General features: G+C 37.5%; 11 protein-coding genes across 12 annotated transcripts; 7 read left to right on the forward strand and 4 right to left on the reverse strand.

The window, feature by feature from the left end:
* Window positions 1-1,055: 1,055 nt before the first annotated feature.
* Window positions 1,056-6,345, reverse strand: LOC147862232 (cryptochrome-1-like). The gene is made up of 5 exons (XM_087322888.1): window positions 5,721-6,345; window positions 5,021-5,245; window positions 3,459-4,168; window positions 1,622-2,506; window positions 1,056-1,486 (listed from the first exon to the last, which is right to left on the reverse strand). Exons 1-5 carry the CDS (start codon window positions 6,037-6,039, stop codon window positions 1,436-1,438), a joined length of 2,190 nt encoding a protein of 729 aa, XP_087179014.1. The 5' UTR covers window positions 6,040-6,345; the 3' UTR covers window positions 1,056-1,435.
* Window positions 6,346-13,473: 7,128 nt separating this feature from the next.
* On the reverse strand, window positions 13,474-16,746 carry LOC147862233 (uncharacterized). The gene is made up of 3 exons (XM_087322870.1): window positions 16,333-16,746; window positions 14,640-14,792; window positions 13,474-13,952 (listed from the first exon to the last, which is right to left on the reverse strand). The coding sequence occupies exons 1-3, from the start codon at window positions 16,429-16,431 to the stop codon at window positions 13,638-13,640; spliced, it is 567 nt and encodes a 188-aa protein (XP_087178996.1). The 5' UTR covers window positions 16,432-16,746; the 3' UTR covers window positions 13,474-13,637.
* A 2,212-nt stretch (window positions 16,747-18,958) lies between these two features.
* LOC147862234 (pentatricopeptide repeat-containing protein At3g53360, mitochondrial-like) lies at window positions 18,959-20,872 on the reverse strand. Its single transcript, XM_087323083.1, has one exon. The coding sequence runs from the start codon at window positions 20,870-20,872 to the stop codon at window positions 18,959-18,961; it is 1,914 nt and encodes a 637-aa protein (XP_087179209.1).
* A 2,512-nt stretch (window positions 20,873-23,384) lies between these two features.
* LOC147862235 (uncharacterized) lies at window positions 23,385-30,994 on the forward strand. Its single transcript, XM_087322273.1, has 9 exons — window positions 23,385-24,473; window positions 24,577-24,647; window positions 24,717-24,810; window positions 24,916-25,014; window positions 25,106-25,198; window positions 25,292-25,411; window positions 27,189-27,292; window positions 29,296-29,368; window positions 30,218-30,994. The coding sequence occupies exons 1-9, from the start codon at window positions 23,385-23,387 to the stop codon at window positions 30,278-30,280; spliced, it is 1,806 nt and encodes a 601-aa protein (XP_087178399.1). The 3' UTR covers window positions 30,281-30,994.
* Window positions 30,995-31,714: 720 nt separating this feature from the next.
* Window positions 31,715-57,326, reverse strand: LOC147862236 (uncharacterized). The gene is made up of 22 exons (XM_087322566.1): window positions 57,281-57,326; window positions 53,218-53,269; window positions 52,992-53,075; window positions 52,645-52,742; window positions 51,850-51,921; window positions 51,661-51,741; window positions 51,477-51,572; window positions 49,567-49,695; window positions 49,374-49,463; window positions 47,504-47,656; window positions 46,979-47,062; window positions 40,169-40,372; window positions 39,408-39,488; window positions 36,483-36,683; window positions 35,946-36,146; window positions 35,568-35,840; window positions 35,088-35,381; window positions 34,657-34,775; window positions 34,351-34,561; window positions 33,335-33,641; window positions 32,818-33,083; window positions 31,715-32,588 (listed from the first exon to the last, which is right to left on the reverse strand). The coding sequence occupies exons 1-22, from the start codon at window positions 57,311-57,313 to the stop codon at window positions 32,151-32,153; spliced, it is 3,567 nt and encodes a 1,188-aa protein (XP_087178692.1). The 5' UTR covers window positions 57,314-57,326; the 3' UTR covers window positions 31,715-32,150.
* LOC147862237 (arabinosyltransferase RRA3-like) lies at window positions 44,463-46,439 on the forward strand. The gene is made up of 3 exons (XM_087322929.1): window positions 44,463-44,699; window positions 45,189-46,288; window positions 46,349-46,439. The coding sequence occupies exons 1-2, from the start codon at window positions 44,556-44,558 to the stop codon at window positions 46,272-46,274; spliced, it is 1,230 nt and encodes a 409-aa protein (XP_087179055.1). The 5' UTR covers window positions 44,463-44,555; the 3' UTR covers window positions 46,275-46,288; window positions 46,349-46,439.
* Window positions 57,327-66,046: 8,720 nt separating the features above from the next.
* Window positions 66,047-84,036, forward strand: LOC147862238 (uncharacterized). Its single transcript, XM_087322627.1, has 20 exons — window positions 66,047-66,128; window positions 67,019-67,131; window positions 68,538-68,613; window positions 68,717-68,859; window positions 69,593-69,679; window positions 69,991-70,074; window positions 70,150-70,357; window positions 70,529-70,614; window positions 78,014-78,245; window positions 78,371-78,494; window positions 78,578-78,720; window positions 79,371-79,479; window positions 79,574-79,616; window positions 79,788-79,977; window positions 80,059-80,129; window positions 80,543-80,636; window positions 81,906-82,133; window positions 82,224-82,430; window positions 83,126-83,530; window positions 83,617-84,036. Exons 1-20 carry the CDS (start codon window positions 66,105-66,107, stop codon window positions 83,737-83,739), a joined length of 2,790 nt encoding a protein of 929 aa, XP_087178753.1. The 5' UTR covers window positions 66,047-66,104; the 3' UTR covers window positions 83,740-84,036.
* A 1,704-nt stretch (window positions 84,037-85,740) lies between these two features.
* On the forward strand, window positions 85,741-88,109 carry RPL27 (ribosomal protein large subunit 27). Its single transcript, XM_087322952.1, has 3 exons — window positions 85,741-86,103; window positions 87,198-87,299; window positions 87,674-88,109. The coding sequence occupies exons 1-3, from the start codon at window positions 85,783-85,785 to the stop codon at window positions 87,863-87,865; spliced, it is 615 nt and encodes a 204-aa protein (XP_087179078.1). The 5' UTR covers window positions 85,741-85,782; the 3' UTR covers window positions 87,866-88,109.
* Window positions 88,110-107,550: 19,441 nt separating this feature from the next.
* LOC147862240 (pyruvate decarboxylase 1-like) lies at window positions 107,551-112,355 on the forward strand. The gene is made up of 7 exons (XM_087322391.1): window positions 107,551-108,133; window positions 109,274-109,437; window positions 109,792-110,353; window positions 110,534-110,622; window positions 110,835-110,952; window positions 111,263-111,451; window positions 111,966-112,355. The coding sequence occupies exons 1-7, from the start codon at window positions 107,630-107,632 to the stop codon at window positions 112,134-112,136; spliced, it is 1,797 nt and encodes a 598-aa protein (XP_087178517.1). The 5' UTR covers window positions 107,551-107,629; the 3' UTR covers window positions 112,137-112,355.
* A 10,965-nt stretch (window positions 112,356-123,320) lies between these two features.
* Window positions 123,321-127,866, forward strand: LOC147862241 (serine/threonine-protein kinase STY13-like). The gene is made up of 2 exons (XM_087322214.1): window positions 123,321-124,880; window positions 127,330-127,866. Exons 1-2 carry the CDS (start codon window positions 124,027-124,029, stop codon window positions 127,673-127,675), a joined length of 1,200 nt encoding a protein of 399 aa, XP_087178340.1. The 5' UTR covers window positions 123,321-124,026; the 3' UTR covers window positions 127,676-127,866.
* Window positions 127,867-132,201: 4,335 nt separating this feature from the next.
* On the forward strand, window positions 132,202-135,581 carry LOC147862242 (NAP1-related protein 2-like). Of its 2 annotated transcripts, none has more exons than XM_087322920.1 (10): window positions 132,202-132,360; window positions 133,461-133,583; window positions 133,829-133,879; window positions 133,981-134,052; window positions 134,135-134,248; window positions 134,351-134,412; window positions 134,704-134,764; window positions 134,897-134,953; window positions 135,048-135,119; window positions 135,247-135,581. In XM_087322920.1, exons 1-10 carry the CDS (start codon window positions 132,244-132,246, stop codon window positions 135,325-135,327), a joined length of 810 nt encoding a protein of 269 aa, XP_087179046.1. In that variant the 5' UTR covers window positions 132,202-132,243; the 3' UTR covers window positions 135,328-135,581. The 2 variants fall into 2 exon arrangements, with proteins under 2 accessions (XP_087179046.1, XP_087179047.1); XM_087322921.1 differs by having other exon boundaries at window positions 135,250-135,581.
* Window positions 135,582-144,179: the final 8,598 nt, after the last annotated feature.

A 144,179-nucleotide genomic window follows, 5' to 3' on the forward strand; every position in this document is an offset into this window, starting at 1 on the left:
TTTGATGCATTGCACATGTGTGTGTGTGTGTGTGTTTATCTATATGTATGTATATAAAATATACATATATATAGGAAGGCACAACAAGTTTTGGGCCTCACTTGTTATGTATTACAATGACATTATATGCAATGTGCATTGTGATATGTTGCCTTTTGCATGCTTTTCTCATTCGATTCAAATGATGTTGCTCCGCTTGTTATATATTGAGAATGCACAACATCTATTGATTATTTGCTTGTTATTGTATCATAAACACAACTAATATATAGGTATTTACCAACCTATTAACTACAACATTTGGTGATGTGCGTAGTATGGTCCTAAAGTCTTGAAGAGGCATTTGATGATGTGTTGGATATGGTAATCTATATAACTTGTCAACGTTGGAGAAATACTCAATAATATGTTGGATATGGTAATCTATATAGTTTGTCAACATTGGAGAAGGATAGTGCTATTACATTATCAGCTAATAAAATTCTATACAAGTGCTAGATGAAGTCTCTAGGGTTCCTAGTCATAAAATTATCTACCATAATATTCAAGAAAACGGTGCCATATTTCAGATAACAAATGAGTTTGAGCTTTCATGTTAAAAATGTTATGAAGGGAATAATTTAAAGATTTTCTCGTCTAGCTTCCTATAAAGTTACTTCTCACATTTTTCTTGTAATTTTTGTAATGTTATGAAGGGAATAATTTAAAGATTTTCTCCTCTATCTTCCTATAAAGTTACTTCTCACATTTTTCTTGTAATTTTTGTGTCTGGAACATCCACAACGTGATTTCATGTTCAAATTTGGGAAGCAGACAATTCTCTTAAGCACCATCATTTCATGTGTTTACAAACGCTATCCTCATTCATTGTGTAGGACTTATCATTCATTAAGAAGTGAACCCAACCCAACATAGATAGAGAAAACAATATGAGCAATGTGCATGGAAGCTCTTGAAAACAAAATTTCACCTTGTACAATTTATCTTCATGTTAAGAAGTGAACCCAACCCAACGATAGCGAGAACAAGATAACGAGTAGCATGGGAGCTCTTCAAAACAAAATTTCACCTCATTCCCCATTTATGGAAACCTTAGGATTTTACTTTCTTCCAAAGCTTTTCGGATGTTGGAACTCAACGAAAAGTCTTGGAGCTTAAGTCATTGCTTTGTATAGATCATATACAAATCAGAGCATGAGAATATATAAAGAGCATATACAAATCAGACCCCTTTCCATAACAGGATTGAGTTCAGTGTATGAGAAGGGTATTCTAGATTTTCCTAGAAAGATGGTGTTATGTGCAGTTCTTGTGGTAAAGAACCCAACATTATCGATCTCTCCTTCACGTTGAGTGCAAATGTACTTACTATCTACAATGGGTCGAAAGGAACCAATAAGTTGGTTAGCCCGATCATCTTCATTTTTCTTAAGTTCTAAACATACTTCCGTTTCAATCCTTGTGTCGATTGGATTCCACTTTCAACCTAATCAAAGATAACCCTTTATTAGATATACTCTGAAGACTTTCTACATACATACACCTAGTTGTTATGAAACGAAAAAGAACTAAAATAAATAAAGCATTTAGATTTTCACAAATAGTAAAACTTAGGGCCTACCTTGTCATCAGGTATTCGATTCTCGGCGAGGAAATCAGTGTTTTTGAGCTTGGTTGCATCATCACTAGGAACACGCCCAAAGGACGAAGATGGCATTCGGTGGAGCATTCTTGGTACCCACATGGAATGTGTCTCCTGTCGACTCTCCCGAACTTTCTTCGGAGAAGAAGATGATTCTGCAGTCGACATTTCATCCGACATCACAGATGGAGGCGGGGTATAACCCAACCATGTCGTTCGATTTTTGGCCAACAACTTACCACGAGAATCCGGTAACTCTTGATTTTTACGATGTGCATCTTTAGTTTTAGTTGTTGATGCCATCGACGGAGTTCTGTTTTCCTCGTGAGAGGCAGCCTCTATCTTGAGTGGAGGTGTGGAATTTGGAGGACCCCTAGGAGATGGCGATGTATTACAATGCATTTTGAATTGTTTGCCGAATGTCGGAACCATTTGATCCCAATGAGGGCTTGCTGAGAGGGAGGAGGATGCCCCCCCCTCCACACTAGGGGTAGGGCCGCTTGACGGCCTTAGAAAGACAGTTTCGACAACTTTTTGTGGTCTCTGGGTTGTGACAAAAGGTTGCGCCGTGGTGGTCATCACATTGTTCAATTTTAGGACATCATCATCACCTTGAAGTCCGGCAACCTTCAAAGCTTCCTCTTGCTCCCACATTTGTGCCATGGCTTCTCTTAACTTTTCTCGGGCTGATACAACTTCTACTATAGGTCTAGGATAATTGCTTCCTAGTTCCACGCCAGCAGCTCGAAGAACAGATGGTGGAGCATCCCACGGATGATGAATCCATTCTGTAGGCAACCGTGCAAGCTCAGGTAACCATTGTCGCACATATTCACCATATGGGTCATATGTATATCCTTCCGTCTGATTTATTAAATAAAAATATTGAATCATTCAAAAATTTCCCAAGCTCCATTTTGAAATATACACTAATACAAAATGCACTAAAAATAGTTTACAATGTTCCATATGCCACATAGAAGGGTCGTGAGTGGCAAATTCTAAATATATCATATCATACAAACATTGAGAGTTTGTGATCAGGATGTATTATAAACAATGTCAGAAATCTTATTCCCACATCTGCAAGATCATCGGCATTATCGAAAGTGTGTGTGTGTGTGTGTGTGTGCATGCACGCGCATTTGTGTGTACATATATCGCGTGCTTAGTGTTAGGTTTAATGTGGTTAGGATTAGAAGTCTATACTTTGACCCATGCATATGAAGATAAGGATGCATACTTTTTAAATTATAATGATGGAAGAATGAATTTAGTAATTATTGCTATATATTCGTACAAATAATGGTTTTAAATAATGACTGAATCTTTTTAGGGTAAAAAAACAAAACAAATGCGATGAATTGCCCATGTTATTATAACATTTAGATTTCAACTTTTATAATCAGCATATGTGCTACCATAATGTTTTTCAACTTTTAGACTCCTGGCATGAGAAACTCATTGCTGCACTTTTCTCTTTACTTTTTCTGTCCTGCTATTTTAATAAAATTATTCCAAAAAAAATTTGGCTTCATACATAGCTTTTCAAACTAGGCCTCGAGATTGAATGTCTCTTAGTATGGCTGTGCTAAGACGAAACCTAAAGTTTACTAAGTATAAAAAATTGCACAAATTTATCTCCCATGAAACCCTAAAACTTTTAGAGATATTGGGCTAATCTTCCAAGACTTCATAACATTTGGTTTCGGAAAATGCTACTGATTGTAAAACTCCGAAATTTTCAAATTTGGTAAACACTACCCACGGTCTATACCAAAAAGATTGTGAATTTCAATGAAATACCAAAATTTACCTGGGGATTGTCCATTCGATCCAGCTCGTGTCCATCAGGTAAGCCTCCAGAAATATATTGCCACCCAAGCACATCACATTCCAAATCAGCATCTAAAAGGGTGTCCCAGAAGTATTTCAGGCCCCATCTCCATGGCAACTGCAGAAACTTAACACAAAAGCTTGACACTATGACCCGAACTCGATTATGTAGCCAACCCGTCGCCCACAATTCTCTCATGCCGGCATCCACCAAAGGATACCCAGTCCGCCCTTGTCGCCATGCTTTAAAAAAACCCTCATCTGCCCTCCAAGGAAATGACTTCAAGTTCGAAAGAAGTGATTTCTCATGCGTAAATGGGAAGTTGAAACTAAGATATCTTGAATACTCTCTAAAACCAATCGATCTCAAGAATAAGTTGATGCTTTCTTCACCAAATTGAAACCCTTCCTTGGACCATAAAATTTGTCTTCTTCGAACAGAATGATACACTTTCCGCACACTAATTTCGCCAAAGTGTAGATGAGGTGACAATAAGGAAGTTGTAGGAGCATCAATCTTATGTTTGTTCTGAGAATAATTTATTAATGGGCCTGAAAGAAATGATTCCAATGCTCTATCAGCATTGCTCCAACCTGGTGTCCATACCCTTGCTAGCAGGGCATTGCTGCTTTTTTCCATTTCATCCTCCAGTCCGAGCTCATTTGGCGTGCAAGTCAACAATTTTTTACCTGTTCCCACATGTCTTTCTTTATAAGAGATGAGAGAATAAAAACCCGGAATATCTAATGAATTTTCAAGAGGATTTATGGAAGCGAAATGGATTTCTAGACTTGACATTGGTCACAGCATAAAAACTGAAAAATGAGTGTTGCAAAACATTCACAAATGAAAAAATAAAAAAGGAACATATATTCTATGTTCTGCAGAAACAACTGTCATGAAAAGTCCAAGTAAAATGGAACTCTGAAAGATTAATTCTTGAAGCAATAACTAGAAGGATTGTTAGCTGAGTTTAGAAATATTGTGAACAGGTGATATCACCACAGAGATTCTTACATTGTATTCTTTAAGTAATCATCCATATAATTAAAACATCCCTCTCATTTCAACAGAGAAAAGTGCATCTATTGTCGTTGCAAGCATCATCTCTATTGCCATGCCTCATGTTCATAACATATTCAACTTCTCATCTAGTTCCCACATGCTACTCATATACCATTCAAATTAATAAACAATATCTGGTACATTTTAAGTGCACTTAGCTTCTCGGAAGTTAAAGAATATAGAATTTTCACACCTGTCCTAAATGCATTCAATATAGATCCAATAACTCACATAGTTCCCACATTGGATTTTTCATCAATAAAATACTGGCCTATATCATTCAAACTGATAAACGAATATATAAATGCCGGCTCGTCTTATATTCAACATACTTCATAAATGAATTGAAAACTAAGAAATTAGTTATTTTACTTCTCATATTTCCTCAATAACGATTCACAGTCCAAACAGACTAACGTGCGCCTTTCAAAAAGACAATCGAAACACATATCTCCCTCGATTGCATGAACTAGTACCTGATACGGGTATCAACTGTCTGGGGGGCAATAGAGGGCAGTCAGGTTCGAATGGCATGTGCAAGCATTTTTCCCAGTAGCTCTCAAACATAGTGAACGGTTCCCCACCTTCATCTTGGACTTCCCATGGCTCATATAATAAGTCACCATTGAAGCTGTGAACTTGGATTCCTCTCTGGTTAAGACCCTGCTTCACTCGGTGATCCCGTACAAGAGACATGGGATCTATACATATTGAAGAATAGAAACACACATGAATCAGCAAATTGTGTGGTACTTATATAAGCATATCACATAATAATTGAATGCTCATCTGAAATAAACTTATTTATTATAAAACAATCTCAATTCATCGTCCACATCAAACAAAACCCAGATCGAACTACTGAAAAGTTCTGATTGCACCACAGTCACAAGAACAGAGAAACTCAAAAGAAGACTGCACGACAATCCGTTACATATTATCCTCCACATTGTAAGATATCTAATGAAACAAAACACCTGTTTTCTCAAGACTCGTCATACAAAAAGAAATGTACAACAATTCTCATTCATTCTCAACATTACAGGAAACTACAAACCCTTTTCCTACATCTTTTAAAGCCTCACTTAAGCAAACACAGAAATGACCAAGAAATAGACAGCAGAAGAGAAGGCATATACATAGATCAAACTTTCACATTCAATGTGAACAACTAACCATATAGATGATTATAGAAGACTTGATCTGCACCAGTGGCTTCAATAAGCTGAAGGAGAGCAGAAAGAGAGTCATTGGACCTTCTTATAACCAAAGGCGCTCCTAAGGTTGACAAAGACGAATCCAGCTCGATAAGACTTTGCTTGAACCACCATCTCGAGACACGTCCAGGTTGAAATTGACCTTCTTCTTCAGGAGACCATATGAACACTGGTAATATCGGACCTAATCTGGCAGCTGCAGAGAGTGCAGGGTTATCCTCGAGCCGAAGATCCCTTCTGAACCAAACTATTGTGCAAACCTTCTTTCTAGACATCATCAAATGTAATCTGATTCGATCCAATTTTATTTATCTGGCTTTGGCATGCAGCGAGGGATGATGATATGAGAGAAGTCAGAGGGAAGAAAGTGAAGGCACAGTGGTGAAATCGAATGATGGATTATAAAGAAGAAAGAGAGAGAGAGAGAGAGAGAGAGAGAGAGAAGGCTACTTTTTGCGTACAAGAACACCCTAAATTTACAGTCAGAAGAAACCTTAAATTTGATTCAATTATCTTCTTTCATTAGGAGAAATGGGAGGAAAACGGAATGACAGAGAAGAAGAAGATGGTGTGTCGTCTATTTTCAGGAAGGAAACCCTAAAATTAAAAAGGACGGCAGCAAAAAAGAAAACCCTAATGTTGGGCAGGAAAGGAGCCATTATCAGGTTTTGCAGCTCATAAATCTTGCACTCAGCTTAAAACCCCTAAACCCAAAGAGGCTCCTAACAAAAAAAAAAACCCTAACGAGGCAGGAGCCGCCCTGATCTTTGGCAGAAACGGCCATTTCCCGGGGAAGAGCAGAAGAGGAGGAGAACCAGCAGAAGTAAGGTGATCAGAGCATAATCAGGAAGCACAGAAGCTGTGCAGAGGGGAAAACCAAACCAGATAATGATTGAAATAAACAACAACCTAACCCACAATCGTTGCAGGTTTAGGAACTTCAGCCAGAATCTGTGCAAGAAGGAAGGAGCAGAAGGAAGGAAGGAAGGAAGGGAAACCCTAAATACCTGTTTTTTGATCCCCAGAAAAGCAGGGGAAGCGAAGTCAAGGTCTGGATTATGATCAAATGACCATGATCATGATGATGATGATGATGATGATGAGGACCATGCCTCCATCCGACGTGGCGGCCTCCGATTGGGTTGGACGACACGTGGAGCAGGGCAGGGGTAGGCCTGATCTGCCACGTGGCTGCCACGTGGACCGGAGGATTCCTGCGTGCTTCCCGGTCCCAGGAGGAGGTGGAGGCCCCCTGTTTCCTGCCACGTCAGCCACCCTGGTTTTTTCTTCTTCTTTTTTCTCCTCCTCGGCTCCTCTGCGTCGCCCGATCGGATCGATCGCAGCCGTTGGAAACAAAACAAAACAAAAGAGAAAAAGAAAAAGAACGGAAAAGAAAAGCAGACATGGGAAGGGGGGATTTCTAGGGTTTCTCTTTTTCTTCCTTCTGTTGTTTTCAACTTTTCGCCCTCTCTCTCTCTCTCTCTCTCTCTCTCTCTTTCTTTACTCTGTTTCATAAATTTAGGGTTTGGAAATTGCAGACATGGATTTCTAGGGTTTCTCTTTTTCTTCCTTCTGTTGTTTTCAACTTTTCACCCACGATCCCTCTCTCTCTCTCTCTCTCTCTCTCTCTCTCTCTGTTTCTTTACTCTGTTTCATAAATTTAGGGTTTGCAAATAGCAGACATGGATTTCTAGGGTTTCTCTTTTTCTTCTTCTGTTGTTTCGGCCCACACGATACCTCTCTCTATCTCTCTGTTTCTTTACACTGTTTCTGTTTGTTCCATAAATTTAGGGTTTTTATTTATATGAATTAAATAAGACAATTCGTATCTTATTCTAATTACTTTGGTCTAGTGGTAGCCTAGAATAGCTTAAAGCTTTTTTTAGGCCTCTATTTTGAGGTCTCGAGTTCGAGTCCCAATTCTCACCCCTATCTTATATGCTTATACAAATATTGACTTTTTTGCTTCATACATACCATCTTTTCTTAATTTACAACCCTCTCAAGACCTCTCTCTCTCTTTTTTATTGTAATTAGCTCACCCTAGTGGTAAGTCGATAACACTACAAGCATTGTGTCTTGGGTTCGAAACCCAATTTCCTCACCTCTCTGTTATATACTTCATATATATCTCTATTTCACTAGCAAATAGATGCCATTGTGGAATGTAGGGGTTGAACCCATGACCACCTGGTCTCCATTGGGCAACCTTACCAACTTAGCTACATCCATCTAGGCCAACGACACCTCTCTCTCTCTCTCTCTCTCTCTCTCTCTCTCTCTCTCTCTCTACATCCATCTAGGCCAACGACACCTCTCTCTCTCTCTCTCTCTCTCTCTCTCTCTTATCGAGTTTTTTGGTGCTTCATGCATCTTTTCTTCATTTGAATAGATGGCCACTTCTTGTAGGCCTCTTACGCTTCGACACTCGAGAGGCCCGACTTCTTCCACCACCTCTCCATTAATTACCTCATACCTAATCTTCTTCGTTTTGTTTTTTACTAGATATGACATTCTAGATAATACACTCCACGGATCAAATGCATGACCCCTCTCTCGCTTTCTCTTTTTTTTTCTTTTTCTTTATCGTAAATAGCTTGTCTTGGTGGTAAGTGGTTAGACTACTCGCCCTAGGTCTTGGGTTTCAAAACCCAGCTTTCTCACCTCTCTATTGCCTCAAGGGTCAACATTCGGTCCTAGACGTCGTTAACATATCTTTCTTTCTAGATATTACTCCATACATATCCTCTTAATTTATTAGATGCCGCTATGGAATGTAGGGGTTTGAACACGTGACCTTCTTGTCTCTGTTACTCAATACATATCCTCTCTGTTGGGAGTACACATCCCGTTATTATATATTCATTTGTCTCAGGGGCCAATTATGGTCTTAGAAGACAATATATCTTTCTTTCTTCTCTCTCTCTCATGTGCATTGTTGGCACCCCTAGCTCTCACCCTTTGTCCCCAAACTGCGCACTTGACACAACATGGCCTCGTTGCCTTCGATTTCTTTCTACCTTGTCTCGGGCTTCCTGCCCAAAATGATGCATGCGCCGCTTCTGTTTACAATAGTAATCCTCAATCTAAACATCTAAGTTTCTATCGTTTTTCAACCTCGTTGTGTATTGTCTTATTGCAATCAACTAGGAAATAAGAGCTCGATAAAAATCGTTCTCATTGGGTCACATCTCGGTTTCTATTGGTTATACCTCACTAAATGTCATCTTATTGCAATAAACTAGGGATATATGACCTCATACGAACACTATGATTGAGGTGCACATAATCAACTTCATCTTTAGCATGTTTAATCTAAATGACATTGAGTCCAAGAAATTTACACCATTTTTCCCGTGGTGGGGACAAGTTGCTACTAGTATCAACAATGGAATGTGATTGATTGTCCATAACACCCACCGCACCGACTTTAGCATGTCGACCTCCATTACTGAGGATTCGGAGATTAATAAGGAAACAAAATGTAAGACTTGAGTTCTCTTTCCATGTTATGCGCTACGAAGTTTCTACAATCCGTGGATCATTCCCAAATGAAATTTTGTTCATGTTTATTACCTGCTTTTAAATTGTTTCATTGGAACCAATGGTGATTTCAAACTCAAGATAATTATTGTTAACATTAATCCCCACCTATGATTATTAAGCAACTCTTAGACACTAACTAGAAAACTTCATGGTAAGGCTAAAAGTCTAATAAAAAAAAGCATAGGAAGCCACAAAAGTTATGATAAAAAAGACTTGTAGGTTGTCAGTCCTGAAAAACTGACAGGCCTACTTACATCTAATGATCAAGTGGATAAAGTGCACGTGATGATGTACAACATTGTAAATTACAAAAACACTTTAAAAAGTCGTGGCTTTTCAATTTACTGAAAGTCGGCATTTTCGAGGACACGCCTTCCAACTTGCAATAGCCAAACAAAACACGTATCAATTTGTCAAAGGTAGTTGTTTGTGTTGAACACCAAGCATGTACGTTGCTTAGTAAATGATAAGGGAAATTACCAAAAATCATCTATATATCCTCGATCGAAGTTGGGTTCATCATCAGATAAAAATTAAGATCGAGCACATAGTTATCCAAATGCCAAATCATTATCAATATGAAGTATCAGCTTTTATCAATCATTTAGGAAAAGAGGCAAACCTCAAGTGGCTGTCCAAGTGGCCATCCCTACATAAACATTTCCCTACAAACTCTTTGTGTCAATCATGCAAGAGTCATGTGAGTAATGCACCACAACTCAAAAGTAGAGATGATGAAAAAAGGGCAACACTCATAAAGTAGGGTGGGGTTGAAGCATTGAGTATTACAAAGTATGTCGTGTCCACCATAGATTCTCTATCCATTGCTTTGAAGATAGATGTACACCTGCAAGGGGATGCAAGGACCATCTGCAAAGGATGAGGGCCCACACGCAATAGAGAGAGAGAGAGAGAGAGGTAGAGAGAGACAAATCTATATAGAGAAAACTATTGCATCAAATTTTGATGTTCCTCCTCATAAGACATGCCTCTATTTTCACTACAACAAAATGTGCATTTTCGAGTGATTGTACAAATGTTGTTGTTTTAAAAGTAAAATTATGAAAAAAACATCACTCACTGAAAAATGTGTTGGAAAACGTTGGAAACTTAACGCACATCTTTAATGCTATAACTTGTGGCACTTTACCACTTCTCATATTTCTTCTAACGATAGCTTCGTATCAAAACTTTGAAGTTTCCACATTACCAACGTCGTTATTTTCTTCATCTATAATTGCCGAAAATCATCACATTTTTTATAGCAAAATAACAATGCCCACACTTTTGACGCCAATGCATTACTACATTTGCGTTGGGAATTCTTGTAGATACATTGATAAGCAATGTATGCAATTATGACACTCTTGACCATTATGTTGATCCCGGAAATCCTAACACGATAAGTTCAACCAAAAAAACATATATTGTAACCCATCACGAGCTGTTTCTAACTAAGTGTTGCATTCATATTGTTTGTTGACAGCACTATACCACCAAATAATTTCAATGTTGAAGTTCAAAATTTTACTATACAATCGATTAAAGGTGAATGTGAAATACGAGCTTGAACGAAATGTAAGGTTATATAAACAAGAAATTGGATTTTTAGTATAAAAATTGGATTCATGCTAGTGTTATCAAAAATATTTTTAACAAAAGCATCTTACAAAAAATTGAGCATGCAAAAGCTAATCTAACACCCTCTAAACTGTTGGATCAAAATCGGGTTCCTCATTTACCAAGACGTCAATTTCGTGGAAGTGATTGATATAATTGTTTGCAATAGCCTTTGTAGTGTTCATGACCAATTTTATTATCCTTCCGATTTGAATTTTCGAGCTCCTATATATTTTGGTCCCTACAGGGAAACAATTAAGAAATCAAGTCACACTATCAACCAAAGTTTCTAACTATTAATAATGGACATGCATATACATGGATGTAGAATACGTAGTTGATTGGAATAATATGAAGCTCCTGTTGATGAACACTCCCAATTTTATATCCCTATTTGATAGGAGGTATATCTACCATACAAAACTAGTATGGAAAAAGAAATAACAATCACACACATTAATAATAAAATTATGAATCATGTAAAGAAAAGCGAAAATTTATAAAATAGTCGAGTAAAATATCTGACTGACACTCCACTTCTAACATCTTTTCTTCTATATCAACATTTGTACTAGGCACAAGGGAGAGAACTTCAAAATACTAGGATACGGGCCTTCTGTCCCCACAGTGAAAGGGGACAAAGTTCATATAGCAATAAAAATGTAGATAAGTATAAAAGCTAGATTTGTTTACTTTTTAATTCTTTTTCACTTGCACTCTCTCGGCTCTCTTATTCAAAAGCACTAACCCTTGTATTAGTCAACAACCTAAGACTTAAGCTTAAACTTAACTTATATATTGAGCATGATTGGTCAAGTAACAAGTGTGTGTGTGTGGCATATTTTTTATTTCTCGAATTCATTATTAGGTAAGTGATTAATTAAGTGATAAGCTTGAGTTAAGACTTACAAAATTTCGTTTACTTTGTATTTATCAAATTAATTCAATTTGTATTAATTACATAAAAGAGTTAGAGAGGATAGCCAATAGAGAGTTCACTGAGGTGGACTAATTACTTCATTGGAAGCAGTTGAAGACATTGGACAACCATCTTTCCCCATCTTGCCAAACATGAGGGTAGATACATATTTAAACCCTTAGGAATGAACTGAAGAGAAGGCAACCCACAATCTCAAACCTCGAGGAGCACTAGGTTTGCGATTGCATTTGGACTTTGTTTTGATCTAGGGCTTGAAAGTTCGTTGCATTTGCCATCTAGCCAACGCTACATCACAAAAGTAGGCCACACAAAGACTCCATTCAACAAATAAGCCCCTTACATGAATTTCTCTTACCTAGACATCATAATATTATTCTTGCCTAAGATTCGACATACCAAAAGATAAAGCATAGTTTAAAAAAGAACTTGCAAACGGTGACTATGAAAAAAATTTAAATAACAAAACGTAGATTAACCTAAAAGTTACACAATAGCCAAATTAGGGGTTCGAATCAAAGTTGAGGTCCACCGCTTTGTTAGAATCTTCTCAATTACATTCCCATCGGTGTAGTCTCTTCCCCCTCAAAGCAGTCGAATTGTGTCCACACATGATCATCCTCATAAGGACACTAGTGCTTGATGAAGATAAAAGTCATAATTTTCACTTTCAAAGAAATTACCAATCAATAACAAAGTCATACCTACCACCCTCCATAATCCATCTAGATCAATCCTCAAATTACTAGCACTCTCCACCATTGACGAATACCACTCTCACCCTTCTCAAACTATCAGAAGTGAGAGCTCAAGGCACTTAGCTTCGTGCTTGATTTTGTGACACTTCTAGGAGTTGCTCAATCAAGAGTTATTGTAAGGTGGTCGAGATGTTGGAGTTCGTATGGAGTGTCAATATCATGGATTTATTTACTTTTAGGAAGAGTTTGAACTAGGTAGCAAGGTAGTTCATATGCATTTTCAATAAAGATATCAAATATAACATAGTTTGCATCATCACCATCTAGTATGACATTGATTGGCGATTCCTCATATGAAGATATCACCTCTAAAGTCTCAACTAAAAAATGGCAACTTGCTCTTTCCAAAATCTATCAAATTTGGAAGTTGCAACCACTCGGCATGTTTTTTCACATGGATCTAAATTTGGGCTTCATATTCAAAAAGTATATTGTATATCGGTTATGATCAAAATTAATTGATTTATCAAAATTTGTCAACAACAATATTAACATTTTGGTTATCCATTGAACATACTTAAGATTATGTATATTGATGTGGATTATAATCAAGAATGTATATGGCAACACCTTCTAACACGAGAAATTCTAGTTGAGTGGGTAGGTTAGTGAAAGTCTTCTAACATATACCATACAATTGATAACTATTCTTTTCTAGGTTAAAGCCCTAAATTCCACACGACCCAAGGCTTTAAATTCGTAAGCTCTAACCTTGTGCTTGAACCAAGTGTAAAAAACTGTACTATCAGTTTTCTAATTTGTTCCGCAACATGTTCATGGATCACTCTTAAACAACTCAGCATGTCATTAAAACAATATTTGCACATAATCTATATTTAGACAACATTCAATGTGCAGAGAAGGAAAATTTTGGTAGATTTTGGGGTTACAACCAACTGAGATCTCAATGCATTCCAGTATGTGCATATATATTTGGCATATTACAACATTGCGAATAGGACTGCTAATTGTCCTATCCAAAGATAGTGTCCTATTTGTTGTATTGATTTTCTTCCTAAGACAGCTTCACTTCCACATCGACTCCGGCTGGTATATCAAGTTGCATAAGAGAATCAATTGTATCAGCATTTGGATTCTCAAGTTCTATGAGACGCTGATGTGTTCGAATCTCGAAGTGCTCCCTTGAGTCTTTATTCACATGTGGAGACCTTAGCACACAATAAACTCTTCGTTTTGTAGGTATCGGTATCGGACCCATAATCTTTGTTTCAGTGCTGCGGGCAGCATCTACTATCAATTTTGTGGCTTCTTCGATCTGGGGCACCCAGAATGATCGAAGTTTGATGCGTATCTTTTGTTTCGGGATAGCCTATAAAAAGAAATAATTGAGTATTAATTCCCAAAGTAGACAAGGTGTTGTGTGCAAAACCAAAATGTGAAAAGCATTGCATATAGATTTATTAGACACTATAATTCCTGCAGATGTGATGATAGTGTAGAGGTAAAACTTACATTTTGTAACCTCATGGAGTTTAAGTTGAAAGTAATGAGTTTAATGTCAGGTTAAAAGACTTCCCTAATAGTTGAATATGTTCTCATAAAACAAAGGCTTTACAAATTCCTTTGCCACCACCCAAGGTAATGCTAGTAATAAGATATAAAAGGTAATGCTAACAATACAGATATAAAAGGCAATGCTAACAAAATGAGAAAACAAATTCATCAAAGAGATATCTCAGGCTATGAAAAGCATTTACAAAGGCTATTATAAGATGTCGATAACAACAATAAGTTTTGAGTGTTGGTCCTAGAATTTATAGCCCTATATTGAACACATAGATAGTCCTCTTTTTTACGTCCACGGGAGACCAATTGCAATGTATGGGACAGGGCCTAGGCCATGGCAAAGATCAAACTTTGGTTCTCTCAACGATGCTAAACCACCAAGGTAATAACTGGAGAGAGTGCTGGGGTGGATTCAATATTACCAAATAACATTATAGAGTTTCAATATGACGGAGCAACACATCCACTTTTCATGCTTCAATCTACTAACCAAGGGAGGAGCCTCTGCTCCAGATGCCCTCAATTGGGCCGCCTGGAGTGAGCGTGGAATGCGCATACAATCTCGAACCAATGTAGGAAAGCCTGAACTTCTTGACAAACCACATATCCGCCAACCATCAAAAGAAGCAAAGTTAACAGAATTCTGGAAAATTTAACCGAAAAAAGAACTTGTTAGTGTGCACTTACAAATTGAACAATGGGAAGAGCGAAATGAAATGTTATATTAACTTCTTAAAAATGCCAGAACAACCTAGGCAACCAAAAGTTACACGATCATCTAATGAGATTAAGGCCATTACCAAGTCATGTCAACCAAGGACATCGGTTCGATAGTCAACTAATGACAATTTTTTGAATCCATGAGCCGAAACAGTAATTTTCTACCAGTTCTTTTCAGAGTGTGACACACACACACACATGCATATGTATGTATGTGTGTATGTGTATGTATTTATATATATAACTCACTGTTAAAGCTGTAAACGAAAATGCGAGGTCCCATGCATCAGAAATACCAATGAATCCGAGGGTTAAGATATAAACTTATATGTCAGAATGACTGGAACAAATCATGTCCTTATATGGATGATCAGGATTATGATTGAATGCATCTAAGTAAGGATCCATGCTAGAAATGGCTTCCATCATAATAATTGAATCAATTCAAGTGACTTCCATTCAGATGGTTGAGCTATTAAGCACCTCTATTCTTCTCAATTTGAAGGAACGATCAACATGCATTATATTCAAATAGTACAACAACGAAAAGAATAAACGCTATTGGATTGACTTGCACTTCTACAGAGTTCCCTGAGCAAGGGAGACCTTTCAAGAGGTTTTCTACAATGCCACAAGCTAGGTTAAAGCCATTCTCTAGAACTCTATTGATAATAATGCAAATTTCTTTCTTTTGCCAATTCCATTTCAAACGAACTGCATGGTTCTCAAAGATAGTAGTGATGGCTTCTCTCAACCTCCCAAGACAGATCGTAGTTCAAGATGAGGATATCAGCATATACCTAATCTAGTTGAATAAATGCAGCAGAGGCTGTCGAGAAAAACAATGCATAACTACACATAGAAAACTCACCAGCTATCAAGAAATAACTGTTCACATTAGTCTACTTCAGCACTCTTTCCTGTTTTAAGCTTGAGCTCCAGATTGTAACAAAGGAAAAGCTTCAAAAATACTCCGGATGGTTTTCTTTATTTGCTCGAATGCCCCCGAGTTTCACTTTCTCTTCCTCTTGAAAAGGAATCCTCCTCAATCTAGCATTCCTCTTCTACCATTATCATAATAAACTTCTCTCTTCTTATTCTTTGAGTTTCTCTCTCTCTCTCTCTCTCTCTTCTTCTTCTTCTTCTTCTTGGAAAGAAATCCTGCTCAATCTGGTATTCCTCTTCTACCATTATCATAATAAACTTCTTTCTTTCTTTCTTCTTCTCCTTCATGGGCAAGGAACCTTTGCATGCCATTCCAATAAACTTCTTTCTTTCTTTCTTCTTCTCCTTCATGGGCAAGGAACCTTTGCATGCCATTCCAATAAACTTCTTTCTTTCTTCTTCTTCTCCTTCATGGGCAAGGAACCTTTCCATGCCATTCCAAACGCAACACAAGAAAAAAAAAAGGGGGGAGAAGGGGATAGAAAAAAAGAAAACAAGAGAGGGGAAGGAAAACAAACCTGGGGAGAAACAGAACCGCGAAAAAATGAAGGAGAAGGCCCTGTTCCTGCAACAGCAAACCGAGTGAAAGGCGATGGTGGAGAGAGATAAAGAGCCATGGAAATGGAAATTTCCCCGACCGCTCTGTGTCTCTGTCGATCTTATCAGCAAAAAACTTATCAGTAATTCCCCAAGGAAGAATGCCCACTTATCAGCAAAAGCTTATCAGAATTTCCTAATGAAGAAGACCCACTTATCAACAAAAGCTTATCAGAATTTCCCAAGGAAGAATGCCTACTTATCAGCAAAAGCTTATCAGAATTTCCCAAGGAAGAATGCCCACTTATCAACAAAAGCTTATCAGAATTTCCCAAAGGAAGAATATCCACTTATCAGCAAAAACTTATCAGAATTTCCCAAGGAAGAATGCCCACTATCAGCAGCAGCTTCTCAGTATGTAGTATTTCTCAAGAAAGAATGCAGCCCCACTAGAAAGACAAAGGCAGCAGCTTTTTCAGTATTTCCCAGAGGAATGCCCACCACCAGCAGGAGTCAGGTTTTCAGTATTTCCAACAGAATGCCCCTCACCTGTTTTCCTTCATATTTCATTGCGAGCACCTCTTCGGCTTCCATATCTCCGAGTTAGCGGACACCATATGAATGAATGAATGAATGAATGAATGGCTATTGAGACGGGTGCATATGATGATGGTGTGAACTGACCAAAGATGCGTATATATCATATGTGCTCGTCTCGGTAGCCATTCATTCATTCGTATAGTTTGCTAACTTAGCTCGAGCGCATTCAACAGGCCCATTAATGAAAACTTGTTTTTTTTTTTTTTTTTGGGGGGGGGGGGGGGGGGGGGGTATCTATGGAGATTAGGATAAAACATACAATCAAATTCATCCCCTTTTCTTTGAATTGTAATCATTGTATCAAGTAATTGTATGGCCGATCCATCCTCTTCTTTCTCTACATATTGAGGTGGGTGGAGAGCATTGAGCATGGGGTATTCTATTTGCAGACATAACGAAAACTTTAGGGGTATCTACCAAAACATAGGCATTTTAGAGCTTTTTTCCAATCCTTAATGAAAAGGGTATTTACATGTGGGTACACGTTATCCTAATGGTTTATACCCTATACTTGATGTACAAGGTTATAAGTTTGAGCATCACAAATGTCCCTTGATATAGTATTTGAATTTGTTTTTATATCATGAATCAATCGCTTCATGACAACGTACTTCAATTTGGTCCCTTTTCTTCAATTTATGCTTGTTATTTGAGCAATTTACATGTGTTCTCTCTACTTGGCGAGAATGTTTTGGTGAAATTACAAAAACTTAGGGGTATCTAGGAAAACGTGGCCATTTTGAACTTCTTCCTAAATTTAATTGTCTCGATTCTCATTTAATTGAACACTTCTAAGAATGACCCGAAACTTCCTTAAAATTGTGAAATGCGATTGCAATCATCATCATTTTCTCCTATAATTGGAGTTGGGGTGAATGTGAAGCATGTCCAAGAAAGCTTAATGTAGGAAAGAATAAGGCTTTGATTGTTTTCATAAGGAAACAATCCCTTACTTTTACCTCGATAGCTTGATGGTAGAGCAATCAATTAACTAATCGGCCACAAGTTCGAATGCTATCTAGGGAGATTCATCATCATACACCTTCAGTGAAATTAAAGAGTTTTTTAGATAATGATGGTCTTCTCTTGCAAGATTACTTGATTGTCTTAATTTCGTCAATGTTACAAAAAAGGCATGAACTGGTCCATGTATAAGGAATCATTCTACTTCTTGTCTTAATCTTGCATAAATCGATTTGTTGACAACCCAAATTCCACTTTCCAAGTGTAATATTTATTACTCTTGTCTTCGGTTGGGGATTTTGGTCCAATATATTAATGTTTTGGAGCACAAACGAAGGAGCTATATCAATCTTGAATCATGTATTAATGTCTTTGTCATCAACTTTCCTAGCCTCTTAATAATATAGTCGGCTTGTGTATCAAAACAAATACGAGACTTGAAAGCCTGGCCATAAACGAAATCTGAAAATAGCCATCCCAATGGCTATGTTCAAGGCGGTCAAAAATAGATATCATGACCACAAGGAGAGAAATCCCATATAACATACAGTTCTTATCAAGATTCCTTGATGGTGCCATCCTGAAGCTCATATCTATGCTTTGTTGATAAGGTGGTTGAGAGATTATAAGGTACATGCATGTTATTGTTACCACCATAAAAAATATCCCGATTCAATATTTGAAGGATGCTTATCCTTAGTTTCCAAGTTAGGGGTCATGCTTGCATCCACTTCTCAAAGGAGCTTAAGATGTTTCAAGGATAGTTATCCTAAGCATTTAAGACTTCACTGTGACTGGGGACCAAGCTTCACATACTTCAGAAGGCCATAATGACCCTACCATGATCAAATATACTTGTGATATTTGATGCATGCTTATCCTTTCAATTTTGCATTTCAAGACTGATAGAGCGATCGGCCTGACATCAGAAGTTGGTAATAGACAACCCACCCCCCCCTCCATTTTAAGAGAGACAGTTTAGATTTACAACCAACATATCAACTCCCCATAACTTCATCTTGGTCCTTGCAAATAAAAATTGTATCATCTAATCCAATCTAGCTGTACCACTTGTTCAAAAGCGAATTTTGCAAGGTTGGCATTGCCCAATTTTTTACATGCATCTATTAAAGCACCCCAAACCACTGGATAATCACATGATGGGATCTTCTTAATCACAGCCATCGCCTCATCAAAGAGACCAGCACGGCAAAAAAGATCAACCATGCAAGTTTGATGCTTCGAGTTGGGAACAATGCCATATTTTTCACTCATAATGGTGAAATACATTTGAGCTTCATTCACCAGGCCCGCGTGACTACATGCATTCAGGACACACAAGAATGTAACTGTGTTTGGTAATATGCCCTCACACTGCATCCTCTCGAAACCATTTAATGCTTCCTCACTCTGACCTTGTTGGGCAAAACCCGAGATTAATGCATTCCAAGAGACTACGTTCTGTAAGGAGAGATCCTTAAGCACTTCTTGAGCTCTTGTGAGGGCACCACATCTTGCATACATATCAACCAATGCAGTGTCAAGCATGATATCCATCCCTAGGAACCCTTTACTGATAATCTCTTCATGGATTTTTTGGCCTTTACTGATGGCTCCTATGAGACCGCAAACCTTCAAGATGCAAATGAATGTGATGGAATTTGGTGAGAGGCCTTCCCTTTGCATTCGTTGCAAGCAATTAAGGCTTTCATCTCCCCTCCCTTGGTAAGTATATCCGGAAATTAACACATTCCAAGATGCAGTGTCTCGAACAGGAAGCTCACTTAGGACTTGCTCTGCGTTTGAGAGCTCACCACATTTTGCATACATGTCCACTAAAGCATTTCCAAGAACGATATCCTTGTCAAGTAAACCCTTGCTGACAATCTCTTCATGTATTGCCTTTCCTTTGTCGATGGCTCTTGTGCTACCAGAAGCCTTTAAGAGGCATGTGAAGGTGACCACATTTGGAGATAAACCCTCCTTTTGCATCTCTTCGAAACACTTTAGCGCTTCCTCGCCATGGCCATGTTGAGTATAGCCATCTATAAGCATAGACCAAGACACGATATCCCGAACTAAGAGCTCATCGAGTACTTCCTTAGCTTTTGAAAGGGTGCCAAATCTAGCATACATATCTACCAGAGCATTCCCTACCATGGTATCATTTCCTAGTAGCCCCTTCCTTACAATCTCCTCATGAATTTGTTTGCCCTTGTTGATGGCTCTGATGCTACCACATGCCTTCAAGATGCATGTGAAAGTGATAGGATCAGGAGAGAGTCCATCCCTTTGCATATCATCAAAGCACGTCATGGCATCTTGGCCTCGACCTTGCTGGACATATCCTGATATCAATGCATTCCATGACACAATATCTCGATTTCGAAGCTTATCGAGGACTTGCTTTGCTTCGGTGAGAGCACCACATTTGGCATACATATCCAATAACCCATTTCCAAGAGAAACATACTCCTTCTCTAATCCTTTGATTATAACCTCATTATGGACTTGTTTTCCTTTCTCGATCACACCTGAGCCACTACAAGCCTTTAAAACACAAGTAAATGTGATGCAATCAGGTGAAAGACCCTCGATTTGCATCCTTTCGAAGCAATCTAATGCATCGTCGCCATAGCCTTGTTGGGCATATGCAGAGATCAATGCAGACCATGTGACCACATCCCGGAAAGGAAGTTCTTCGAGCAATCTATGTGCTTTCTTGAGAGCTCCACATTTGGCGTACATACTAATTAAAGCACTACCAACATAAGGGCTGATTTGAAGCAAACCTTTGTTCAAAATAGTGTCATGTAACCTATTTCCTCTGCATAGATCCCTGGCTTTAGCACATGACTTCAATAAGCCCACAAAGGCAAGATCCTCTCTGTGATGATGCGCTTCCTTTCTTACCTTTCCTAGACAGAGATCCACATTTCTTGAGCTTAGAATTGGCATGAATTACTACTTCACTTATATCTTTCTGAAAGGAATGAGGGTTTTCTTTCCATCATCGCCCAATTAAACCTGATGATGGATGGTCTCGCTACATGGGCGAAGCTCATCGAAGCAATTCGATGGAGCAAAGGCAAAAGGCAGAGAGAGAGAGAGAGAGAGAGAGAGGGAGAGACAACCTTACAAGAGGAGAAGTAAACAAACAAACATATGCCCCTGAGTTTTCCATTGATTCCAGATGCCATGACCTGGGAAGCTCATAGACTCTATCCGATCTCATGACCTGGGAAGCCCCATCGACACACGATTCGATCTCATCGCCTCGGAAGCTCGTCATCACGATTCGATCTCGTGACCCTAGAAGCTATTCGGACACCATCCGATCTCGAGGTCTTGGGAAGCCATTCGACACAATCCGATCTCATCATCATGGCCTCGGAAACCATTCGACACGATCTGATCTTATGACCTTAGAAGCCATTCGACACGATCCGGTCTTATGACCTTAGAAGCCATTCGACACGATCCAATCTTATGGCCCAATAAGCCCATTCAATGCGATCTGAACTCGTAAGCTTGGGAGCTCATCGACACGATCTGATCAATCAATGAATGGACGAGAGACAATGACTCAAAGAGAAGGAAACTTATAGAATAGCCCTTCCTCCCCTGGTTCCGCTAAAACCTTAAAATTTCTTGTTGATGGATACGATCTCGTTCGAGTGTGCATCTAACACAAGTTAGAAAGCACCTCGGCACTAGTGAGAGACCCCATACAAAAAAATGGAGAAAGAGATGTGCTATATATATTGTATTGCTTGTGCACGCATATGTAGCTTGCCTTCGCACGTGGCATACCTTCGAAACGACACATTTTTCTTGTAAACTCATTAATTAGAATTTAGACCCATTGACCAATCCCATGTCTAAACTATGAGATATGTTTAGGCAGGTGAATGCAATGCATAACTAATGCCCATCCATTATCACTTTTCTTCATTGTTAAAAAGTATCAGTTGTCATTAGGCCAACATATGGTGCATAGAAAACCAACTGGACATTGCTACAACAAATCCAAGTTCCCGAAGGAACTCAATTTTGATTAGTTTGTGCCAACTATGACATGGTTACAACTACCACATGCATGTCTAAAATTTGCGAGTATTCATCATTGGTCATTGGAAGGCAAATTCTGTGATAAGGCTACGAGTAACTTGGCAAAGCTAGATGTATGAGGATTCGTCATCAACGAGAAGGTACTAAGAGAAGCCCTATTTTGATCGACATGATGTTATGTGGGGAGGCCAAACTTCAACAGGCTTAGGGTGGGATGCACACACTATATTGACTTGTCTGGATGATGCGGCTTATAAACCCTACCAAATGGGAGAAAACGAAAAGGGGCAACTTCGAAGGATATAAGGCTAAAACAAGATTGTCGAGTTTGGACACATAACCTAAAAAACCTGGACCAAGTACAAATTAGGCACTTGCTGGTTACTTAAAGCAAGAGATGGAAACAATAAACTATATGCAATTAGTGAGAGTATTGTGCCGATCATTTACCCAACACCCCTTTTCTCGCAAAACACCAACTAACCGATATGCAACAACCAACATTGCTATATGTATGTATGGATGTACGTATATTTCAAGGACACACATTCCATATGCTCAGGGGTATGAATGATTCAGGCATGTTTCGATGCAATGCGTGGGTTGTGGACATAGGATAGGGTCCCTCTTGCACGGTGCAAGTGCCGTCAGATGGGGCAACAATCCAGCTAGAGTGCCGACCTTGATGTCAGTTCAGATGTCTGTCCCAATGACCGCTCCGATTGGCAGCCCAATGACTGTCCTGATGCCCATCCTAATGTCTGCCCTGATGGGCGACCCAACGACTGTCCCGATGCCCATCCTAATGTCCGCCCTGATGTCTACCGCGATGGGCGACCCAATGTTTGTCCCGATGCCCATCCTAATGTTCACCCTGATGGTCGACCCAACGTCGCCCCTGATGCCATGCTCAGATGTTCTGTCCTAATGCCAGTTCTGATGTCCGTCCCGATGTCCATCCCGAGTGTCCGCCCGAATGTCCGGCCCGACCGATGTCCGGGATAGAGGAGAGCCCTTGGAAGAAAAGAAAGAAGGAAAGAAGAAGAAGAAGAAGAAAAAGAAGAAGAAGCACTTCAGATAAAAGCTCTCTGTCTCTGTCTGTGTATCATCTAAGGGTTTGTTTCTTCAGTTTCAGTGTAAAGACAGACAGACCCAAAAGAGAGAGAGACAGAGAGAGAGAGAGAGAAGAGGCAGACAGAAGAGCGCCATAGCTCCAGTTTCAAAATTACACGTGCCCCAGAAAGAAAAGCCTCCCCTGTTCCTTCCTTCCTCACCGTCTCTGTCCAACTTGCAGAAACCCTCCCCCCCCCCATCAGCGATGGCGATCTGAAAGCTTCCATAGTTGTTGCTTTCCCACCCCGCCTAAAAGAAGATCTCTCCCATGGTGTAGATCTCTCGTATGCTCTTTCATGCACTTTATGGCATGGAGTTTAGGCGTAAGAGAGCTCTAGAATCTCCCCCTGGTCTATTGAGTTTGCTTGAAATCCATCATAACAGGCCTAAGAGACCCCTTCTCGATCTATCCGAGCCTCGCCGAATTCTTAGAAGATTTTCATCCACCGGCAATAGCTTCTTCGTTTCTGCAAAGAAGAAGAATAAGAAAAAGAGAGAACATAGCTGGGAGGAGAGCTTGCCGAACCCGAATCGAGACAAAGGTGCATCGTGCAGAGGGCTGGAAGGTGTTTCATGGAGGAGAAACATACTATTTCCCAGTGAACCAAAATCATCAACACTGGCAATTCAACCATCACCATCACCATCATCAACGTCAACATTTACATCACCATCACCATCGACTTTAACATGGAGACAAGAGAGAGAGAATCAATGGGAACAGAGGCAAGAGTTGAGCCAATACTATCCTCAAAAGGAGTACTCAGATACCACAAGACCTGGACTATGGATGCTATCGAGGCCATCATCACCTTGTGTTATGTCTCTTACACTCTCAAAGACACATTCCTCGCGCGCAATACCTCTCACACCCTCAAATTCACTGATGCAAACCGACACAAATCCATCATCATCATTTGTAGTACCTCTTACAGCCTCAAATATTAATTCATCTATACTAAATGAGAGAGAACCATCATCGTGTGTAAAACCTCTTACCACCTCAAAGATAAATCTATCAATGCCCCTCGAGGGAGAACCATCACTATCGGCACCACCATCGGGTGCAATGCCTCTTACAGTCTCAAAGATACACTCATCAATGCAAACTGATACAACATCATCATGTGTGGCGCCTCTTGTAAGCTCGAACATACTTCCGTCGATAACCTCCAGCACCCACAATATCGCCCCATTGCAGGAAATTCCTGCATGGAAAGAATTGCTTAATAGGGCACGTGGTCGAGACCAAACCATTGTAAGCATCGAATCGAAAATCCGATTGAGAGAATCTTTGCTCAAGAATTATCAGGAGACAAGGGCAGCTTTGGAATTGGAAAATTTGAGAATCAAGCAGCCGTCGGAGGAGAAAGAGGTAATTGCGCATAGAACAGTTTTCAGAGGAAAGACATTTTTCAATACTTTAGCCATTGCATTTTCACCTAATATGGAATTGGTTGTTTTTGTTTTGTTTGAAGACGGTTGCTTTTGATCGCTTAAGAGAAGAAGAAGAGGAAGAAGTCCATCAGGCCTTGAATGGAGCAAATAGGTACCCTGTTGATTGGATTGAGGTATATAATTTGGAAATTTTACGTCTTACTTTCAATTTCTGTCATAGGCATCAAGTTCTTGTGCAGCACGAGCGATCAAACATTGATCTAACTAGGGCAGCTATTCAGTGTTTGAAGCCTGGGGCATGGCTGAATGATGATGTAAGTTTCACAAGTTTCTTAAATATGCGGCCAGAACGGGTTTCACATGTGAAGGGTTAAAAACAATGTGGCATTGGTTTTTTGCACTTTTTTTTGCTTATTTAGGTTATCAATCTTTATTTGGAACTTCTGAAGGAGAGAGAACTTCGAGAGCCAGAAAGATACATGAAATGCCATTTTTTCAACACATTCTTTTACAATAAGGTTTGTACACCTAATTATTTTCTTACTGACTAGGATTGTGGCTGGAAACCTTGCATTGTATAATGACACAGTGCTTTGGAACGCATCACAGCTTTACAAAGATGCACATTCCTATGATTATAAATCTGTCAGAAGGTGGACGACACCGAAAAAGCTTGGTTATAGTCTTCTTGACTGTGAGAAGGTGCTCATGTGTAATGTCTATGGTTTAGAATTGAAATGGAAATGTAATATTGATATTTATATTGCATGGATCACTGATTCTATTATCTCGCAGATTTTTGTTCCCATACATCAAGACATTCATTGGTGCTTGGCTGTCATCAATGTGCACGAAAAGAAAATTCAATATCTAGATTCCCTTGGTGGGCATGATGAGAATGTTCTTCATGTGCTTGTAAGCCTCAGAACCCTCCAAAAACTATTTTACAGTAGTATTTTATAGGATGCTATTTGTCACGGCTTTACATGTTCTTGACAATCATAATTTCCTTTCATATATTGAGGTCCTAAAGTTGATGTTAGATGTCCTAAACTTGCATTATTCTTTTTGTGAACACCAGAGATCTTGAAATGTTGCTAGACTGAAACAAGGAAATAGAGCAATTCATGATCAACTACACACACATCCTAGTTCATTGTCTTTAAACGAAAACATGATAAATGGAATATCTTTAAGCATCCGATGCTACATTGCTTGGTGTGACTGGGTTTCAATGACCCTTAAATTAATAGAATGGCACTTCCATTAATTTAAGGTTTTCTATGGACCTTAAATTGCCACTTCCATGGGGGACACTTCCATGGAAGTCTTGAATAGCATTATAGCAAATTTAGGAGTATGGGAGACTATGGCTATATACATGAGAACACAGATTTGAAGCTGTAGTGCATAAAATGAGTGTCGAATTTATGCATGATGGGAGGTGGTGATATTGTGAGAAAATGTTGCTATTGCTTGATTATGGTAGCACAGTTTTTATTATATGTTGAACATATTTGCAACATTTGGAACCTGAGAGAAAAGAAAAGAAAGGACATTACTTTGAAATAAGTAAGAGCAGTTTGGGTTCTACATGGTATTATGAAAGTATTGTATGGGCCTGGCAAAAGCTAAGTTTTTGGCATATTGCAAAATGGTTCGTATTAGTTAGATCAAGGATATTTCAACCAATTTTCATGGCTTAGATGCAATATTAGATGATTAGGATTGACTGGCCCAAACAAATGATCCAAAAGATTAACTGAGAAATCATTGGACACTTTTGGTGCTCTAAATAGCCATGCATAAGGGGTAAGGATCCTATCACTAGAGAAACTATGCATGCTATGAATGTGGGAAGGAATAAACATGCTTAATTTGCATATATTGGCTACAAAAGCAGGTTTATTGGCAAAATTTTCTCAACACAATCTGAAAAAGAAAGCTGTTCAGAAATATATGGTTTGGAAAATGATCATAGAGTGTAGACCAGGACACTAGCGTAAATGTTATTCAATTATAAAAACCAAGCCATTTGGCTTATGGGATACTAACACTTGGGATGTAGTGTGGGAAGCTTGATAGGCATATCAAAGGATGCCCATTTATTTACGAGCTTCTAAAATATTGGAAGGAAGTATTCCATTTATTATAATCTTGGTCCGCATCATGGATCCATATGGAACAAAGTGACAGAGTTGGTACTCTGATTACTGTATGTTCCTCCTTTAGACAGTGAACCATATGTGATAAATGGAAAGGATCTGGATATCTCACCTTCTATTGTGGATATTTCTTGTTTGATTGCATTTGGTACAAGATTGAGCTTTCTGCATATCACTGAGGTAAGCAACTAGCTCTTGAAGGATTTTATGTGCCATTAGTCAAATAATTATTGGCTTAGGTAATGGTCTCATACACAACTTAATGTGTAAAATGTCTCCAAATTTTCTGACTCGAGATGCTATTAGTATTAACACTGATGGTCAATCAATTGCATCATCAAATCATCTTATGCTATAGTATCATGTTTGTAGATGAAGCTTTGAAGCTGCATATTTACTGTTATTTCAATTCTGGATGCGTAATCATGTTGAAGATGAACCTTAAAGCTGCAAAGAGCGAGGTTTTGAGAATATTTCCGTGGAAGTACTTATTGTTATGTGTGTTTTCTTTTCCCTTTCTTTTTTAGGCTAGATACCTGAAAGATGAAGCAAAGGATAAGCTGAATCAGGAGTTTGATCCAAGTGGTTGGAAACTGGATTGCCCCAAAGACATACCTGTCCAATTAAATGGGTAACTAATTTCCTTTGCCCAGACTCTTGATATGCATGAAAACACATTGTGTGTTGGTTATTGGAGTATTTTATGAGAATAATAACTTTGTTATGCCGCCTCTAATTATACTTGTACACGCATGAATGGGCAATTTTCTTTTGCCAAGGTCTACATATGCCTGCCATAATGGGACCATTAATGCAACTATGTTAATAAAGTCTCTTGTCTAAGGCTTATAGCACTGGGTGGCCTATTGATGAAGGTTGGCTTATTACAACAATGTATGCCATACAATTTTTCTTATCTCTTGGAGAAAAATTGTATATATAGACTTTAGTGAAGAATTTGACGAAATTGCAGGCATTCCGTAGGCTGAAAGGTGCTACATCACTACATGTTGAAGATGAGAACTGCATGGATTTGATGTATGTTTTATTTCTTTTTGATGTGATGTATGTAAGCATGTACGTTTTATTCTAATGTATGTAAGTATGGACATACATACCAACATATGGACAAGTAAAGAATTTGATGAAATTAAACGCACTCTCTATCCTGAAATGTGCTGCAGCTGCAGCATTACATGCTGAAGATGAGAACTACATGGATTTGATGTATTTTTCCTTTCTTTCTGATGTGATGTATACTTGTCTACATTAATATGTATGGTGTATGTGTGCATATATATAGGAAGAAAAAATATGGACCGTAGAGGTCTATGGTCTGTTCCAATTGCTAACTAACTCTTTATTAATTTTATAAGGATGTAATGTATGGTGTATGACAGGAAGAAAATATAGGGACTGTAGAGGTCTATGGTCTGTTCCAATTGCTAACTCTTTATTAAGTTTGTAAGGATGTAATTCTTAGCTTACAGAAGTATTGTTAGATGCATAACCATAACTAATCATGAGATAGTTTTTCCGTAGTTCTGCGTAATCTTCTGATGAGTAGAAGTGGGTTAATTCCGGAAGGAACAAATGTACAAAGGTATGAATTGCAATTCTACGTTGTGAGATAACTATCAAGCGTGTTATCGATCTCAATTGACCACTTCATCTGAAGTAGTCAAGTCTGTGAACACACCAGAACCTAGGGTTTTTGCCTATATAAGAAAGCTAGTTACCTTCATATTTGCGGAGGCTTGACTTATGTTCAAACTGTGTCAGTGTGCTATGGCATTATTAGCTAAGCACGTGTGATCCTCACATCAACACTCGATGGTTATGGGTTATGGAGGAGGTTTGAGTCCATTTTACGTCGTTGCTAGGGGGTGGTCGGGTGGATTGGCAGCCCTCTTTCCTTTTGTTGGGCTATAATTCCTTATGTTTTGCTTAAATAATGAGTTAGACTTTGAGAAGTATTGTTTATCTAGTACAAGCAAGACATTTTTGTTGCTCTATTGATAAGGTAGGATGACTGAGTTGGTGTAATCCACCACTTTAGAATACTGATAAAACAGGGTTTGGGTTTAAATCTTTGTTGTGATTTTCTCTACAAAACCATTTTTTTATTGCATACATATTTTGCTCATGGTTTCATTAGTTACAGAGTAAGTTTATTGAACATAAAGCATTATACAACCAATCATGTCTACAATCGGCCATGAATCCACCATTAGTCCACTATGAAAATTAGGAAAAGGTTTGCAATGTATACATTGAAACAGAATTCTATCCTTGGCCAATTATTGGCATGCAATGATAAAGTTAACTATATACTAAAAAACTTGAAAAGCATTTGTAGTAAATTTAGGCTTGGGTGATTTTCTCATCAGTGCCAGATTATAGTAAACCCGTTAAACGATCAATCGGGACCTAGGGTGTACAGAAAGAACACAAGGTAATGCTAAAATAGGGAAATTAAAATTTGCATTTTTGTTATATTTATTGTACCTGAGATTAGACATTCATTTTGACTATCTGTGCCTTTTATGTGTAACCATTTTACCTCAGCATATTTGGCACAGAACTGTAGTTATTGATGAAAGTCTCATTCTTTAATGAATTGCCTCTTGCCAGGTGTGACTGTGGGATGTTCATGATAAAATATGCAGATTTCTACAGCCATGGAAATGATTTAAGATTTAGCCAAGTAAGCACATTAAAAACTTAAATTTATGATTTAGTTGATGATGACCCAAATTTTGTTGCTCTAGTTTGTCGTTATTATTGTAAAATTGCTTTATGCTCTTTTCATGCCTTGAAAGTATTTTTTTCCTTCTATGACATTTTGCAAAATCTTTGTGGGCATGTCTCTAATTTTAGTCTGAATAGTTACTTTGCTTTAACTACCATTAGATGGCTTTGTTTACTTCGTTTTTATTTTCAGCAGCACATGTTTTTATAGTTTATTTGTCTCTTTGACTCTTCACCGCGAATTGCCAAATATGGTAGAACACATTAATTGACAGCTTTAATGACTAAATTGTATCAAAATATTTTTTTTTGTGAAAATGGAGCTAAACCTACAGATGTTTTAGGATGGATGCTTTTGAATCCACAACAATAGAAAGGTTGTCATTTACTGGGTTTCTTAGCCTTTTCTACAAAATATGGTGTAGGTGTGTTCATTTTTTTTATATTTATTCGGGTTAGTTTGTGTTAAACACGTATAGATTTGGGGTTTCAAATATAATTGGGATGCAGATGCTCATGTCAATATCTCTGTTCATGGTGGTTTTAGATTAGTTCTTTTTTGGTAAGGATCCAAAAACTTAATTATCTGTTTTATTAGATAGAATATTATGATAATATTATTTGGATTTTGTTCTTTCTTTATTCTTCCAATTAATTTCTGGTCTATAATGGATTGGGATTACTCATGATAGCAATATTTCTGTTAACTAATTACATCTAATGCACATTTTTTTATGATGGATTAATTTCCAAAACCAATGTGATAACTATATTACCTGTATCTTTTTCCTCTTGATTCATGCAGGAAGATATGGAGTATTTCAGGAAAAAGACGATACTTGAACTTCTCCAATTGAAAGCGAGGTGATTCAAGAGCAGTGACTGCTTTTGCTGTCCTGTCCTGAAGTCTCAAGTTGGTTGAGATTGATTGGGGTATTGAGCATACAATTTTCTAGCAGTCAGCTTTCAGATAATTTATTGTTGTCAGAAATGTCAGTTAGTGCCTTTTCAGGAGTGTAACATAGCTATATACCTTGTTTGGTCTGAAGAGAACATTTGGGCATCATATCATGGTGGATGCCTTTCCGATTTGGCATTGCCCTTTTAAATGGCCTATGCACATTATTTTGGTGTAAAATGCAGACTACCAACACTAACTGACAGCTGTAATGAGCTATTTTACCGAGTCCTTATGTTACTTTAGTGTTCCAATTATCAGGTATTTTTAAGGATGACAGATGGTCATAAGTAATACAGGATCCAAGTAATTGAAGCATTCTGATTATCAGGTCTTTTGAAGGACTACAGATGTTCATATGTAATACAACATCCAAGTAGTTGATGTACATGAAGAGGCAAACTTAAACTTGTGATTGTGCACTTTACATATATGTGATATGATAGTTGGAAAACATTAGACTGTTGTCTAATTGATAGGTCACTCCATTTATTTCAAAACAATGCATTGAAGCCACAGATTATGCATGTCTTGGATTATTTTTCACATGCTTGAACGGTTATTTCCTTGCCAGAGGAATTGTAATCTAATATTTTTGGAGGAATTATCATGTTAATTTTGCCACTTTTATGCTATACTGTAATGTTAAGTCATGCATACACATTCTTACACAATTTGTTTTGCCATACAAAAATGTTTGCAACCAGATTGCCTACAAAGCAATTCAAAATACAGTTTGGAAGTCATGATGTAGAGGACAGTATAGTCTAGAGACATTTAACTTACTGGTTGTTGCAAATACTTTTCAAATGAACTCATTTATGTAGGTCTACATTCTACACGGTATCTGTTGTAGATCTACTGCTTTAATGAACTCAATTGTTCAAATGAACTGTCATGTATAGATCTACTGCATGAATGAATCTAAACTATTGGGGTTGCTCTCTACATTTGTAAAATCAATTTGTTATGGTGTCTATGCAGTTGGTCAATGTAATAATTTAAAGCTTAAACCGCTCATGCTCTCCATTCTCGCAATAACATACAGTTCAAAGAATCAAAGGATATCTTTCAGTATCTTCCTTGGGTACAAAAGGATACCTTAGAACTTTCTGTATCTTCTCTGACTACATATATTTTGCTTCTAATTGAGATACAAAATGACTATTTCAAAAGGAAAATCAGTGTGGACAATAAATGTTTGAAGTATATATTCACTAGATAGAATGTACTCTCTCATATTCTCCACTTACACTTGTAAAATTTGGAATTTTGATATTACATTGTCTACAAAAATACAATGGAGTCCTGTCAATAAATTGAATGAAACCTATACTATAAAAATAGCAAATGTTTGAAGTATATCTTCACTGGATAGAATGTGAGAGCACATTCTCAACTTACACTTGTATAATTTGGAATTTTGATTTTACATTGTCTACAACAAACAATGGAACCCTGTCAATAAATTGAATGAAACCCATACTATAAAACTAACTTCATGGGTTTAAGGTTTAGCATCTCTACTCCTATTTGGTTGATCAAATATGGAACTTCAATCAAATCATAAGTCAACTATCCTTTCATACATTTGACTTTTACATCGTGGATTTGCGATCATCCACCATTACCTTGTGTTAAAAGATTACTCTTAGTTGTGGGAGGTTCTTTCCCAACAATGGATTTACTCCGAGTAGATGATTGATTGCTTTTTAGCCATTTCCTCATATTCGCCATATTCATCAGGTGTGGAAGCCTTTAAAACGTATATGGATACATGTCATCCACAAATTTGAACGTTCCAGCTAGATATTTTAGAGTCCATATTCTTCCTACAGAATGGGCAGCAACCCTCTTTTAGGACTGCAGCATCCCATTCCTCTTGTTCGAAAAAGTGATTGCATGATGAACATTGATGAACAGCTAAGGTTGGGTCAATAATGTAAAAGTATCGTACTTGCTGCATATTAGAAGCCTTCTGTATGATGACTTGTCTTGTTTGAAGGCTTTTAAGAGTAACTTCATTTGCTAGTAGAGGTCCCAACTTTAACTTGGGGTTTGAAACAAAGAGATGGTTTTGCAAAATAGTTGTCCACTGTGTCTGCTTCGGGAGTCTCCCTGATTCTTCAACATGCTTTGCTTTTAAGTTATATGGGCTAGATCCCATTAGTTTTATTGCATTTTCATGAGTGATACCATCTTCTAGAAAGAACTCCACCTGAAAAAGCCGTTAAGAAAACATTTACAGCTGCATAATATCTAATAAATTGTTGTATAATAAAGAATTGTATGCTTCCATAAGAACATTGTAATGACAAGCAATATGATTTCATATATCATGGAGTTTTATGTTTTTGTATATAATATATCTTTGTTTGCAGAAAATTGGCTTCCTTTTATATATCAGTTCTTGATTAGGATGAGACTAAAACATTCGAATTCCTCACAATTGGTAGTTGGTCGAATGAGATGAAGGATCGAATGATTGGCTGAGAACAGACATTGCAAACATCTTTCCATGAAGAAGAAACAACCGATAGACGAGATGCACAGCGATAACAAGAAAGGCACTCCAGTCTAGCAGTAGAGTCATCAGAAACAGCTGCTCGGGCTCGAACAATTAAAGCTGCTACATCTAGTTTGTCCCTCCAGCTTGCTGGTAGTTTAAAACCTTGCAATTGACTATAAGCAGATCTAGCAGCCTTGTAGCATCCTAACAAATATACATCAATATAAAATACTGGTTTGAATATTGTGACAAGCATCCTACCCTGAGAATTGGCAAAATCAAATAAACAAATATATGGGAGAACGTAAATGAAATAGCTTGACTTATTATTAGTAGCTGTCCCACACATCTAGCACCTAATTATATGTAAATATCCCACGTTGATAAGACAAATCCAAATAAATTCCTCATAGAAAATTGATAAACATAATTTTTTTTTGAGTTTTTAAATATACCAAGCTCTTCCCCATGCTTTGCCAGAGTAACCAAGATGTTAACCAATGATACACCAGGTAATGGATCCTTGGTAATATGACCGAGAAGAAACAGTGAAACATTGAACAAGGTTTCTGAAGTAGATGTTCTAAAAGGTTCATTGATAGATTGGTCAATGAATGAATATACATAGTAGATCTCTGCCTTTCCCCATGTGTTAGTAAATCCTGTCGGTAATGTATTCTTTTTTTCAACAGAAAGATCTCTCCAATCATGGAAAAGCTGAAGGCTATAAAATGCAGCATCCTTGAACCTCTTTTCCTTCACCTGCAGAATATATACTTCATTTCTTTAAAATATGAACGTTAAATTCTTGCTAAAATGTTCCGTTAACTTTTGACCACCCTTGTTATAGACAAATCAAAGGTGACATAAATTTATCACCCAACACTGAATGTGCTTCCCTCACTTTGGAGATCCATCCAACTTTGATCACCCCATGCCGGAGATCTTTCAAAAGCAGAAGTTTCAACCAATTGAAACAGAAAGCAGAAGTTTCAGCCAATTGAAACAGAATTTTTGGTACCTTATGTAGTCTATCTGGTAACTTAGGTGGTCTTACTAATTTAGTCATATTTATTTTAAGATTAATCTCTTCCTTGATCTCCGAGTTCATTTTGGTCTCTTAAAAGATGTCAACTTTTTCTTTTTTTGTCTATATTTTTCTTTCTATTGCGCTCTGTCCTCAGGGCCAGACAAAGATATATTTTCAATCATTCTATCATCGAGATTGTGGCGAATAAGAATTTGCAACGGAGATCAGTAGTGAAAGATATATTTTAAATAGTATTTCACATTAAGAGACAGTACTGCAGTTATTGATGATACTTGTGAGGCCCTGATTTTAGATAGTGCAGCTATACATTAGGATATGTTTCACAGAATCGCTGCTCTTATGGAGCTGCTGATAGAAATAATTCTGAAGGTTGCAGTTGATGACTACACAAGCTACAAGAATGAAAGAAAAAATTCTTACGGCATTGCTTGTAAGTTGTCCAAGCAGCCGCATTGAGCATTCATAGTTGCCTGCTTGTCGATATGCTTGACGTGCCTTCTCATATTGGGCCTGTGATACCAGCCACTCAGCATATGGTGAATAGACATCAATGTCCAGTTCTGGGTGCAAAGTCTTCATTGCAAATGCATCATCCCACTGTTTCATGTCAATATGCAATGACAAAATGGACCTAAACATGCATTTCATGGTGGTTTAGATAACAGTTATATACATATATATTCGTATACGAAAATGAACTTTCATGACACGTGTTACTTTCAGAACCTTAAATCACCCAATTTTGTGTAAGTCTCGAGTGCATGTGTATGCAATCCGTGAAGCTTCATTAAAGTTGCACATAAAGACAATTCTTGTATGTCAGTTTTTTTCAATCGTCTTGCGACCTATAGTACAACATCCAATAATCAGAGTCAATCATCTTGTGGACATTAACCTAGAAACATTTTATGATAAACAAAACCCATATTGAGAATGCACAGTAACTTTGGAATGAGAATGGACTATAAAGTAAATTATTTTTATTCATCAGCTTAATGGTCAAGAATAGCAAGATCCTTCCTATAACAGGGGCTTGAAAACGTTAGGATAATAATCAGTATCATTGGAAACATTCAAAAAGACATTATGTTATTGTATATGAATAGATGTTATTAATGAATAATGAAAGATTTTCAACATTCATGTTTATCCAATACCTCAATCAATTTTGATGGTGGTCCATGCTCTGCTACCAACGCAAGAGCCTTCTCAAGTTGGCCTGCTATAAGATACATGTCAGCAGCTGTTGCATGGTCATTTTTCTCCTCAGTCCATTCTGCTTGTTTCTGAATTATTTCCTGGACCTTCTCTTGGGACCTACTATCTGCAGAAGATGTCCTTGCTGCCAATTCCTTTGCTTCATCAAACATGTGGAGATCTGCAAACATCTCCATAGCTTTCTGAATCTGTCCAGCTTTGCAATAAAGCTCCGCTGCATCTTTGAACCTGCCCTGGATCAGATTACTATGTAAGGTCACTTCACAACATAACTACAAAAAAGACAAGGACAAGACATATATTCTTGGAAATAAATGAAAACGAAAATTTCTCAAGACGAACATTTGAATAAGCTTTCCATGTATTTATATATGAACTTTTCCTGGGAATAAGAAAAGACAACCCAGATAAAAGTAAACCTGGTAGGCGCATATAGTGGCAAGTAATGGCAGCTTATCCTCAGATGATGTGCTGCCATTTTCAAATTCATTGATAAGATCCAAGTAACACACGTCCTGAAGACGTGAGAAGCATCCTCGTGCGACACCCCAACATTGTGCTTGTAGAGATTCCAAACCAAGAAATCTCCAATCTGATTCTGTCACACCCAGACAGGCTACACTATAGGCCTTTTCATAGTTACCGCTGTCTACATACTGCTTCATACTCCAAGAAAGTGGAAGATCGAGTATCTAAAAAGAAGTTCCAGGAAGGAACTAAAATTTCAAAACACATCCCTAGGAAAATTTCAAAACACATCCCTAGGAAAACATACTCTTTTGCCACTTTATTCGCACCTGCATTGAGAGCTCATGGAGGCAAAATAATCTAGATCCTTGGAGACCAACCACATAACCCTGGAAATTTTGTTGATGTAAAGGAAAACTTGAGATTTTAACATTTAGCGTGCCATTGCCCGCAAAACAAAGCATCTCCTCCATCTGAGTATTCCAAGCTACTGAATTTGCACATTTCTCCTCAAAGACAATACACTTTTTCTGTAAAATAAAGAAAGTGTAACGAATTAGAAATGCTCTCATTATATGTGGTATTTGTTAGGCTGTCATTTCTAGCAAATAAACTGAAGAAAAAACAGTTTGTGATTCGTTTTCAAGTGCTCTACAACTTTGACCAGTGCACTGCGTCCAAAACCATATCGCTGAGTCAGATAATTCTCAATTCATAATGGTCGTATTGCTACAGGTACAATATGATCCAATAATGTCGGTATAGAAGAATCCAGTCAGATTAAACTGCTCTAACTTTTCCATCTATAATGATAGGTAAACCTCGTCGTATACTTTCTATAATGCACTGCAAATACGGATAATTACCTTCATATCATAAATGAAAACATTTCCTTCTTCATCAACTGCTGCAAGTTGAGATTGTTCAGATGATATGTCTAAGCACCGGATGGCACATGTATGACTATATACACAAACAGGGAAAATGTTGTTTATCCAAATCCTCATAATAGACCCATCCTTCAGTCCCACTAACAGACTTTCACCACCAACAGGTCCTCCACAAACCTGCAATAACACACCAATAGAAGACAATTTTATTGATTCTTCTTCATATATCTCTGATGCATCTAGATCCGTGTCAACATCACAGCTAAAGATATAAAATAAGAAGATATTGGAATTAACTTTATTTCAAAGCACCATTTAAAAACAGGGAATTCATTTTGAGGAGGATTCCATACAGGATAACCTCTAATGTGTGTGTGGGTACTTACCTTGTTTCAATTGAAATAAATTCAACCCACAATCATCCCATTTAGAGTTACTCCTTTCCATAATCTTGACATTTAGATGTATTATAATCTTGTACTACTTATAACAAAAAGATAACCACAACAACCATGCCGAATATGGCCTTATGCCCTACCTTGGAAGTCCTTAGTCAACCACTCGATGGATCTAGATATACAAGTGCTTTGTATCACCAACATATTATCAATGATATCTTTAGATCCCGTCTGGTGAATCCTAAGGCTTGTCCTATTTACTCCTTACGCTCCCCAGACTGCCCTGTGTACCGATGTGTCCCAGGTTCTTATTAGGTGTCTTTCGTCTTATGATGACCGGGTTCCCACTTATTCTACCCTTAAAACCATTACTATTAATGCTTAGAATTGGTTGATAAGGCTATGCCTCTAGCATACTCCCCATTTTCAAAACATTGCACTCTTGCAATGATAAATCAAAATCAGAAAAGTTAGATTTAAGAGCGTGCTCTTTCTAGTGGCATCACAAAAAACTTAATTGCATTTTCATACATTATTAGTATATTTTCATAACCACCTTTCGAATGGGTGTCACTGTACACCCACCAGTTGTTTTTATAACTGTCTCTAGGCAGATAGAACCATCTGTTGAATGATAACAGAGCCCACGTTTTTCTGATCTCTACATGATTGAAACAGTTTGTCATAATCTGTGTTCTGTGTTCTGTGTTCTGTGTTCATTGCTATGCAATCCATTGTCTACACAGTCAATTATCCGGCAATGGGTGCAAAACCCTAGCGGATAACAGCTTGATAAATACTTCAAAGCATCCTAAACCATGCTCTATACATCAAGTATGCGATATATAACTACTATGACGTGAACAATGGTGTTCATGGAAGCCTGATGATAACAAATGGAAGAGTTGAAGTCTTGAACGAGCTTTGTCTATATAGATTTGTGACTAACAAGGTCTTCTTGATCATGACTCTCAAAAGCAACAGGTTTCTATCTTGGTAAAGAACAACATCAATTACATATCACTAGCTCCGGTTCCAATCTCAAAAGGTTTGGAAGAGTTAAGAAAGATAGTGTAAAAGCAATACAAATATGTTCCTCGAGAATGGTATAACATTTTTGCTGATGGCCATTACACAGAATCGGTTTAATTGACTTAGAGATTTGACCTTTTAAAAGATAAATAAAAGGTGTAGTCAATTGTGAAAAGTTACAAAGAGATTTGCAGAAAACAAACAAAAACCAAGGAATGAACAAAATTCTTGAATACTAAAAGGAATTCTCGAACAAAATGAACACCCTCATCAATAATTAAATGTCCTAAGCAACTAAACTTTTGAAAAACCCACATTTCAAAATTTTGACAAAGAAATGAACATATGTGCTGGACAAAATGAACATATGTGCTTGAGAATCTATCAACTTGAATATAAATAAATTGTCAGTAATCAAATACTAGCTTTGCAAATCTTTAACCTAAGTGAGGTATGAGTTATTTATTTGTTTCAGATTGCATCTACAATAAACATTCTAGATCAATGTAATATTTTAGGCTTTCAACATGCCAAGGATTGAATAATCTGAAAGGGATACACATATTCCAGATCAACAGTTCCATCAAAGAATGGCTATAAATGAGAATATCATCCAAAACAATGACGACAACATGACCAATGTGATCCCAAAAAATGTCATTCATTTCTTGTTGAAAAGTGGATATGCATTAGTCAACCGACAGGGTGTGAGTAAAAACTCAATCCCATACCATCAAATATGGTCTTACGCTATACCTTGGAAGTCAATCAATCAATGGATCCGAAGATATGAGAGCTTTGACTCATCAACAAAGTCTTAGCAATGTTCTTAAATGCCAGATGCTGTGTCAAAAGGGGTATCTAGTCCCTTTAAATAGTTTCCTCCTTAGTTTGCCAGGCTTCCACATGTTCCCATGTGTCCCAAATCCAGAGTCCTAACAATGTCAGATGCTGTATTCAAAGCGGTAGCTAGTTCCCTTTATCTAGTTTCCTCAGTCTCCTAGATCGCCACGTGTTCCCATGTGTCCCAACTCCTAGGATAACCAGTTTCCTACCTATCTTACCCTTAAAAACAATAAAAATAAGTCATTATAATTGGTTTACAAGGCCATGTGTATAATAATTACTCCTCCATGGATTAATGTATTGGAGGCCATTCATGATATCCATGGATTATTGTATAGTGCTATCATATGTCTTTCATTTGTCTACAATCCATGCAATGGTTCCCAAAGTAACCATCATATTTCATTCTATACCAGCATAGATAATCTTGGTCTTTGGCAAAGTTGCAACTAATAATACAGGAAGCTCTTACTACATAAGAATCTGATCAATGAAATGCAAAATGGATATTCACATGACAATAAAAAGGTCAGTTCAAAGGCAGCAGGCAAAAATATATGTTGCTAAATGTACGTTCACAACAGAATACAAAAGCTTTGTTTGTGAATTGTAAGTGAAAACTGACCTTCAGATATCGAATTGCAGAGCTCAAATGCCATTCCTTTTCTTTTTCCCCATTAAAGCTAAAAAGTAGTAAGCTTGATTCCTGATTCAAATCATCCAAAAACAATACCAAATTTTAGCTATGAATAGCCCACACATTGACTATCACTAGCAACACTAAAAAATAAAGAAACTCTGATAGGCCTTAATATCTTGATTCATCCCATGCATTAAAGTAAGTTCGTCTTATAGCCAAGACCTGGGTTATTCCCCTAAATTGTACTTATTTACCACATTTTCCTACCATATTTTGTCCAAAAAAAGATACTACGTTAGTATTAAGAAAACCCCCCTAAGGCTGGACATAAAAATGTACCAAAGAGCCTTTATTTTCTAAATTCTAACCTTCGGTTTAAATAAATACTTCACCTTATCAGAAATCCGTCTATAAAATATGCCTCTGTCCCAGATGGCATGAAACTCCATATTCCTACCATATTCTTATTATTGGAAAGAAATTATACACATTGAAACTGGTCACACTTCTAATCTCTAGCTTATCATTTTCATGTGAGTTCCTATTCGTGCCATATCTTATTTATTTGATTCTGGCAGTATATATAATTTTCTTAGAATGAACAGTGTTTCATAAATTTACAATTTTACTAAAGATCCTCAAAATGATAGCGTAAGAAATCAAATTTATTCACAATCATTGATGGTTTATAAACAATAAAAACATCTATGTCGTGGTTGCAGTTATAACTAGTTGAAATAGTTCACCTGGCATAATATAACATGAGCTGAGGTTAAAACAAGGAGACTATAATCAATGTCTGCAGTGATTTGAGTAGATATTTGATAATTTTCTTGTGTGCCATTGTTTTGATGAAGCTCATAGATGACAATTCTGCTTGGGAGTTGAACTGCCACCTTTTTCTGGTAAACTGCTATTTTAGATATATACTCACGACATTCAATTCTGACCTGAAACAGAGATGGATAAATAAGACATACTGGGAGTGAAACTGGATGAAATCAAATCAGTTATTTTTCTAGTTTAACGTATGCTTCACATAAACAATATTCAAGTTGGAACAAACTAGAATTCGTAAAATCTATGCCAACCATCATCATTTTAAGATAGAATGTCTATTTTGGTCTCATAAACCATTTTGCCAGATAAAATTTTTGTGCATGGGCCACCCCCATCTGGATCATGGCCTTGTCACTCTTGTTACCGATAGACCAAGTGCATTATCTCTCCACACTGAAGGTGCATCCCTTGCTTTGGAAACCTCTCCATCTTGGATCAGCCCCTGTTGAAGCTCTTTCAAAGACAGAAATTTCAGTCCATCGTGGTTTGTTCTCAAAGACTAAACAACATTTTAAGATTATTTCTTCAATCTCACAGGCCATTTTGGCATCTTAAGAGACATTAATGTCTCTCTCTTCCAATATAGCTTGGTTTGTCCACGCATAGTGATCCAAACTGATTCCATTAAACTGGAGAATGAAAGAACATGGATCAGCCTGGCAACATCTCTCTGTAGGAAGATGGCCCACTATACGACACTCTTTCTACAAATGTCCCAATATGGATTTACTACTGGGACTTCTTTAGATGGATACACATCTATCTCATGAGCTCCACTATCATGGGAAGCTTGGGACTTTTTCGCATTAGATAGATATTGAGACAGGCAGGTATGTAATCGAATCTGTGAAAGAATGGATCAGCCAATTATGCCATTGAGGGGTGAAATCGGAAAAACATTATGTCTGCCATTGTGCCATTTTTTATGAAATAAGGAGGAGATAGCAGTGTCTCTCCAATCAAACCTTTGGCCCACTCCAAAAGGTAATGGAATACAAAGACCAATGGTGCTTGGGAGTGTTCTTGCTAGAACTTAGGAGGTATAGAGGGAAGTTGTTAAAAAGACAACAATACAACTTAGGAGGTATAGAGGGAACCATAATGAATTTCTTTAGATTCATCACTCCTTATCCTAGAAGTCAATCAAGAACTACAAAAGTAGATGCTAGAACAAGCCGCTGAAAGGGGCTACTATAGATAAGAAAGTAGGAATGTCTCGTCCGCATAGACCATGATCATTTGTGCCATGGCTTTGTCATCTTTGTCATTGAGAAATAAAGACCATTATCACTCATTGAAGGTGATTCACATCCCTCGGAGATCTCTCCATCCTGGAGCAGCTTGTGTTGGAGGATTTTTGAAGACAAAAGTTTTGGAGGATTTTTGAGGACATTAATGTAACTTTCTTTCTTCAAATACAAATACCAATGGTGCTTGGTACTACTTATGCTAGAACTCAAGAGACACAAGTTGTTGTCATATATTAAAAGGGTTTAGAGTTTAGGCCTTTATTGGAGATACATTACAGGCTGAGGTCTCTATTGATCCAACTTTCGAATATTAAGTGTTTCAAAAATTGATCCTTTTGTACCCAATGTTTAGTTAAAATTATTATGGTTTCTTTTCTCAAATTTGAGACATTTAAGATATAACCTTTTGTTCAATCTTATTGGCTATTTTGGCATTTTTAAATGCATCAATACAATTTTTCTTTCTTTTTCTTTCTTGATAGATGCGTGACAAAATCTTCTTCAAAAGGTCAAAGAGGAATTGAATTTCTTAAAAGTAGGGAGTGAGTACCAAAAGACTAACAAAACAATACTATACTATAGAAATTAGTTTCAATAAATTTCACTTCCATGGTAATTTATACCTACCGTTCTTTTTCTCCTCAATGGAGGGTAATAAGTCTTGGGTCATTTAGCACAAGTTTGCACAGCTTGGCAGTGCAAGCATTTCCACACATTAGAGTGTATACCAAATCTCCACACAACAGTGCCTCCCGGAATAATTGGTTTGTTGAATATGGTGAGCTATGCACCCAAATACAAAGAGAGGTCACCCATGGAATCATTAAATATTGACAGGCAAAAGGGTTTAGGGCATAAGTTAATTGTTGGACTAAAAAGAAATAATACAGGGCATTAGAGCAAGCAGGTTTCAGGAGCAAGTCTGTTCTTTCTCACCTACAACTTTTGGATTGCACATTGATGAGATTTCTGATTAGGGGAGCAGGACAAAGCTTTGCAGGAGTTTCAATAGCAATCTTATTGTATGTGAATGAATTGTAGCCATTTCAAATTCACATGAGAGACTATAGACCCATCTAGAAACAGTGATGACTTTCTGTACGGCCAGATCTCTCAAAGTCAAGGTTGGAAAATCTGAGACATTTATAGGATATCAAACAAATGCATCCATTTTTCACATCTGATGGGTTGCTGGTAGAGTATGTAAAATCATATATACCCTTTGAAATCCCTTTTAAGGGCCCAAAATTCTCTGAGGAAGGCAGCAGATGCAGAGGTTTGCAACCTTGGGGTCATTGGTTAAAATCATATTACACATTATCAGGTGCAACCCATTAATAGTAGAACTAGGAACTTGACCGGTGGTCACTAAAGCCCTCTCCCAAGCAGTTAACCTCTCTAGAGATTGTGGAAACCTCTCACCCATGATTGGCACGTAACTGATACTCACCATTAAGTACCTGGCTCAAGCTTCATAGTAGGGACATCGATGATCTTCCCCCTTCTAATACACCTTGCCTACCCCTTTTCAGATCTCAACACACAGAACCGGCTCATGTAATCAACACAGGCAGACATTGTGAAGCTGGAAAAAGAAGGAGTTTGGATGAATCAACTGTTCCCCTTAGGATCAAGCAAAGAATATATGCCTCCAAGTGTGAAGAAGTCTAGGCTGAAGGCTTGAAGCTGCAGGTCCGGTGTGCAGCAACACGATGTCAACGGTAGCTGCTGCTGCTCCATAACCATGTTGAGCTTGGGTTGGGATGGCTCAAGCCCAACCTAACCGTTTTGGGCCAAACTGTTTTGGGAATCGGTTCGGTTCAAGTTCGAAAACTCCCAAACCAGTTAAGGCTTAAGTGGGCTTGGTTTGGGCAAGGCTAAACCGGTTAAGCCGAAACTGAACCGTTGCCGATTCCTAGATTGCTTGCTGTTGGCAACTGCACTGGCCTGGGGACTGGCCTGGGGACCTGGGAAGAGAGAGAGAGATAGAGAGGTTCCTCTAATTTGTAGGCCTCTAAGGCCATTTGGTCTTTACCTTGCTCCTTCGTCATACTTGATCTCAACCTAGCAATGTCGGGATCTTGCCGACCCAAAAACATCGATCATCGATTCGTAGGGTGGTGCCAAGGTGCTTCAAATTGGGTTTCTCCAACCCATGATTTCGCCAAAGGCTTATCTTCTTTCTCCACTAAGTCCTCCAGTAGTCGTTTTCCCCCTTTTTGCATTTCCCCGAGCACACATGCTTTCATCATCACGGGCACTTGTATTATTGTCGGGTCACGAGTCTGTGTTGCGCGTACCTTGGATCTCTTCGTGTCTTCAGGTGCCAAGCCAATGGCCAAGCTTACACTTATTATCTTTTGTATCTGTACGCCCTGCTCAGGATTTAGAAAAAAAACCTGATGGCTATGATGAAGAAGATGAAACGAATCGTTTCAAGGTTGTGTCTTAGGAATCGACAATGGTTCGCAGTTTGGGGGTTTCCAAACCTGGACCGGAACGGACCGGTTTCTAAACCGGTTTGGACAAGCCGATTAAGCCTTACCCGGCTTGGTAACCAATTTGAGCAATCCCAAACCAAGTTCAAACCGGTTAAGGAAGCTCAAGCCTAAACCGAACCACCAAACCGCGCGATTTGGCGGTTCGGTTTAGGCTTGAGCCAAGCCGTTGCTGATTCCTACCATGTCTTTTCACTCGTACTAATCGAGTGACAATAACCGCAGAAGGACTATACAAGAGAAGCACCTTGGTCTCAAGTGAACACAAAAATTGAAGAAGAAGAGATTAGGAGTGCAAGAGAATCATCACTTAAAAGAGAATTTACCAAAATAGCCCTTATTTTTCCAGAAAGTTTGAAAATGTTTTCATGTATGTACATATATTATATGTAGACATATATAAATTGGGCGGTAGGCTGAGACAGAGCAGGGCCTTCGGAAGCCTGCAAGATCTCTGCGCGGAGATAGGCAGACAGCTGCACGCCTTCATCGATCGATCGATCGGTCGGGCTCTCTCCTCTGCCTGATACCCAGAGAAAGGATCCATGGGCAAGAAATTGGATGGAGGGGTTGCAGGGAGCAGGGGTTTGCGAGATGCTAGTAAAGTGTTGATCGCCGTGTCTTTGGGCACCCTCATGGGCCTCCTCTGGTCCTTCTACCAGCCCCATGGACTCTTCTCTCACTATCGGGTATGCCTGCAATCTTTCGTACTCTGTGTTCTTGTATGATAAAGAGTGACACAGAGAGAGAGAGAGAGAGAGCCCATATGGATGTAAGCACAGTTGGTAAGGTTCTGTGGCGAAGTCGAGAAGGTCATGCCTTCCAAGTTCCAACTCCTACATTCCACAGTGGCATCTAGTAAACTTAAGAAGAAATATGTATGGTATATATTAAGGAGGTGTGTAAGCCTAGCCTTTGAACCCCAAGGCCTAGGATTGGTAGAGTCTTGGTAGCATGGGCTATTTGTACCGAGTCTACAATTGAAATCAGTGTATATGATCAGGATCAGTATGTTATTGCTATCCTAGTAGGGATGTATGATAGATATGATCTGCGCAATTTCTGCCATAGTGTAAGTGTATGATTAGTTATTGAATTACTACTATAATGTGGATGCATGGAAAGATTTTAGAGAGAGAGAGAGTTATTTGTTTTTTCTTTGTTTTTGTTTTGCAAAGATGTCCTGTGAAAGAGAACCTCTAGGTCAAATCGACTCTTTGAAAGAAGAGCTGACAACACTCAAAGAGGAAAATACTGTTCTCAAAATAAACCTCAAGCAGATAGAGCAGCAGAAGGTAGCAGCCCTTCAACAGTTTGCTGCTCTTGGTCCACCGAAGAAGGCTGGAAAACTGGGTACAGTGAGAAGTCTGAGGACAAGTCCACCTGTGAAGCCCGATATGAGCGTGAATCCAGAACTTGCCAAGATCTTGGCCAAAATAGCCCCAAATCAAGAGCTCTTAGTTGGAATTGCTAATTACAATGTAAGAGAGATGGTGAGGGTGTGGTTCTCTTCAATAAAGAGTGCAGGTATCAGTAATTACCTCCTTGTGGCATTAGATGATCCGATTGCTGAATTCTGTCGATCAAACCAAGTGCCATTTTATCGGCGAGATGCCAGCATTCCAGATGCTCAGAAAGGAACTGGTGCTAACCATGCTATCTCAGGCCTTAAATTTCATCTCTTGAGAGAGTTTTTGGTGCTGGGATATAGTGTTCTGCTTTCTGATGTGGACATCCTCTTTTTTCAAAATCCCTTCTTACATCTCTATAGAGATTGTGATGTCGAATCCATGACAGATGGGGATACAAATTATACAGCATATGGTTATGATGATGTCTCAGATGATGCGAAGATGGGTTGGGCAAGGTTTGCCCATACTATGAGAATATGGGTATTTAACTCAGGGTTATTCTACATTAGGCCAACTGTTCCATCTATTGAATTGCTGGACCGTGTAACTACTCGGCTAGCAAAAGAAAAAGCATGGGATCAAGCGGTATTCAATGAGGAGCTCTTCTTTCCATCTCACCCGGGTTATGAAGGGCTTCATGCATCAAAGAGAGTTATGGATTACTACCTCTTTATGAACAGCAAAGTCATGTTCACAAAGATAAGGAAAGACCCTAGCTTTGACAATTTTCTGCCGGTTTCCTTGCACGTGAATTATCATCCAGATAAGTATGAACGGATGGTTGCCCTTGTGGAGTATTTTACCAAGGGAAAAAAAGATGCATTAAAGAGATTTCCCGATGGGTCAGAGTGAGATTATGAGTCAGAGTGAGATTATCAATGGGTCAAGAGTGAGATTATGAGTCAGAGTGAGATTATCAATGGCAGGAATATCAGATTGTACTGATAATCAACTTTTTTAGTGGTTTCTTGCTTGTACTTTGATAAGAATGTTACTCGTTGCAGGTGCTTCCCGTGCTTCAGAGACCTCTCCATTATCATTATGGATCTACCTATGTTAGAGATCTTTTGGAGACTACAAATTTCAATATATCTGACTCATACCGGTAGCAAGACTCTTTAGTCACTTTTTATCTTATTTACTTTTTTTTAACTTTAGAAACATTTTGGTTTGTTCTCAAAGGCGAGACAACAATTGAGATGTAATCTTTTGTTTGGTCTTACAGATCATTTCAGCCTCTTAAAAGATGTTAATATATCTTTGTCTCTCAGAATTGTGTATTTATCTGTCAATTTTTATTTGTACTCAGATTTTTTAAAATTGACTCAGATCTTGTATCTAACGTTCATATTAACTAAAGGTTCCATTCTTTTTTGACTTATTCAATGTAAGGTCCTACCAAGTAGTGGGAAAAGAACATGTCACACTAATTAACTGATTGGCTGATTCAATATAAAACCGTACCATGTAAATAACTAGTGGAAAAAGAACATATCATACTAATTAACCAATGGCAATAAAGACTTAAATGGTTATTGAAACATACGAATACATGCCTTCTCATTGGAAATTAAATTTTGAACGATGACATCAGTCAAAGACTCTCGGAAGGCATACTGCTCTAGGTGTAGACCATGTATCTGTGACATAAAGGAATGATCCATTGTCAAATAATTAAAATTTAGAATGTTTGCACCACGTTTATCTTGGTCTATTGGTAAATTGAAAGAATAATCATTCTCGATAAAAATCTACTATATGTACAAACTAAGTGTACAGTTTACCAGATTAATTTTACCACTGTCATTAACAAGTTCATAGGGCCTACCAAATGGAAGTCAACTCTAGGAGAAAAGATAGATACATTGAAAATCGAAAGTAAAAAAGCTTATGTTCTTCCACATAAATAGGACGTCATGAGCTATTCATGCAATCAGCAACATAGTACTATACTGGAATTGGATATTATAGGAGAGAGAAGCTCTGAAGCCACATGAGATACTACTACAAGGGTGATGCTTGCCCTACGAGATATATATGTATATAATCAAGATTCGAAATATTTAAATCTGAAATCATACCTTCATGAATACTATCTGAACCATGGAAATGCAACCATCATTGCACGCAATGGCAACATAATCTTGTTTAGGATGTGATCTTACAACAGAGATCTGGTCCAATGTCTCGCACAGAATTGCAAGCTTAACACCTTCTTTTGTGTAGAATACAACCTGAAATTGTATATTATTAAAACACTTCCTACCCCAAAATTACAATAGCAAAGAATCTCACCTTATTTGTCGGGGAAAACTTAAATCATGAAAAAACCAGTCACAAAGTTTCCATATACTCTTTAATAATGAGGTGAGTACACAATGGTATGCCATCATCAATTGCAAGGAGTATGGATAAGACTAAAGGTATTGATTCTAGGAGGTTTATTTTACCTTGGATCAGCACAGCACTTTCTTTTAGTAATTTACAATAAGCTTTTTCTCAGTCATTTTGTATAAGCTTCCGGTTTTTGTAGGTACAAAGAGGTATGCACTGGATCCTGGAGTTAATATCTCAATTGAAATGAGGATGATGGGATGCTAGTGCAGTTTAGGATATTCTTGGATAAAAACTAGAAGAGACTATACAGCACCTAGAAAAAGAAAAAACTGATTCACTTAAAGATAATAAATGGTGGGTTGGTCACCTCCTGATCCCAGACGAGATCTCTCCTGTCCAACACCAGAGACGGAATGTCCTTGATAACTTTCAAATATAGGTCCTCATTCACTATGGATAGAACCTAGAGAAACCTTTAGAAGGTTCTGTATCCTTTTGGGGTTCTCATATATCCTGCCCTCTTAAGCATTTTTTAAGGTTTGAATATATTCTGTCCAGATTCTGTAACGAAAATAACTTCTCCATCAAGTGTGCACACAAAAGACCAACACAGAGTAGAGCAAAAAAAAGCTCACATTGGGACGTGGTGAAGGTAATGAAGAGAAGTATATCACTCAAATTGTAAGTAATGCCCATGATAGGCTGACAAACCAACAAGCTGGCTCACATGTGACGAAAATCCTGAAACCTTCTAGCACCCGACCAATCAACTCTTCCTCAGATTTAAGGTCAAGCCAATTTAGTCATCCTTGTTAGCCATCCTATGAAGCATAGGTAATTCATGAGTAGCAATGATGAACAAAGAAAACTCGATGTGGACATCCCTGCCTGACTAATGTAAACAAATTACTGGATTTTGTAACCAAACCATGGAACTGATGTAAATTTAAGACGGGGGCATACAGCATGCACACACCACATTTTGTATTGGCCCCAATACAAGAATTCAACTTATTTGAGCATAAGTATTTTCTAAATCTAGAATTGGCATAAAATTGTAATGTTTTGTATAATTTAATCCACGCCATTTGTATAACTAAATTGTGTGCAATGTCCATTCCCCATCTAAATCCATAGTCACTAGGATGAACTAATGATGTTGACATTTCTGCACAATGATGGTAATGACTGCAATGAAAAATTATATCATCCATTGAAAGTTTCTTCCGCTGAGTAAACATGCCAGGATTTGCAAGTTTAGGTAAAAGCTAATGAGCCCAACCTTATATAAATTTGAAATCATGCCAGATCACAATGAAACAATAACTGGTGTCTTATGTCAACAGCATAAAATTTTAAGGATTCATCAGTAAGGCCATCCTATCTCAAACTCTATCCAGCAGAAAAGTGAGAAACCACATAGTTTGTCATCAAAATTTTCCAGGGACATGATCTCTCACGCTGCATCATATAGATCTTCTCCTCATTGTCCAGCTCTATCATCCTTTAATGGATTCCCAGTTTCCGTAAGTGCATCATTTACAATCCTACAATCACATTCATTGGACCAACATTGACTACAGAGTTATAAAGGTAGGTGAGGGTGTAATCTACCTGCCTGTTGGAGCCACCAATACAAATAAATTGTGTACCATAGTAACACAATGAACAAGAGTTAAAACCAAGGTTGTTATCCTTTCCAACCTGTCAAAAGAATGAGATGGCAACAGAGTTTCTGTTAAGTTTCAACCAGAAATAATCCTGAAACTGTGGAATTTTCCGTATCTACCACATGAAAATAGCAAACCTGCTTGCCTGATAAGTCGTAGAAAGACAAAGTTCCGTCCATACAGCCAATAGATAGAGTACTAGATGTCTTATTTTTTGTTACATTCCATTGTAATGCACAGACAGCAGAACTTCTCTCAATTTTCATCTGCTCTCACCGAAAAATATAAAGCAAAGATGTTATATTTGCCATTCTCTAAAGAATCTCCAATAGAATCTCAACAGAATTTCCAAAACACATGAAGTTTAACACCATCAAACTATGCACATTATTAATCTTTTTTCTTTCAAAGTATTCATTGCTGTTCTCCCATGAAGCTATCATCAAATCATGCTGCAACGACCTCAAAAACTAATCCAAATTACAGTGAACATGTTGCACATGCAAAATACAGTTCTCAGCAAACAATCTTCAACAAAAGATCACCTACATGAGCCTTCTCAAAAGGAAAATAAAATAAACCTCTTTTATAGATTAAAAAAATTGTACATTGTGTTCCGAATGTTCATTTTGGGTTAAAACTTTGATTCCAAGAACAAACATGGAACCCATGAACGCAATCAACTCAATGAATGGTGAATCACATCTTGGTTGCCTCTCCTTCTCTAACTGTTTTTTAATATCGTAATCAGACTTTATGAGTATTGTGCAACAAGAATATTAGCAGAACATGGTGATCATTTGAATAATAGATTAAACAACCCAAAAACAACTACAGCCAATATGACATTGAGAGAACCTAGTCAGAAATAGCCACTGGCTATCTTTGCAAATATAAAAAATCATGCTGAAACTAAAGAATTCTGGTTACTTTAATCATGTGGGGATGGGTTGTTCCCCATGATCTCAGAATAGGTATTAAAAATCTATTTTCCATCTCTCACTAGGATATGAGTGAATCTCATAGAGAGAAAAATCCAGCACGCCCACCATCCATCCCTTGAAGGAAAATGTTCTCAAAAAAAGTCGTATTTGTCCTCTAAAAGATGTAGAAAAAAAATATGTAAGTAGTGTTTGTAGTTGAATCTGTTTGGATGGATATACAGATTATTTGAGAGAATTGATTGGGTGAATATAGAAATTATAAAAACTCTTGGATCATGAGATCTGTTACCTGTAGCATGCAAAGAATGCTAACCCACCACTTTAATGCAAGATTATTAATGTAATGACTTGTTTCAGCGTTTCTGTTTGATAGTGAAAGCTATGCTTGTGTTCTAACGGCCAGTTTTACCTTCATGTTGAATAAGCAAGCTTCAACCACAGAATTTGACAGACTGTTGATTCCCTGATTCTCGTAAAGTGAATATGATTCACACATAATGAACATTTCATTACATCAGGACAATCAATTTAACTACTACTAGATTGCTTACACATCTCCCAGCTTGGCCCCCCACATTCTGTCTTCTAAATTCGAACTGCTCTTAGTATTGTGGACACATTTTTTCTTTTTCCCAAATTTCCTCTAGGAAAATAAAAAGTATATAATTAATTTGTTTTAGGCTTCAATAAGAAACAGTAGATGGAGAGAGAGCAATTTCTCGAGAATGAAATATTCTATTGTAATTCTCTATCTTAATGGAGAGAAAACAAAATTTTACAAAATCTACTTTGAAAAAAAATCACGAGAATTTGAATGATTTACACATTACTGGGATATAGTTTGTCTCCTTCATTACCATCACAATTGCTTCTTGCAGGCCTCACAATCATTCTTACAACTTCTAGACAAATGGAATTATACAATGACTTTACTAATATATCAAAATCTTTATAAAGTTGATTTATAATATCTGAAAAGAATCTTTTCATTTACTATTATTTAATATTACTCTATCAAAATCTCTGAACAATTCCACATGGAAGACCTTGAAATTTTCCTCATTATCAAACCTTACGGATCGATAGAAATTCCATTTTCTTACCTGCTCAACGCCATTTTTATCGCATATCAAAACTTGTCCATTATACATGCCCAAAGCTAATTTTTGTCCATCACCAGTCCATGAGAGTGATAACACCTGCTATCAAGAAGTTTCTTCTCTTTGTAATAATCACATTTTATAGGTGGAGTATTAGTAGTTTCAATGGACACGTATCGAATCCCACCTTTGACACAGTCTTGTGTTTTAAAACAGTCTTCTGCTCTGGAGACCAGATACCAAAATCACTGCATGTCCCACTTGCCAACTATGATTTTAGAGAAATTAGAAAAATGTGTGTAAATATGTGGTCCAGAATGTTTCCTCTATGCAATAAAACAAAAATTTAAGAACGTAAAATTAGAAATCTGGTTACCTGCTGAGTGACAGGATTATATGCAAGGCACTGCACGCGATCATTGTGACTAAACTTCAGAATACCCTCTGCCTGGACAGAGACCATATTCAAACACTTACACAAGCAAGGAAACGGTAAGAAGAGAGCAAACGTATCTGTTAAGAAATGTAAGTGGTCAATATTCAAGGGGTTCTATCTATATAAGCAACCTATATGATCATGATTTGATGAAAATGAAAATCTCAAAGTAAAAATTACACTGAGTCATCCCCACATAAAATACGAGATCAATTTCAGAAGACTAGTCAGTCAAGTCACAAAAATATTTTCCAGAGATTATGAATAAACTATATTTCATTGGTAAGTATGTTATGAGTTATCTTCTGTAGGAATCATGAAATATGTAGGCACAGGATGTTAAGGCAGAATTGCAATGTGATGAGATTGAAGAATGACAGAAGTTTCATTCTATTACCTCCCCCTCTCCCCTTCCAAACGAAACAAAACTTGTATTTTTAACTAATAGAAGATGTATCTAACTCATAAAATATAATCCAGACGGATTTTATATATATTTTATTACTTTATGGAATCTGCAAGAGACAAGAATATAGCCCCATCAATTACTTTAATTAACCCATTGCCTCCAGAGATACATATACACCATTCAAGAAGAATAGAAATCTCAATCACTTCACATCAAACTTTGGAATACACCCAGAATATAATACAGACAGAGATAAACAAAGGTGCAGGGCATTATTCGCAGATGGCTGAATTCATAGAGCGTCACATATTAAGATGAACACAAACCTTGTAATTCCATATAATGACAGTCTTGTCAGCTCCTCCTGAAGCAAATCGTTTTCCATCCCGTGAATAGGAAACACAGAGAACAATATCTTTATGTCCTGAGGAAATAGAGAAACAGAAATTAAATCCAATGAACTCTGATAATGAAACATTACAAGAGTTGGAAGATGCAGAACAGAAGCACTGGTTTTCCATCAAGTTCCCAGAAAATTTTACTTTGCAATTCCTCCATCATTTCTCATGTTGTGAACCAGATTTTGCAAAATTTTAGATCTCTACAATAAAATCCTTTGTGCATTACAAAAGTGGGTAGCCATATTACTAGTACTCTAAAGTGTGCAACTGACCCTTAAGGGAGTGAAGAAGATCGCCTTCAATTGCATCATATACAAGCACACGGCAACCAACTGCTGCAACAAGTTGACTGCCATCTGATTCAAACAAACGTTGCTCACATCTCTAAACCACCAAAAGATTTAAAAGTACAAGATGTCTTTCTAAAACACAAAGCAACAGAACTTATATAGCGCGAATGAAGTGAAAAAGCATTACATTAGAATGATAAAGCTTTACCTGGTCGAAATGCAATATCATTGCATGCACATTGTATTCCCTCGTGAGTATGCTGAAATAATTCCAAATAAAAGCTCTGAATGTTAAGTGCTTACCCAATGAGATTATCTGTTACCTTAGGCAATTTAACTGATTTAATTACATTTTTTTGGGTATGTTGTTCTAGAATATGAGACAACATTTCAAGGTGTAATCTCTCATTCCATTCATAGCCCATTTCAGCCTTCTTAAAACACATTAATATATCCTTCTTTCTTTCATAAACCATTGTTGCATTTGAGCATACGACAATGAACATCTCCATGTTCTAGATATAATCCAGGGAGAGATGGGAGCAACCCCTATAATCATCGAGTCATTATTCTGATCAGTGACCTGTATCCAACGACTTTGGGAGCTCCCTAAAGAAGGTACTCGAGTTGGCACTTATGTCATCGAAACAACTCACTGAACATAGAGAAGTTCACTGTTGGTATGCTAAAATGCAATTGTAGTTCGAGACATATGGCATAAGCTCAAATGCACTACCCCTTTTCCAATGTACCTTGGGTTTTCCCCATCTAAACATTACCAAAGTGGAAAAGAATAGAGTGATCCAAGCTGATATTATTAACTTGGAAAACAAGATAACATGGAACAGCCCCAAAATATTGCTTGGTAGGAAGATGGCCCATTATAAGACACTTTTTACACACATCGGAGGATGGATTCATCATCAGGCTATTTTATATGGAGATACATTTATCTTATGTGTTGTGCAGTGTGATTTGCTGAAGTGAAATTCATCACATCAATTAGAGATTGCAGTAGGCAGATATGCACGAATATCTCTAGAATTTCCCAACTGTGTCATCAAGAAATGGAATCCGACGCTACTATGTTTGCCACTGTAGTGATTTTTATGAAATGAGAGGGAGATACCATTGCCTCTTTAAGCAAGGATTTAGCCCACTACACAAGGTAATGGAATATGAGGACTAATCGTGCTTGGGACTTTTCTTGCTAGAACTCAAGAGACACAGGGAAACATTAATAAAGCTCATCAACAAAGAACAATCACAACTTCTTTAGCCCCATCACTCCTACTCATGCTACAAGTCAATCAAGGGCTACACAAATGGGCTCTTGACCAGGACATGACGAAGGGGTTATTATAGATCAGGCAATAGCAATTTGTCGTGCACGTAAGCCCCAACCCCATGCACCACAATCTCACCACCCTTGCCATTGAATGATAAAGGCCATTATCTCCCGCCTTCGCAAGTGCTTCCCTCACTTCGGAGACCTCTCCATTCTGGGTTGACCTATGCTAGAGATCTTTGAAGACAAAAATTACAATATATCTAACTGAGAATCTTACATGTGCCAATAACAAGATTCTTTAGTTATTTACTTTTTTTACTAAGTAACATTTAGTTATTTTGATTTGTTGTTTCAAAGGCAATACAACACTTAAATGTAATCTCTTGTTTGGTCTTATAGGCCATTTTGGCTTCTTAAAAGACATTAACATATCTTTCTTTCTTAAAAATAGAAGTACTCATTTTACTAGGTAGATTGTAGTTTAATCATTCATTCTGTTTGTTTCTTAGATGAGACTATTGTTTCAGCTGTAACCCCCCTATTTGATTTCATCGGCCATTCTCTGTTCAGACTCATGTAATCTCTCATTCAGTTGCATAAGCCATCTTTGCCTATTACAAGACATTAACATGTTTTTCTCACTTAAACATAGCACATACTTTAAAGGTAGACTTTAAGTAGTTTGATGATTAGATTCTGGTATTTATTCTTAGATGAGTCATCATTCGGGTGTAATCTGCTGTTGAGTCTCAGAAGCAATTCTTTGTCTCAGGGTCTACATCTCAGGTTATATTTTACACTGCATCTCCCATATATCTTGAACCCATTCTCCTTATTTCATTGTACTTTGATAACAGCCTTGAGAAGCTATCTTATTTAGGTATACTTTAGTTTTCCCTTGTCTTCCCAAACAGTTTAGAAGATTCTCACGGACCTATAATGTTTGGTCACATAGGTCAGTTTGGCCTTTTGAGGATGTTAATATAAAATTTTGTTTTATTTTTGCCCTAAGCGTCAAGAAATTTTCTTGTCTTTCATCTTCTTCCCTTGAAAAGCAAGTAGAAGCTCATTCCAAACAATTACCAAGGTATACACTATACTCCCATTTAGCTTGTATCCATGGTCCTTATGTTATTGTACTTAAATAACAGCCTCGTTATACAGGGAAGCTACCTAATATAGATAGAATTTAAATTTTCCTTTATTTTCACCAGACATTCTGGAAATTTCACATGGCATAACTTTTATTCCATAGGTCACTTTGTCGTTTTGAAGATGTTACTATAACATTTCATTTCATTTCTGCCCACGATGTCAAGAAAACTTGTTGTCTTTCATCTTCTTCCCTTGAAGAACAAGTAAAAGCTCACTCCAAATAGTGACCAAGGTATACGTTAAGGTTGTCGTCACAAATGATAACTAATGTGCATGTCATAAAATGAGAGTCATAAGTTGACTTCACTCCCACACTCCGTGGGCACATTAGGAGATCCAAAAGCAATGATAAAGCATGATATCACGTCTTCCAGACGTGGGGTCATGCCCAATCCTAGTAGTGTCAGCATCAAATGACTAGAAGCTATCCCACACGTGACATAAAAAAAGATGATCGAGCCCAGAATGAATGTGATATTGTAACAGTATGTGAATGGCTGTGCTAATCAATCTGTTTATGCCGCACCACGGTAGGGCTCCCCCTTTTTTTGTACGAAATAATAACTTACTGTATTGACTCCCACTCCTGTAACCCCTATCCCGAGTATCACAAGTGGCATCATCCTCCAAAACATACAAACACTGAACATGGATCAAATATTGCATCAAAAACTTCTGGAAGCTGAGAATATGAGGAAACTCCCCTAGAATATCGTGAGTGCAAACCATCCAGCATGTTTAAGAAGAGTTAACTGAAACGCGGAATTGTCATGAAAGCCTTGAAGTATGTTATTGGCAATAGTAAAATAGCAGTCAAGGGGCTTGAAATTCCACTAATGTTTAGCAAAATATCTTAAGATATTTTCCAACTATGATATTCATATTCCAGATTAGGATCCAACATTATGAGCTGCTGCAAGTGAAGCAAAGCATACCTAGCAAGGTGTATCACATATGTTGATCCTGACCTAGAGAAGCTCATAATGTTGAACATTTATACATGGAACCTCATCTTTTCTAAGGTCATAATGTCGAGCACTGTACGGAAATTGGGATCTCTGCTACAGTCCAATATGTCTAAAACTTCTTGTGAATGTGTCTTTAAACATCTTGTACAATTTAATTGTTATATTGTTGTAGTTGTACTCCAAACTATATTAACCACCTCTGCCATATCATTTTAGCAATACCCAAATTTATTGTGAATTTGATTCTCAACCTCGTATATGATTAACCTTCGTATTGTGGTAATTAATACTTCAGCTATGTTAACCACCTCCACCATATCCTTCTTACCAACACCAAAATGGAAAGAGGCAGAAATACATGCTTCTAATTTCGGGGCATACATGAAATTTTGTGTACTAACTTATACGCATTTCTTCATCAAAGATGCCAAATTCACCAATAAGCTAGACTCTAAACCATGAATCCTTACTGAAGTCGAGGCAACAGGTTCATCAATTTCTACAGAGCTTGTGCATCATTTCGAGAAAGATACGCTCAAATTCAAAATCAAATCCAATTTCAAACCCTCTCTCTCAGGTTTTTTTTCCGTACTTTGATTTCTTCCTGAAAGATTATACCTACACGTTAAACCATGAATTTTTGTTGAACTGAAGGCAAGAAGGGCCAGTATCCTAGATCAATGTTACAGAGCTTATGCATCATTTTGTAGAATATATGCTCAAAATAAAAATCAAAACAAAAACCAAAGATGAAATCCAATACAAATTCAAAATTTTCAAAATTTTCAAATTCCATTTCTCTCTCTATATAAATATATCTATCTATCTATCTCTCGGAGTTTTTGATTCATAATTACCCCGCGATCAGACCAAGCGAGAAGCGCCCTCATGGAATTGCGGATAGTTAATTGGGCAGAAAGGAAGGATTTGAGAAATCTGTGTAGTAGTAGTAGTAGTAGTAGTAGTAGTAGGAAAGATCTGTGGCAGGAGGGAGTCAGGTAAAACAAAAGGGAAGAGGAACGTAGAAGAAAGAAAGGTTTCTTGCAAGGTGGTCTCTCTCTCTCTCTCTTCATTGGCCAAATTTGGTCTTAGAAGACGTTAATGTTTCTTTCTTTCTCTCTCTCTTTACTAAATTTAATGACTTTTTGTGGGCCTAAATAATGGCTTCTCACGGGCCAAATTTGGTCTAAATTTGGTCTTAGAACACATGAATATATCTTTCTCTCTCTCTCTCTCTCTCTCTCTCTCTCTCTCTCTCTCTCTCTCACACTTTTTCAGTAAATAATGGCTTTCATATAGAACCCTTTTAGGGAGCTAAATAGTACTCCACGACGACTAACAATTGGCAACGGTTTGGTTTTGGTTTGAACTGAACGGTTTGGTTTGGTTTGGTTACTAAAGAAGAAAACACCACCATGGCGCGACTAACTTACAAGCTACTACAATGTAGAGAACCCTTTTAAGGAGCTAAATACTACTCCACGACGACTAACAATCGGCAACGGCTTGGTTTTGGTTTGAACTGAATGGTTTGGTTTGGTTTGGTTACTAAAGAAGAAAACACCACCATGGCGCGACTAGCTTACAAGCTACTACAATGTATAGAACCCTTTTAGGGAGCTAAATACTACTCTACTACGACTAACAATCGGCAACGGTTTGGTTTGGGTTTGAACTGAACGGTTTGGTTTGGTTTCATTACTAAAGAAGAAAACACCACCATAGCGCGACTAACTTACAAGCTACTACAAAGTATAGAACCCTTTTTAGGGAGCTAAATACTACTCTACTACGACTAACAATCGGCAACGGCTTGGTTTGGTTTGAACTAAACCGAACCGTGAAGCCACATTAAAACGGTTTGGTTCAAGTTCAGTTTTTTTTTTTTTAACGGTTTGGTTCGGTTTGGGGGTTGAACGGTTTAGTTTGGTTTAAACATTTTCATAGTTTTTAATTTATTTATTTTTAAAATTAACATCATTTATAAGCCTAATTCTCACATTTTAGGAAAACTCTTTAAAATATTGAGAAATTAAAATTTAAAATAATATTATTAATTAATTAATTAATTTTTTTATTTTTGACCTAAGTTTAAAACCGAAACCGAACCACAGAACCGTAGTATTAACAGTTTAATGGTTTAACGGTTTGGTTTAAACGGTTTCAGTTTAACATAGTTTCGTGGTTCGGTTCAAGTTTCAAAATTTTTAAACGGTTCGGTTTTGACACTCTCCAACCGAACCATTGTCAATCGTTAACTACAACTACAAACTTAATGCCACCCTACACACCAATTCAGATGGCGAAGAATATGATGATATGTGACCTTGCAGAGTTTTCTCTCTCTCTCTCTCTTCATGGTTTGAGATTTCGTGATTTCTCTCGCATTGTCAATTCCACAGAACAAGTCCTTTTAACTTTACAACATATTTTCTCTCCACAACTTGCAAATCAAAAGTGAAGGCATTCCGCATATTCCAATTGAACCATGGCCCCCAATACCTCAAGAACTCAACAATAATTTGGAAATGACATCGGTTCATTTGTTCTCCATATGTGCAATAACCCAACTTAAAGAAGATAAGCTTACTCTAGTTAGAGACATCCACACTAAATTGATACACCTCCAAACCATCCTATCGATCGAGCATGAAAGAAATCGATGTCTATTATGTTCCAATTCCACCGAACAAAAGAAACACATTCCTCTAGCAATGTTTCTACTTTTTTAATGCATCACCAATGGTAAAGCTCCAACCATAACTCTCCAAATGAATACCTTAGCTTGTAGCATCAATTGAGAACACAAACCTTCCTTGATCACATAAAACCACAAAGTAATGGGCTTACTGTCATGGGCATGACAACAGTCATGTCATGATTCGAACTCTTAACCTATTGTATTTAAGATTCGATATATTTTAACCAATACATCCAACACATAACCATGTTACTTTACTAGATTATTGTAGATTATCTATTCTACATGTAAGATTTTAGAAGCTTCCAAAAAGCTCCAGAACCTAGAACATTCTAGAAGCTTGTGCATGAAAATGAGTCTTTGCATGGAGCTACATTTAGAGCCCATAAACATGTATAAATACATGTGTTCACCTTGGCCTTAGTCAAGGTGAACAACACCAGTTACGGAATCATAATTCAGTTCTTGTTCTCTTGACTACTTTCTCTCTCTCTCTCTTATTATCTTGTCTATGATCTCTCTCTCTCACTCTCTTAGTATTGAGCCTCGTCTACTTGTCTGTGACACTTACGAAAACCTCATATCTGTATAAATCTTTCTTCCATCCACTTATGTTTGTCAATCAACTTGTGATAAGCATTGTCTATTGAGGTCATAGTCAATCTCCTGTTTCCAACAAACTTCCAATCAAAATCTTAAGATCCGCCATCTAAATTAGGAATTGGCTCATACGAAGATAATAATTCTTGCAACTTATCCTAAATAAAGGTATAACCTTTTGGAATACAAAATGTTGATCTTGTTGTTCAAAAGGCCATTAATCTTCTTTGTGACACCAACATCGCATCCCCTAATTGTTATCAAACCCAATCTAGCCATTCGATTTAATTGACAGTTGAGAAGTTGTTTACCTTCCCACCTCAACAACCTTGATGGCGCAAAAACCTCCAAATTTTGTAATGAATTGGCACATCTCATTTCTTGTGGAGGGTGTCATTGCACAAAATCAATATATTTTGCCAATATGTCAACAAATGATTAACTATCATAGACCCTACGCATTTGACATCCCTTTTAGAATTAATGACGTTACACCAATTAGCTTCAATTGTCATGTTTCCAAGCTTAATTCATATCTGCTCTATAAAGTATGCCACCATTTTTATCCAAGGTTGTAGACCCTCAAACATAAATAGAATGAAAGCAAATCGATGAGCCACCATATGATCATGTAAATTCAATATCGATGCCCCACCAACATGCTTCGGAGTACAAACATGATCCCATGCCAACCACAACAATGCACTTTTTCCTTTTCTTTTCCATAACAACATCCACATTGAGTGTGACACCATTTCAAGAGCTTTCTTGGAACATGGTAGCATAGTATGAACCATACGTGCCATATATGCATTCGCATTCGTGAATGTTTCAATCATTCGCATAAGAAAAATACCCTCCAAGAATGATAAATACCATACTTTTGGATTAACTATTTATTATGAGGTAAATAAGCCTAAATAATGAAAAAAAAACAAAAAAAAACCGCAAGAATGTTTGAATGACATTTGCATTCATTTTCCAACGTAGGAAAATGAATGTTATGCTAGACGAACACAAATTGTACGTACTATGCATGACAGTAAAAGAAGATAATAAGACACCATAGAGATCATAATTGATTGGACCACCTTAAGCCGTACATGAAAAGGCCTGAATTGAGACCTCCAATACATCATTTTATCCTCCAACCTTTTGGATTCCCACTCAATAAGTTTCACATGAGAAATTTTCACCCCGATTGGATATCCAAGGTGACGACAAATCATACCATGATGTACTATCCTTCACGACCACCCCAACCCTAATACATCTTATTCTATACATGAAATGAGGAAAGATTTATGCATATTAATTCTAAAACTTGAAGCATTTGAAAACAGTTCCCACACATCTCTTGTCTTACTAAAACTTTCCCGATTAGGTGCCAAAAACATGATATGATTATCTATGAGAGCTTGAACAATACATGGCTTCCTTGAGGGCAACCTTAATCCAAGTAATTTTTCCTCCATGACCACATTGTGTAACTTAACAAGAATATGACGTGTCACAATAGTGAATAGTAAAGAACTAATTTTGCATCATTGTCTAATTGATCTCCGAATGGAAATAAGTTGTGTTACTCCTCCATTAAACGTCACATGTGAAATTGAACCATCCCCTAATGTGTATATCAACTTAGACATACAATCACCAAAACCCATACGGGAGATCAACGAATTTATAAATGACCAATCCACATATCATAGGTTTTCTTGATATCCAATCGTAACAACATTAATTCTTGTTTATACTCCTTTGCATAGTCAATTGTCATTTGAACATTTAAAGTATTATGTAAAATGTCTCTTTTTGTTAAGAACCCATATTGAACATTATGAATAATAGAATATTATGTAATATATTGGCCATCAATTTTGCAAAAATCTTGTACATTCCCTCCACAAATGAAATAAGTGTTGGGAAATCGATCCCTCCGGATGGGATCCGGTGATGAATAAATAGGAAGCCGGTGAGAACCGGGAGAAAGCCGGTGAGAACTGGAAGAGAAAACATATCTGTAAATATGTTTTATCTTTTTTTCGACTAAGTCTATTGAGGTTATATTTGTAAATAGCCCTAAGTTCATATAAGTATAAATATGACTTAGGGCAATCACTTTAAGTGTGGTCGTATTGTTGTTGTAACTGTTGTATAATAAGCGAGAGAGAGAGAGTGTGTGATATATAGAGTGATACTTTGTTGTAACCGCCGCTTTGCGAGGAAACAGAGCTCAAGGTCGTTGCCTCAGAGTCTCCGATTGTACTCTCCTTGTTATTCATAGTGATAGTTTGGAGTCTGTGGGCTCCCGTGGTTTTTCCCTATTAGGGTTTTCCACGTAAACATACCGTGTATTTCCTTTTGCACTCTCCATTTCCCATTTCGGTGATTCACTCCTTTCTAGAAGTGATTCAAGACTCGATTGTGGCCGAGCAATATTCCGCGCAATTCCTATCAATAAGCCTCTTGTTAAGCGCTTGGATCACACCACGACCGGTAATGAAGAAGAGTGCATCGACAAGGACGTAGTATGGCTAAAGGACCTACGAAGAGGGAACGACAAGAGGAAAGAGGACTAAGGGACACCTAAGTGTGAAAGGTCCACGCCCTAAATGTAAATGCTATATAAAGCACATAGTGGTGGCTTTGTAAGGGTTCTTCCATTTGTAAAGATCTCCCTATTGATTAAGAGCTAGAGTTTCCTCTCCTCCTTCTTGTAATGTTTAAGCTTAAGAGAGATTAGTGAAATGTTTAGTTAGAGAACACTAATCTCTCTTCCTTGTTGGTGCCAGACCTCTTAGCAAAGAGGGTTAATAAACATATTCATTACTCTTATTGTCTATATTCATTACCCTATTGTCTATATTCATTACCCTATTGTCTATGAGAGTGAGCTTGAGAGAGTGAGAGAGATATCGTGCTTAATAATCTATTAATTGTTAAGTGAGTGTGAGGCTCAGAGGTGTCTGACAACCATCTCCACCCGATTCACCATCAAAAGGGTATACGCCGGTTCGAACTCCGCAAATGACATCGAGGAGTTAACTCCATCGATGCATGGATCCTACACACCTCCACTGAGAAAAGGAAAGATGGAGAAGGCACATTTGTCAAAGGCTTTATCAAACCAATCTTCCATAAATGAGGCATTTCTCTCTATGTCCACGCCTTCTAAAATAAAGGGCCTCTCCCTCATCACAATGTGGTCACCCTAGTGATAAGTTATTAACACTACTTATAACACCACATCTTGGGTTTGAAACCTAATTTACTCACCTCTATTACTCCATAGATATGTCTTATGTCATTAGATGCCACTGTGGAATTTTGGGATTGAACCCATGACTAGTTTGTCTCTATTGGGAAACTTAGGGATTGAACCCATGACCAGTTTGTCTCCATTGGGAAACTTACCAACTGAGATACATACATACATCTAATTACAAAAATACTCAGAATGAGGTATATATACATCTCATGTGCAACGGTGTACATGTGTGAGGAGAATAAAGGTACAAGGATATAAGTCCTATATTAAATGTACTTAGGAGTGAAGGATCTAGAATGTATCCCTCTTAAGTACAAGGTCCTGTTTAAGGCTTTAAGGTCAACACACTAACTAGATTCTATTTATGTAACTACTAAGTTACATAATTGACAAATATAACTAAACTTAGTTGAGCTTGATATCTCAACAATTTTCTTTTCTTCTCTCAATGGTGGGCTCTTATTAGACTTATCGGCAACATGAGGTCATTGGTTCGAATATTGATGCTTTAGGTATGTATGTGTCTCTTGAGCTAACGTTTTATATAATCGGTGTCTTGAACTTATAACCTTGTCACATCCAAATAGTCAATGCATGGTAGCCATCTCCAACCGATGTAAGGTTTGTATTTTAACTTTGCGATTGGCCTCATAACCATCTCAACAAAATAGTGGTCTCTATTTTATTTACCTCAATGAAGTTCCACTTTTGATCTTCCAAATCAATGGTCTCTAGTATTCTCCTTATCTTAAATAAGTTCAACTTTTGGTTTCTCATTGGTCATATTTGGTTTCTTGAGGACCAAAATGGTGGCCTTTATTCTCTTTATCTCATGGGCCAAATTTGGCCTTAGAAGATGTTAATATATGTTTCTTTTCTTTCTTCTTGCTTTCTCAATTGAGTTCTACTTTTGGTCTTGGAAAATCTCTTAAATATTTCAAGTGATGCTATGAATTATGTAGTTATTGAGGAAAGGTTAGTGGAACTAGTAAGGAAGAAGTGAGAAGCTACCAAAGGACAAGTTTAAAATGTCACATTGCAAACATCAAACTTAATGTTTGATCCAATATGATTCCTGAAAGCTTATTAATCATATTCAACCTTATCTCATTACTACCATGAATATTAACTCTCGTAGAGGATTGACACTCTTTTTCACTCAATCACACAAGATAGGTATTCAAGTTGCAATGTGGCATCAAAATCAATCGAATGTAAAGGCATGTATGGTATGCGAGGAAGGGTTTAGTAGTGGAGGATGAATATCACTTGCTTTTTACATGCTCTGCATATAATGCAATTTGCAAAAACTATGATGACATATATAAGAGGGGATGATGGCATGCGTGTCACACTAAAGACAACGCCTAGAAGGTTGAGCTCATATGGCTTATGATTTATTCACAATTGAAACTTTGAGTTTTGAATTATGAATATCCCTTCATAGGAATGAGACACACGTGAAGAGAACTTGTGTACTTAGGTCCCATGGGTCCATGTTGGCCTCTCTATGGACACTACAAAATATATAATCTAATCTAATGAGCCATATTTGACCTTTGAGGGATCAAATTGGTGGTCACTAGTGTTCTCTTTATCTCAATTAAGTTCAACGTTTGGTCTCTCATTGGTCATGGCCTCATCAAGATCAAAATGGTAGTCTCTATTCTCGTTATCTCAATTAAGTTTCACTTTTGGTCGTGCATTGGTTATATTTGACCTCTCATGGTGATATCAAAAATATGTTTATCTATCTCTAGTTTAATGTTATACTTTTTTGGGTTTCGGTTATTTTCTTGAATACGTAATACAAATATAATGTTGTGTTACACGTGTCACTTTAATAATGTCACATTAAGATTTACCACCAATCATATGATGTATTACAAAACAAATGTGAGTGTGTATCATATTTTATCTCAATGACTTCAAAACCCACACAAAATGCTCATAAGTCTGACCAAGAATTTTAGGCACCTTTGTCCCTAGCAAGTTACCTATCAACGTAACGCAAACTTTATGGTGGGTGCTCACCTGAGATGTTAAAGTGCTCATTTATAGTTTGCATGAGATGTTGAAAAGTTGATCCGCAAGGAGTTTTAGGAAACCTTGTTTAGAAACAATAATACTGTAATGCAACATAAAAAAGAAAAAGTGTATGTATGTATAACACACTATCTTAGAGACATAAAAGCTCAAACAAAATGGCCAATAAGTTTTGGGCAACCGGTTTATCAAACAATGTTCGGCATCAACATGCACAAGGCTTCAATATTCACATGAATTATTTTCAAAAGCTATGAACCTTTGCGTCAAACAAATTGTGGCGTAAAATACGACACACACGATGCTTGTAGAGTTGACAAAGGATGTTAGAAAGTTCGACTACACGACTTTGGCTCAAACTGATTGTCACTTGCCCTCACCTTCACCTTTGCCTTGACCCTTGACATGGACCTTGACCTTGACTTGCATCTTGACCTTAACCTTGGATTTGGGTTAGTTTTCAGGATGAATTTGTGGTCGTGACTCGTAATGGACCCTTGTGTAGATGGGAGAGGCCTATATCGATTGCTATAGAACGAACAATGCCAATGCCCCACGAGGCACCACATCCCACACTCGAGAGAGTGTATAAGAGGCGATCGAAGGTTCTTCTGTCGGGTCCGGCCCGGTCTGGTCCCAAGGGCCACCCCACATTTGTTGGTGTTGGTCTCTGAGATTCCTATATACTCTTTAAAGACTTTAATATCATAGTATGAACCATACGTACCATACGTGCATTCGCATTCCGAGAATGATTCAATAATTTGAGTATGGTAAACACCCTCGAAAATACCATACTTTTGTATTCATTATTTATTATAACTTATAATAAGGTAAGAAAATTAAGGTAAAAAGTGTAAAAAAAAACACAAGAATGTTTTTTGATAACATACGCATTCGTATGAAAAAGAATGTTTGGCAATGCATTTGAGTATATTACGTACTATTGCTTTATATATACTCTCTTTAAAGAGTTTATAACAGGAGTTCCAACACAAAAAATCTTTTTTTCATTCAAGCTTCTGTGTTGTCTGCTTTGTTGGCGCCATCAGCAAACGGGAAAATGGCGATGGAGCAGGCCCTTAAGGTACACCCCCCTCCTCTTCTCTCTTCTTCTTAGTTCAGTGGAGAGTATGATGACTTAGAAATGGTCTTAGAATTAGGGAAATCGGATTCTCAAACGATGTTTTCTTTTGCAGTTGTGTTTCATCAATGTCGTGAATTAACAATGCAGAACTGTATGTTTGAGCTATCTGAAGATAAAACCTTAGTGCAACAGTTTTATTTCCTCTAAGTAAGGCGTATGGTTTCTTTTTGTGTTGTCATGTAAATTACCAATAGGTTATCACTCAACGTCAAGAAGACGGACAGCAATATATAGAATTTAGGTTTAGAGCTACGCAATTCCATGCTCAATTCCTTTCACACATTGTCCAGTTCAATCACAAAAATTGTAGAGCTTCATATCAAGTTACTTTTGTACAAATGGACCCTTTGATTAAACTTTTCTCGATAATCAAGTTAAAGTGCTTTGAGTGGATGTAGTGCCAATGGAAATGAAGTAGCCTTGCATGAATATTGGGTATCTGAAAACGGTCAGGCAACTTCTGTGCTAGTAGTTGGGTCATCAAAATGGTGGGCGACAAGTAATTGAAGTTTTAGTGAGAGGAATGATCTAGATATTACTGCTTATAATGCCAATGTAATACGAAATGTTAGTATCATCGCGTGTTTTCCTTGGGCCTAAAAGTATAGCTGATAGTATATTTAATCCCAAATTTTATGAGATATTATGATTTGCACTAGAAAGGATTGAGATAAGAATATAAATATGATCCATACTGTTTTCTTATAAAACCATTTTATGATCCAAAATATTAGTCCCATCATGTTCTTTATCAAGGCCCTAAAACTATGGGCGAAATAGACGCTAGTATTTATAATCCAAAAATTGACTTATTGTGTCTTGTTTAACAGGAGTATTTTGGGTTCACCAAATTTCGACCTTTCCAAAAAGAGATAATCAACAAGCTGCTTGGCAAACAAGATTGCTTAGTGGTCATGGCTACTGGAAGTGGAAAGTCAATATGGTAATAATATTCATTTTTTCTGATTCATTTCCTGTACATTTCAATATACTTAGCACTTTTAAACAATTCGTTAACATGCATGCTTACATAATCTAGTGAAAATGATGTCCTTGATTGTGGATGCCCCCTGTAAATGCTATAAGAGTTGCATTCCTTATTGTCAGCCTGTTTTATATTCCACATACATTCAATGGGTTGTTTAATTTTTCTGAGACTGTACTTGTGGTATACTATCCTCGAGAATACATGAGCTGATGCATAACGTCCTTGTATCATTTCTCATACCCTGAAGGGGCGTGATGTGAATAATGATGCATGTGTTCTTGGGTGTATGCAGATAAGTTTTATATAGGACATTCTTTCTTCTGGAAAAGGCACCTACGAGGGCGTCCATTATTGAAAGATGGATTATCTTTAACCTTTGGATCCTTGCTTGATTGTTTACTAACTTTGATATCTTTGCACATTTGATTATGCGCCATGTGGAAGTCTTGGAATTTCTTTTGCTCTAAATGTTGAGGGTCCATCCCTTTTATGATTCTCGAAATAATTGATGGTTGCAATCTTAAATTCATTTTTCATGTCATCTATTTTCTTTTATTGGATTTCCTTTCAGAAAACCAACACACTCATTGTACATGATAGTTTGCTAATATTCTCTTGTTGGATGCTCTTCATAAGGATGAACCACCCATTGTATACTTGGGTTAGTAAACAAAGTATTTGCATGCATGTGTGTACAGCATATGCAATGGCCTCATCACCCTTGTTATCAACAAAACAAGCAATTATCAATTACACTGAAAGCACTTTCCTTGTGTGAAGACTTCTCCCTCTAGGATTGTACGATGTTGAATATACTTTGAAGGCAGAAGTTTTAGTCCATCTAAGGCAGAAGTTTTGGTCTATCTATGTTCACAACATTATGTGCCTACCTAATGGGCATACTTTGCACTGTAGGCAGTTTCACTAGTCTAGTTATGCTTATTTTGGTTTTGTTCTCTTTATTTGGCCTCATAGTTTTGGCATCTTAAAAGACATTAATATATGTTTCTTTTCTTCCATATCTCTTTTCTGTTGTTTTGATGGTAGCTGTCATTGTGTTTTTTATAACTTCGAACTTGTGTTTATGTTTATTAAATTATATTATGGGATGCATGTGGGAAAGTTTTATCAGCTGGTGCATAAGGGGCAGTTTATTTAAAGGCTATTTCTGCTCATTGTGGAAGACTGTGGGCTAAATAGTGGTTAAGACCTGGAACTGATAGTCTGTCCTCTTGTTTAGCATGGACTTTTGTTAGAATGTTTAATATTGTATCTATTTTGTTTTATTGAGCTAAGCCCCTCTTAACAGATTTTTTCTGGTAATGTTAATCTGGACTTACTTTCTTTGTTAAATGCTGTAGCTACCAGCTTCCACCCCTTATATCAAAAAAACCTGCTGTTGTGATCAGCCCACTTATCAGTCTAATGCAAGATCAAGTAATGAAATTCTCTCTTAGACTGCTATATATTTTTTCTTTACATTGGAAGACACACACTCATTACATAGTTTGAAGTTCTAATATAACATTCTAAATGGCAGGTCATGGGATTGAAGCAACGAGGCATCAATGCAGAGTATCTTAGTAGTGCCCAAACTAATAGCTCTGTCTTCTCTAAAGCTAAAGCAGCAGAATATGATGTACTTTTCATGACACCAGAAAGATCTCTCTCTCTTCCTGATAGGTGACCTCCTTTATGCTGTTTATAGATTTAATTATGTATTCTACCATGGTGTCTGTGAGAAAGAAAGAAAGAACGGTATATTAATGTCTTTTAAGAGGTCAAAATGGCCTAGAAGACCAAACAAGAGATTACATCTTAAGTGTTGTCTCGTCTCTGAGAACAGCAAATCAAAATATATAAATGTTACTAAGTCAAAAAAAGTAAATAAGATAAAAAGAGACTAAAGAATCGTGTTATAAGTGCATGTAAGACTCATGTCAAATATATTGTCTTCGAAAGATCTCTAGCATTGGTCGACCCAGAATGGAGAGGTCTCTGAAGCGAGGCAAGCACTTTTGGTGGGAGATGGTGGCTTTTTTTATTTGTTGATGATAAGGGTGGTGGAACCCTTTGAGAAACCAGCCTGTCTGGCTGACCAGCAGCCATTTCTCCCTTCATTTGGAGACCTCTCCATTCTGGATTGACCATATGCTAGAGATCTTTCGAAGACAAAAAGTATAATATATTTGACTTGAAAATCTTACATGTATAGACGACATGATTTTTTAGTTACATCATATTTCTATTTACTTAATTAATTAATTTAGTTACATTTATTTTGGATTGCTGTTCTCAAAGATGTGACAACACTTTAAGGTGTAATCTCTTCTTTGGTCTTATAGTCCATTTTGGCCTCTTAAGAGATTTTTTGTGTTCTCCAAATTGAACATTAATAGGGGTTTTGTAATTTCAGCTTTTGGACAGGATTGGTCAACAAAGGACTATCCTTACTAGCTGTGGATGAGGCTCATTGCATATCTGAATGGGGGCATGATTTCAGGTTAGTTTCTCATCATATCCTGATTAACATTTTACTATCACTAAAAGGTAACTTTAGATTCCATTGGTATACATAACTGCCTGATATAGCATAGGGAATTGATAGGAGCATCTATCAACAGATTTGTTTGTGTAATTTTCTTTATTCCACATGATCTTCACCTTATTATGTATTGGATTCTCCCTCATACATTTTGGCAACTCCCTTATACATCTTTCTAATGCCAACATCATATATAACCCAACAAGTATTCCATTGGCCATGTGTTTAATGAGCTTCAGAAATCATAAAGATTTCTTGTTGTCTTTCAGAAAAGAGTACCAGCAACTTCACAAACTAAGGCGTGTCCTCTCTAAGACACCTTTTGTTGCATTAACTGCTACAGCGACGAAGAGGTGATCATTTATTAATGATGAGTAAGCCACTTTATTTGTAAAGGTAGATGCGTGATTGTCAGCAATTTTTTTCAGAGTACGTGATGACATAAAGGAATCATTGCAGATGGAGGATGTTTATGAAGTTGTGTCAACATTTGATCGTCCCAATATATTTTACGGTGTTAAGTTCATAAACCGGACACACACCTTCAGGGAGGAACTTGCTCACAAGGTCATGAAAGATTGCAAATCTGGAGGCTCAACAATAATTTATTGCACAACCATCAGGGATGTGGAGGAGGTACTTCTAAATCAGTGCTCCAACATTTCATTGTTAACATCTTATATTGGTAATTGGCATGCATTATGGTACTTCGCATTTATTATCAATTCTTTATATATTCTTTTATGTCTAGTTGTTTTAGACATTACTTAATCGGAACACATAAATAACGAGTTCATGGTTTGTCAGGTAACCCAAGCATTGGTTGAAGCAGGAGTGGATGCACGGAGTTATCATGGTCAAATGAACCTCAAAAGTCGTGAAGATGTCCACAGGTTCATCAAAACTTTTAGGGGATGCTTTTGCAATTTATTTGTTTTTATGAAAATTGCAGTTTTTTTGATAATAATCAAAAGCTTCAGGAGAAGTTTTGAGAGAGATTGCACTTGAATCTTTCAAAGGCTGAAAGTCACTTTAATAAGTAGCTCCATATATTTGATGTATGGTTTATGAACCCCTTTTCATGCATAGCATACATAAAGCTTATTGTTATGTACTTGTATGTATTTATTACTCTTTGACAGATAAAAGCCATTATCTCCCGCCATCGTAGGTGCTTCCCTCGCTTCGGAGACATTTCCATTCTGGATCAACCTATGCTAGAGATCTTTCGAAGACAAAAGCTACAATATACCTAACTTGAGAATCTCACATGTGTCAAAAACCAGATTCCCTCATTTCTTCTCTTTTCATCTTATTTACTTTTATATTTACCGTGTAGTATTTATTTTATTTTGATTTGTTCTCAAAGACGAGACAACACTCAAGATGTAATCTCTTATTTGGTCTTATAGGCCATTTTGGCCTCTTAAAAGACGTTAATATATCTTTCTTTCTTTCTTCTCCCACAATCTTCTTTACCACCACCACCCCTCCCTCCCATGCCATACAATGAGGGTCTCGACCACAACATTCAAAGCTATTACTGTAGATGAGGCAATAGGAATTGGCATCCCATATACCCATCATCCTTGTACTCAATGAATCCTTGCCATTATCATCCAAAGATGCTTTCCTCCATTTGGAGATTTACCCATCTTGGATTGGCCATGTTATAGGGTAGAACCCCACATGAATCTACCTTTTTGACTCCACAATGTAAGAAATGCCATTGATCGGTTACAATTTGGGATCATGATGGATTGGTTGGTGAGCACTTTATCTATGCCCGTGGCACATTGCTCCCATTGCTAGCACACATCTTTAATAGAGCCATGTGTGAAGGTTTCCCTACTAGATGGACTCAGCATACCATTGTGCCAATCCTCAAGAGTGGAGACCCCATGATGCCAAGCAACTATAGGACAATCATGATTGGCCATTACTTGGCTAAAATATATGGCTCAATTCTAGAATCAGAATAGAGTATATGGGCAGAGCGGAATGGCTGCTGTTCAGCTGGACATTCAGGCTTTCGGAAGGGGTTCACAATTTTGGATCACATATTGACCCTCCAAGCCCTTATCGAGGAGGGCAGAGCCCATAATAAGAGGATTTAGTGCTGCTTTGTGGATTTCCGAAAAGGCTTTGACATTTTACCTCATGCTCGACTTATGCAACGGCTAGAAGCCCTTGGTGTTCCTACAGATATGCAATGGGGAATCTATGCTCTCTAAGAATCCGTGTCAGGAAAAGTGCGGTCTTCCAAGGGTTTGTCAGAGGCTGTGGCGAGCACAATTGGAGTGAAGCAAGGAGGCCCACTATCACCCACTTTGTTCGGTCTTTATATAGATGAAGTATCACATTACATAAAGAGATTTGGGGGTTCGGGAGCATGCCTAGCCAGGTATAGCTATACAAATATTACTATATGCTGATGATATTGTGCTAATTTCTGACTCTCCGGAGGGACTACAAAGACATCTAAATGCCTTAAAACTAATTTGTACAGACAAAGGTTTGTCAATAAACATGGATAAAACTAGAGTGATGGTGTTTAACACCACACAAGCATGGGCAACAAGATCAAAACCAGAATTCTTCTTGGGAGAGGAAAAGGTGGAATGCACACGCTCCAACACATACCTAGGAGTAACATTTACAAGGCGAGGTTCTCCTTACGGGAGGCTACTTGTGCCCGACTTTCTCATGGATATGCAGCCCTTGGTGCTCTCGAGAGACAATGGGCACATTTGGAGTTCCAAGAGCCACAAACTAAGCTGTGGTTATTTGATATACTTGTCACACCAACTCTTCTCTATGGAGTAGAAACGTGGGGACCAAGTCTTAACAAAGCAAATCATTGGAAAGATTTAGAGAGACCTTTGGTGTCAATGATTGCTTGCTTGATAAGAAGCAAAACATCGGTGCCCCATGATCTAATCCGGGCAGAGATGGGAGCAGCACCGATAATGACCGAGGCATTGTTCCAATCAGTGACATGTATCCAACGTCTTTGGGAACTCCCTAATCGAAGGTACCCAAAGTTGGCACTTATGTCATCAAGACAATTGGCTGAAAATGGAGACATTCATTGTTGGTATGCTGAAATGCAGGAATGGTTCAAGTCACATGACATGAGTATAAATGCACTACCCCCATTCCAGTATAATAGCTTGAACTCTCCCCATCTAAATATGGCCAAAGTGAAAAAGAATAGAGTGATCCGAATTGATATTATTAACTTGGAAAACAAGATAACATGGATCAGCCCCAAAATATCACTTGGTACAAAAATGGCCCACTACAAGACACACTTCTTACACATCGAAGGATGGATTCATGATCAGGCCACCTTATATGGAGATACATCTATTCTATGCGCTACGCATTGTGATAGGGCAGTTGCGAACTTCATCACATCAATTAGAGATTGAGGTAGGTAGATATACATGAATACCTCTAGAAGAAAGAATTTGCCAATTGTGTCATTAAGGAGGGGAATCCGAAGAACACTATGTTTGTCACTGTAGTGTCTTTTATGAAATTAGAGGGAGATACCATTGCCTCTTTAAACAAGGCTTTGGCCCACTACGCAAGGTAATGGAATATGAGGACCAATGGTGCCTAGGACGTTTTGTGCTAGAACTCAAGAGACATAGAGAAAAGTTGTTGAAGGACAATAATACAACCACACAAGCTCATCCATAAAGAACAATCACAACTTTCTTTAGCCCCATTAGTCCTACTAATGCTACAAATCAATCAAGAGATACACAAATGGGCCCCCGACCAGGACATAGCAAAGGGGTTACAATAGATTGGGCGATAACAAATTCTCATGCACGTAGGCCCTGGCCCCATGGACCACGACCTCAACACCCTTTTCAGTGACAGATAAAGGGCATTATGTCCCGCTATTGCAAGTGCTCCCCTTGCTTCGGAGACCTCTCCATTTTGGATCGACCTATGGTAAAGATCTTTCGAAGACAAAAGTTACAATATATCTAACTTGAGAATCTCACATGTAGTGAAAACTAGATTCCCTCATCTCTTGTTATCTTATTTATTGTTATATTTACGGAGTAATATTTATTTTATTTTGATTTGTTGTTCTCAAAGACGAGACAACACTTAAGATGCAATCTCTTGTTTGGTCTTATAGGCCAATTTGGCCTCTTAAAAGACATTAATATATCTTTCTTTCTTCATCTAAGCTTGCAAGGTTACAATCTTAGCTAATAGAAGTACCTAATACTTTTAGCCAATTTTTCTAATTGACATATTATTTATTTGGTTTATTATTATCAAGGAAGGGAAAGCCCATAATAAGAGGATTTAATGCTGCTTTGTGGATTCCTGAACAGCCTTTGACATTGTGCCGCATGCGGCTTATGCTACAACTAGAAGCCCTTGGTGTCCCTATAGGTATGCAATGGGGAACCTATTGTATGAGTTTGTGTCAGGAGAAGTGCGGTCTCCTGAGGTATTACATTACATAAAGAGATTCGGGAGCATGCCTAGCTGGTATAGCTATACAAATATTATTATATGCTGATGATATTGTGCTGATTTCTGACTCTCCGGAGGGACGATGAAGACATATCAACTCCTTAAAAGTATTTTGTACAGACAAAGGTTTGTTGATAAACATGGATAAAACTAAAGCGATGGTGTTTAACACACTCAAGCATGGGTAACAAGATTAAAATCATAATTCTTCTTGGGAGAGGAAAAGGTTGTATAAACACGCTCCTACAGATACCTAGGAATAACATTTACAGGGCCTAGGTTCTCCTTACAGGAGGCTGCTTGTGCCCATCTTTATTGTGGATATGCATTGGTGCTCTCGAGAGACAATGCGCACATTTGTAGTTCCAAGTGCCATGAACTAAACTATGACTATTTGATACACTTGTGACACCCGACTCTTCTCTATGGAGTAGAAACAAGGGGACCGAGTAACATGGCAAATAATTGGAAAGATCTAGAGAGACCTTTAGTCTCAATGATTGCCTGCTTGATAAGGATTGAAGTATCGGTGCCCCATAATATAATCTGGGCAGAGGTGTGAGCAGCCCCTATAATCATCGAGGCATTATTCCGACCAATGACCTATATCCAACGGCTTTGAACGAAGGTACTCAAGGTTCACATTCATGTCCAGCAAACTGTGGATATGCATTGGTGCTCTCGAGAGACAATGCGCACATTTGTAGTTCCAAGTGCCATGAACTAAACTGTGACTATTTGATACACTTGTGACACCCGACTCTTCTCTATGGAGTAGAAACAAGGGGACCGAGTAACATGGCAAATAATTGGAAAGATCTAGAGAGACCTTTAGTCTCAATGATTGCCTGCTTGATAAGGATTGAAGTATCGGTGCCCCATAATATAATCTGGGCAGAGGTGTGAGCAGCCCCTATAATCATCGAGGCATTATTCCGACCAATGACCTATATCCAACGGCTTTGAACGAAGGTACTCAAGGTTCACATTCATGTCATCAAAACAGTTTGCTGAACATGAAGACATTCATTGTTGGTATATGTTAAAATGCAACAATGGTTTTAGTCACATGGCATAAGCATTAATGCACTACCCTCGTTCCAATATAGCTTGGATTGTCCCCATCTGAATATCATCAAAGTGGAAAAGAATAGAGTGATCGGAACTGATATTATTATCTTCAAAAACAAGATAACATGGATCAACCCAAAATTTCACTTGGTATGGAGATGGTCCACTATATGACACGCTTTTTACACACATTGAAAGATGGATTCATCATCGGGCCATCTTATATGGACATACATCTACCCTATGTGTTGTCATGATGTGGGGAGCACAAATGAGGAAATGAGCTAAACTATGTATATATATAAAAGATTGAAGGATATGGTTAAGAAGATCTCTAGACAAGACGAAGTTAAAGACAACAAAAAGACTTAGCTCAGTCATCAAGAGCTTACACTAGGAGCAGATGGTTAAAGTTTCAAATTTTGTAACGGAAGATGAATGGAAAAATGTATGTGATTGAGGTATTAATAAAAATGAAAAAGGGACGTAATTTTTTTGTGTCAGCCTAGTCTCAAAGTTAAGTCTGACAAAAAGAAACTTACTATTTGGTAAGGGCCCTCTTAAAACCTATAAAAGGGAGAGGAGAGCTCATTTTTTATGGGGGAAATTTTGGGATCAAGGCGGAAGCGGTACCAAAATCTTGAACGAGTTTGGAGTACCGAATCAAGAGGGTGTTAGAGATCACCAATGACAAGAGGCAACAAAGCCGTCTCGCAGGTCAATCTAAACAAAAAATTGAGGATATCTATCCGAAGCTCTAACTGCACTTCCCACATCTCTATCTTCTTATATTCTTAACTTTCAATCCACTCATGTAACGGAGTGGAGAATTATCTTGTTTGTATTTAAACCGATCTTTTTCATCTTCAATGTATTTACCCTTTTTTTGGTATTCATATAAAATTAATTTTAGAAATCCACTATAGAATTTATTCTGAATTCGTCAAGGATCATGTTAGAACTTTCGGTTTGTGATTCTGAGTTTGGAGTGCAAACTTATGTGGATTTGGAACAAGATTAGCAAAAAGACAAGTCCTCAAATTACCACATAGAGAAACTCACACCGTTCACAGGAAAAGTATTTCACTAGGCTGATGCCGGATCTTTCGGAACACGATTCCGATCACCGGGTGAGAAGTTCGAGCATTCTCCTCATCCAATGTTCTCCTCCCAACGTTTTCTGCCTACATTCTCCGCCTCAAACACTCTCCTTGTTGAACATTCTTCTCCTCCAACATTCTCCTCGTCCTCCAACATTCTCCTTGTTCTCGAACAGTCTCCTCCAACATTCTCGTCCTCCAATGTCTGGATAGAGAATACAATAATAATAAAAGTGTGTAGGCTTAATGTGCCAACTGATATAATTGTGTAAGGCAAGATTCAAACCTTACACCTATAAAGTTAGAAGCATTATTTTTACCAATAGGGTAGCTATTATTGAGTATTGAATTTCTCATAGATAAATCTTATGTATGAATACATAGTCCAAAAGCACTAAGACAAAACCCTCTCAACACAACAATTCGAGTCTGCAACACCGCCCTTGTTCTCGATAGATAAAGGCCATTATCTCCCGCCATCGCAGGTGCCTCACTCGCTTCAGAGACCTCTCCATTCTGGATCGACCTATGCTAGAGATCTTTTGAAGAAAAAAGTTATAATATATCTAACTTGAGAATCTTACATGGACTGAAAACCAGATTCTTTAGTCTCTTTTTATCTTATTTACTTCTATATTTACTTAGTAATATTTATTTTATTTTGATTTATTCTCAAAGATGAGACAACACTTAAGATGTAATCTCTTGCTTGGTCTTATAGGCCATTTTGGCCTCTTAAGAGGTGTTAATATCTATATCTATATATATATATATATATATTTCTTTCTTTCTTTCTTTCCGGCTCAAGTCCCTGATGGTCCCACTCATGTTTTCACATGCACTCGCATGACTTTCTGACAATGTTGCACAATGTGATAGGGCAGATGAGAACTTCATCACATCAATTAGAGATTGAGGTAGACAGATATGTACGAGTACCTCTAGAAGAAAGAATTTGTCAATTGTGTCATCAGGGAGTGAGATCTGAAAAACACTACACGAGGTAATAGAATATGAGGACCAATGGTGTGTGGGTCTTTTCTTGCTACAACTCAAGAGACACAGGGGAACGTTATTGAAGCTCATCAATAGAGAACAATCATGACTTTCTTTAGCCCCATCACTGCTACTCATGCTACAAGTCAATCATGGGCTACACAAATGGGCTCTTGACGAGGACATGACAAAGGGGTTACAATAGATCAGGCAATAACAATTTGTCGTGCATGTAGGCTCCTGCCCCATGGACCATGATCTCACCACCCTTGTCAACAGCCATTATCTCTCACCATCGCAGGTGCTTGATTTGGAAACTTAGTCATGCCATTGATATTAATTGTGCTTTAAAAACTTTGCTTGGTCTTCTTTCCTTTAAAGATCTAATTTTAATCTTTGAGTTGTTTTTTTGACTAGAACAGATCCCCATCTTACCAAAAAGGAAAAAGAAAAGTCATTTTATGGCGTTTAATTTTTAATGCTGATATATATAAAAACTTAATTGAGTTATTTCAGTTCTTCCCCTATAATGTTTTCTTGAAATCCTATGCCTTTCTCCTCTTGCTACTCTCAAGCCATGTATTCACACAAAAAATGTGCTTGGCTTAATTTCAAGGGCATTTGCACACGATGAATTACAAATTGTAGTTGCAACAGTTGCATTTGGAATGGGCATTGACAAACCAGACATTCGGAGAGTCATACATTATGGGTGTCCCAAAAGTTTGGAGTCTTATTACCAAGAAAGTGGGAGGTGTGGAAGAGATGGGTTGCCATCAACATGCTGGCTTTATTATACCCGTTCAGATTTCAATAAAGCTGATTACTACACAGCTGAAGCAGACACAGTATGTTGTATTTGCATATTTGTTTCTTTACTGGGTACTAGTTTACAATGGGGAATTTCACAATGCTGATTATATTGACAAGAAACATATGTTCGCTTACTGAATATCTAAATCTATTTCCACAGAAATCTCGAAAAAAGGCAGTACTTGATGCATACCAATCTGCTGAGAAGTACTGTAAAACATCTGGTTGCAGAAGGAAATTTGTTCTTGAGTACTTTGGGGAGATGACCTCTTACGACAACTGTGGTGGATGATCTACAACTTGTTTACTACTTTTATCTTCACTCCCTTTTTGTTATCCTAATTACAATTGCAATTTGTCAATTAAGGAAAATGTGACAACTGCACAAAATCAGAAGCGGTAAAGACAAGGGACATGTCTGAGGAAGTACATTTACTATTATCTTCGATTGAGCTTTGTGGGGGTCGGTTTGGTATCAATATGCCAATCGATGTGCTTCGTGGCTCACGGGTAGTTATACTGCTGAACAAATGATTTTTTGTGCAGTTTTCTGGTCCCAGGTTCTATTTCCACTGCACTTGGTTGGTGAATTACTTTTGATGGTAGATGTGGTATGGTGGGATTCCATGTTAGAAATATTAGAATAACTGTCACTTTTCAATCCACGTTAACTTGCTAATTAGCATTTGATCGTCTAATGCTAGATGTCATATTGGTGGGATGACACGTTTGGAATATTAGACCAACCAATTGTTGCATTTCAATCCCCATTAGTTTTCCAATTAGCATCTGGTTGTGAATTTGAAGTCTATTACAACTTTTTTCTAGAATATTCTTTACTGAAAAACGTTAATCCTGAACTTATAGATAGCAGTGGCATTCTTATAAAAAGAATTGTTCAGCTACTAACAAATTCAGCTAAGACGTCTATTCTCCCTAGCGAGAGGAAGTGAGTGAAAAGTGTTTAATAATTTTTTGTATCGTCTCTATACTAAATTATTTTTCTAATATCCAATCTTAGTAATATATGCATGCACGTTTTGGTTCAACTTTCACTAAACCTCACCAAAGGCTTGAAAGTTTGGCTGTTACTCAATTCCAGGTATACCTTTTTGTTTTGTTTCATTCTCTTTCTAACACTCTTTGTAATTATTTTGCAGTCTAAAAAGGTATTGGACAATAAATTTGATGAATTGCCATTATATGGGCTTGGAAGTTGTAAATCTGCAAATTGGTGGAAGTCTCTTGGGGATGACCTACTCTCTATGGGTATGCCCTGTGTTGTTTTTTGTGATCTGCGATTAATCATTATGCTCTTTCTAGTAAATTTAGCAGCACGTTTTCTCTCTTACACTGTCTGTAGGATACTTGGTGGAGACTAGGCGTGACATCTATAGGTTTGTAAGGTGCGTACAGTGTAGGGGTGGATTCATACATTTTGTTGGTTCATATCTATGCATGTGCAATGCAGAGTCTTAGTTTATCCTTAAGTGTGGACATTGTCTTTATATAATGAACCAGTGGACATTTAGAATAATATGAACTTTTATGTTTTTGGTACTCTTGAAATTATCCAGTGTTGGAACCTTGGGAAGGCAATTCTTGCAAGCTGCATCTGCACATAGACCACCTATTATGATGATTCCAAACCAAGAGATGCTAGAAGAAGAAGCAAAAAAGTGTAGCAGCCATGTTGAACACAGACTGGACACTAGAGTGACTGATGATAAATCTGTGAAACATCACATGGACATGACGATGTCTGAGGTAATTGCGTTGTTGCTTGAAATTGGTAGGATAACATTCATGAAGTCAAATGCAAAAAACCTTATGGAGAATATTATGCAGCTTGAATTTAAGCTTTATGAATCATTACTGAAGGAGAGAGCAAATCTGGCCAAGAAAAACTTGACTGCTCCGTAAGATTCCAACTCAATTTGTGGGCATCCTTTTTATCAAACTTGTAAGTTTAATGACAATAGTGTAGCATTGATTGTATGTATATACAAATGTCTTAAGCTGGCCACTGCAGGTGGAAAAATGAAGTAACAACAGGATACACATATGATACTGATATTCAGTTATGATGTAGATTTGTTCATGGACTTGCATGCCATTAGATATGTTTACAAGTAGATTATTGAATACCTAACAGCCTATTGGAAACATTCTTTATCACAATTTAAAGAAATAATTGTGGATTTTATAGTTCTATGAAGTGGTTGGTAATCTCAGTAAACATGTGACAAACATATTATGAATTCTATATACATGGTTAAATAGTTTAGTGGCGAGTTGATTTTCTTTTTTCCGTTACTATGAATATGTGCAGATACGCAATATGCAGTGAATCAACTATTCAGAATCTTGCAAAGATACGTCCGTCTAGTAAGGCTAGGTTAATCAACATTGATGGTGTAAATCAGGTAATTTCTTTTGCCATTTATGCCTTCATGCCTGCAGTTAATAACATCCAGGTCAGTTATTCACACTTTCAGCACAATCAATGTAAAAGCGAATGCACAAAAGGTTTAGGATCTCATGTTTTCTGGAAAGGCATCCTGTCATCGAGTAGCCTGTATTTTCAAATCATGAAACCAGAGGTGCTTCAATCGTGTCAGAGATCTCTCCGTCCTGGATTGGCCCATGTTGGATATCTTTTGAAGCCAGAATTTATCTAAGTTCAGAATCTTAAGTGCTTAGCTAATGACACTCTTTGGCATTGTTGTAGAATACTTAGCATACAATACACGTAGAATACGTACACTAAGTATTCTACCTTTTTTTAAAAATACTTAGAGTACGTATTTTACAGATAAAATATGTTAAATACTTAGAATATGTGTAAAATACTTTAAATACATAGAATATGTGTAAAATATGTTAAATACTTCTTAAAATTAATTTAAAAAAAAATATTTTTAAAACTTTTTTGAAAATTTAAATACATAGAATACTTAGAATAAATGAAAATTATAAAATGACAGTTCTAAGACATAGAATACGTGTAGAATAATTCAGAGTATTCTAAAATGTAGTCTAAATGTAGAATAAGTGTTTTTTAATAACTACGCTCTTTGCTGCCTTTTTATAGTTATATTGGTTGGTTGTTCTCAAATATTAGATAATAAGGAGTAATCTCTCGTTTGCTTTTCTTTCTTTTTAAGCAACTTCCAATAGATTTCTACCCAAAGGCCATTACAATAATTGGGGAGACCATCATAGGATGTTATAAAAAGTTGAAATTTGCACTTTATAATGCTTTCTAGAATATGCCCCTGTTTTTCCTAGGACCAAGTTTTTCTGCATGACTTAGCATGCCATTTTTTGCATGTTTATATTCAATTGTATGTATCCCACAACCAGATATTGTTCCTTCTTGAATACTGACTCTTCTCTATTGTATACTTGGTTATGCTAGGCTGATAGCATGGTTACCATCTTTAAATCAGAGAAAGTCATGTCATTTTTCAAATGATAGATTTATTTTTCAGTTTCAGCCATCTTTCCTTTAAAATCAGAGAAAGTCATGGTTACCATCTTTAAATCAGAGAAAGTCATGTCATTTTTCAAATGATAGATTTATTTTTCAGTTTCAGCCATCTTTCCTTTAAAAATGAAGCATTATGTACCAGCATCTGATAGGCACGTGACAGTTCCAATATTTGATTGCTGGCTTCTTTCTGCTTGTGTAGTGGCTGGTAAAGAAGCATGGCGAAGAAGTACTTTCAGTAATTAAAGATGTCTGCTGTGATCTGGGCTTACCATTAGACTCTGTAGAAAAACCAGTAGTTGTTGATTCACAAAAGCTTCCAAATGCACCAAATGCACCAAATGAAGGGTACGAAGTCAAAGCCACACCTGCAAAGATAGAAGCTTGGAGAATGTGGCAAGAGATGGGAATGCCTATGTCAAAAATCGCGGTTAGTATCTTTTGTGTGCAAAACATCTATTTTATTTGTACTTTAGAATCACTGGGATCACTGGAGATAAAAGTCTGTGTGGTTTTGCAGAATCTACCTGATAGGCCAAAACCAGTTAAGGAGGAAACCATTGCAGATTATATCATCCAGTGTTGTCGATTAGGATATAAGTTGGACTGGGAAAGATTTTGTAGTGAAACTGGATTTGATAAAGTTGTGAAGGAGGTCCAATCTGGTGTGGAATTGGCTGGTTGTAGAGATAAATTGAAACAGATTAAAGAGCAAGTTCCTGAACATGTAAGTTACTGTTGATGAATTTGTAGTTTTGTCAAGGATTTAGGCTTTGATCTTGTCTTTTGTTAGACTTTAATATGCTTGATTGACTTCTAAAATTTAATTAATAAATAGTGATAAGGTACAATCTATATAGAATATTGGGTTTATACATGAACTGCTCCGATATCACCAGTGAATTGTGTAAAAAGAGCCCATTGCAGTGGGCCATCTTCCAACCAATAGATGTTGTGGGTCTGATCCATGTTCTTTCATTATTGAATTTAATGATAGCAGGTCAGATCATTCTATTCTTTTCCACTTAAGTTATGCACAGTGTGAACAATCCAAGCTATATTGGAATGGATTAGTGCATTTATACTTATGCCATACAATCAGAGACATTATTGAATTTTAGTATTTCAGCCAGCTGTTTTGATCAACCAAGTAGCAACCTCCAGTACCTTTACTTAAGGAACTTCCCAAATCCATTAGATACTGGTAAATGTTCAGAATAATACCTTGGTCATTGTTGGGGCTGCTCCGATATCACCAAATTTCTATGCCCTAGAGAAGAATTGGTGATAAAAGTTGTACCAAACAATGAAATATAGTTCATGATTCTTCGAATAGGATGTGTACATTGTCTTTCAAGGGTACCTAGAGTAAGAAGATTTAATTCTCTTAACTGTATTTTGTTCTGATTTTGCAAATTACAGGTAAGCTATTTGCACATTAAGATGTTCCTAATGATGGAAGATTTGAATCTTCCATATCCCAATGTGACGGAGACTGATGCAAAGAACCATGAATTGGACGGAGAACCAGTTGATACTCAAGAGGCCTTGAAAGAAGATAATAAAACTAATGAAGGAAAGGATATTGAATTCTCAACTGATGATGACTCATCGAAGATTCCATGGTTGGATACCGAGAACTCTTCAAAACAGAACAAACAAAGAAGGGCACCAATTTGGAGAGAGCATCAACATGAAACTCTATCATCAAACTACAAACGTATAAGACACGAGGAGGGGAAATGTGAACGAGAAAGCATTAGCTCAGTTGAGAAGGTGCCCTTTACAGAGGAGACATTGTTGGAGTGGTTAAGCAAAAAAGATGGGGTGAGATACGTAACAAGAACTAGTTTCATCAATTTGGTCAAGAATGACAGACATTTCAGACTCTAAACTCAGACCTCCTTTTTCAGGTTTCAACAGAGGAGATCCTATCTATTTTCTGCACAGATGAAAGTTCTCTAATGGAAACTCTTGCAAAACTTGAGGGTGATTTTTTGATATATCTCAAAAATGGCATTTATCACATGATTTAAATTCTAAACCAATGGCTACTCATATCAGGTGTTGATTGAATACCTTAAATTTTGAGGCGCCCAGAATTTTGTATGAGGTGATGCGATGGATTTGATTTTGCCATGTAGTACTGTTGTCTGGAAACTAAAGCTCTGCATAATGCATTCGAGACAAAATCATGGATATTTGTATATAGTAAAAAATTATCTGCCACCATTACAACAGCTGCATTCCATCTGTGCTATTTGATCATCCACATCGCATGTGTATCATAGTATAAATGTCAAGGAAAAACAGTATAATTTCTGTATACTAAATATATGAGTTGATCTAACTGTGAGTACATGTATCCATGTGTGATGTTGTAAAATCATATCGTTTGTATTCCTCTCAGGTATTCTTTGCATTGATAGCAGTATGTTTTATCATTGTTATTATTGTTTGCAACACAATCTTGTCTGTTAGTACATTCCTACTTGTGATCAAGATTTCTTTCAGTAATGCCATGCTTGCATGGTCTTGCATGGTCTGTCAGGCATTGGAAAATCTTGAAATTTGAGCAGTTAATTGTTTTTGTGGGGTTGATTTAATTGTTATTTACAGTTAATCAAAATGCAAAAGACATGCACTCAATGACACGATGCTAGAATAAGAATCTCTTAGTACAATTTTCATGGTATGGAGATTTTATGACGTATTCTTTCATATCCTACCCTAACTTTCATTCTCTGATATTCTTCTGCCTATGATGTTCCGATAAGTGGACATTCTCTACATAGTCTCATCACATTTAACTGTATATTATTCATATAGTTCAAGCATACAATAAATGGATATATTAATCTGATGTGATTTGATTTATGAGTGTCCATTGACCTACGGCCATTCTGAATCATAGAAAGTGGTCATTATTCAAAAAGCAGGGTGCTAATTTTCGGCTAACCTTTGTTAAGCCATGTGGAGTTATTCTGATCAATAGCTGATATGGTGATGAATAGGTTTAAGTCATAATTGGAAAACACTGAATTGGTGTTTGAACATGGCTTCCATTGATAAGCATGATATTGTCACTAACCTTGTCTCATCACAAACGAAACATTCGAGGGATCATTCGTCGTGGCCTCTATATAATTGCCCACTTAAAGAAAGCAATGTTAACAAGTCATCAACAAAAGGAATGGTTAGATGCTTAGCCATAATTGGGTTATATAAATACCTAAATAATTGGATGATCTATTTTTAGCACAATTGGATAAATAAATGTGCATGAAGGACACTACTACCAAATGGGTAGGTAGTGACGGACATATTGAATCACCAATAGGCAATATGACAAAACACACCATTGACGAAAGAATTTTGGAGTAGCCCTAATGAACAAAACCACATACACACACCCTAAACCCTAAACCCTAAACCACATACACACACGTGCTACCAAAAGGGATGGTCAGATGCTTATATAAAAAACACCTAAATAATTGGATGGTCTATTTTTAGCACAATTGGATAAGTAAATGTGCATGAACGACATTGCTAGCAAACGGGTAGGTAGTGATGGACATATTGAATAACCAATAGGCAATATAACAGAACACACCATTGACGAAAGAATTCTCGAGTAGCCCCAATGAATGAAACCATATACACCTCTCTCTCTCTCTCTCTCTCTCTCTCTCTCTCTCTCTCTCTCTCTCTCTCTCTTGACACGTCAAGGGCACTTTCTATTGCTACAGTCGGGAGCTCTAGACTACGTGAACATTTAGAGTCGAGCAACTCCATGCACGAGACGAACACCGTTTGAGTGAGGGTCAGGGGGAGAGTGGAAACTTATGGACGGGGAGAGTGGAAACTGATGGCGTCCAGGAGACAAACGATCAGAGTGTTGGCCAAGTGTGTGTATGGATGACACTTTGTCCGCCCCCAAGGTGTGAAACGGACAACCTATCCTTCCTTTCCTTTCTTTGTGGGCGAATTGGGCCTCACCATCCATCATCATCTCTCTCCCCTCTGCATTCTCTGCTCTTCTGCTATCCTCTCCCACACACTCAAGCTTCCTGGCTATGGCTATGGCCATGTCCATGGCAACAACACCCCCCTCCCTCTCCTCCTCCTTCACCAAGCTGTCTCTCTCATCATCCCATTCATGCCTTCAAGCAGGAAGTACTTCTCTCTTCCTTTCTTCTTCTTCTTCTTCTTCTTCTTCTTCTTCTTCTTCTTCTGTTCAGATTCGCTTCCCTCTCACCATTGAAGCTGCGCACAAGAAAGGTTCAGGCAGCACGAAGAATGGTCGCGATTCTCAGAGTAAGCGCCTGGGCGTGAAGATCTATGGCGACCAGGCGGCCAAGGCTGGCTCCATCATCGTCAGGCAGCGTGGCACTAAGGTATTATGTGAAAATTTTCTTCCCTTTTCTCCGTCTCTCTCAGATTCATCAGGAAACTAACAAAAAAGCCAATTAACAAAGAAAAAAAAAATGAAAGATTGAATGAACGAAACAAAGAGAAAATTGCATTAGCCACTATCTGCCAGATTCTGTGCATATGAGGGAGAAAGAAAGAAAGAAAGAAAATTTATTGTGTACAAGGCCCTTTAAATAGCCTCCATTAATGTTGAAAGATTAGACAAAAAAGAGAGAGAAAGAAAGCCCGACATTGCCAAAAGGTCAATCAGAAACCACTACTTGAAGAATTAGCTTCCTCACAAATGGGAATAGATAGTTAAATTGTGCCTGTCCTTTATGATAAATAATTAGACCAAAAAACGAGAGAAAGAAAAACTGACATGGCCAAAAGGTAAATCAGAAGTCATTAATGGAAGAATCAGCTTTCTCACAAATGAGAATTGTTCAGATAGTTAAATTTTGCCTGTCCTTTTGGCATTCATTCTTGCCAATGTGTTTAACTCTTCTTTTGGCCTTAAGATTTTGATCTTAATGGAAGTGTTAACTCTCTCGTCAGCCAGAGCTATTCAGATTTTGAGCTAAATCTCCCTTTTGATAATGAGGATATCTCGTCCAAGTGTTCATAGAAGTGAACTATTCATATACACTCACTACATAGTAATATGCTCAAGTTGTCCCTATCCATAACCACAAATCACCCGCAGGTTATTTCTTGTTTCTTCCATTCTTCTCTGTCACTTCTTCTTTTGGCCTTATGATGTTGATCTTAAGCATTGTCAATTAGGGTTTTATTTAGGCTTGATAATGATTTGATACTACCCTCACAAGATTTCTTTCTTATTATTCAGTTGTTAAAAAAGCAAAGGTTTTAGTAAATATTTCACATTTTGGGCAATTTTATGCCAGTTTTTGCAGTTCTACCTAGGAAACGTAGATAAGTCTTATTAACATTTAAGCTGGAAGATGATTTGATACTTTCCTACAAGATTTGTTTTTCTTATTATTCTGTTTATTAAGAAGTGAAAGTATCATTAAAGGGATCACATTTGGAATAAATTTGTGCTTGAATTTGGCAGTTCCACCCAGGAAATAATGTTGGGTTGGGGAGGGATTATACACTATTTTCACTGATCGAAGGAGTAGTGAAATTTGAGAAATTCGGTCCTGACAGGAAGAAAGTAAGTCATTGTATTCAATCAATTTTGTTTTTCCTTTAAACCCTTCCTTATTTTTGTTATATAACTGGAAACATGTTTTGTTTTTATCTTCATTATGGATCAAATTTTTTCTTATAATCATAATGAATTTCAGAAGATTTCTTATCATCATAATGAATTTCAGAAGATTTCTTATCATCATAATGAATTTCAGAAGATTTTATTATGAAAGCAGAAGGTTTGGTTGGTTGTTTGATGAATTGAAAAACTATTGGATTTATACGCACTTTGTTTTATGTTTGTGTGTGTGTGTTTTCTTTTTGGGGAGGGGATGATATTGTTGCTGTAATTATTATGAGTTTTATTCATTATAATTACTCGGATTGTTTTGGCAGGTTAGTGTGTATCCGAAAGAGGAAGTACCAGAGAATGAGAACAGTAGAAGGATACGGAAGCGTAATCTCTTCCGTCTCTTCCATGCACAAGTCAAAGCCCGGAAAGGAGGAGATCACACACATCTACCTTCTATGGTACTAGCATCTACTGACAATGTAGAAGAAGGACCCGAGGAGAAAGCAGTTTGCTAGTGAGCTTAGGCATGAGGATACAACTTGTATTGTTACTTTTTCTTCCTCTACATCTCTTCTTTGCAAATATTTGCTTTGGCCATAAAATGTTTCTTGTCACTAAGCTTTGATAACTTTTGCAAACATAGATCAGTCTTTTTTTAAATCTGTTGACGAGGAAATACAAGAACTTTGGCTCGTGACATAAACGAGAAGTTCTTTGTAAATGAATGCTTTTGTTATTAGGCATTGGTTTAGCCTAACATACATGGGCTGTCTTTTCTCTCTACTAATAGTGAGGGTCGGTTTGGCAGTTTTAGAGGCTATAATGTGCATTCTGTCCTCTCTTTTTTCCATAATAGTCTATTAACACAAGGCAATGTGGTTCAATCCTTTATTTCCCACATTTTTATTTTGCTGTATATTATTCCTAAACATTACATCCTACATCGGTGTGTCAAGCACAAATGACCTTATGATCTCCGAAGAGTTGATATGACCATCCTATCTGTGGCCCAAATCTGTGTGTTGTTTTGTTGATTTCACGAAAGCCTTTGACACCGTACCAAGGAAAATGAGCTTTCAAAAAAAAACTAGAGATCAGAATGCCATTGGACTATAGAGCAGTTGGAGCATGATTGCCTGAGCATGTTAGATGCCAATTGAAAATTGATATTGGCTTCTTGAAGTACTTCTTGAGTAACATGGGGGGTAACACACTCTTTGGTCTATGCATCGATAAACTTGAAAAAAAGTAACAAGATTGCAAAAGAAGGATTGGATGGTCCAACACTCAAGCATGAGTTTATTTTTATTTATACTCCTATATGTTGATGATGTTGCTTTATTTTCATATAATTTAGATGGACACATTTTGTTGAATTAGTGGCCTAACTATTAATGTAGACAAACAAAAATAATGTCAATAAAGGCAATGCAACCAAGACACTATCCCATGTTTACATACAAGGTAGAACCAATACAATAGTAAAGCTTCAAATATCTTGGTATTAATGTCCCATCAACAAATATGTGGGATCCATACTATGAGTCTCGACCTTAAGCATATCAAAATAGTTATTATATGTTCGGAAATCAATGCAACCAAAGTGATATTTGAGGATGGGAAGTGACGTTGATGCTATTCAATGTTATGGTGATCCAAGTATTGTTTTATGGAGTGGCAATGTGGCATAGGACTATCTCACTAGTCATGGAATGATATAGAGAAAATCCAAAAAATGTTCTTATGTAGAAAATCCAAAAAATCCTCAACATCCAGTTATATGCTATTAGAAATAGGTGCTTGGCCCATAGATGTACTAGCCATGCAAACAATATATCACAAAAGTCAAAATATGTTTGTTCATAGATTGCCCAATTGAGGTTGCAACATAGGGTGCAAAATACAAAAAAACTAATACGAGCAAAATTCTCTCATCTGGCTACGTGCTTGACATTATGAAATGGTTTAAGAGATGGGGATTAAAATATCTATAGGAGCTCTTAGGTGATGCTATGAACTTCATAGCATCATGTAAGAGCTCATATAGGTATGAAGTATGTGATCATTAAGGATAGATGACTAAAGGCACTAAGGATGATGTGGTATGATGCTAAAATGTCAAAATTGGAATATTACATTGCAAATATTGACCCCCAATACAAGGAAAGAAAATGCCAAAATGTATCCAATCACTTCTCACTACCCCAATTAGCCTTGGCTGTCGAACAACTTGAACATTTCTTCGAACTCACTCACACAAGTAGCATCACGACATCATCACACAGACATGAAGATATGCAAGGTATGGAATGAAAACCTAGTGGAGGATGAATGCCACTTATCAAATGCTCAACATATAAGTGACAGTTGGCCAAGAGGATGAACCGGACCATCATGGAGAGGGTCTGAAGTATGTTAGCACATGCCAAGTTGTCCAAGATGTTCTGGGCTAAGGCGCTAATGACGACAACATATGTGATAAACATATCAACCTCAACACCCTTGGACGGAGATATTCCAGAAAGGGTGTGAACCGGCAAAAACGTATCGTACCGACACCTGAAGGTGTTCGGTTGTCTTGCCTACGTGCATGTGGCTAAGAAACAAAGGGGAAAAGATCCGAAATCTCGGCCATGCATATTTCTCGATACGGTGACACGACAAATTTGGCTATCGACTGTGGAACTTAGCCAACAAGAAGGTCTTTCGGAGCTGAGACATAGTCTTCATGGAGGATAAGACTATTGTCGACTAGGAGAAAGAGAAGTTGGATACATCCTCCTGAACAGTCGAAAGTCGAAAGTTGACTGAAGAACATTGAGAGCTGATCAAATTCAGACAAGTTGGGTCGGTCGGAGGCCAGTCAGGAATTGGAGTCAGTTGCGGAGTTGGAGTCGGATTTGACGAGGAAGAAGAAGCAGTCAACTCCAACCCAAACAAAGAACCAGTTGAAGGAGGAGAGGAAGATCCTAGCCAGCTGGCTGAGGAAAAGAAAGGAAGACAATACCCTCTGAGAGAAAGACATGCCCCCTGCATATTTCTGGATAAAGAATACGTGTTGCTAATCGACAATGGGGAGCCAGAAAGCTTTGAGGAAGCGAAGAGGGACACCCACATTAGAGAGTGGTTAAGTGTCATGTAAGAAGAAATGAATTCTCTACATGAGAACCACATGTATGAACTAACCGAGTTGCCAAAGGGAAAGAAGGCACTTCGGAACAAGTGGGTATATAAATCGAAACCGGGAGATGGGCGAAATCCACCTAGATACAAGGCTTGAATCGTGGTGAAAGGTTTTCAACAGAAGAAGGGTGTAGATTTCAATGAAATATTTGCCCCAGTAGTAAAGATGACATCCATACAGACGGTGTTGAGCATTTCGGCCAGCATGGACTTAGAAGTCGAACAACTAGATGTCAAAACGGCTTTCCTACATGGAGATTTAGAGGAAGAAATCTACATGCAAGAACTAGAAGGATTCGAAGAGAAAGATAAAGAGAACCTGGTATGCCAATTGAGGAAGAGCTTATATAGACTGAAGCAAACACCCCGGCAATGGTACCGAAAATTTGAATCCTTCATGGTGAATCACGGCTTCAACAAGAAACAAGCCGATCATTGTGTCTTTGTTAGAAATATGATGGAGGAAACTTTCTCATCCTCCTATTGCATGTTGACGACATGCTAATTGTTGGACAAGACTCGAAGAAAATCGGAAGTTTGAAGAAGGCCTTGAGGAAGTCGTTTGCGATAAAGGATATGGGTCCGCCAAAGCAGATACTGGGTATGCACATTGTCCAAGACCAGACAAAGATGTTGTTATGGTTTCACAAGAGAAATATGTGACAAAGATGCTCCGTAGATTCAAAATGCAAGACGCAAAGCCGGTCGATTCAACATTACTGACAAAAAGTAAGTTGTCCGAAGACGAAAACGGAGAAGGCTAAGATGAGCAAGATCCCATATGCCTCAGTAGTCAGAAGCCTCATGTATGCAATGGTAAACCAGGCCGGACATCGCATATGCAATTGGAGTCATCAGCCAATATATGAGCAATCCCGAAAGAGAGCATTGGGTTGTGGTGGATACTTCGGTACTTGAGAGGCACCTCGGATGTGTGCCTCCGATTCAGCTTGGGTAACCCCACATTGGAAGGTTATACTAATTCAGACATGTTGGTTGATGTGGATACCAATCGATCCACGGCTGGATACGTTATGACTTATGCAAGGGGAGCTATTTCATGGCAATCAAGGTTGTAGAAGGTTGTGGCGTTGTCAACCACAAAAGCCGGCAAGGAAATAATTTGGATGGAGTTTATTAGAGAGCTAAGAATTCGGCAAGAAGAATTTCGACTCTACTGTGATAACCAAAGTGCCATCCACCTTGTCAAGAATGATGCCTACCACTCGAGGACCAAGCATATCCAGAGGAGATACCATTGGCTCCGAGAGCAGGTAGAAGAAATGGACTTTACACTAGTGAAGGTCCATACAAATGACAAAGGATCGGATATGCTAACAAAGGTGATGTCGACAAAAAACAGTATGTGTGCCGACAAAGGGTCAACTTGACGAAGCACCCCATGCCGGAGTGAAAGGGGAGTTTGTTGGGAAACGAGTCCCTCCAAATGGGAAGAGGAGCACGAGTCGAAGAAAAGGGAGAATTGAATCGGTTGACAACAACTCGGCCGAGACTGAAAAGTCAAACCAATTGTTCGATTTGGTCGTGGCCGAAAATCGAATCCGAATCGATTCGGTGGCTAAAGCCGACTCGAGGCATATCTGTAAATAGAGTTAATGTGCCCTTGAGGGGCTATATTTGTAAATAGCCCTGAATGTTGTATTAGTATAAATACTTCTAGGGCGATCATTATGTGATGATGATCATTGTTGTATAGTTGAACAAGTTACAGTGAGTACTTGCCTCTGTAACCAAAGAGAGTGAGAGAGTGAGAGTTGTAACTCTGTTATCATTTGTTAGACGAAGACGAGCTTGAGGTTGTTGCTTGCGAGTCTCCTTGTATTCCTCTCAATATATAGTGATTCAGTTCAAAGTATGTGGGCTCCAATGGTTTTTTCCCTTTCGGGTTTTCCACGTAAAAACACTTGTGTCTCTGCATTTCTGTTCTCGGTTGTCTGTGTTCTATCATTCACGATCTTTGCACCCATATTCGTATATGTGCTAACCGGTTGTGATCAGAGTCGAATCTCTTCATTTACATAGATTTACATAGGCAACCCCCTTGTGCCACAACTTGATACCAAACTCGACCTTGAATCCCCTTGCACACAAGAGACCTTTTCTTCTTGCATGAACAATTAGCGAACCCTTATTGTGGATGGAGCTACATAGTTGGTTGAATCGTACTTGCATTTCTTGCTTGACAATTTGGCCAACCAAGTCCAGGCATGCAATAAGTCCTTGATCTAGCCTTTAAAGTCGTGATTGCGAAAGGCCACATCTCCAATGTGTTCAATAGTGTGTGTGTGTGTGTGTGTGTGTGTGTGTGTGTGTGTGTGTGTGTGTGGAGTCATCGTTAGTCTTCACTACACCAAGTCTTTGGTTCCCACGGATTCATGAACCGTTGTCATGTAAACGCACGTGCATGTCCTCCTCAAGCGGAACCACTATGGTCTTTGACCAGGGAGGACACAAATGTAGAGAGGAATCAAATGCTTGGGGACTCGAACACAAAGAGGACTTAAATGCTCAAAGGACCCGAATGTAGGGGGGACTTGGAACATTCCTTCGCAACTTTCCTTGGCATCAACATTGAAATCAATGCAGATGTAAGCCACCTCCCCAATCTACAACAAACCATGCCCCTATACATTGTAGAAATAGGAAATGGGGATGATGATGGGGATGATGATGGGACAATGATGGTGATGGCAACAACGACTCAAAGGTCAACAACTGGCAAGTAAGGATGAGGACTATCTTCATATTTGGCACAAATGGATGTGCAAGATTGCAGGGGGTGAGTGTCATGATGTTTTCAATACATAGTGTGAAACCACCTAGAATAGGGAATAAAATAATAATATGAATATGTAGGCCAAATATGCCACAAAGATATATTCATGGAAGGCAATATTCAAACCGACTATCAAGTATTATAAATATTAAATATCAAAAACCACATGCAAAAACCATGGTTTCAGTGTTAGATGCCCACGGTTTTGTGCATACCACAAAGCTAGTGTGTTACGGGCATGACCATATAATATCACGTGGTAAGAATTTACCGTAGTATTCTATACACGTGGATAAGTGTGAGGGTTAAATGAGAGTGTAAAGAAGGGGAGGATTACTTTTAATCCTCGGGATTGAGACAACCCATTAGGTCAAGTGTGAACTTGCCTGGGGGCCTTGGGTATCGCTATAAATAAGAGGCCTAGCTACCCTCATTGGATCATCTTTTGACTACATCGAGACTCTGCTCGTGTGGTGGGTCAACTCTTGTAGCGAGCGCGCCAGCACCAGGTACGACTCGACGCCACGGCGGTGGTATGGGACGCCGATCGAGGCTCGAGTCCGTCTCGATCCCTTCGCTCGGGGGTGGTCGGGTGGATCGGCACCCTTCTTTCTCTTTCTCCTTTCTATCTTTCAATTCTTTATCCTTATCTTAAGCTTACATTAGTGCTGTGATCTAAGATGCGTCCTGACATACATAGCTATGTGACTAAATGTCACCAGTGTCAGGTTAACAAAGCCGAGCGACTTAAAGCCGCAGGACTTTTACATCCCTTGGACATTCCCAATAATAAGTGGGAAAGTATATCCATGGATTTTATTGTTAGCCTTCCTTGCACCCAAAAAGGTCATGATGCCATCTGGGTTGTCGTTGATCGACTAACTAAAATGGCCAGATTTATTGCTACTAAAACCACGGTAACAGCTCCTGAATTGGCTTACCAATTCGTTGACGAATTGTTTCGTTTTTATGGGTTACCGATGGATATCGTGAGTGATCGAGATCCAAAGTTTACTAGTGACTTCTGGACACAAGTCTTTAAGAAGTTAGAAACTACGTTGAGCATGAGCTCCACGGATCATCCTCAATCCGATGGACAGACAGAACGAGTAAATCAAATTATTGAGGACATGCTTCGAGCATACGTTGGTGCAAAACCAACAAAATGGGAACGTTATCTCCCAATTTTGGAGTTTGCTTATAACAGCTCCAAGCATACGTCGACGGGATATAGTCCTTTTATGTTGATGTATGGTTTTCAGCCACGAGCCCCGATTGATGTTAATATACATCATGATGAGTTGCGAAGTACGCAAAACTTTCTTCGGGATATGCAAGATATGTTGCATATTGCACGAGATAATATAAAAACAGCTCAAGATAGAGCGCGTTTTTATGCCGATCATCATAGGCAACCTCGTGTATTCAACCCTGGACAGAAGGTATTTTTACGTGTACCTCACAATTCTAAGACATTGTCTACGGGTAAGTGCGCTAAGTTAGCCCCACGGTTTTGTGGACCTTTTACAGTCCGCAAACGAATTGGGTCATCAGCCTATCGTCTCGCTCTTCCCGATGGTGTCGGAATTCATCCAGTCTTTCATGTGAGTCGTCTAAAAGAACTTCTAGGTTCTGGCGACAATACAGTTACGACTGAAACTCTGGTTACTTCTGAAGAATTATCTTCTAAACCACATGTACCAGAAAGAATTCTCGATGTTAAAACAAAAAAATTACGTACTAAAGAAATACGAGAATTCAAAATAAAATGGATGGATAAATCAATAAAAGATGCCACATGGGAACGCGAAAATACACTTAGAACTAACTTCCCTAACTTTCCATTGCAAGAGTGCAATGTTTTAAAGAGGGGGAGTATGTTACGGGCATGACCATATAATATCACGTGGTAAGAATTTACCGTAGTATTCTATACACGTGGATAAGTGTGAGGGTTAAATGAGAGTGTAAAGAAGGGGAGGATTACTTTTAATCCTCGGGATTGAGACAACCCATTAGGTCAAGTGTGAACTTGCCTGGGGGCCTTGGGTATCGCTATAAATAAGAGGCCTAGCTACCCTCATTGGATCATCTTTTGACTACATCGAGACTCTGCTCGTGTGGTGGGTCAACTCTTGTAGCGAGCGCGCCAGCACCAGGTACGACTCGACGCCACGGCGGTGGTATGGGACGCCGATCGAGGCTCGAGTCCGTCTCGATCCCTTCGCTCGGGGGTGGTCGGGTGGATCGGCACCCTTCTTTCTCTTTCTCCTTTCTATCTTTCAATTCTTTATCCTTATCTTAAGCTTACATTAGTGCTGTGATCTATAATATAGTGGTTAAAAAAAAGTAGCCATAGTGAACCTCAAAGAAACTAAGGTTAACATGGTTCTGAGGTACTATATATGACCTTATTAGGGTGTATGTACCGGGGGAATCATCTTCTCATAATTAATTATCTATCATTTAAGCGAACAAGTCCTCTTTAAGCTATTCAAGTCTTCTTTGTGTTTTCCTAACCATCTCTTGGTTTAGAACCCTAATGGTTTCACCCACGCACCCACAGATCCGATGCTTACAACAACGATAACATATCTCACCAACAAAGGATAAACAATGATAAGTGCATGTACATTGACCTTGTGGTAGTTTTTTTTTTTCTTCAAAAGAACATATCCTTCCATTAGTTTTTAGAAAAGTCATAACAACAACATACAAAATATTTTTCCCAACTCATCTTTATAAGATGATGGTTTGAGGAAAGCAATCTATGTACTCCAAAGTAGAGAAAACTAGTCAACTAATTTGAAAGTTATTCTGTAGACACATTCCAAGCTACTTGCAGTCCCATATATCTTAAATAACTTGCATCTCCCAAGTCAAACTCAAATAGACCCATGAGGGGAGACTTCAATGCTACTACATCTGTAGCAGGAACCTTGTGGATCTTCCCTTTGTTAAAAACATAGCTCCCATCAACGGCTTTAAACATAGGAGGCTTGTCACTACCTCTAAATTTGGACCACAACTGTGTAAGATTGAGAGATGTTGACTCTCCACCATAATAATCATTCCTAATCATGATCATTGTCCTTGGCAAACCCTATGCAAGACACTAGAAAATCTGGCTGGTCTTAACATATGGAGAAAAAAATATTGCAATTTGGCTCTGTAATGAACTATATGTCTCCCATAAAGAGAGATGGCAAAAAGAAATACTCATCAGTTGCACTTAAATCCATAGACAAATCCAAAACCTTTCCAATGATAGTTGTATACATTGCCAAAACATCTTCCACATAGGTCTCAAAATGGGTGGTTGCATCATAGCTACTGGATATATAGCATTGATCCAATGAAGGTTCATTGACTGGTACAAATCTATCATAGGTATCGAAGAAAATTTCATCCACGGGTCCCAAAAGACTAATTCATGTCAGATTTCCTGCCTAGCTTTTTCACCTTGTTTGGAAGATATGATGGATCGCCTACAACCTTCTTTGTCCTCGCCGTCTCTCCATCCGATGTGACACCACAAAAATTTCCTTCATCATCAAATTCTACCTTACACTCTGGCTTTGCAAGCATATATGTCCCACCATAAACTGCACTCAGTCGTGCAAAACCTTGTGCTAATTCACCAAGCCCATACAAAGGGTATATATACAGAGAGCCTCCTTGAAAGCCAGCTAATGACTCAGAACATTAGCCACATTTCACTGTGACATTTGTAAAAAATTCTTTGTATTACATATAACCACTTGGATGAGGCAACCTACCCTCAAGTTTGGGAATGTGATTTGCAGCATTCAAACAGAGAAGTTCATTTAACCAACCTTCAACAGCATCACGTAAAGCATATCTGATGAACTCTCCAAGCTCTACTCCTCTAAAAACTCTTCCTAGAATTCAAAAGAAGCCATCATATACTTGCAAAAGAAGTTTTCAGGGGCAGAACATCTTTCTCTGTAACATCCACATTTATTTTCCCTGAAACTATACTAATTTGTTAGCACTTTCATAATCCACAAGCTTAATGTTGGTTATAATAGCCTAAAACATCACAATATCTCAGTTTTATACACATGTTTTATTTAGTAAAAGACTCCAGATATGCATCATCTCAGTATAAGGTTAACGCATGACCAATAAAATCAACTGTGTTGTCCTCTAATATCAATTGCTGGTGTTGTAGGTCCATCAAGGGCCATAAAGCCATACATATCCTTGTCCATCAGCCAAAATGCGATTGTCTTGTCTCCAACTAAAGCCTGATCATGGCTTTGAGCATAAACAACACATTTTCTTAGCATGTCTTTTTTCTCAGCAATTCAATCCACTTGTCTACAACTGCCTTATGCATCCTATAGTCGAAACCAACACCTCCATCTCCAACAGGGAGACTAAAGGTAGGCATTGAGCTTACATCTTTTCCAACAGTAATGGCATTTGGCTATAAAGCATAGATCATTTCATTTGCCAACATGAGATAATTCAAAGCATCTATATCTGTAACCATTCCAAAACACTCATTGTTATTCCTAGTAAAGGAAACCCGTAGTCCATGATGAGTGTACATCATTGATGTTACACCATTATAATGATCCACAAGAGCCATATCTGGTTTTACCTTGTCGATATAGCTTCTACACTTCCACAAGCCTTTGCTACGGCAAGCTAGGAGACCACATGTAAAGGAAAAAACAATCTCCACCATGTAAAAACAAGTCCATTTTATCATGATTGCATTCCAAATGGCCACCAACTAATTCCAATGTCTAAAGTCAAGCAATGTCTTCCGATGACAACAACACATTTGGCCTGAGTTGTTGTGTCTTAAAAGCATTGAAAATCTCCAAGCTTCAAAACTTGTATTGTCGTTGACCCTCAAGAAAAAGCTTCCAAATCCACACCATCAACACTCATAAAACAAAAGAAAAGAAAATGCATGTACTCTCCCATCGTGAAATATGCTTCAACCCCCGCCAACCTCATGACTCATCCTTATCAAACAAGAATCTATTTTATGCTCCCCATCCAACATACCACCGAAGCCCTGTACATAGAAAAAAAACATAATGACACTACTCTTCAGATCCCCTCATGAAATTATGCTTCTGCCCTCTACACCATCGTCAGTCATCCTTGTCATCTTTTACTACGAAGGTCCTTGAGATTGGAAGACGTGATGACCAACATCCAATGTGCTCTCCTTCTCCCCTCATGAAAGTATGCTTCAACCCCTACACCATCAAAAAATTGAATGAATCACTCTCCTCAAACACTCATAAAAAACTGCTTCAACCTCCAACACCATCTTTATTAAAATATGCTTCATTTTCAACATCAACCATCCTGACATATAGACAACAAACAATAAATATAATAAAGTATAATATTATATACCCTCAAAAAATCGAATGAATACTCTCCCCAAACACTCATAAAAAACTGCTTCCCCCTCCAACACCATCTTTATAAAAATCTGCTTCATTTTCAACCTCAACCATTTGTCCATTTTCAAATTCCATCAAGCATCTTGACATATAGACAGCAAACAATAAATATAATAAAGTATAATATTATATACACCCTCAAAAATCGAATGAATACTCTCCTCGGGCATTCATAAAATCTGCTTCCCCATCCAACACCATCTTTATAGAAAATCTACTTCATTTTCAACATCAACCATCTGTCCATTTTCAGATTCCATAAAGCATCCTAACATATAGACAGCAAACATATTAGTGTAAAAAACTCCCTCACCAACTCATGATACTATGCTTCAAACCCCACACCATCTTCACTCCTCTTTATCCCTCAAAAGAATGTTGCTTCAAAAAGAATTTGCTTCTTACGTCCACAACAACCATCTCACTATCTCGCTAATCGGCACCAAATTTTGGCTTGCCATGTCCTTGATTTCCACCAACAGCATCACTTATCATGTCCAACGACACTGCTTCATAGTCCATTAGGTAAGTAAGAAAACCTGCCGAAAAGTATCAAACAATACATATTCTTTGAATAGAAATCTATAAATATCTCCCTATCACACCATAGGAATACTTCTTCCTCCCATAACAACAGAATTATTATGTTTGTCAACAAGTTATGTTGTTATGTGCTCTGAAATAAGAAAGGATTAGGCAAAGGAAACAACCATCGTAGTTCTTCAGAGGAACATTTGACTTAGAAGTAGCTTTTTGTAAGGATAACGAAAGACTTTGTGTGTGAATGTGAAAGTTCAACGAGACCATCAAGAAACTAAACTAGGGAAGATGGCTTAGAGGATAATGTTGGTGATGGAGGATTGTGGGTTTCTCCTCAATCTTTGAAGAATTGAAAGCAAATTATTTTTTTAGAGTATATTGTTGGATAAACAGTGATAAGTGCATGTACATTGACCTTGAGGTAGTTCTTCAGAGGAACATCTGACTTAGAAGTAGCTTTTAGTAAGGATAACGAAAGACTTTGTGTGTGAATGTGAATGTTCAACAAGACCATCAAGAAACTAAACTAGGGAAGATGTCTTAGAGGATAATGTTGGTGATGAAGGATTGTGGGTTTCTCCTCAATCTTTGAAGAATTGAAAGCAAATTATTATTTTAGAGTATATTGTTCTAGAATGTATAAATATAATTGAGTTTGTGTGATTACAGTCATGTGAATTTTTTACTTGGTTTCTCATTTCATATTCAAACGTTCAATCTAAAAATTCCATAACAATCCTTGAACAAGTTCAAACCATAGTTGTAAAAAAACGCGTATTCTATGTTTAGAGTACATTTTAGAATACTCTGAAGTATTCTACACATATTCTACGTTTTAGAACTGTCGTTTTTTAAAATCTGACATATTCTACGTATACTAGAAATTTGACGTATTCTACGTATTTAACAAGTATTTATCTTCTTTTTTTAATTATTTTTAAATTATCTTTTTTTGAAAAAATAACTTTAGGTTTTAAAAAGTATTTAATGTATTTTACAAGTACTCTACACATATACTAAGTATTCTACATGTATTCTAAATATTCTAAACGTATTCTAAGTATTTAACGTATTTTATCTATAAAATACGTATTCTAAGTATTTTTTTAAAAAAAGTTAGAATACTTAGAGTATGTATTCTACACATATTTTATGCTAAGTATTTTACAACAATGGTTCAAACCATAAGGGAACCATGGTGATCCTTTAATCAAGTACAAATATACATGAAGGTGGAAGAATTTTTACACCTATAATAAACCCCAAAATGTTTACAATCCATATACAAAGTATAGTTTTTATAAAGATTAAATACCCTCTTGCATAGGCTATGAAAGATAAAGAAGCTAGAATATATCAAATGAGATTTGAGTTTCAATATAGTTAGTCAACAAACAATGACCACATTGTCATGAAGATGTGTGGCAACGGTGAGAAATTCATGAAAAAGGAGCAATATGCGGATGTGCAATGTGCGGACAAATGTGGGGCAATTGGCTTGGACATGCACAAAAGAAAGTGAAAAATGAATGGTCCAATGGGTGCATAGAAATTCATGTGATTGAAGGGAGAAAAGGTAGAGAAATGAATGTGCAAGTGCATTGAAAAAGAGAAAAGTAAGAGAGTGGGTGGACATGTTTTCACACCAACTCGACTGAAACCCGATTCGACTCAAGCCAAATTCGACTCGACCGGAAGCTAAGATCCAGATACATCAAGGACTACGATGGCAAGGACCGAAGGCCGGCTCACCGAGGGCCTATAAGGCGTAGCTCTATCATCATCTAACTCTCTAGTTTGAGACCCATGTGGTCCCGCCCATCCAACCCAGAAGCGCGAATATTCGCAACAACGTCGTCTTTTGTCATTGTAGCCCTCCTCCACACCATTGTAACCTACACGTCCTCGTGATTCTTATACCGCGGTAATCTATGATTCAACAAATGATAATCAAACTTCACAAATATATATATTGTATACCTCATTCTTTTATCTTATGTATTGTAAATCACCTTTCGCTCTTATTGCACCAAGTAAGGTTCAGACCCTTGACCTTATTATTAAAATGCTTAAATCTAGTAGCCACTTGAGTCATCTTTAGTTTGTTTGATCCAAATCTTCTCTTCTCAACTCCTTTTATCTTTTCTACCAAAACCATAACACAGTCTATAATTTGGTTTTTGAGTGTTTGTCTCCCTTTGCACACCCACTATCACAGCACCACCATATCTTTGACATTGCTACCAACTATTAGAACCATCGGTCGAAGCTAATAAGAAAGTGAGGAAGAACCAAGACCAACCTTAATCCTTTTCTAATTTTTTTTTGTTCTTGTTTTTTGTTGTGATTTACATTAGTAAATTACTATGCACGAGCCTACATGCTTACAATTTTAAGAACTAATTTTTTCTTTCGTTGAGTAATTACTAGTGATAATTGTTTTCGTAATGATTATACTTATGATTGAATATAATTGTAACTACCAATTACTGGTTGGTAGTTAAGGGCAATAATTATACTCTCTAGTCCTACTAGAGGCTAGAATAGAGAATATTATTACATTTAAGAACTTCAAGAATCAAGAGTACCCTTGAAGAATTAAACCAACCAAATGCATGGAGACAATTTTAAGACAAACGAGAAAGTTACTAGATATTTTTGGGGAACAATATATCAAGATATACCAACACTTTACATCTTCTAAAATGTGGCCTAAATGCATTTAGATCAATGCCCAATCAGCACCATAACCTTAGAGAAAGTTAAGAAAGGCTACAACCCAAGCACTTGTCTGAAAAGCAAAAAGATGAGAAATTATGACACGTTTAAGCTTCCATTAATCCATATGGTTCAATTTAAGATTTGGGCTAAATTCAACAATTAGGCTTATTGTTTGAGATAAGAAAGTCACTATGGATAGAGAAATAGGTTTAACCTCTAGTTGTAGGGATTACAATCAAGAAGAACCCGTACTAAAGGTTTATAGTCTCACTTTTTTAGTTCTTCCTTATTTATAGTTTCACCATTACAAATATGTTTCTTTCACACCTCACAAGGTATAAAGGTTTACATTCTCTTTATTGTTCTACATCTATGAGGGTTCTTCAATGTAACCTAGTATAATGTCATAAGAGGTGACATTTCTGACAGATACCTAATAAGCTACAAGGAAGAGAATAAATACACATTACAAAAAATGGAACATATTAAATGGAATGGGTCTTTTAGTTGAAGATATATATGCATCTTTCATAATGGAACCACTAGATAAGATTCCCCTAAAGAATGATAGACAAATGGGATCAAATTCATCTATAAAGATGGAAATTAGATGAGCTTATGAACTACTATGATATCATGGCAATAGGTTCACAAAACTCTATGGTACAATCATAAAAAAGAAAATTACTAAATGGGAAGAGTAACATAGTAAAAGAGCCATAAACCAACCCAAACACTATGTAACCCATCTTTTTATCCTCCAAGTCAAATGGAAGTGAGTTAACTAAAGGGACAATGTCTTTATTGATATTTATGTGGATTTTGAAAAAAGCTTTTGAAATTGTTGCAAAGAGACTCTATGAACGTATGATTAAACTAGATATAATTAACTCATTAACAAATTGTGGTAAGAAACCTTTATGAGCAAGTGTCACGTCTCCTAAAGACATAATAATGAGTTTAGAAGCAAACTTGGGCCAAAGCAAAGATGATCTTTCTCACCCATTCTATTTAGCTTATGCATAAACTATGACTTAGAGAATTTCATCATATAAGTAACTCTCGGTGAACAACCTTTGAGCCAAATCTGAGGCAAATTTTTTCTTATGGTAGTTCTCTATGTAGATGATGTAGTGCTTTTCTTATAAGAGGTTCTCACTCTTCAACACTAAATCACATTGTTAAGATATTTGCAAATACTAGCCTATCATTAGTGAATGTATGGAAAACCAAATAAAGGACAATCACTTACTAGAACAAATCTATCCGGTCAATAAGCCCATTCAAATTCTTACACTTTAACATCTACGTCAATCGTAATTGGGGCACATGTATAGAATGCCGACCAAAAGCTAGTTAGGCAAGCTACCATATCTTTGAACCCATCTTGATAGTATTTAGATAGACAAATATTGGACACTTTATTACATTTGTAATCCCAGTATTGTTCTATGATGTGGAGGTATGGGGAGGACCAATACCTTGTCAAGATGGAATGACATTGATAAGGTATAAAAGTTGTTTCCATGGTACAATCTTGATATCAAGGCAACCGCGCCATATGTTGTGATGTTGCTTGAAATGGGTGTTGATACCCATCAAATTATAAAGCATGATGAGAATTCACAAGTATATAATTAAAGTGAAGAACATGATGGCACATTGTCTAACCATTACAAGCTTGGGACACTAGCAACAAAATGTAGAATCAAAATTCTCTCTTCTTGATCGACATACAATACCCACAAAATATTCTTAATTAGCACTTAATATCGAGAATGGTATAGGATAATTGTCTTGTTTCCACATATGCACATCCAACATAAAAGTTCATTAGAACCCATATTGTTGATCCCTATCGTCATTCTCCCATTTCTTTTCTTATTTCTGTGGTGCTAGTTTTTTGGGTCCATTTTTCTATGAAGAAACTTTTCTCTTTTTACCCATGAACATAAATTTCTTCACCCTATGTGCAACATGACCATTTTATATTATATTGAAACTTTTGATTGTATTCCCATAGTTAGAGTCTAGAGATATTCTCTCAACCTATGTGTTAACATACCAATTTTCATTATACAAGTTTCGGTATTTTCCTCTTCTTCTTCTTGTTCACATCATACAAATTTCTTTTTCTATCTGTTGTGCTATGAAAAGAACATGAGAGAAAAGGGAATACATTGGGAATTCTTGTGTTTATGTTTATAGCCCCATCATCTATAGGATGCTCAAGTGAGTGAGAATCAAACTCCTTTCATACACATGTAACTCGCAATTCTAGAATTTCAAGTAGTAGGTGATAACGAAATATTGAACTTGAAGATCATGACATTAGAATGGACTCCCCTCATGAATTCCAAAGACCAAACAACTTTATATTCTATGATTTATGCATGTAATTCATCATTCTTCGGAGGTGGGATGCATGTAAACAATTCTTATGCAAACATAACTTCAGAATTTTGGTATTGTCTAATGGGGTCCCACATAAAATTGTATATAGGCATATCAAGTAATGATAGTAACAAATCTAGTAATTTTGAATATCCTTCCTTTAGAATAACCTCATATTTCAAGACTAACTTGGTAACATTTTACATGGAGGTAACTAGATCATAAAGAAGATAGATACACTTTTGAGCACAAAGAGAAAGTTGAAGTGTTTTTTTCAATGTTTAGAACTTTAATTCTTTAAAAAAGTATGTGATGGAAAGGAAAAAATAAATTGTGCCAACGATGAAGTCATGAAATGTTGAAGGAGATGGAACGTCACTATAGTAGAACAAATCAAAGTTATTGTACTCAACTATCTAACTATGGCTAAACTATAAAAGTGAACTCAATAAACGTCGTTACTTTAACATCGATCCCCCCTGTTGATGGTCTTACTTCAATCCCCCTTGTCTAATGAATCCAAAAAAGAAAAAAATAGTCCTAAATAGAGAGATTGAGTACGCATGGAAGTTTTCCAAAACCATGATAAACCTACACTTCCATTACATATCACTATCACATTAATTCCATTATGTTCACACCATCTTACAAGCAAGCAACAACTATGTGTGCACAATCACATTAATTCTCTTATGTTGACACCATCTTGCAAGCAAGCAACAACTATGTGTGCACAATCACATTAATTCTCTTATGTTGACACCATCTTGCAAGCATGAAACAACTATGTGTGCACAATCGTACTAAGGGAAATTGTGTGATTACACGACAGTTTGACAACAAAAGTGTTGTTGAAGCATAATGAAGGTACAAAAGTGTATATTGTGCACAACATAGAAGCAGGATTTTGCCTCGACATATATCCTTCATATTCCTCATTGATTTGGTATTACGATGATAATAAGGGTGAAATTTTGCCAATGTTATAAATTGTGATGTAGGTAGTATATTGTAGTAGTCTAAAATTGTATAGATTTAAAGGTTTGGGTATATGTGTTCACCATATAGGGTTCCATGTTTATCCAAGAAACACCGCCATATATATATCATTATCAATGAGGTTGTAATGTATATACCATGTTCTCAGATTGGATATGTGGAAGAGCAAAGGTTAAGCAAATAATGGTTTGTCTATGAAATTTTTAAGTTGTTGTATTATACATTCTTGTAACCAACTAGGAAACCATGGAGAGCAACTACATCTTCAAGAGGATCACTAAAATGCGGTGTGGATGATGCTGGTTTGTGAGAATATGGTGTCACGAGTGTAGCATGATAACCAGCCAAGATGGGTACTAGATCATTGAGCTAGATATTCAAGGTAATTTCTAGGCTTTCCATAAATTGAAATAACCGGGATGATTTAAGAATCATAAACTCTAGTTATTTACATACATGCAAAAATAAGTAATAAGTATATATAAATTGAATAATTTCCTCATTGTGGGAGGGAATTAAAAGTAGAAAAATATAAATACATATATTTATTTAATTGATATCATGGTGGCATCTCCATATATCAAGAGGTTCATCATGTTTGGCATCTCCATCAATCAAGAGATCCTAGTCCAGACCAACATGCTTGGCCAGGTGTCTACACTTACACCACTCGAGTCCCTTCCCTCATGTTCGGTGCATTTTGGTTTGCTCAAGTACTTGTTATTGATTATACTACATCCAATATCTTTAAACCTAAGGAAAAAATGATCTAGAACGTCAATAGTCTTTGTTTATCAAATCATTGCAATAGTAACACTACTTTTTCGTTTTCATGTGCACGTGTTATGGGCTAGCTCAAAGAACGAGAATGTGCGTGATTATAGGAGAATCTCTACTAGTGATTATGTCTATGTATAGCACATAGCTATCCAGTTATACGAGACTATACCAAAAGGGAATCACAAGATTGTTTTCTAGGACTTCTTGTCATTTTAAATTTCAAAACAAAATGTTGTTCCATGTTGCCGACTATTGTAAATGCAACACACAAATGTGAAATTTTAATCATACACTACAAAATTTCAAGAAGATTTTAATATACCTTTATTATGTGTAAATTTGGTTGCAAATTATAGGTAATTTTGGTAAGTGTAAACATAAACAAATATAGTATGACAATAAGGTTAATAAAGATCTATCGATTTCTCATGTTAATAATAACCAAACGTGAAGTGGCCCGGTTAAGGTAGGGTTGTAGCTTATTAGTAGTTATCGTTAGTTAATATTATGTTGCACGAGCATATACGATGATGAAGATATTACCGGAGATGGATACATTGGGAGCAAACCTTGAAATTTCAAATGCTAGTGTAACAAAAGCTCAAGTATTAGCTATTGTTGACAACAAAGGTTTCGTGCTTTATCAAGAAGTTACCACACACACACACAAACAAACACACACACTTATTATTTAAACTTTTAGGAGATCTTTTCATTGGTATACAAAGCTGAAGTGGAAGTATAGTGTATGGTTGGTTCTATCATATAGAGCATTACAAGATATTTGTAGTACAAGCACAAATTCAAAACGTATTGTCGTATCACCAAGACCATTACAAGATATTTTTCATTACAAGCACAAATTCAAAACGTATTGTCGTATCACCAAGACCATTACAAGATATTTTTCATTGGCATATGATGTAGAAATGGGGGTAATTTCGAAACATATGGTTGTATCAATTAGAGTCTAGACAAATTCAAGACATTGCCATCGACATACATACGTCTTAAAGTGAAAGTAATTTCAAAATGTATGGTCCCTAGTTCCCATAAAATTACTCCTTGGTAATTTTTTCTGGTAATTTAGGTGCTCAATGCCAAGAAGAGAGATCTGGGTCGATCTCAATTTCTTTGGTGAGGGGTAAAACTGGTCTAAATCACAATGAGGAAGTGTAGTGCAACAAACAAAAGGTTCTGGTGAGCGATGTGACGGGAGCTTCGACTGGTGACCAAGGGATTGAAAGGCGTGGTCAAAAACCACGGGCCAAAAAGAAACAAGGAAAATATATCGAGATACAAGGCTTTCTTTTAGGAGCACAAAACCCATGGGTACACTAGGGACTTCAAACACTTGCTAACAACCTCTCTCTCTTGGGAAACCCTAGCTAAAACCCAGAACACTAAAAATGTCTACTTGTCATGATTCTACAAGTTTTACTAATTCCCACCCCTACCCTTATGCAAGAATTGGGGCTCACTACCCTTCTCTCGGCCGACACATTGCGCGCCGCCTCCTCGAGATCGGCATCACCGATGTCTTCTCGGTCCCCGGGGACTTCAATCTCGTCCTTCTCGACCACCTATTGGCCAATGACAATGGTGAAGGACAACCACCGCCCGCCCGCCGCCTCAACCTCATTGGTTGTTGCAATGAGCTCAATGCCGGGTATGCGGCCGATGGCTACGCGCGCGCACGCGGTGCCGGCGCATGTGTCGTCACATTCACCGTGGGCGGGCTCAGTGTCATCAATGCCATCGCCGGAGCTTATAGTGAGAATCTCCCCCTAATTTGCATCGTCGGCGGGCCTAATTCGAACGACTATGGCTCAAATCGTATCCTCCATCATACCATAGGCCTCCCGGATTTTAGCCAAGAGCTCCAATGCTTCAAACAAGTCACTTGTAAGCAGGTATGGTATGGCATGTGTGTTACAAGAATTGGAGTGGCCATACATTTGCTATGGTATGTGTGTTATGAGAATTCAAGTAACTAGCTATACATAAGGTATGGTATGTGTGTTACAAGAATTGGAGTGGCCATATATTTGCTATGGTATGTGTGTTAAAAGAATTCAACTAACCAGCCATACATAAGCTATGGTATGTGTGTTACAAGAATTCAAGTAACCGGCCATACATTTGCTATGGTATGTGTGTTATGAGAATTCAAGTAACCGGCCATACATAAGCTATGGTATGGTATGGTATGGCATGGTATGTGTGTTACAAGAATTGGACTAGCCATATGTTTGCGCTATACGAATTCGAGTAGCCAGCCATACATTAGGTATGGTACGATATGGTATGTTTGTTACAAGAATTGGAGTGGCCTTACATTTGCTATGGTATGTGTGTTATGAGGTTTGGAGTAGCCCACCATACATTAGCTATGGTATGGCATGTGTGTTGCAAACATTTGAGCCATACATTAGCTATGGTATGGATAAATGTGGACCCAGTTTTGGTGTGAATAAATGTGGTTTGCATATAGATCAAGGGTTAAGTAGTAAGCAGTTTATAATATACCACATGAGGGCATGCGTTATGCCACTTCTCTTGAAGTCATGGAGTCGATAAACCTAGAGATAATAGGCACACTGGTGGCCAGTTTGGACATAGACCTAGGGTTAATGGAAACCTAATATGTTGAATTTCATCGAAGTCGTGTGTGAATGGAGTCCATTAGGCTAGAGATAGACCCATTAGCTTTTGGATGGTCATTTGGAGGGCCATTGTCTGAATGGATAGGCATGGTCTGGATAGAGACCTAGGGTTCATAGAACCTATGGCAAGACATGGATTGGTAGAGTCAATTAGATACTCGTGGATGGACATTTTGTGGTCCCATTTATAACTATAGTCTAGACATGAAGATCCAATGAGACACATGCCTTGTACAAATTCTTGCAAAAAATGCTCTCTTGATGTAGGTTTGCATCAAGGATCTTGAGAGTGCACACTAAGGTTAAGCTATATTACAACATGGTATGGGCATATAGAGCTCTTGTTGCTTTGGATCAAGTCTCACAACAAATTCTCTCCTGATGTAGGTTTGTATCAAGGATCTTGACAGTGCACATGAGTTGATTGATGATGCTATTTCAACTGCCCTCATTGAGAGCAAGCCAGTGTACATCAGTGTTAGTTGCAACTTGGCTGGCCTTCCTCACCCCACATTCAGGCAGGAACCAATTCCATTTCGTCTGTCCCTCAGGTATATATATATATGTATGTATGTATGTATGTATGTATATAATCACTAGAAATTTTAAACATTTTCTCGCTATGATTCCAATATTGTGGGTTCGGACATAACATTATGTCATTCCGGAGGCAGAGCATACACAGCTAGAATGTGGAGGGTTTGGTTTAGGGTTTAGGGTTCATGGTTTAGAGTGTGTATGTAGAACTTTGTGATGTTGGATATTGTAGGGTCTCCTGAGGGAAAGAAAGCTGTTAATTCCTCACATGGTACAACACCGGATTTTGGGTACTTTGGCTTGGTATGATCACTGAAATATACACTTCTTGATTGTATAAATGCTCATTTGCTGCTATTTGGGCCCAGGCTCTCTAACCCGGGGAGCTTAAATGAGGCTGTAGAAGCTGCGGCCGCATTTCTCAACAATGCCGTCAAGCCGGTGCTTGTGGGTGGTTCGAAATTACGTGTAGCGAATGCTCAACAGTCTTTTCTAGATTTGGCCGAATCATCTGGCTATGCTGTAGCCATTATGCCCTCCGCGAAGGGACTTTTCCCAGAGAACCACCAAAACTTCATTGGTACATATTGGGGCGCCGTGAGCTCTCCTTATTGCTTGGAAATAGTCGAGTCCGCCGATGCTTATCTCTTCGCCGGGCCAATCTTCAATGATTATAGTTCCGTTGGGTACTCTCTTTTGTTCAGAAAAGAGAAGGCCATCATTGTTGAGCCAAATCGAGTAATCATCGGCAACAGTTCGACATACGGGTGTATATATATGAAGGATTTCCTCGAAGCACTTTCGAAGAAAGTTATAAAGAATACTACGGCGTATGACAACTACAAGCGAATATTTGTTCCTCCAGGTGTTCCAATAAAGGGGGTTCCAGGGGAGCCCCTGAAGGTGAATTTGTTGTACCATCACATTCAGGTAAGGGCATAATGGAGATGGTGTCTTATACTAACATATGACATAATTGAATATATACACATATATACATACATACATATATGTATGTATGTATGTATATATGTATATTTGTTTATTGTATCAGAAATACTGGGATTTTCAAGCTAATGATAAGTTTAAAACCGTGTCTTATTTTTGTAGAACATGTTGAATGCTAATAGCACTGTAATTGCCGAAACTGGAGATTCTTGGTTCAATTGTCAAAAACTTCGGTTGCCAGAGGGATGTAGGTAAGCATACATTTTGTGCATTGATGCATGAAATTCGACAAATGCAGTTTTTGCCCATCATTATTTCCCGCATCGCAGATTATATTCGGATGAAACCCCTAACATCATGACCTAACTATTGGGCTCTTTCTCACATGGGAGAACATGTATAATGTGTTAAATTCTATTTTTCAGGCAATGTGAATATAAGCTTTTTTTTTGTGCTTTTGTAGCTACGAGTTCCAAATGCAATATGGTTCCATTGGTTGGTCAGTGGGTGCATTATTGGGCTATGCACAAGCCTCTCCAGAAAGGCGGGTAATCGCATGCATCGGCGATGGAAGCTTTCAGGTTAGGAAGGAAAGAAAATATGAATTGCATACACATACATTTTTTTTTATGTTATACATACACATAGGTGCATTCATAAATATAAGTAATGCACACACATACCTACAAACATGCCTACATATGTCCGTGCATACATGCATACATACATATATATCTGCTTGCATGCATACTTACATACATGCATGCATGCATATGTAAATACAAACATGCATCATGGCATACATATGTATATACATGCACACAAATGGTAAAATAAACTATAACCTACACCCTAAAATACATACATATGCTTTGTTTTTGTTGAATGTAGGTAACAGCTCAGGATGTGTCAACAATGCTGAAATGTGGGCAGAAGAGTATTATCTTTCTCATGAACAATGGGGGCTATACCATTGAGGTGGAGATTCATGATGGGCCTTATAATGTCATTAAGAACTGGAACTACACGGGCTTTGTGGATGCTATCCATAATGGCCTTGGCAAGTGCTGGACTGTAAAGGTAAAAACAAAAATAATGCTAAAGTTAAGGTCTTGTGTTCCCTTGCTAGATTTTAGTCATGGGGCCATTATACAACGTAGATACATGCATTCATACCCACACATGTATATAAATATATAAAGACATACATGCCTTCATAGGGTATTGATTGTAAGTCATACATACATACATGAATGTATGCTTGCCACATTCACATATATTAATACATAAAGACATACTACCTTCATAGGGTATTGAAAGTAACCCATGCATACATGCCACACACATATATATCAATATATAAAGACATACATACCTTCATAGGGTATTGAATGTAACCCATATATACATGCATACATACTTTACCCACACATATATAAATACATAGAGACATACATACACCCTCATATAGGGTATTTAACATGCATGTTTACATGCATATGTACATCACCAAGGCATGCATACATACATAAACACACATGCTCAAAGATGTCAACGTAACCAACTCTTTATTGTTTTGTGTTTTTTGGTATAGGTGAAAACCGAGGAAGAGCTTGTTGAAGCTTTAAAAATAGTGCAAGAAGAAAAGAGAGATCATCTTTGTTTCATAGAATGTATTGTGCATCGAGATGACACAAGCAAGGAGTTGTTAGAATGGGGGTCTCGTGTCTCTACGGCGAACGGAAGACCACCAAACCCACAGTAATATACTGGCTTGCATGCATATTTCCCATGATGAATAAAGACTATTACTGAAGCCTAATGTCAAATCTAAGTTTGTAATAACATACTATCATAACTTCCACCATCCTCATGCACTCACTAATGATGTTAAGATAATAAAATATTAAGAGCTTTGACACAAATCGATATTGTGAAACATCATTGTCCAAGCAAATTATACCTAAATATCTAATGTAATCAAGATGCTTGCATGTGTAACAAAGTATGATATGATGGCGATGACATATTAACCTCAGAATGCCAACATGACTTGAGACCTTGAAATGTTGTTGGTATTTTAAATAACCACTTCTAACAAAGGTTTTGATTTAGAGTGTATTCATTGGGGGCTAACTTTTGGGATTAGCTCTAAAGAGATATGGGCTAGTAACAAGTGATTGCTTCTTTAGCATTATTTGAGTGGAAAATAATACTTATCATTTCACACAAAAAATTTATTGCTTGTTATATTTGGGATTATATTTATTAGGTTTGTCACATTGTTATTTCACTTCAAGTGGGTGTTTCTACAACTGCACTCAACATCAAAGATGGAGATTGTTCTCCTCTTTTTGAGATATTGGGGATTGCACTATGATTGGGATATATACAATGCTTTTGTATTTGATGATAGATGATGAAGAGATATAGAGAAAAGATAGAGAAGAGAAGAGGAAGAGAAAAGAATGCTAGAATATACTATTGTGGAAACAATACAAACCGGTTAGACTCCAAATACACCTACAAAATCAAAGAACTATTTGATTTTCAATCACCCAAACTCATAAAAGTCCTTTTTTCTCCCTCTCAAGGCTAAGAATTCTCTCCTATTCATAGGCTATTCTTGTTTTGTTCTTAGATATATTTGAATCTATGTGAGGCAGTTTTTTATATCATTTTCTTTTTGTAACTCCAATTTTGTCATACAAGATGTTTTTGGAAAGCTCTCGTTGCCAGATTTTTTTATGAGTCTTTTCTTTCAAAATTTGGATGTTGGATGAAGAAGTTATGAGCGTTTTTATCTATCTAAATCTTAGTATCCATGCCTTGCTTTTTTCTGATTTTTTATTTTTTTGAAAAATACCTCTGTTACTCCTGTTTACTACTCCCAAGTAACCGAATCAAGGTATTGTGGTAGGAAGGAGGGGTTAGGTTCAGGATGTCCCGTCGATTCTGTACTCCGTCGGATTCGAGATGTGAAGCAACTCTACACAGATGTTACCTGGGTTTCCCACACTAGAGATAGCCACGATCGTCTGCTATGAACAACACTCGTCAATGTAGTATGATTGCGTCGAGGTCGGAAAGGGACACAGGATATGGGTTTTTGCCATATTGGCTACCAACGATGCGTGCGCATGATTTCATAGTGACAATAATTACACTTAGAGACTTTAGAAATCAGACACATGGTTTCCCCCACAACTACAGAATTATATTGATAAAGTAGAACGATTACAAGGTAAACCGATTGACTATCGGTTGTGATTCTTAACGCTCTCGGACTACACACACCTCTCTGTAATGTTTCCTAGTCTATCAATACCCCTCCCTACTTCTCTCAATCACACACCCTTATATACGACTCCATGCTTCGCTTAAAAATCATTACAATCGTTAATTGTTTTTGGTGTTATTGTTCTCGGCTACCTTTGTTTATCTTTTTCCCAATTTGGCCTTCTATCCCTTTTCACACCTTTGGGTTGTCCTACCCAACCAACATCCTCTATCTTTATCCATTCAAGTCCCTTTCTTCTTGATTATTATAAAACTTCAATCCTTCATATATATAGCTTTATTCTTGGGCGACGATCTTTTCTTTCGAACAAAAACTGACTTCATAGTAGGCATGCACTTAGATGTGCATAACCATAATTAATCATGAGATAGGTTTTCCATAATCAAATGACGAGTATGTATGGGTTAATTTCGAAAGGAACAAGGGTATAAATTGAATATTACAATTCTATGGTGTGAGGTAAACTATTAAGTGTGTTATAAGTTGAACACTTCACATAAAGTAGTCAAGTGTGTGAACACACCAAAGCCTGGGGTTTTTGCTTATATAAGAAGGTTGGCTAACTTTTGTGAAGAATCTTGACCAATGTCAAGACTATATTAGTGTGGCTATATGGCTCTTGTTAGCTAAGTACATGCAATCCATGTGAAATCCAAGGTATGATCCACACCAACACTTGATTGTATGGGACATTGAGGGGATTCCGGTATGCCTTAAGTTGTTACTCTAAGGTGTTCTTGCGCCTTTTTTTCCTTTCTTTGGTCCATATTTTTGTACAATGTTATGCTTTAATATTAGTTAGCCTCTAGCAAAGTATACCTACAAACGTTGGAGTATTAATGTAACAAATTTGTTTATCAAAGCAAGTTGAAATTCTTTCCTTGGTGGAGGGTTCATCTTATCTATTAACAATCCAACAAGTCTCATTGCATGTGTAGCCATGACACCAATTAGTTATGGCACTATTGTAGTGTTTTCACACAAATGTATTAATATAACTGCATGTTTTCACTAGTAATAGCTCAAATACTTTAAGCTTAGTTGTTAAGATTCACCATCTAAAATAAAAAAGTCAGACATGCAGCGTGTTAGGGATGTAATTTAGAACGAGATCAAAATCAAAGAGTAGAATAAGAATATGGAATAAGGGAAGAATGTGAAGCCAATAGTCAAGGACAAGATTGAATTGAAGAATAGTGTAAGAAGAGAGAAATAAGAACGAGAACATGTTAGGGTCGTAATTGAGAACGGGATCAAATCAAAGAGTAGAATAAGAAGATGGAAATAAGGGAAGAATGTGAAGTCAATAGTCGAGGACAAGATTGAATTGAAGAAGAGTGTAAGAAGAGAGAAATAAGAGTGTGACAATAAATTAACAAGATATACAAGAATATGCCAAATACTAGCATTGAATCAACATGGTTCGTCAATACTAGAGCACCTACTTAAACCCTAGCATTGACACCCACTCACCACAACAATTTGCTCACAACAAGATCACAATCTCGACATGATCAAATAATTTCCCATATGAGGTTAGCTTAACCTCATATTTATAGCCAAATCCATGTGCCCGAAGCAAGTTCACATTTAGTCCCTAAGGGTTGTCGTAATCCCTAGTATTAAAAGTAAAGCTCCCTTCATTACATTCTCAATTAATCTTCACGCTCTTATCCTTGTGTGTAAAAAACTACGATAAAAATTGCCACATGATAACTTATGGTTACGCCCTTAACATACTCCCCCCCTCTTTAAAATATTGCACTCTTGCAATGAAAAGTTAGTCGTAATGGTATTTTTGTGCTCCTTTATAACATCTCTAATAGACTTATCAATACATTTAACTTTTAATTCTAAGATTGTTTGGAATGTGGATGTTTTGTTTTAACATTGAGAATTCTTTGCGGTACATGTGGTTTAGAAGTTAAATCCTCAAAAGTAATTAAAGTTTCAGTTGTAATTATATTATCACTAGAACCAAGGAGTTCCTTCCAATGACTTACATGAAAAACCAAATAGATTTCAACATCATCAGGAAAATCAAAGTGATAGGTTAATGAACCAATGTGTTTGAGGATTGTAAAAGGCCCACAAAACTGTGGGGCTAATTTAACATGCTTACATGTAAACAATATCTTAAAACTATGAGGCACACATAACAATGTAACCTTTTGTTCTGGGTTGAATACACGAGTTTGTCAATTATGGTCGGCATAAAAACGCACTCTATCTTGAATTGTTTTTATATTATCTTGTGCAATATGAAAGATATATTGCATGTCTTAGAAATCTTTGTGTACTTCTCAACTCATCATTATGTATATTAACATTGATTAAGGCTCGTAGCGGAAAGTCATACATTAACATAAAAGGGCTTAGAGCTATTATAAACAAACTGCAAATTTGGGAGATGACGTTCCCATATTGTGGGTTTCGTAGCACTATATGCTCCGAAACATGTCCTCAATAATTCAGTTTACTTGTTCTATCGATCTATTGGATTGAAGATGGTGCATGGAGCTCATGTGTAAGGTCGTTTCTAACTTCTTGAAGACAAGGGTTCAAAAGATGTTATGAAACTTTGAATCTCTATCACTCACAATATACATTGGTAACCCATAAAAACTCGTCAACAAATTGGTAAACCAATTCGGAAGTGATTACCATGGTTTTAGTAGCAAAGAATGTAACCATCTTAGTTAATCTATCAATGTGAATGAGTCAGTCTTAACATGAACAACTTCAATCACAACATACAAGCAAGTGATGCGGATTATGTCAAGGATTAACCCTCATGCCCTAATAGTTTTTATTGCTTTCCTAATTTGACAATAGTATCTTATGTTGAACTTGGTTTTAGATATATTCGTATGCATAATGACCAAGAGATCATGCCCTACAAAATTTGAGCTTCGAGTTCAACAAAATTCAACATACTTAAACAAGTTTGGATAAAGCAAAAAGTCCTTGAACATATCTCAAAATGAAAAAGACATATGCAAGCATCCAACCTTGTCATTGGAATGTGACACCGAAAAACTCTAAGTGGTGTTGAATCACCCGTAGTAGATACAACAATGCATTTCTCATATTGTTCTCATATTAGGTTAGTACATTGATAAAAATCTCGAACCGAGCAAAGCAGTGTTGGGAAGTAAAACATTTTTTATCACTAGTTCGTGCAAATTGGGTTTCCTTCCAAAATATTGTTTTACATGCATCAAATTTTGTGAAATAATTTGAATTGAATTGGTTGTGGCTTGCCCTTCCATTAATGTTATGTCATGTTATGTTAATTTGCCTTCCATTAATTTGATTATGCTTGATTGATTCATTAAAGTTTCACATTCTATATGTTGTGAAAGGTGTAATATGCTCATATTGATCTTGATTATTGAATTAGTTATTTTATAATTGCACTTGCTCTTCACAGATTATGGAATGTTATTGATTCCATTGAGTCTCAAGTGAAAGAATATGCTTCCAATTGATTCCAGTGAATCTCAAACTATATGAGTTGAATTGGTTTTGGTTTGCCCTTCCAAAGCTACTCATGTTTATGATGTACCTTCCATGGATTTGATCTAGTTTCACATTCCATATGTTGTGAAAGGCAATGTGCTCATATTTATATTAATCACAAAGTTAATTGTTTCATAATGGTATGTGGCATTCACCAATGATTGCATTGTTTCATAATGGTATGTCCACAACTAGGATGCCCTCATTCATAAGCTTACGATTACTTGTACGTGGCTTTCACCAATGAAATCTTCTTAGGAAAATATCTTATGAACGATGATACTTCACATGACACTTCATCATCATGGCTTTTCATATCTAGCGGATTCATATAATGATCATTTTTTAGGAGAGTTGCATATTAGAAATTCATTGCTAAACTATTAATGTCCTATGTTTTTCTAAACACTTCGAATAATCAATTTATTTTGTTGTTCATCAAACATCCATAATTCACCCAATATTTGATGTGGTATGATACAATCCAAGGATTCTAATGTTCACTTTAGTAATCCAAACCCATACATATATTGCATACTGTAGAGCACAAACCCATATCGTGTACATTGGAAGGATGCCTAAAGTGTGATGTATCGGGAACCATTGACGTGACATGATTTAACAATCAAACTTGACTTTAGAATGTGACAGGTGAAGTTCGACAAAATTTCAAACTGTTTCTTGTGTTATCCTTTAATACTCAGACTTATGAAAAGAATACACGAAGCAAGGCGAGGTCAGAAAGGATACATATAGTCAACAGAGATAATGAGCATCAAATTGCCTTTGTTTTAACTGAATTATTAGAAGGAAAAAACACCTAGTTTGGGCGATATTTTAGGAAAGAACAAATTCGTGCATTTATGGCACATAGAAAAGTATGGCTCTTCCTTGTATTATTCATATTACATAAGATCATATTTGATACATGTTCACAAAGAGGTCAAGTAGTCATAGAAAGGAGTTTTCAACGGACTTGGGCCTTAGTACTTCCATTCAATGAACCATGTGTTTTTTTTATATTGGCATAGCATTTAGATGTATCTAACGTGGATGTCACTTGTCTAAATGAGATAAATTTGTGTGCTACATACATAAGCCACTGATTCTTGCATTTCTGGCCATTATGGGCACACGACATGAAATATTATTCCCTATTTGACAAATAACAATAAAACGTTAGAAAAAGTACAAATTGTTCTTTGTGAACTTTAAGGCATCTTTTCATGCTTCTATAACCAACAATAATATTAGGCGTAAAAAAAAGCATGCTCCAAGTGTTAAATCTGTATTCAATAATAACACCTTGGACAACATATGCTCATTGTATAGTGGGTCTCACAAACTCATTCATAAATCTATGAAGCAAGTACATACATATTATATTAACTTTCTCTACAAAAAACCCCACCATTATTAGATTGTAGCTCATTGGATTAATACAACTAGCGCAAGTCCTTGAGAATTCTATCAATATTTTAAAAAAACGTCGCTTTTGATGTGTCAAATAGTTCACATAAAATACTTTGAAGTGAAATGAGTGTTATCTAGTGTTTCTCGAAGATTATCATGTAAGAAATAACGAGACTTCATATGCGCACACATGCACACAAATGGCATGTGCAATATCCACAATCTATATAGCCTTGATAAACATCTTATTGCTTTATATATTATTACTTCTCACAAAGTTTGAAATATATGTATATATATTATATTTCCATGGTTTATCAAATATGCTATGTGGAAGGTAGCAATCGATAGCCTCCAATGCTATGAATAAGCTACCCACATATATATATATATATATATATGTAGTTGCTTAGTTATCACACATGAGGTTGCGCATTAGGTGCATCTCTGCCACCTCGTGTTTGTAAGGGGTAGCTTGGCCGATACAAAAAAAAACACATGACATTGGATACAACCACAATAATAATTTTAGGGAAAATTATTTATTAAGATATGATGCAACTAGGTGTCCATGTCAATGCCATTTCAAAGAAAAACTTCAGTGCCACTTCGTTGATCCATTTTTGGCATATCTAATGAGAGTGATTATGGAGCATGTATTGGTTGAATTGAGGCGGGCCATGATGTTGAGTTCTACTTCTAACAACCACTTATCTTGGTCTTGGTGTGTGCAAATTAATTTTTTTGAGAAAACGTTACTAACAACTATTTCACCTACAATTACCCAACAATCTAACTCTTCTTTTTTATAAGAGAAATATGAGAGGTATCACGCGTTGTTGGCAAGGTTTGTTAATTGAAAATATAAAGCAAATATGAACAAGAGATAATTACACATCTACAATGTTGACAAATCATGTGACAATGTTCAAGCAAGACACGTCGATGATGATATTCACATGATGGGGTCAAGTAAGGAAAAGGATTACAATTCAAGGCAGAGCAAATCAATTTCTTCCTACATTCCAAGAGGTTCTCTCAAAATTATAAGATATTATCAAAGATGAGACTCAACACACCTATGCAGGCACTCGAGGGAGTAAACAATCAATTAGCCCCTGCCTGGTTGAGTGTGTTTGGGGGGAGGATAACGTATTGTTGGTCTCGTGAGCCATTTCCTCCCCTCTTATTCTTCTACAATGTGTAGTGTGATGTATACGTAACTAGATGAGATGTTAGTCTCTAAAGCCAAATTTCCTTGACATTGTGCTTTCCGACAAGCATGATTCCATTTACCTAACTAGGTGTGATGCACCAACTAACCCATAAACATGCTTTCTCTAAATGTTTCCTTGGCATAACTTCTTGGAATATTATTTTGGTGGGGTTCCTAAGTACCTTAATAGGCGGGTTGGGGGTGTGTTGCACTTGCAGTTATTGTGCACACTTGACTCATATTCTCTAGAATGTTCAAAATCATAAGTTTATGTAGGTGGGGTTTCCGATATTGGACAACTAAATGCAATGGGGACACGGGATAGCCAACCCCAAGCCAACGCCCCTCATGTTTTGCTATCATGTTTGATATTTATGAAATTCATAGGTGATGGTTTGCATGTGGAGTTAGGTGTATTGTGGGCTATCACGAGTTTCTAGCCTTGGATCCCAAATTCTTTGTATTCCCTAAAATGTTCAACATATGCAAACTTTCGAGCACAATTATCGCATACCAATTGTTGTTAGGATAAGATAAGGGGGTGGGTGTCCCTAAACCCCCACATTCCCTTGATGATGTTTCCCTAAAGTGTTCAACATCATGAACTTCTTACAAGTTGATCTCCTACGGACCATGTCAACACATTAGCGAATAAGTAAGATAAATACGCACATTAAAGCCTGATTTTGAGAGTAATCAAAACAAGGCTATTCAACCTACTAAGAGCCTTCCATATATAGAAGAGATATACCTATTATAAGAATTTCGATTGAGGACGCCCTTGTAGATGCTTTCATTGGACTTGAAATCACATGTTTAATGCTCACTTATTTGTACATAGATTTTAGCACTTATCAATATGAAGATTTTTGTATTGACATAGGTGTAATAAGGACCATATAGGTTTATTTACCCCATCACACTTAGCTTGGTATGCCCTACTGCCCTTAGGAAAACCCTTAATGTTTACATTCCTGTAGGTGTTCACCGTTCTTTGTACTTTTATACTTTGACTCTTTGTAGTTTTTATTCGTCTACCACATCTACATCCTTTACAAGGTTGTTAGTGTAGTCATTTTGTCATGGATGTAGAAGTTCTACTAATGAAGATGATGTTTTTTTGGTAAAAACCCTTAATGTTCAATCCTAATCTTGATAGTGGGATGACTTATGGTGAATGTCTACAATGACCTACATCTTACGTTCTTCATGAAAATGCTCACGTCTAGAGACTAGAAGCTAAGAATGTCGAATAAAAGGAAATATCGGCTTTTGAGGAAAAATTCCCAAATAATGATGGATATGAATCACGATAGGTCATTAGGGAAAAGCGTTTCATTCATTTGAGTGAGGGAGGATGAGCTCAAGTCCCACTTGGGTGAGTGCAATATATTTTAGAATGGATCCACCTTAAAACACTTTTGATCAAACAAGCATTACCAATCATTTTGCCACCATGTAAGCAACATGCCCATCTCCAAAGGCTTATGATCAAACACTTGAGTTAGTTATCAACCCATTTCTTATGCAACTAATCATTTGATGCCATGTAGATGCTCAGTCTTTTCCTAGACTTTTGATAGGAGATTTTAGTCAAATTATAACCCTTACGTGTGTTTGACCAATAATTTGCCACCCTTTTTCTGAGGCTCATGTTCAAGTGCTTTACCTGAGTTATCGCCCTTAAAATTAATGACAACCAATCTGCCATGTAAGATTTACCTTCTACGACCCTTTCTTTTTCTATAGCTCATCATGGGTCGCCCTTGCTTTTCTACAACAAACTAGTTATGGACACGTAAGCATCACACCCCCTTTTTTCCAATCCAATAGTTCAACATGGTTATCATTCCTTAACTTTTGTTTGTGTGACCGATTTGCTTTGTTACGAGGCACTCCTTTTTTTCCATCCCAAAACATTCTACCTCAGCTATCGCCCCGTACTTTTTCTTGCAATCAATCATTCACAGAGAGCCATGTAAACAACATATTCCTTTTCCACCCCAACACTTTACTCTACCAAGCGCTACACCGTCCCTATGACCAATCCATCGATCAACATATGCATGGGGCCAAGAATTGTGAGATGCTTGACTTGAGATACCACATATGCGTTTGGCTTGTAGTCGGCTGATCGAGCTAGAGATAAAGGAGGTGTTTGTCTTTTGCTTTTGCTTTTCGTGTGCCTGCCCAAGACTTTATTGGCATGGAGCTACCAATCGATGGCAAACATTTGATCCACGTCCCTGTTGCCGAGCCTAGCTTTTTTGGCGTGTCCACGCATCTCGGGCGGCGAATCAGATCATTCATGGAGCTACCAATCAATGGAAAACATTTGATCCGCGTCCCTGTTGCCGAGCCTAGCTTTTTTTGGTGTGTCCACGCATCTCGGGCGGCGAATCAGATCATTCATGGAGCTACCAATCAATGGAAAACATTTGATCCGCATCCCTGTTGCCGAGGCCGGCTTTTTTTGGCGTGTTCACGCATCTCGGGCGGCGAATTAGATCATTCATGGAGCTACCGATCAATGGAAAACATTTGATCTGCATCCTTGTTGCCGAGGCCGGCTTTTTTTGGTGTGCCCACGCGTCTCGAGCGACGAAGAATCAGATCATTCAAGGGCGGGCCAAGGACAGGACAGAGCATATGGGGGATGGAATCTGGCAAATTGGGAGAGGTTATCGTAGGGTTTTTTTTTTTTTTTTTCCTGTGTCTGGGCAGATGGGCGGGGAGCCGGGGGGCCGGAATTTTATTTTTTTTCCCAGTGGCCGCAGACACTGGATCTGTTGATCAATCAATCGAATGATGCCATTGCCATGTGACCAGAAGAAGAAGAAGAAGAAGAAGAAGAAGGAATAGAGAGCTCCACATTTCCTTCCAAAAAGCTCTTCTTCTTTTTTCCACTCTTTCTTTTTCATTATCTTTTCTTCTTCTTCTTCTGCAGCCTTTTCTTCTTCTTCTTCTTCTTTCTTCAGAGAGACAGAGAGACAGAGACAGAGACAGACCATCTTTCCTTTTTCTTCTCCTTCCCCCACCATGCCTCCTCTTCCTGTTCCTGCTTCTTCTTCTTCTTCTTCCTCCATCCAATCCTTCCTATGCTCCCATCTCTGAGCTTCTCCCCCCCCCCCCCCCCCCATCCAACCTGTACCCCCCCTCTGCTTAGGGTTTCGGTCCTCTTAGGGTTTGTTTTTGAAGAACAGGAAGAAGACGATGTTCGACGACGATTGACGAAAGAGCAGGAAGAGTAAGAATTGGAACCAGCTTCCACAGGTGAACTGAGAAGAGCTTTCAGCAGAAAGACGAAGGAGAAGGAGAAATTTCTTCAGGCGGAAGGAGAGCTTGTTTTGTGAGAAATAAGAAGGATACGTTTCCGCAGACAGAACAAGGAGAAATTAATAAATGTTTCTGCAGAAAGAAGAAGAAGGAAGAGAGAGAAATTGGTGTGTAAGCGACAAGAACAAAGTCATTTTCTGCCAAAAACAACAAAAGGGAAGATATTTTTCTGCCAAAAGCAAGATGAGCAGCGATGAGACCATGGATTTCTTCTTATTGAGGTAAGAGTCTTCTCAGAAACTTAGAAAAGGAAGCGTTTCTTCTGATCTCTGTTGAGAGGAGGAAACAAAGCTGTGCTAGAAGGAGGAGTCGTTTATTTTTATTCTTTTGGCTGGTTCGAGAGAGTGGATAATCGTGGCTTTATCTCTCCTTGCCTCTATTAGGGTAAGGCAGGGACTTTGCTGAGGTTAGCACAGTGCAAGAAAGACAGGATCTTTGCAAGAGAAAGTTAAAGACATATAAAGTTACCGCCGCCATGGTTTCTGCAGACGTTCGCACATAGAGAGATTTCTGTGAATTTGCTAGGCTTTGCATGGACAAGGATTTGCAGGAAAACTAGACTTCTTCTTGCTAGTGCTAGAAAAGACAGAGGTAGGTTTAACAAAGGCAGAGATTCGTGAGAATGAAACCTTGCCATGCTTAGCAAAGATGGCGATTAATGAGAAAGGAGGACCTCGTTGGTAAGGTTAAGGTTAAGAAAGAAAGAGATCAGTAAGAAGAGAAAACGTCACATATGAACATTGAAGGAACTTTGCTAGGGTTAGCAAAGACAGAGATTAGTGAGCGAGAATCTCTTTGCTAGGGTAAACAGCGATAGATAGACATAAGTAAGAAAACACTGAGACCATTGAAAAAACCCCCATACAGATGGAACAATACGTGAGCATGGCTGATCAGGATACAAACTTCCAGATTTTCACTGAAATTCAAGACTATCACAGACTTGGCGAAGTTTCGGACATGTCGGTCGATAGCCATCAGACAAGCAATGGTGGCTCCATGTATAGCAGTGTTGGCTCTAATAATAACTCGAGAACTATCCTAATGCATCCTGACCTAAGGACCAGAACGAGAACATCTTTCGTAGGTCATAGTGCTGTCCACAGAAATGGTGTTCCTCACCATCTGGGAAATGATGCCCTCTGTCGTGCCCTTTTAGATGATCAATATCCAGCCGAAGGCCTCGAACAGTATGAGGAATGGACTATTGATTTGAGAAGGCTCCATATGGGTCCAGCATTTGCGCAAGGAGCATTTGGGAGGCTATATAGAGGTACTTACAAAGGAGAAGAGGTTGCAGTGAAGATACTAGAAAGACCTGAGAATGATATGGAAAAAGCAAATGCCATGGAGCAGCAATTTACTCAGGAAGTGATAATGCTTGCGAGTCTGCGGCATGAGAATGTGGTGAGATTTCTCGGAGCTTGTAGAAAGCCCATGGTGTGGTGTATTGTCACAGAGTATGCAAAAGGGGGTTCTTTGAGAATGTCTCTTGCAAGGAAGAAAACTGTGCCGCTGAGGTTTGCAGTGAGAAATGCATTAGATATAGCCAGGGGAATGGAGTATTTGCACACATGTGGTGTTATTCATCGAGATCTCAAGTCTGACAACTTATTGATTGCAGACAAGTCCATCAAAATAGCAGATTTCGGAGTTGCAAGAATAGAGGTGGAGACTGATGGAATGACCCCGGAGACTGGAACATACCGCTGGATGGCCCCGTAAGCATTTCTTTCCTTTATCCCCCTTCTTTGTTTTGACAAGCTCTTCTTTGGCACTTTTTAGGGGTATAGATCTTATCTCTGTTTGATTAGATCTTCTTTCGTGCATTTAGAAGTGTAGAAACTTCAATGTTTCCAAAGATGTTTTGTTTGTCTTTAGGTGGTTTCCTCAATTGATGAAATGACAAAGAACAAAATGGGTTTGTAGGGTAAGTGATGGCTGAAGATGATATGAAAATTTTAAAATTCTAGGGGAAAAAAACAGAGTGTTGTTTTTCTAGATGTAATGTAAAATAATGATTTCACAGAAATTTAAATAAATTGTCCTTAAGAGGCCTCGGATTTTCTCTAAAATATTAAGTGGAGGACTTAACTGATTAGGTTGTAACGTAAAAATAAATAATTAAGAGTGTATCCAATTGGAATGCCATGCTAATGAACTTTGAGAACCTTCCTTTTTTTCAAAGTATGCTCACTGTTTGTAACAGCTGTTTGCCATAATCATGCCGTAGTATGGGGTGATGTTTCCAGGCCTTGGAAATGAAATGGGTACGGAGTCAGTTGAAAATTTTCCTGGTTTTTGAAGTTTCACATTTCTACATTTGCTGTAAAGGATGAAGAAATGCTGGGAGTTTCAATTTGTGTATCTTTGAATCGAAACCTTTTCTTTTGGTCCTAATATTCAAAGACCAAGGGGAGAGAATGATTCAACACTCCTGTACTATTTGGAAAGTAAAATTAGGTCAATTTGAGGCCCCCCTTCCCCCAGTTCTAGAAATTTCAAGGGACGCTAGTTATACATCTCATTCTCCAGGATGTATACTCCATATTCCCGACCTAAAACTTTTAAAGGGAGAGTAATCACTCTTTTTTACGTGCTGTCATACCCAGTTGGTAGTTAAGGGGTGCACAGTCCATGGATCATCATCTGGCATGTTTTTCATTTGATTCTGGGTGTACAGTCACGGATCTTTGCTATCGAGTTTGAGCTTTTAGAGTTGACCTTCCATCTAATGCTGAGGGGCCGTATTACCATATTCAGCAGCATAATCTAAAATTCTGATTGGGTATATTAATATACAGAAACGGCCACAATAGATTATTTTCCAGTCATAATGATGTTTTTATTATGGCCTGTTTTCTTTGTGAATGGATTCGAATCCTGAAAAAGGTTGCCCTGTTGCTTTATTTTTTCATTTGTCAAGCTTTCTATTGTTCATCTTCTAGTTTAGGATTTGGTTCTGTTGCTTAGATAAGCGCCAATGTTAAACTTTTGCTCAGTTCTATGCTTTCCAAGTCATCTCTTTCATTTGTCAAGCTTTCTATTGTTCATGATAGGAAATATTAGACTTGAGATCCCATTTCCACTTTGAAATAGGCCAGAAATGTTCCCATCCAAGTTGTCATAGGAGAAGAGATCTCAACATTTCTCACGATGTGTCTGAGCAACATTTTGAGTTTTAGAGATTTCTTGCACAACATTATTGGCTAGAAGAGCAAATCTTCTTGCACACCGGTGGTAAGAAAACACTACGTGAATGTTCATCATAAGGATTGATATTTTATATTTGTCTCTAGTGTTCATTCCAGTGAGATAAGGGCCATTTTTTTCACATTAACCTGCACACACAAATCCATATTGACATTTGAAACAGACAATGGATGAAATGCTGATGAGCGGCAATGAATCCTCAACTCATGGGTGGCCTTGACATGCCCATTCTATTGTTAAAATTTGGGGTATGTGAATGCTGATATATAACTTGTAACCAGTGTCAATCAGCATTGGTAACATGAAAGAGAAAGTGGGCTGAGATTGCAATGAGTATATGTGTAATATTATGTGTGTTTGTGTGTGGCCACAGAAAGCTACACAGAGAAACCAAAGAGGGCTGAAAACTTCCAAAAGAAGGCTCAGAAAGTGCCTGAAACAAACTGCTGCACAGTAAACTGTACAAATGGCAATATTTGTGGGAAAAGTAGCACATTTTCCTCCAATTATGTTATGTTATGTCATTATAGTATGCGATTTTAGCTGGGTCCACTATTACAGCTAATGCCGCATAGACGTTGTGAGGTGTGCATATCCAACATTTAAATGTTTTCTTTTTATGCATATCATTATCCTTTCAGTTTGTTGCTGCTTAGCTGCCGATTCAGTGATCATCAACCATTAATCTTTTGACTTACTAAGTATTCCTTCCTTTCAAGAAATGTAGAATATTTGATACCAAAATCCCATTTGAAGCCTTAACCCTCAGAAAGGCAGCAATCTACAGTTTTTGAAAGCCTGGTCTTCTCTGTTTACTAATTGCTTTTTAAATGTTAATCATCCCTATGTTTGCAAATAAGGGGCAGTGTTCCTCACACTTTGCTTTATATGTATACATGTCGAATCCTATTAATTGCATGGGAACTGAAAGCCAGTTGTTCTGCTTGCTTGTTGTAGGGAAATGATACAGCGCCGTGCTTATAATCACAAAGTGGATGTGTATAGCTTTGGTATCGTGCTATGGGAACTTGTGACTGGAAATGTTCCTTTCCAGAACATGACTGCAGTCCAGGCTGCATTTGCTGTCGTGAATAGAGGAGCGAGGCCTGAGATTCCACACGATTGTCCTCCAGTTCTTATAGAAATCATGACTCGTTGCTGGGACTCAAATCCAGAGGTTAGGCCATCTTTCGCCGAAATTGTGATGATGTTAGAGACAGCTCAACAAATCATTACAAGAACAGTGGGAACAGCAAAGTTCCGAGGATGTGGTTGTTTGATGAGCCCACTGACTATGGATTAAAAGATCTCAAACAAGAATATGTGGAAATTCTGATGTATAATGTGTTGTTGTGGACCAAGTGAATGGTTTTAGGTTAACCATTCCAACAATCATGAAAAATCTGTTCCCAGCCCTATCTTAAGCTTGGGATTTTTTTTTTTGTCTTCCCCCCCCCTCAATATTGATAAATATTTAGACTTCAATTTCTTTTACTTTGAGCATTCCATCTTCTTGATAAAGTGTGAGAAAATGGTAGCATAAAACTTATGGGCTCGAACGCTCCTTTATTAACGTTGAACCTTTTTGGGCTGCATGACTCTTGTTTACATCTTTCTCGTTGGATTTTTACTTTTGAGCATTCCGTCTTGATAGTGTGAGAAAATGGTAGCTACTAGCATAACATTCACAGGCTTGATAACTCCGTATAAACATTAAGCTTTTTTGAGCTGCACAAATCTGGTTTGTGTCTTTCTCTTGGATTTCCAAAAAATACTTTCTAATGTCTTTGTAGCCTTTATCTAAATTGACTAATACCACATTCAATATCTATTTCGATGGCATTGCACGATTTTGGTTTTCTTTTGTCTATTATACAACATTGAGACTATTTATAGCTTTTAAAGAATAAGAGATTGATGGCTAGGTTCATATAAATTTCAGGGGTACTTGTGTGGAACAATGCATAATTCTTGACAAGATAAACTGAAATATTGCTCACATCATACCAATGGACCCATTATGAATGGCTAGATGAAAATGACTCCATGAAAGATGCGCATAGTCAAAAGATTGCATATGTTTTGTGTTGAAAATGGGTGAGTGTGGTGTATATTAGACTATAGAGTGATTCCCAAGGGCTTTCTATCTCCGAATGAGAAGGTCAATCATTTACAAGACTTGAATAAGGATTCCCTAATTTGTAATGGAAAGACGTTGTTGGGTAGAAAATGTAGCTCCATTTTTGTGCAAAGAAAAAAGCTAGGTCGATGCTATCTATGATTCCCTAATTTGTAGTGGAAAGACTGAAAAATGTAGCGCCATTTTTTAGCAAAGAAAAAAGCCAAGCTCGATGTATATGTGATTAGCAAAACAGAAGCTAAAAAATGTTGCGCCATTTTTTAGCAAAGAAAAAAGCCAAGCTCGATGTATTTGTGATTAGCAAAACAGAAGCTAAAAATTGTTGTGCCATTTTTTAGCAAAGAAAAAAGCCAAGCTCGATGTATTTGTGATTAGCAAAACAGAAGCTGAGAGCACTATAGAGTATCTCATTGTTGTCATCATGGACATTAGTGACATTGATAGTTGAGGTGACAATACCATAAAGAAAGTATTTCATTGCCATCATTTTGAAATGGATGTGAAAATAGAAAAGATAGAAAGGTTGAAGAGGAAAATGGGTACGTTGGAACTTTTCAACATAGATAAAGAGGTTGTTTAGTTAGTTAGTTCAAGCCATGGTTTATTCTCATTTGATCGCTTCCATTGTATATCGAATAAATGCTTGCTAATCTCACCATTCCATGTATGGATTATTCCATCACTCCACCTTAATGAAACTAGTGACGTTCGCTTCTTTTTGGTACCTCTCCATGCAAAGGTGGCCACGGATGGGCATCTTTATACGATGTATCCTTTCTACTAAATCACAAAGCTAATGCCAAGTCATTTAGGGGACATTTCAACACTTGATGCATCGTAATGTTTTCTCTGGTTATTGAGCTTGCAAGAGAATGCAAAAGGGAAAGGATGAGATGAACATTGAAAATGGTGGCTTGGAAGGTGAGCACAATGTCAAAGTTGATTAGAAGTGTGCTATAAAATGAACGAGTACCTAATTTTATCGTCAATATTGCAAAATGTTGTGAGAAAAGACATTGCATGCATTGGGAATGGTGTTAATAGTAGAAGTAGAACAAATAGGAATTGTGTTTATGCACCTTCGATTACAAATCCTCGTAGGAAGCCATGACAATTGTCTCGTATCAAAATCATTAGGATGAGGAACTCATTCATAAGTAGAAGCATTTGAGTGAAGTCTAACACATGAGAAACTTTAGGGTGAGTGGAAAGAGCACCACAAATGTTTGCAACTTTGAGAATGTTAAAAAAATATATGGGATACATGTGTCCATTGATGTCATGAGAAACATTGAGGAAAACCTAAGTGACAAATTGGGATCAAAATCTAATTGCCCCAAAGTTTGCTCATTACAAATAATTTTAGGTGTCCCATCAATCATATTCAATCTCTTATATGTCTCCCTACTATACACATTTATCCCAAAACAATTTTGGGAGTCTTGAGTATCATCATGCTTAGATACAATGCCCCACCCCAATCCTCACATGAATTTCTCTCTCAATTGCAACATTCATTAGTAAAGTTCTTGAATATCGCGAGTTGCTACTCTTTCACATTTATTTCTTGAAAGCATTATAAATTTGGTGTCATGTGTCATATATTGACCTCCAAAGATGATGATAAAACCTCTCTTTCCCATAGCTCACATGTGTATCATCCATTGCGACAACATTCAATTTTAATATACCTTAGAATCTCAAAGAAAGTATTACAAAGTTTGGTGAGTGCATTATCATGGTAGAGTCATGACTTTTGCGTCCATCAACATTAGATACACAGTTTTATGGATGAGCGAAAAATGAAAGGGGAGAAATATTATGATAAATCAACGACCTATCTCTTGCCTAGCTCTGCTTTTTTTTGTGATCTAACTGTAATGATGTGAAAATGTTTGACCCTCATCGAAGTGCTTTTGGCTTATGGACGTTGTTCAATCTCGATACCATATGCCTTGAAAGTTGAGTTAGTTTCGTAATTCAATGATTTGATTATCGCACGTGATTTTGCCCTTTCTAGAAAACATTACCATATTCTGTTCTCTAGAAATATCTTCCGTCTCGTAAATGTAACCTCCAAAGGTACTTAATAAGTTATAATAGGACATAGGTTTGCAATGGCGCCATTATATACAAATACGAAGCACACTAGTTTTGAACCTCATCAAGATATGCGATAGGATCTCTGCCAATGCATAATTATGTTTCCATCCCCAGCTTCAACATCTCAATTTAAATTGAAGTGGACCAACTTCCCGAACCATATGCTTTTTGTATTATCGGTCTCTTTGATTGTAGCACCAAACAGAGTCTTCCTTCCCACTTCTTTACACACTCGTGGCAACGATACAAAGGTTGCATCCTCTTTAAAGGATTGGTTTTTTTTTTTCTCAACGTGGAATGTAGGAACCAAATCAGACTAGGAAGAGTTTGCTCGACACATGAAGTTTTAAAGGCAAACTAGTTGCCCTAGTGCATTGTACGAACTGCCAACTAGTCGAGGCAAAGATGACACACACAATTGACAGAGATGGTGTCCTGTAGGAGTGATTCGGGTTGCCACACTAGCGTGGATCACTTAGAGTTGGTTGGTTCATCGAAGCCTTGAGTTTATCGGAAGCTAACCCGCCGGTGTTCCGTGTTCTTGCTTGTTGAGGGGTTAACGTGATTGACATTGATCAACAAGTCAAATGATCCAACAGTTTTTCGTCCTGGCATTTTCTCATGTGGCCACGATTTATCATGATCAGGAAGAGTGAAGTTGTCGAGAATAATGAACTATGCGTCGTCGTCTCGAGTCCATAGACTCACACACGCACACACCAGATGAGACCAGATCCTCTTTGTGTGTCTTTGTTTTCTCGTTTGGGCATGTTGAAAGGAAAAACACTCGGAAGAAGAGAAAATTTTGAAGGGGGTGAAAGAGAAAACAAAACTAAAGGAAAAGAAAGAGAGAAACCACAAGAAAAAGCAAAAGCAAAAACAAAAAAGAAAAAGTAGAATAAACGCAAAAAACAAAAAAGAAAAAGAGAACGAAAATTAAAAAGCAAAAAAAACAAAAAAAAGGGAGAAGAGAAAAAAAGCAAAAAAGAAAAAAAAGGAGGAGAGGAAAAAAAAAAAAAAAGGAGAACAAAAAAGCAAAAAGCAAAAACAAGGAGAAAGTAAAGACCAAAAGCAAAAAGCAAAAAAAAAAAGAAGAAGCAAATAAAAGAGGAAGAGAAAAAGAAGCAAAAAAAAAGAAGAAAAATAGACGAAGAAAAAGAGATTCAAAAAGCAAAAAGCAAAAAAGGAGAAGGGGGGGGGAAAAAGTAAATAAAAGTAAGCAAAAGAGGGGAAGAAAAGCAGGAAAGAGGAAGAAAAGCAAAAAGCAAAAAGCAAGAAAGCAAGAAGCAAGAAAGCAAAAAGCAAAAAGCAAAAAGCAAAAAGCAAGAGAGGAAGAAGGAAAAAAGGATAAAAAAAGAAAGGAAAATACAAAAGAAAAAAAGAGAGAAAGGAAGGAAAAAGAGAGGAGGAGAGAAAAGCAAAAATCTAGGGTTTACACAGTCCTCCTCCTCCTCCTTCTCCTTCTGTATTCATTTGTTTTTTTTTTCCCTCCTTTCTCCTCCATCTCTGTTTTCTCTGTCTGATTTCTCTGCATTCCTTCCTCTTCTTCTTCTTCTTCTTCTTCTCCATTCCTTCCTTCCTTCCTTCCTTCCTTCCTCTCTCTCTCTCTCTCTTCTGCTTTCTCCGCCATGACTGATAAAGGAAAGAAAGCGAAGGTCGAAGAAGACGATGGCTCGGAACAGCTCGACACGGAACTCGTCCTTTCCATCCAGAAGCTGCAGGATGTCCAAGACGCACTAGAGAAAGTAAGTGCTCCTCTTCCTCTTCTCTCTGATAAGCTTCCTGTTCGTTTTTCTCGCCTTCTCTTCAGCTTTTGGTCGCTCAGAACCTCCTGCAGGATATTCATTGTTCAACTTGAGAAAATGAAGTCCTCCTTTTTCTTTTCTTTTTTGGCTTTTATCTCGCGTTTATTCGATGTGCTGCTCAAATTTTCCGCTGTTTCTCCTGTCTTGTGTGGCATATGTTCTAGAGAAATTAATCTACTTAATTTGTAAGGCGCTCGTTTGTTGCCTGTTTAATGTACACTACCAACAAGAGAAATGTAGCGCTGTTTCTGTTTGATTCCTTTCCTGATAGTTTTCTTGAAGGAAATGGAGCTAAAAGGAACGTTTTTATTTCAGTTTCTGATGTCTGATCGCATCCTTTCAATTCGCTTTCTGCTTGATACAGACCACAATAAACGGGAAATAGTGATTCTTTCCTCTTTTTAACATTTCCCCCTTGTTCTGTGTAGTTTTGCGTTTTTTTGAAATCTGATCAGGGAAGAAAACTCTTTCTTCTTTCCTCAACGCCTTCTATTTATTGTTTTGACCATTGCCATTCATTTTGATTCCGTGGAGGCTTCTCCTGTATTTGGGTTTTCTGCTTAGGTTAGGTTTCTAAGCTCATTAGCTACAATTATCAGTGAGATTTTAGAGGGTGGTTTCACTTCCATTTTTTATTTGAGGAGAATGAACCTTTGTAAATTGCTCTATCCTTTCACAGATGGTTGCTTACTTGCTCTTAAGTCGTATTTGAAATTCATTAAAACAATCTCATATCTGACAGAATTCATCAATTCTAATTTTCCCTCCGTGGGTTTGGTTTTTCTCTGGATGCGAGTTGAGGATCTTGTTTTCTATTTTGTTTATTGATCCACACTAATTGCGTCTTTGATTTTCTTCATTTTTCTTGATGCATCGATAGAAGAGCATTTCTTCCGCCACAAAAATTATGAAATGAAACCAAGCAATCACCTTTTTTTTTCTTTTGGTTTCAGTTTCTCTTACATCTTGTATCATCTAAAAAACAACATTCTTATCTGCGTTTCTGTAGTTAATTGAACGTCTGTATTCCCGTATGATAGGTGAATGAGGAAGCGAGTGACAAGGTTCTCGAAGTTGAGCAGAAGTATAATGAAGTAAGGCGGCCCATATACCATAAGAGGAATGAAATCATCGAAGGAATTGCTGATTTTTGGTTAACTGCCGTAAGCAAAATCATTATAATTTTTGTCTCTATGTTTATGAACATGTTTCCATACTTTTCCTCTCTTCTTATATTTAGAGTGTTTCAATAGCAAAGCTGTATTTACCTATTCTATACCATAGAATCTCGAATAAGAGTATCTTAGGTTAACATTAATAATGGTTATTCAAAGTGTAATGCTAGCTGCTGAACTCAATGACTTACTCTTGTGCTTTTACTGGTTGGACATTGGTTTGATCTTGATAGTTTCTGAGCCATCCTGCATTATGTGAACTACTTACGGAAGAAGATCAGCAGGTAATGTTTATAGTTTTGTTTTTTCTCTTGAATTGAGTCTTTGTGAGCTTTTATTGAAGAAATAATATTGAATGAAATCATTTCCAAACGTTTTGTTGCAGGTTTTTAAGTTCCTGCAATCTTTAGATGTTGAAGATTTCAAGGATGTGAAATCTGGATACAGCATTACATTTGTATGTGGTTCTCTAATATTTCTTGTATGTATTGATTTTGTTTCATTTCTGAAATTTAAACTCGGATCAATTGTTTTTCCAGACATTTCGTCCAAATCCTTACTTCGAAGATAGTAAGCTTGTTAAGGTTTTCCGCTTTTCTGATGAAGGCACAACATCAATATCAGGCACCCACCCGCGCTGGAAGGAGGGCATGGTATTCTTCTTTTGTCTTCAATGTGTTCTTTGTTGATGCATTCAATGGTGTTTATGCTTCATTTGATCTATCTTTGCTGAAAGTATCTAGTAATTTTCTCAGGATTTTACGAATGGTAATGCTCCCACCAAGGATGGGAACAAGAGATCCTTTCTAGAAGAAAGGTCAGTTTGTGTATTTGGATATTTGTTCCTGAACAACAAAAAGAAGTATAAGATATGACAGTTAATATGTATTCAATGATTTATTTTAATTTCTGAGTTATGTGGTTGTTATTCATGTGAATAATAAAGACTGATGGTTCAAGTTATTGATAAACTAGATATTAGGGAGTTTAAAATGTGTGCGTAATATGAAAGTTAATACCTTATCAATGGTTCATTTTTATGTACTGAGTTTTACTGGAGCTGCTCATGTGAATAGAAAAGACTGATGGTTTGATAAGGTTTGTGCAGTTTCTTCAAATGGTTTAGTGACACAGACCAAAAGGAGTCGTCTGATGGTGTCAATGACGAGGTTACTTTCTTTTACATAGTAGCTTGTTAGTTTATTGCTTTGATCTGCATACATTATTGGATTGCTTCATGATCAGTTTAATTGATTTCTGTTTGGACTTTGATTGGACTTGTGGTCTTCCAAATGTTTTAGGTTGCAGAGATAATCAAGGAAGACTTGTGGCCAAATCCTCTGAAATATTTCAATAATGTAAGTCTTTAACACATTGCCTTGCTATGTGAATTGTAAGGATTGTAGAAGATGGGTTTGAGGATTCTTTAAATTTTCTTATCTAATGTCTCAGGAAGCAGATGATGATGAGGATGAGTTTGAGGATGGAGAAGATGAGGATGAAGATGAGGATGTAGAAGACCAGGTAAACATTGGGCTTCAAATGAAATGAAGAGCCCGACCTAGCTATTCCGTAAATAAATCAGAAGCTTTACATAAATTGCCTGAGTTACTGTATATAGTATGTTAAAGCAAGACTCCATGTTGATTAGCAGGGTAATGGTGCTGAGAATGATGGAGAGGATGATGATGAGGACGATGAGGACGATGATGAGGATGAGGATGATGAATAGACATAATCTTTCATTAACTCTTACTAGTTGTCCTCATGAAACTGGGTTTCTCCTGATGAAATTTGTTCTCTAGGTAGGCTCCAGTATTGATCATGACATTTTTAGCAGAGGAAGGAAAATGATTTAAATGAACAAATGTGGCAAATGTTTTTGCTTAAAAAGATCTTAAAAAAATTGGGGTGTTACTTTGGAGAATACTGTCTAGGATGTATATTGAGGCAGTTAGAAATTCAACACAACCTTTTGCTTTTTGTAATGTAATGAGAGGCTGCTATGGGTTACTAGCTAATGTAGGTAGCTATGTATTGTGTGCAATTGTACACTTACAACCCTAGACAAAAGGAAAGCTTCATCATCCAAATATTATGGCTGTCTGTAGTTCGATGAGATGCTCACTGCTTTTCTAGGATTTTTGTTTATGTAGGAGTGTCTCAAAGCGTCTCTTTTTAAGCTTCTTTTTAAGCCTGAGATATTAAACACCATTCATTCTTTTTGACTGCTATTTGAGGTCATGAATGAAAATCTTTTACTTTGTATTTACAATCAAGAGTGACATGCTGACTGTTTAATTTTGTAGCTCTAAATTGGGCAAAAAGACCCCATTTAATCCGAAGTTGTTTCAATGATCTACCACCACCAAGTCCTTGAATTTATCTTCTGGCACAGCATATGTTTTTGAACTGATTGGTTTTGTTAATTAGAAGTGTAAGGTGGAATAGCCTTTAGGTGTACATCAGACAAAATATGAGAACACCATTCCCTTTACACGAAGGCCTACATTAGTAAACATGGTCACTGCAACGTATCCAATAAGGAAAAAGCGTGAAATGAGCTGACGGTCTCTAGCTTTTTGAATTTTTGAAATGTATAAGACTACCCTGGTCTTATTTACTTAAATGAACTGCATACAACTTGTGATCATCTAATGGTGTGTTATAAGAGCAGGTATGTTACTTCGGGTTAAATTTTGCATGGTAACTCCTTCCTTTGATCATCTGATATGTATGCCCTAAAAGGTGTACCTGAACTACTTCATTACAATACAGGAGAAATCTCTTCTTTCGATAAGGGCTGTATGTCCTGATCATCAGTCACTGTAACATGTAAGATTCTGTGCTTTTAAATATTAATTGTGTTATTCGAATGTCAAAAGAATGCACTCCACATCTATTTAAGATGCTGTAGGTCTCATAATGAGCTCAATTAAGTACATGAAGAATAATTCCCTTATTTCTCATGGTGTGCTTATCATAACTCATTGAATTCCGACAACAAGAATCCGAAAGAAGCACCTTTCCATAATTCATCAAATTATTTCAGATATGGTAAGATGTCATTTCAAACAATTGTGAAGTTGCTTCTCGATCGAACTTGAAAATCGGTTTTGAACCTCGAACTTGAATGGAAATATAATGGGCTGGATCGCTGCTGAATCTATATTTGCTTTTCTATAGCCCAGCCAAGCCAATTCATCAATGATGTCAACACTGATTGGATTCACTGGCTAAATGCTTTAGATTGCAGAGGTTTTGTTCAGCAAACTCTGCAAGTTCAGTAGGTAGGCTCTTGAGGCACACTTGCCTCTAGGGTTTGGCAGCGCCAGTGTAGACAGTAGTGAAAATGATGGTTCACCATGATCAAGAAGACCACAACAAAAATGTAAAAGCAATGACATTCCAGAAACTCTCGAGTATGCATGATGGGCAGCCACACAATGTGTCCCAGTGAAACAAACAATAATGTTTGCTGGCTTTTGTATCTTTTATCTTTTCATTTCTATTGCCATAGTTCACAGCAACAAGAAACTTCTATTAGAAAACATTGTAGATTAAACCTTCTCTGTTGAGCACATTCACTTCTCATTCCACTTCCCACATCAAGGTAAGAAGCTCAGAGCTTGATTTCTTCTTCTTCTTTTTTGTTTTGCAAGCTTTTGTAACACAAGTAAAGTACCCTTGAGAAGGAAATGGGTGACTAATCTAAAGCCAGATCTCCCCATGTACATGAGCTTTTTTTTCCCTGGTTTTTTTGAGATGCAAGACAGAGAAACCGAGAAGATCAATGAGCCGAAAGGACAACCAAAGGAATGCGCATTGAAGAAGTATATGATGCCGGGGATGAGAGAGTGTGATTCACCAGGTTATGGCATTCTCCTAGTACTTGCCATAATCTCCTAGTAGGAATCGGCAACGGCTCGGCTGAAGCCTAAACCGAACCGATTGGCTTAATCGGCTTAGCTAAACTGGTTCCTAAACGGGTTTAGGCTTAACCGGTTTGGTTTAGGCTTGAGCTCGGTTTGGGATTGCTCAAACTTGTTAAGCCTAAACCAGTTAAGGCTTAATCGGCTTGGCTAAACCGGTTACTAAACGGGTTTAGGCTTAACCAGTTAACCTAAACCGGTTCGGTTCAAGTTTGGAAACCTCCAAACCGGTTTGGGCTTAAACGGTTTGGTTTGGACATGGCCAAACCGGTTGAGCCAAAACCAAACCGTTGCCGATTCTTATATGCTAATAGGTGGAGGGAGGTGGTGCCTATGGTGTATCATGAAGCAAATCATAGGGTTGCAAATCATGAGGGCGTGTGGGATCAAGCCTCAAATATAGTTGACGATCCCAAGGTTCACACCATTTTAGACACATGTGCAAGTACTAGCATCATCAACTAAGAATTTTGTTGGAAGAAGAGGGGGAGTCCAAAAATGGTCCTCGTAGATATCAAATTGCGTAGGTTTGACAAGTCTACTCAGTGGCCCAAGAGAACTTGGACGGCCATACTTTTGACATCTATGGTTTAGAATATTCCTTACCTTCTTAGTCACCCGATCCGCAAACCAAGTAGCTTGCGCTTCGAGATAACCAACACATGTTTGTGTAAAAGCTAATGGCTTGCCATTTTGAGGTTGGACTCACTCCATGTATGCTAATCCACATGGAACATTTGAGGCCATGCCAAAAGTTGGTTGGCTATGACTTCGGTGATGCCTCAAACTTACCCAAAGAAAAAACTAGAAAAATCCTGAAATTATAGTAAATTTTATCTACAAGGAAAGTAAAGTAGGGAAATGTGGACTTTTCAACACCCTCATCTCGTTGTGTTGGTTAGGTGGTATCTTCAACACGAGCCCTTTTGCATTAATCATGTAAATAAATTGAGTATTTAATATTGAGAACCCATATATTGATACACAATGCACCTACCTAGAACTTGGAAATGGTGGCTCATGGTTGAGCAAGATTGCATATTCGAATGTGTCAGATCTCTCAAGGTACTAATTGTACCTATAGGTGGCATTGGAGATGGTGATGGCGTTGATGTGGATGTTGACATCGGAACTAAAAAATGAAGTATGTTTATCCGCAATTGACTTACACACTTATGGAACTCCTCACACTAGAGTTTGTAAGAACTCAATCTCCTCTTTATGTTCCTTATTGCTTAGTCGCAACACCCGCATCAGATTTCTTGCAATGAAGAGGAGTGTTGGAATGGTTATCCATAAATCATCAGATGGCTCCATGTTTACCTAAAATGAATATTAATACTTATGTACATACGCGCACGCGTGTGTTATGTATGTATGACTGAATGAGTGTATAAATGTTTGTACATATGAATGTGTATGCATTTGCACCTATGTATGGATCAATGATTGTATGAATCTATGTATGTGTTTGAATGTGTGTGTGTGTGTGTGTGTGTGTGTGTGTGTGTGTGTGTTTGCATGAATAAATGATTCTATGAATAGATGTATGTGAATGAATGAGCGAATGAGTGCAATGTATGAATGAGTGTGTAGTGTATGAATTTGTATGTATATATGAATGAATACATGTATAAATATGAATGAATGAACTGTGAACCTATCTGCAATTTAGGTAAGTATGAAAAAAGTATAGAATGTTGGCGACGGTTTATGTCACTGCGACTACAAGATCAGGCGAACATACTCCATGGAATCGGGGGTGGATGGACTATGAGATCAGAAAACATTAACGCTCTACTGATTAGGGAATCTACTACTCAAAGGACGACAATGGAGAAATGGATAGGCCACAAGGAGGAGGGATCTCTGATCCCGAGAGGTAGGGGACCATTAGACAGACTCGAAGGCTCTAAATTGTGAGACACTGAGACACCAACACATAATAATGCAATTCAAGTACTTGTGTATACTAGTCATAAATGGATTGTAGATCTTGATCTGATCAAAGTACAACCCGATTGGCACATATGTATTCATGAAAACACATGGCTACGTAAGGTCAGTTGGGACCCTTTGCAATGGACATGGCGTGATCCCTATGCGGGGCAAGGAAGCAAACCCATCCCTTTCTTCCAATTCACAACTAGATTGGGTCGCCACATTCTAGCCGCTCAAACCGCTCGAGAGCCGGCTGTTGCGAAGGTCCGACACACATTTCAAGTTCCTCCCTCAATAATCACCCAGTTTTGGCAGAAAATCTAGAAACAACAACACGCGAGGCGAATTACCACGTTCCAATGGCTATTAATACATAAATCCCTACTGGTGGGAGCATGGCAACGTGGGAACCTTAGCTCTCTTAATTGTGTAGAGTGCCCACATGTAGTAGAATCAATACGACACACTCTGTGGGACTGCCCAACGTCCCATCGAATATGGCAGGGGTTGGCCGCTTGCTGCAATTATGGCAGGGGTTGGCCGCTTGTTGCAATTATGCCAGGTGCAAGGCTCAATTAAGTGGGGAAATATATGTTGGTTATCATGGCAGGCCACAATTGGCATATACGAGCATCAGGAGGAGGGGATGACTTTGATGATAAAAGCACAAGAGGTCTTTTTCTCCTCCAACGGCAATGTCCACTCCACTCCTCTTAATGACAAATCTCAAGAGGTGTTGGAATTGGTCGGCCCAATAACTCTTTGGATTCTATGGAAACAACGATGTAGACGAGTCTTCTCCAACCAAACCACACATCCAACAAGGTTACTGCAAGAGATATGGAGTGAAATTGTAGCCACTTTGAAGAGCCAATATGATGGCCTTAAGGGCGGCTTCGAGAGAGTTGAAAGACAACGAATAGCCTTCATCCAACAATGGTCGTCCTCTCCCTTTCTTGAATCAGTGGGCATCCACATAAGATGGAAGTATCGCGTCCCTTGTACATAATCATCTCATTTGTAAAATTTTATAACTAATGGAAAGAGTTTTTTTTTGGAAAAAAGAAAAAAGTATGAATTAATGCCCATATGAATATATCTATGTTATGAATAAATGAATGTGTGTGGAGTGCATGAATGTTTGTGTGCATGTGGGTATGAATGGATGAATATATGTATGTATACGAATGAATGAACCTATCTCTAGTGTATGTATGTATGAATACATCTTTGTGTATGAATAAATGAATGTCGACATTTAGTGATGTGTTTCAATATTGAAACATAACATCAATTGCACAAATTGAGAGAATTAATAATAGAGTGTTGTTACACACACTACTACCATGTTTTAAGCATCATTAAGTAATTTTCACTCCGTGCTTATTATCAAGGGTGCGAATCATCATCATGTGAGATGTCCACCACAATCAACTAACCAACAACATTCCTTACCATTCAAGGTTTGTTTGGCTACATACCCAACCCTTCTTAGATGTTCAATATTAACGATTACAAACACCTCATTTGTTGCACAATGACTTAAACAAATTAATCTTGTTGCCTGTTTCGATACATAAAACAATACATACAAATTCCTCAATTACTTGTTTTCTCAACTAACTCCTTTCTTGACTTCCCTTAATAATAATTAAACACATTCTTAGAGGAATGAATTGTGCTTTGTTGTGCATGTAATTTCTCAAGTGATATCATCATATAGTTCTAGCTCAATGATGGTCACACGAGTGTTGTCATGATAGTACAATGGTTATTCCGACTTGTTTCAACGATAGGACACATATGGATTTCTTTGGATTTGTATTTTACTATCTTATGTGTATGTAATACCATCTTATATATCCACGTACAACGCGAATGATGATATTTTGTTTGTTTTGACTGTGCATTGCAAGTGCCAAGGAAATGACAATAATGTTTTAGCCAAACCTTTTTGGAGTGCAATAGTGATTCATGAGATATAGTTGAGACTCAAGAATGACGCTCTTTATTAAAATCTTTATGGAACATGCCCATTATCTGAAATGCCAACAATTTGAATTGAAATGTGTCACACTTATGCGTTTGATGATACTAGAACATCTCTAGTGTCATTATTGTCGCACCAATTGTCAAGGTATGGAACTCAATGCATGCAAATAATTAGTTGCTAAATATCTAAAAGAGTAACTTCACCTAAAATTTGGAGACAAAAAATAGACTTTGATTGATTTGAATGGAGTAAACAAATAAAGGTTGTGTTAACTCTTGAGGGTTTTAAGTCTTAAAACAATAATCTCGCCTAAAACTAGGGTTAAGAGCAAAGGATAAATAAATGTTGGAAGTAGGGAAGCCATTCTCATTAATTTGAGATGTTTAAACAAACAAACGTGGAGCAAATGCTTGCTTATTATTGTCTCAAAGAATAACCTCACCTAAATATTAGATAAAGGTAAGATGTGTGATTGGTTGAGATGGTCAATTATTGGAATTTAAACAACAATATGGGTGTGTTACATCGAGGAGATAGAGAGGTCAATCCTATGAAATTAAAAACAATTTAACAAAACGCAATAGCTAACTTAGAAAATTGTCATATTTGTGCAAGCCACTATACAATTGTTTATGGACTTCAAACTCTCACATACTTCTTTTGAAAAGGTCATTTACATGCATGTATCAATGTGGTTTGGTGTGTGAAAAAAATTGTATTCCCATGCATTTCTTCTCACAAGGTCTCTATGTGTGCATGTGTGTGAGCATCATGGTCATAAAGATTGTATGCAAACAGTGCAAAGTAGACCTCTCGAAATATTGACATATGCAATGGTTTCATTATCACATCATACTTTTCATGAAAGCGAGTTGGAATGTGACAATTTGGAATAATAGATGCGACGTGTCTTGTGTGACATACAAGAAAAGAGTGAGAAATAGATAACTGAGAAGAAGGATAGTATGGGATGACATCCACATTTATGTGACATAAAAAAGAGTTGAATTGAAAAACAAGGATAATCGATTCATTGTGGACATGGTCTTGCATTTGGCCATTGCACATCCATACATTACAAAGGAAGATTGTTTCTACTATTCCAAGAGATGGGCCTAACATGTCTATGAAAATAAATGTTCTTCAATGAACTAATGAAGATACGCGAATTGAAGGCATCCAATAAGGTATAGTAGATTTGCGAAAACATAATAATGATTTTCCTATCGCTTTTAGTTTTTGTGTACTTTTTGTAGGTAAGTACAAGCCTTAGAAATCCAACATTTGTGTTGATTAATGCTACGTTTTCTCGTGTCATTAGCGACATAATAACCAAACTTGATGTAGATAGTCCCAATGTAGCAAGCTAGTTGGAACTTGTTGTCAGAAGCTTCATTTTACGATGTCTTGGATTGATTGATCTTTTCCATTCTTAGTCTAGTTTTTAAATAGTAGGTCTTGCATGAGATATGATACACTTTCTCCCTCCATACATACATTTTTCATTTGAATATGTGTCCCTTCCCTAGAGATGATTCAGAGCATTTTGAGACCCTTGTTTTCTTTGGCTTTCTACCCGAAGCATAATTCGGCAGGCCTTCAAAGTTATACACACTCAATAAGACTCTTATATTTGCTCCAAGCATAGCCCATATTATTTTATCTCCTCCACTCTCGATGTGGCACAAAAACTAGTTGATATTACGTGAGAGCTTCACACATTTCACAATTGAGTTTTTACCACCCTTCCCTTGTATCAAATTTGGGAGTCTTTAGATACCCCATCTTGTTTTCTTGCTCTTTCTGTTTCTTGGGTTCGTTACAACAAGGTAAAACTTATAACATTTTTACCATCATTTTTGATGGATCATGTCTAGATAGTAACACATGCTTTCAAAATGCTTTTCAGGAAAAAAAAAGGGACTTGATCAAATCCCTTTTGTATGTAGCTCTTTTTCGTTTCATTTTTATTTTTAGCATGAACGCCAAGGTTGTAGCAAAGAATGAATGACACATATCAGTGCTAGGTTTGGCAAAGCACCAGATGCCTACACACGTTTTAACCAAGAGAGCAATATCCCCCACCTACTGATAGTGAACCATGACCGGAGTAGACTCCATATGTAACTCTCGAGAAAACATATTTACACAACCTATGATGCCTATGCACGTAGTAACTATTGGATGAATGTCCCCTCCGTGGAGGAGAGACCTTACTAAACTTTGTATGTGGCTCTTAAAATAGACAACGCCTATACATGTGCTTTTTAACCAAAGGAATTGATACGCCCCTCAACGAACCAAGACTTAAGTAGATTCCACATGTAGAGAGCTCTCTTAGGAAACACATTTACTCCGTAGATGATGCCTATATTCTTAGGATCATCCATCCTCAATGTTCGAGGCCTTGAGTAGGTTCTAAATGTAGCTCTAGCGGAATCACGCACATATAGAGTAAGGAGCTCAAAAGGTGAACAAACTCATATATACACGATATGGTGCTCCGGAGGAGAGCAAACTCATATATGCATACATACATACAATACACAATCACACACACGTGCACATACATACACATATACATATACATATACATATACATATACATATACATATACATATACATATACATATACATATACATATACATATACACATACATAACATACACATATACACATACATAACATACACATATACATATACATAACATACACA

Source organism: Azolla caroliniana, unplaced genomic scaffold (assembly GCF_043228905.1).
Source record: "Azolla caroliniana isolate FFs.n. ecotype wild unplaced genomic scaffold, voAzoCaro1.0.p SCAF_7, whole genome shotgun sequence".
NCBI classification, from domain to species: Eukaryota; Viridiplantae; Streptophyta; class Polypodiopsida; order Salviniales; family Salviniaceae; genus Azolla; species Azolla caroliniana.

Bases quoted from the DNA above. Each gene is read 5' to 3' on its own strand.
- LOC147862232 (XM_087322888.1), bottom strand. From the start codon at position 6,039: ATGATGTCTAGAAAGAAGGTTTGCACAATAGTTTGGTTCAGAAGGGAT. The intron at 2,507-3,458 runs GTAAATTTTGGT...TTAATAAATCAG, and splicing joins ATCGAATGGACAATCCCCAG to ACGGAAGGATATACATATGA. The intron at 1,487-1,621 runs GTAGGCCCTAAG...ATCTTTGATTAG, and splicing joins ATCGAATACCTGATGACAAG to GTTGAAAGTGGAATCCAATC.
- LOC147862233 (XM_087322870.1), bottom strand. From the start codon at position 16,431: ATGGCTCTTTATCTCTCTCCACCATCGCCTTTCACTCGGTTTGCTGTT. The intron at 14,793-16,332 runs GTTTGTTTTCCT...TAAATTTTCCAG, and splicing joins GCGGTTCTGTTTCTCCCCAG to AATTCTGTTAACTTTGCTTC. The intron at 13,953-14,639 runs GTTAGTAGATTG...TTCTTTTTATAG, and splicing joins GAGCAGAGGCTCCTCCCTTG to GCTATCCCGAAACAAAAGAT.
- LOC147862234 (XM_087323083.1), bottom strand. From the start codon at position 20,872: ATGCCAATTCTAAGCTCAAGAAATGTGGATCTCTGTCTAGGAAAGGTA.
- LOC147862235 (XM_087322273.1), top strand. From the start codon at position 23,385: ATGCTCTTTCATGCACTTTATGGCATGGAGTTTAGGCGTAAGAGAGCT. The intron at 25,412-27,188 runs GTAAGCCTCAGA...TTTCTTTTTTAG, and splicing joins AGAATGTTCTTCATGTGCTT to GCTAGATACCTGAAAGATGA. The intron at 29,369-30,217 runs GTAAGCACATTA...TGATTCATGCAG, and splicing joins ATGATTTAAGATTTAGCCAA to GAAGATATGGAGTATTTCAG.
- LOC147862237 (XM_087322929.1), top strand. From the start codon at position 44,556: ATGGGCAAGAAATTGGATGGAGGGGTTGCAGGGAGCAGGGGTTTGCGA. The intron at 44,700-45,188 runs GTATGCCTGCAA...TGTTTTGCAAAG, and splicing joins GACTCTTCTCTCACTATCGG to ATGTCCTGTGAAAGAGAACC.
- LOC147862236 (XM_087322566.1), bottom strand. From the start codon at position 57,313: ATGAGGGCGCTTCTCGCTTGGTCTGATCGCGGG. The intron at 52,743-52,991 runs GTCAGTTGCACA...CTATTTCCTCAG, and splicing joins TCTTCTTCACTCCCTTAAGG to GACATAAAGATATTGTTCTC. The intron at 33,084-33,334 runs GTATATTTAAAA...TATATTTGTTAG, and splicing joins AAAGCATGGGGAAGAGCTTG to GATGCTACAAGGCTGCTAGA.
- LOC147862238 (XM_087322627.1), top strand. From the start codon at position 66,105: ATGGCGATGGAGCAGGCCCTTAAG. The intron at 66,129-67,018 runs GTACACCCCCCT...CTTGTTTAACAG, and splicing joins CGATGGAGCAGGCCCTTAAG to GAGTATTTTGGGTTCACCAA. The intron at 67,132-68,537 runs GTAATAATATTC...TAAATGCTGTAG, and splicing joins GGAAGTGGAAAGTCAATATG to CTACCAGCTTCCACCCCTTA.
- RPL27 (XM_087322952.1), top strand. From the start codon at position 85,783: ATGGCTATGGCCATGTCCATGGCAACAACACCCCCCTCCCTCTCCTCC. The intron at 86,104-87,197 runs GTATTATGTGAA...TGAATTTGGCAG, and splicing joins TCAGGCAGCGTGGCACTAAG to TTCCACCCAGGAAATAATGT. The intron at 87,300-87,673 runs GTAAGTCATTGT...TTGTTTTGGCAG, and splicing joins TCGGTCCTGACAGGAAGAAA to GTTAGTGTGTATCCGAAAGA.
- LOC147862240 (XM_087322391.1), top strand. From the start codon at position 107,630: ATGTCTACTTGTCATGATTCTACAAGTTTTACTAATTCCCACCCCTAC. The intron at 109,438-109,791 runs GTATATATATAT...ATTTGGGCCCAG, and splicing joins CCATTTCGTCTGTCCCTCAG to GCTCTCTAACCCGGGGAGCT. The intron at 110,354-110,533 runs GTAAGGGCATAA...TTATTTTTGTAG, and splicing joins TGTTGTACCATCACATTCAG to AACATGTTGAATGCTAATAG.
- LOC147862241 (XM_087322214.1), top strand. From the start codon at position 124,027: ATGGAACAATACGTGAGCATGGCTGATCAGGATACAAACTTCCAGATT. The intron at 124,881-127,329 runs GTAAGCATTTCT...TGCTTGTTGTAG, and splicing joins ACATACCGCTGGATGGCCCC to GGAAATGATACAGCGCCGTG.
- LOC147862242 (XM_087322920.1), top strand. From the start codon at position 132,244: ATGACTGATAAAGGAAAGAAAGCGAAGGTCGAAGAAGACGATGGCTCG. The intron at 132,361-133,460 runs GTAAGTGCTCCT...CCCGTATGATAG, and splicing joins TCCAAGACGCACTAGAGAAA to GTGAATGAGGAAGCGAGTGA. The intron at 134,413-134,703 runs GTCAGTTTGTGT...AGGTTTGTGCAG, and splicing joins AGATCCTTTCTAGAAGAAAG to TTTCTTCAAATGGTTTAGTG.